This window comes from Molothrus aeneus, chromosome 1, assembly GCF_037042795.1.
Source record: "Molothrus aeneus isolate 106 chromosome 1, BPBGC_Maene_1.0, whole genome shotgun sequence".
Classification (NCBI taxonomy): Eukaryota; Metazoa; Chordata; class Aves; order Passeriformes; family Icteridae; genus Molothrus; species Molothrus aeneus.
The window spans coordinates 107307987-107452165 of NC_089646.1; the positions used below are offsets into that span (position 1 = coordinate 107307987).

The 144179-nt window shown below is 42.6% G+C and overlaps 1 protein-coding gene across 6 annotated transcripts; it reads right to left on the reverse strand.

The window, feature by feature from the left end:
• Nucleotides 1-11664: 11664 nt before the first annotated feature.
• Nucleotides 11665-113535, reverse strand: KCTD1 (potassium channel tetramerization domain containing 1). Of its 6 annotated transcripts, XM_066562614.1 has the most exons (6): nt 53174-53769; nt 52216-52377; nt 46527-46705; nt 19942-20086; nt 16765-17070; nt 11665-13835 (listed from the first exon to the last, which is right to left on the reverse strand). In XM_066562614.1, the coding sequence occupies exons 2-6, from the start codon at nt 52219-52221 to the stop codon at nt 13677-13679; spliced, it is 795 nt and encodes a 264-aa protein (XP_066418711.1). In that variant the 5' UTR covers nt 52222-52377; nt 53174-53769; the 3' UTR covers nt 11665-13676. The 6 variants fall into 6 exon arrangements, with proteins under 6 accessions (XP_066418711.1, XP_066418721.1, XP_066418702.1 ...); XM_066562624.1 differs by lacking the exons at nt 52216-52377; nt 53174-53769 and adding an exon at nt 113409-113535; XM_066562605.1 differs by lacking the exons at nt 52216-52377; nt 53174-53769 and adding an exon at nt 113270-113343.
• Between the last annotated feature and the right edge of the window lie 30644 nt (nt 113536-144179).

The window sequence follows — 144179 nt, forward strand, 5'->3', positions numbered from 1 at the left end:
TCAAGTGAAGTGGAGTCAGCCCAAGTGACCAGAGGGGTGGCTGTCTTGTGCCTCCAGTGCTTGGCAGCCAGGCAGCTGCATGGCTTGGGAATGCATCTCCTCTCCAGCAGCTCGTGAAGAGGTGACTTATTGAGCTTCACTGCATGTGGGTGTAGCACTGTGCTTGGCAAATGAAATGATGGGGCCGAGTAATTGATGCATTCTCAAGGATCTCAGGTTTCATCACACCCCCCCCTTAGTATCAATGGCAGCTATTGATGGAGTCTTTGGAGAATCAAAGGGTGTAAAGGTTTGCTCTGGTCTGTTCCAATCACTGCCACCTCTGGGCACAGTCAGGGTTCAGCTGAACATCTGACTCAGGCGAGTCATCTTGGGGGAGTTTTGCCTGTACACGGAAGCAGGATGAAGCTAGTGGAGAGCAGCCACTTACACACATGTCTAATGCGGACGTACCTGAATGAGCTAAGCTATACTTTCATCTAGTGTAGTTAGGAATGTTTAATTTTAATCCTATGTCAATGGGGAAAAAAATTGTATGAAGTCCTAATAAATAAGTTATGCTGCCAAGTGCTCAGATCAGCACATCCTAGCTAGAAGCAGTACAGAAAAAGCCGCCTTCCAGCACTGCAGACTGCTTTAAAACATCCCTTCAAATAGATGTTGTTGCAAGCCAGTGATACCACTGCTGTTGTGTTGGCTTCAGATCATGAAGCATTTGCCATTCTGAGGGTGTGCAACTCTGAGGAAGAAAAAAAATGAGAAATATTTAGTAGTATTTGATGATCAACTTGAGAACTGTTGAAGAACCCTGATTTTTCAAAATCATTGTGCATTTGCTCTCAGACAGCCTGGCTGCTTTCAGGCGTATCACGCTGGGCACATGCCAAGGCAACCACTGAAATTGCAAGTCTGCTCTGAAAATCTAGATGGGAGATTGTGATGGAGGAAACTGTCTGTGCTGCTATTGCTGAAGTTACTGATTTTTACCTCCTCTGTTTTTAAATTACTTTGCGGCATTATTTGCTCTCAAAGAGACAGCTAGGAATGCAAGGAGAAACTGGAGACTGGAAGCATGTTTTATATTGCTACGGGCAAAAGACTTGATTTTCCTGGGATTTCTTGGATGCTCAGACCCTAGTTAAGTTCCAGGGACAACAACTAGCACAGGGAACTGTTGTGTGTAGGTCAGATACCACCAGTTTCACCAAAGGTGTAGGTCTGTGCTGCAGCAGAATATTTGCAATTGTATTAGGACAGAAGCTGTTTACCATCCACTGATGAACTTTTATGTGTAAAACGTCTCTTTCAATTTGGGCTGAAGCAGACACTTGCTTTGATAGTTATATGAAAAAACCCTTAACTTTGCTTTTGGATATTTATAACCAAAACACGCAGAATTATTGCAGCAGAAAATCTGCTTCACTGGGTCTTGGTGATACAGAAAAGGCAAAAAAAAAAAAAAAGGAAGCAAAAGAAGAGTAATATAATAAAGAAAAAAAAGACAGATGAGTACACAGAACACACTTCAGATCTACAGCACTATATTGTCCCAGCAATGCCACCAATTCAATTTAAATCCTAAGGAAAAAGCTAATGCTATTGAAGCACTGCAAATTAACAACAGCCCTGGCCTTGTACATCACCCCTTCACAACAACCAGCCCATCAAACACCTTTGTGGCTCCACACGAAGACAGAGTGGAGGAAAAGTGAAATGGTTTCTCATCCTCTGCCCTGCCAGAGGCAAGTGCCAGCTCTCACTGTTGTAAACTGTAAGGCAAGGCAATCTGCAGTGCTATGGAAAGAAAACAAATACCACAGTAGCAGGCAGGCAGGCAGGCAGGCAGAATGAGACAGAGATATTTTTAATTGATGCTGGAGGAACATAAATAGATGAAGCTGGCATTAAGCAGCACAGCCCTTTTTCTCTCTCTGCCAGGTACCCATTTACCCGGGCTCATAACCAAAGGCCAACATGACATCAGAAGCCCTGTGGTGTTTTGCCTTTGGGCAACAGCCGGTAAAACTGGTTTCATCTGGCAGATGAGCATGTGAGCTGAGGTAATTGATGTGTTCTTTTCTGCCTCAGATTCCTTATCTCATCCTGAATATTCCCATAACCTCCCTTTTTCCAGCCCCTTTTGTTTCTCAACAAAAAAAATATTTACATTGAAATAAACAGTGGGAGCCTCTAGATCACATCCGAGACATGGGTGCTGGTAACTTCACAAACAAAGAGCAGTGCAGTGACAGCTGCAGAAAGGATAAGCTGGAAAGGGGGGCTTTTTCTACTGGGGCTGTTCCTGAACAGAAGGGGTTGGAACTGATGCCATTTGATAAAGGAGCCTCACTCAAAACCAGCTGCCCTTCCATTTTTCTTTCATTCCTGAGGTCAGTTTGGATTCTTTTTCTGAGGTGTTTTGCAGCTACAGAATAAAACCCACCTGAATGTGATCAGAGCACAATGTGGGAATCTTTCTACACACCAAGGCAGAAAACAACCAGGGCTGCCCATTCCTAGGGCTGTATGAGCAGTGCTTTGGCAGCACAGCCATCCCAGGCTATGCAGAAGTTGGGCAGGCTTCCTGTGAGCATCCCTCATATCTCTGACTGCTTTGCTCACTTGAAGAGAGCAGGGTCATGGAATAAATCCTGACAGCAAAACTGTATTTTCTAGCCTATCACTGAATGTACATTACTGGTGGTTTTGTTGGATTATCTATGTGGATGAGTGACTTCACCCAAGCAGTTGTCATTTAGGGATGGCCACAGCATGTCTGCAGGATACATGTGCTCAGAACACAAGTGTGGGGCAGCACCACAGCCAGGTAATGTGTGACTGGGTAATCTGGGGGATTGGACAGAGATTTCTGGCTTGTTTGGAACATGTGAACCTCTACAAGCTTCTCCTGGAAAGAAGTTGGAAGGCAAAAAAAGGTTTTCTCCTTCCTTCCCTTTAAATATACTACTGATACGTATAAATGTGACTGAGGGACTGGGCACCATGCCTAGCAGGGACATGCTGGGGATAAGGTTCCAGGTAGGATGCTGCCTCCATCACTGTAACTTAAGGAAATGTGGCCTGCTTTTCAGAAACGTTGTTCTTTCTACTTATAGATCCCTTTGGAGCTAGGAGATGATGGAAGCATGGAGAAGCTTGGGAAATCTAGCAATAGACAAACCCAGACACTTGGGCTTAGCCTCTCACATTTTGAATGTTCTCCCTCTTCTCCTATGGAAATCACTGGTGAAACTTCCCACTGAAGTGAAGCTGGATCCCAGTCTGTTAATGCTGACATATTAAGAGGGAGAAAAAAATGCAGAATATAAGATAGAAAAAAGAGCCTCCAACCTGCTAAACAAGGCTAAAACACAAATCCGGTGGTTATGTTAAATAGTCCAAATGAAAATTATCCAAATGTACAGGATTATAGAAGAAAGAAAACAGACAACTGGAAGGAGATGATGGAAAATGGGCTAAGGGAGGAGGAAGATGTAAAAGGTGGGAAATTAATTGGAAAATCCACTTGGGGATAAGAGAGAGGCTGAAGAAGATATAGAAGGAGGACACAAGTGTAGGAAGGTTAGTGTGAAATACAGCTAGTTCTGGGTACAGGCACTGATAAGGGGGCTTTGACATCTGGCTCTGAGTCTCACAGGTGACAGGAAGAAACACCTGGAGGAGTGTGGACACCTCCAGAGAAGCTGGAAAATGTCTGAGCTCTTTGTGGTCTCTATGGAAAAAGACATAGGGGAAAATAGAGCAGGGAAGGAATGGAGGGGGGTCCCTTGTCAGACATGCCCCAGAGATCAAGCCTGGACAGGTGCTGCAGGAGTTCCTGCTTTTTCCTGAGGGGCTTCAGGGTTTCTGGCAGGACTGAGAAGCCCAGGTCAGGGATGTGGTTCAAGCAGTGAGCAGGGCAAACTCAGGTGGCTCCTCCAGAACATCCCCCTGCCCAGACACACACCTCCCCCACATCCCTCTTTGCACCACCCTGCTGCTCTCAGCCCATGATCCAGCACTGCAGGGCTACCCAAGACCTGAGCAGGAAGCCAAAAGGCTGCAGCCTGTGCTGCTCTGCACCCCTACATGGCACACAGATATTTGGGAGCCAGAGGACTGAGGAGACTTCTGAGCTTGTCCAGAAGATCAGAAGGGTGGCTGTTCCCTCAGATCCAGCCCCACAGTGACAGCACGTGATGCTCCCTGTCTACCAGGTTTTAAACCAGATCCACACAGACAAAACTGGGAGCACTGTTTTGACCTCTCCTCCTATCCCTGTCCTCTCTCCTGCACTGAGAATATTTTGGCCAGGGTCTTAGCAGCAGAAGGACATGTCCCCCACTGCTTCTCCCTTTGCTGAAATACTAACCAGCACACCACTTCGGCAAGGAGACAAATGCCTCAGGTTCAGAAAACACATTTTGGACTTTTAAGAAGAGTGAAATGAGGCAGCTGCCCATTGTGGGCAATTTAGCTTAATGTGATATTGAATTCAGCTGTTTAATACACCCAGATGCTCCAGCAGTGAGTGTATAAACAACCCTCAACTTCAATAAGTAATGAAGATATGAAGAATTTTTTTTCTGTTTGTTTCCTTTTTTAATGAAAATGGCAAACTATTTGCTACTGTATATCTGCATCAGTTATTTAACATGACATCTTGCTGTAGTAATAATCCATCAACATCCAGTATTACATATGGATTCATAAAAGGGTTTATGCTTGTGTTGGTGCTTTTGCTGTCTGCCAAACTAATTATATACATTTTACAATAAATTATACATATTGAGCTGAGAACCTGCTGTGCTAATTGCTCACATTTTTGTAGGGGAAAAATGTGGTCATGGAGTGCTTTTTTCATTTTAAGCATATTGAGAACATGGCAGAAGAAGATGCTATGTCTTCAGTTTTTCAGAGCTGAAAAATCAATATTTAGCCCTACAATAAGTAAAACAAACAAAAAAAACAGGAAGAGAGAACTTGGGGGAAGCTTTCTCTGGTGTGTTCTTGCCCCTCTGTGTCTTCATTTGGTGAGGTATGGAAATACAAACACAATTTCACTACTGTGGGTGTTCCATGAAATGAAGACCAAACTTCTACTGTACCAAAAGCTAAGGGCGCCTGAAATTCCTCCCCAAATCAGGACCCCACAAAGAAGATGTGAAGGAGCTCTGCATCTGCCTTTCTTGAAGTTCTTTGTTTGCTCTTCAGCAACAGTGATGTGTAGTTATGAAAAACAGCTTCACTGTTCACAGAATTTCTGTGAGTAATACTTTAAATATTATTTTACAGTTTATTACATTAAGTCCAGCACTTGCACCAATGGCTTTCAAGTCCTCTTAGGACAGAATCCGCATTCTGCTCCCTACTGAAAAAAATGTAAAAGATCTCTCTTGATTGAAAAGAAAGAGAGGACAGAATTAAAACTCCAGAAAATCTGAACAATGGCACCAAGTAAAGAGGTAGAGCCACATTTCACACTCCCTGAGGAACTTTTCACATCTCAGTCAGTCCAGTCTTCTTGGAAATGACAGAAAACATAGAATGGTTGAGGTTGGAAGTGTTCTCTAGAGATCATCTTGTTCACCTGGCACAAGCAGGGCCACCTTGAGCCCATTGCTCAGGACTGTGTCCAGATGTCTTTTGGTCTCCAGGGGACCCAGAGGATTTGCCTGATGGTGGAACAGGGAGCTGGGCACCCAGAACCCCTCGCTGGCAGCAGCACCTCTCCCAGCCCCAGCAGTGAGTACAGGTGCTGCCCTGGGCTGCCCCCGCTCTGGCTGCTGCACAGTTACAGCTGTAACACTTTTTGCGTGGTTTCCCATCAGTGGTGCTGCTCCTGCAGCTCTCACTCATGCAGCAGGGCCCTGTGAGATGGGCAGAACACCATCACAAAGGCTCTGTGGTCACTGGTGCCAAGCAGTCACCACACCTGGTGTGTGGAGCACCAGCTGAGGCTGGACCAGAGCAGGCTGCTGAGACAAAAATAAAGCCAAACACTGAGGACAAGTAAAGGCCCTAATTTTTAAGACATGCATTGAAAGGGGTGGTTCATCTTGTATTGCAGCTGTTACCAGGCCAATAAGAAAAGCGAGGAATAAAAGCAAAAACCAAAGACATGGCTACATCTCTCAAGTTAAAAAAAAAAAAAGAGTACTTTTTAAATGAAGGCATATCAGCTAAAAGAATCCCCAAAGATTAAGAGTAACATTTCCTACAAATGTGGAGAATATCCTGGTCCTCAAAACACTATGAGCCCATATCATGTCTTTGATGGAAGAGATTAGAAAAAGACCCATAGCATATACAACAGGGAACAGGAAAGAAGCATTTCCTAAACACTTTAAAAATGTGCACTTTTTTACCCTAGAAAAACAAACTATATGCTGTTCTGATTGATTTATTATCTCAGCATTGCCCTTCAGGCTCAGTGGATATATTAACATTAAGCAGGTAAAGACTTAGGAATAATTTAAAATAGAGTTTACAGCAGCTGCAGATCTGACTGAATTCTGCTGTGAGATGGTGAAAAAGACAGAAATGCTCTGTTAAATTTAGAGGAAAAGACAGTTGTGTTTAAGTGTGTTAGTGAGAAGAGGCTGAGGCTCACTGTGGCTGTGAATTCTCTGCCAAGCTGGCACATGAACATCATGGTACATTCGGTTTGGTCTCACAGAGAAGGTCCTTCCTCAGAGCCTGACATTCCTTCCCTCTCCAAAGAGCAATGGAGGATTTTTCCCTTTCACCTTCCCTTTCACCAAGGAGCAGATCAATCAGGAATGGACTTAAATGCATGACATATGTTAAACCCACCAAGTTACATGCGCTGTATTTGGTTTTCCTTAAACATTGTTTCTCTGTACTTCCTTGCTAGCCTTCAAAGTATGCCAAGTACTCTGCTCATGCAATATCTGGTTTCAGGCAAAGCAGCATGGCAGTTTGCCTGAGCTGAGAAAATATGCTTGAAGTCGGCATTCACAGGCGGCTTCAACATCCTAAGGAAAATGTTTTGTTTTTGTAGCCTGAAAGTATGTCACAAACATGAATAGAATTATACACTCGCTCTCCCTCACCCTCAATCCTCTTTACCTGAGGAAAAAATTATACACTTCCAATTACAGGGCCAGTTAAAATCAATACAAAGGTGGGAGAAAACAGATCATTTTTCTTATGGAAGTAACTGTTTTCATTAATTTTTCATTAGTCCTGCTTTTGTGGTGCTATCCATCACTGAAGAAGCTGGTATGCAGTAGATTACATTTAGGTTATCTTACATGCTTCCAGGATTTAGTAGATATTGCCCGATAAAGCTGTGAGCTTTATGGCTTTAACTTACATCTATCAATAATGCATCAGAAGAGAATTTTTCTGCAGAACAGCCGTCCCTGATCCAAGCAGCTTTCTCTGGAATAGCTGCACTGGTTACAGCAGAGATGATAGCACAGCTTTTACTCATCTAAAGGCTTCAACTGTGAGAAAGATGAGTGGATGCTTAAGGAGGAAGATAATCCATGAGGGTTTGAGCCCTAGTTTCCCACTGTTGTAATTTTTATTGTGGAGCATTTGAAGCTGGGAGCCAGCTGTGCCTTGCCCCATCTCAACAACCACACCTGAAAAACATTCCTGCCATCCTGGCATGCAGCAGGATTTTGTTGTGACCACTGTATGAATAAACAAGGCTCTTTCACAAGCTGCACTGGCTCCTTCTCCCATTTTAATGCCTGAGTTCTGTATTAAGGAATATAAACATAAACAGAAAATGATAGTCCCTGTTGAAGAGCTGAGGCAGAGAAAGGAAATTAAATATGCCATCAGTTGACTTCACTTAAAACATGTAAAGGAAAGGAAATTTTATTTCATTTTATTTATTTTTCTCTCACTTTGGAAAGAATTAGAAAAAGAAATCAGAAGGTGTGTCAAGCCTAAACTGGTTGTAATGCTAACATTTTAAGCTCATTCAAACATCCCAGCAATGCCTTCTATGTGCTTGTATAGCTTCAAACTCTCAGCTTAAAAAAATAAATGTGTCACAGTTCCTCCTTGATTTCCAACTCTTTCTGTACTGCAAGAGGGCTTGTGGAAAAGAGGGATTCCAGATGTGCAGTTTGGGACCCAAGTGAGTGGCAGTCAAGCTTCTTCAGCCTCCCCAGCTGCAAGGTGAGTTTATTGCTGCCTTCTTCCCTTAGAAGTAGAGAGATGCTTAATTGAAGCTCTGTACAATGCTTTGAAGAGACCAAGAGCTGCATTAGGGCCAAAGTTATTACACTTGAGCTGCCCAGGCACAGCCCCCAGCAGAAGAAAAACAAGCCTCCTGAGCTGCAGAAAGTGAGGGAAAGAAATGCACAGCTGCTTTTGGTTTTAATGTAAGCCACCCAGAACTGAAGTATTTATTCAGAAGCAGCAGGGATTAGTGAAATTATGGCTCCAGATCTTCAGAACAAGCATCCGTGCTCTGCTTGTTTTGCCTTTTGTTTTTGCAATTTCTTGGCAGTTAATCAAATGAAGTATCAAACATCCACTGCTGAGCCTCACTGAGCCCTCTGGTTTGACCTGCAGTCAGAAAGAATGCAGTACATTAATTTAGGGGACTTCACCATATGCAGTTTTTGCTTTAAGTCAATGTCACCCTGTCTTTTAGACTGCATCCTAATAGTAAGGAGGCAAGGCCAGCCATCCCATGCTTCACATTTTCCTCAGGAAAATTAATAACAACACTGACAAGCTACATAACAGAAGCCACAAGACCATTTAGGGTTGTAGATGAGATCATTTATCAGTCCAAACTCCAGAGCACAGAGACAAATGTCCCTCTCTCCATCTCTCCTCAGACCAGCAAGCCAGAGCTGTGCTCTGAGGACCACAGGACAGGGATCAATGGGCTGGGCCGTGGCACCAGCATTCCATGCTCCCCAAGAAGCACAAATCCAGCCTGCTCATTCTAGCAACAGCCTCTCCAGAGAGAACTCATGTATATGGGGCTTTAATGAGGCTGAGAGAGAAGAGTCTCATCAACCCATACTTCCTCTGACCTGCAGAGGAAAATACTGTATTTTTAGAAGCAAGAGAGATGACACACTACTGCTGTGGATGCAATGGCACTGACAGCCCATGGCCACACTGCACCCCTTGAGCTTCTGACCGGGGTGTGAGGCAAGTTCACCATGAGTATGGAGGGTAGAAGATGAGATCTGGCCCATAATCTCCAGCATCACCTGAAAAATATTACACCCTATTATTTTAGGGACACAGGACTCCTATTGGATCCCTAGTCAAAAAAAGTGAAACAAACAAACAAACAAAAACTAAAGCAGAGAAACACTCCTCCCAAAAACACAACAACAAAAAACCAAACCAAACCAAAACAAAACCCCAAAACAGATTCAAGGAGAAGTGGGCTTTTCTCCGTTTGTCAGATGACATTTCCATTTCTGGAGCCCTTACTTGTGCAAACAGAAGATGCTTCAGCAGGCTAGCACTAGGGTTTCCCCACTGCATCAGTGTTAACATCCTGGTTACCAGATAGCTGAGCTAGCTCAGCTTACAGGAGGATGAACTTGTGTACTATGTGCCTGCATTTTTTCTTTTTAAGAGGAGTTAGGGCTATGATTTTAGCAGTTTCAGCCTCAAATAGAGGACCCCTTTGCTAAGTCAGTTTTGGGGTCTTCAAAAAAACGGATCAATGGGGCAGCAGCCAAAGCCAACACTGGGACCTGGTGCAACATATTGATTTTTGGTGGTGGCGATCCCTCCAGACCCTCAAGAAATAATAAACCATTCAAACCAAAATCTGAGAAAAAGCAACTGGTCTACAGACCCTAAGGATATCTTGGTTTCACTTCCACTGTAAATAAACCTCAGGCAGCTTGAATGCCGACGTACAAATACCAGTTGTCCATAGAAATAATTCATTATATAGAATTCTGCAGTGAAGTAATGACAGATGGAAATAAATGTTTTTATTTCTCTGAAAAACTGACCACTGGTAAATAAAAATGCTTTTCTCACCCCCTAAAATCCAACCCTTCTCCCCCCCAACTCATGCAATGGAAACATTAAAGAAAAATTCATTTGACAAGTCATTTGGATGTCAGTAAAAACCCTGTAATTAGTATAGAAATCAATTTTTAAAGCTTGCTGCAAAAAATTATGCTTATGAACAAAATGTTTGACTTCAAATTGAATTCAGTGCCTGTTCAGCATAAAGGAAAATAATTGAATGGGTGGCTCAACTTTCATGTTTTTGGAGTTTACTAAGTTCCCCCCATTGGTTTTCGTTATGCATTTTAGTGGGCATCATAAAACAATGTGTCAACTTGACTTGCTGTGCCAGTCAATCACTGAGATGATCAGCTTCCTTCTGTAGACGTATGGCAACAGAGAGGAGAATCCTTCATTGGGTCAGACTGCTTGGCTAGTACCTACCTGAAGACAGAATAAATTAGCAGCACCTATTTATCTGTACTGCTTCTGGAAAGAGAGATTAACCCAGTGACAAAGCAGGACTTCACTTTCTCCAGCACAGAGTAAATTGGCTCAGTCTCCAATGGGACACTCAGTTTTAAGGTTCACCCAAGCATGCCAGGATCCATACTTACATTATGCAGCTGTTTGGTACATTCAGGGGAGAACTAAACCCTGGATCAATGGCTGTTGCAGAAATCCAACATTCTCATTACCCAAAGAAAATGTGAGGACTAAATTCCTCTGCCTGTGTCTCACTGTGGGAAGGGGAGTTGGTGCCATCTGCAATCTCTGCACGTCTGCAGGAGTTCTCCTGGCAGCTGCTTAACCAACTTGCTGAAGTACCACGTTGGCAGCTACCACTCACTGCAGTTCTGCCTCTTGTTATTAAATACACCAATGGCATAAAATGGACTCAACACTTTCTAATAAAAAATTAGATCAATTTAGATGTCAAAATTACTAACCTCCAGAGACAAGCTGACAGTAATCTGGTCCTTCTTGGTTCCCCCCCACTCCCCCCACATTCCTGGAGAAATTGCTCATTTGTTTGTTGATCAGTTTTTCTAAAAAACATTTTAAAAACACATGATTATAAACCTCATTTGCAAACAGGACTAATCTCATTGGCTCTCTAAAAATCTACAGCCAGTTTATTCCTGCATACATTTTTCATCAGCCATTACTTTGAATAATCATGACCTCTTACTCCATGACCACATTGTAACTGCAGAGACATTTACATTCAGGGTCTCAGAGTGATTTTTGACTCCATCAACAACAAAAGCAGGCTTGGTGAAAGGATACCCAGCCAGCTGAGGATTTGGAAGGAGCACAGTGGTATCTTTAAGGTCATTGACTTGGACAGGTACACGCTGAGCGAGCAAAACCACCAGCAGAGCACAACTTGTTGGCGCTGGGAACCACATGTTGGAGAGCATCAGAGGCAAAGCTCCTGTGCAGAGGCTGCAGGCAGTGTGGGCCCTGCCAGCACTGTGGGGACACCTTTGGGGCTGCTGATGCAGCAGGCTTGCAGTGCCTGCTTGCCAAGGAGCAGGAAAAGGAGCTGCACTCCCCCCAGCTCCAGCCTGCACAGCAATCTCTGAAGAATCACATCACCTTGCACTGGGACCCGTGGACTCTCAAACCCATGGGGACCAGCATCTTTTTGGACATCACAAATTTCATCACTTCCAACGGTTTGAAGATCTGTTAAAAATATTTATTTCCCTGGGTTTTAGCTTTCCAACTTCTATGCAGACTAACAACCAAATTGTGGGCAGTAAGAGCAAGCATTTGTTTATTTTGTAAGAGGACTTCTTGCTGCTAATTGAAAACAAGCATTTTCAATGAGGCAGCTGTTTCAGTACTGTGAATAGACAGATCAGCATCACATTGAAGATCTAATAACCCACTAATGAACCTTAATTTTTCGAGGCCCCTCCCTCACCCATTTTCACACTTCAGTAATTCCAAACCATTGATATGTGCTGCCAGTTATTTAAAGATGTCCTCAGACAGATTTTAATAAAACCCAGAAAAAAATGTAACTTTTTTTTTTTTTAGTTAGACTATATTGAAAACCTTGTTACATGTATCTAACAGTTTCTCCTTTTCTTAAATAAATAGCAAAGTGTCACCAAAATGAATGGAATGCCAGCACCATAGTGTTGATAGAAATTTCCACACTAGGATGAACACAGAGTCATATTCTGTAACAGTGCATAAAAAGAGACTTTGGAGGAAAGGCGGGGGTTGCTGGTGCATCAACCCATGAGCAGTCTGTGCAGTGGCATCGGGATGTGGTGCCTCTGCAAAACCTCACAGGCCTGGAGCCTGTGCCTGCAGAGGTGGCCCCAGTGAGACTCTGCAAGAGAGCAGCTGGCAGGGCTTCCAATGCAGAACGTGGAACTACTGCCTGCTACCAAGGGACACAGCTGATGGTAACACAAGGGGCTGGCCATGTCACTCTCTAACAGAACAACAGCTTGAAAAGAAGGAAATGAGCAACGTGAAAACCCAACAGGCTGACTAACACTCAGCAAGGCAAAGGCTTGGAGAGTCAAAGCTGCCAACTCCTTAATCAAGAGGGAATGATGCAAGGATTCACTGTTACACTGAAGGTTACAGAACCAGGTGTCATTTTTTCATGGGTTTCCCTGGGCTGAGCTGGTGTTATTTTCACGTCTGACCAACAGTTTCTCTTCCAGCTGGGACAGTGCTGAAGGAACAGCAGCTATGTGCAGCACACCAGAAGATCCCTCAACAGCCTCTGCTGCCTTAAACTCACTCCACCCTGCGCAGGCAGCTCTGCCTGCCCACTGCCTTGCCCCTCTACACGCTGGAGTGCAGTGTAATCCCACCTCTCTGCTTCTGTTGGCTTAAACCAGACCCTTGTTATTTTAAACAGGAGTTTATTGTATTTAATACATTATAAAATTTGAAAAAATTGTAGGAAAGCAGCAGATTCAAACCAGAGCATCTCTACCAAATATTAATTATTCTGGCCCCCTTTGAAAAACACAAAACAAAACAACAAAAAAACTCATTCAAAAGAAAAGTTAACCTTTCACATCTGTGAGGGCTGACAAAAAGTGTGCGACTTCTGTACAAACAACATTTAAAATTTCAGCTTTCCAATGCAATGGATGGTCGTCTCCTGAACACCTGCCCATCCACCTCTAAAAAAGACAGACATAAACCTCCATATGCAAATAAAGTTGACTCAAGGTGTGTACACATTAAAAAGTGGATGGCTGTTTGGCAATGAAAATGGGTGAAGAACAGTCCATGAATCCCCCCCTGGCAATGGCTTGTACACCATTAAGTGGGCCCGGGAAGGGCCTGGGACACTTAATGGCCATCACAGCACCAACCTCATCTACCACATTCTGTCATTGCATTTCCTACCCTTTGACATATACATACATATATATATGTACAGACATACATATACATACATATTTTTTTATGTGTGTGTGTGTGTGTGTTTTCTTTTATACTTTGAGGTTATTATTATTATCACTACTATTCCAAGTGTTCCCATATGAATTCAGGTGTGGTCTCTATATTTGATATAAATGTGTCTTTTATTCAATTTTAGTTCCAGGACTTGTTTGGAGTCCAAACTGCACATGAAATGTCCCCCTTTTTGTTTTTCCTCTTTGTTTTTCTTTTTTTTTTTTTTTTTTGCATAAAGAAACATGTCCATTTTAGTCCAGAGGCTCTTGCTTTATTCGAATGACAGAGGGTGCACGAGATGTCCTTCTGAGTTCTCGTCTCAGTACGTATTCACTGAATTGGGAAGAGTCCACCCCACCTCCACATGAGCCAACAATCTCAAACCCTCTTTGCTGTAACCTCTCAAGTACCTGCAAAAAAGAGGAAACAAACACCAATGTGTAAGTAAATTAACAGACTATTTGCTGTCTGATGATAATAACTGCTGTTTTCAAATGGATTCAACTAGGGGGAAAAAAAGTGCTTACATAGCTTAACTGTACTGGATTGATTTCTGCTGACTATGGCCACTGAGCAGTGAAAAAGAAAAATGAAGAAAAATTTATTTTATTTTTTTAGTACTGTCAACAAATCCAATCTTCTGGCCACAGAAACAGGACTAGAAAAACATTCTCTGCTTTACAGAATTTACAACACAAAAGGGCAAACACATGATTGCACAGCAGATGCTGAGCAAATACCACAATGAAATGGTGACAGTGTAGATAACAACGGTCATAATTTCAGAAAACCTACCATGATATTTACTAGAGACTTAAAAACCAACTCTTAGTTACTTCTATCATCATCTTCACCTGTTCTGGGCATCCTTTGCCTCACCTGAGAAGGTAACTTCCTGGGGTTTACCAGGGTCAGCATGACAGCTGCCAAACCCAAGGAAGGGGCTGATGCTCCTGGACCTCAGAGGATGTGGGACCCTCTACTCAGCATGACCAGACCTCACAAGGGCTGTGCTGGAATCAGGTGCCTACCATGGCTTCCCCAGCTGTTTCACCAGTTGTCAAATTGGCTTGCATGCATGCTGGGACAACACTGGCAAGTAGGATGGCAGAAGACTGCAAAGGACTAGGGCAGGGGAAGAAGTAAGCTGAGGTTTAAAAATGCTTCAAAGAAGACATGCCATGTCCTTCCATTAAATGCTTCAGGTTGGCAAATGTCTTTCCAAAGTACTTGAACATGGCTAATTGCACAGCAGTCATAAAAAAAGGAAGGGATAGGAAAAGAGACCTGGAAACAGTGATCAAAACACAAGTGATCTTTAGCTTTTAACAATATATGCCAAAATCCCCTGCCCAAATGTGTCAGTGCAAGCCACTGGAAAAAAGAACATGAGAACTTGGGTCCTGAGAAAAACTGTGGTGGAAACAACTCTGGAAACTAGCTCAGCCCTGGACAATCCATTGGTCTGTACCTCACCCTTCAGGTCTATTGGCAGTCTCTCATTTTTATTAGTACTGGGAGATACTTATTCCTTCCATTATCAATGTGGGATCATTACACAAGCTTGTACATATTTTGCCACTATGACTGTACATATTTTGAAGCCTGTATATATTTTGCCACTCCGACTCAGGTTTTTCACATTAGTAAATATGCTTTGTAATTCTTATTTGTGCAACAAAAATGTAAGCATCAGAATAAGTGACAAAGTGTTGAAGGATACAACTGCCTTGATAACTATCCTATGATATAGGATATGATATCCTATGATATGTATCCTATGATATAGCTAAGCAGCCATCCTTGAAACTTCTTTTCAGCTGTAATCTGACATCTAAGGCTGTTCTAAATTTGCATTAATCACTATGACAAACAATTTTGATGTTTCAGCATGGCAGTCAAGGCCAGTAAGAGACAACTGTCCAAGCATAACATGGGTTAGATAGGTCTAGATAGGTCTATCTGGACCCTTGTGTTAAGTGCTAGCACAAGCACAGTGCTTGGCCAGCCTTCAGTGTGCCTCAGTGCTTCATCTGGAGAAAAAGAGGCTAGAAGGTCAGGGGTGACCTTCTAAAACTACCTGAAAGGAGGCTGTAGCAAGGTGGTGTCAGGCTCTTCTACCAGGAAACCAGCAACAGGTCAAGAGGAAATGGCCTCAAGATGCACCAGGGGGCATTCAGGTTGGGTTGGACATCAGAAATAATTTCTTCACTATGAGGGTGGTTCAGCATTGGAATGGACTACCCAGGGCAGTGGTGGAGTCACCATCCCTGGAAATATTCAAGAAATTACTGGATATGGCACTTAATGCTGTGGTTTAGTTGACGTGGTGGTGTTTGATCAAAGGCTGAACTTGATCTTGGAGATCTTTTCCAGTCTTAATGACTCTGTGATTCTCTATCTGGACATTGGGACCTGGCAGATGAAAGGATGCCAAGCTCAGCTTGCAAGCCTGTTCTGTAAAATAATTCACACATGAGCCTGCAGCATTTAGGAGGTGTGTTTAAACCAAACAGCATCGATTGTGCCATTGATGATTTCACATGGGAAGTGCTGGCTAGGGGCAGGCAGGTGTCTGAGGTTGGTTGCTTTTAACCAACAAAGGATAAAAACATAACACTAACACTCAAGTTGATTATAATTATTCCAGGAATTACCTGCATTTGTCTCCCAGATTTTTTCTTATCCATTTCATAACATCTACTGATTTTAGACATTACTACATTGCATCATAGAATACTTTGGGTTGAAAGGAGCCTTTAAAGATCATCAAGTTTAACCCCTCTGCAGTGAGCAGGGACATCTTTAACTAAATCAGGCTGCTCAGAGCCCTGTCCAGCCTGACCCTTGAATATTCCCATGGATGGGACATCCACCACCTCTCTGGGCAACCTGTTCCAGTGTTTCACCACCCTCACAGAAAAAATTTCCTCCTTTTATCTAGTAAAAATCGACCTTTTTTTAGTTTAAATCATTATCCCTTGTCCTGTCAATTGCAACAGGACTCTACTATGCTATGAAAAAATCAGGAAAAAACACTGGAATTGAAAGTGAAGGGTTTTCCCTATGATCAGAGAAAATTCTAACACTACTGTAGTCTGTTTGCAAAGAGATTTGAATTGATACATGAATTAAATGGAGATACATGAATTAAATTGATTAAATGGTGATACATTAATTAAATGGAGAAAGACAACTCGACACACAGAAGTTAAGTAACTTGCTTAAAGCCTCCAGCTGATTCTGCTCACCAAAACACTCCAGTGACATGGAACAGGGTCAGCCCATTGGCACCTGGCCAGCATCTCCCTTTCAAAAACTGCAGGTGTGATGTCCTACCTGAACTGAGTTGAGGTGACAGTATCCGTTCAGCGGGAAGCGGATGACGTGTGTGGAGTCGTGGTTCCAGCCAGCGTTGACAGAATTACACATCACATCCCCGATCTCTGGGAACACCTCCTCTATCAATGACTTATCTCCACTCAGTGTAATCCTCTCGCCGAGATCTGGGGCCACTCGCACCACCAGGCACTCGCAGGACTTTGAGAAGCGGCCGCTCTCCCGGTCCTGTTTCCACCGTTCCATCTCTCCTAGCATGGGCTGAAGCTGGAAATACTTTGCTTCTTCATATAGCAAGCTGTAGTCCTGAAAGACACACACATTAAGAGAGGCATTGCTAATGTGGTGCTTAAAGTAGATGGATATTCAGGCTGACACTGCTTTAGGAACCCCACTGGACAGAGCTCCTCAAGACTTTGTAGGAAGGTGCAATAAAGTAACACTGCAAGCAGAAAATAACCATTAGCTCTCGGGGGCCTCTGTGGTCACAATGACCCTGAGATGTGTTAGAGAGTCTCTTTTCCCAGCCTGGCAGTTGAAGAAGGAGTCAGGATTCTTCTGTTCTCGTTCTCAAGGTTGTTTATTATTTCTTATCTATAACGTTCTTTCTCCGACCCACTGAGGTCTGTCTGGCAGGTCGGGCTGAGGCACACTGACCGCCTTCAGAGGCGATGCTATCTTTTATACTAAAAACTACATGTCTGTTATTTACAATAATTTCCCAATACCGATCACCTATGTTAGACAGTGTGTTTCTACTCTAAACCAATCTAAAAGTGCAACATCACCCAGAAGATGGAAGCTAAGAAGAAGAAGGAAGAAGGACAAGGCACGCCCAAATCCCTCCATCTTGGATTCTGAACCCACATTCTAAAAACTCAAAATTCTACATTTTCACCCTGTGATAAATTCACTAACATTCTATTCAAACTCTTGTGGCTTGTACATCTTCATACAAAGTTGGTAATTGTTTTTTCCAAGGGCTAAAATCGAAGGCACAGGTGTTTTTGACTCCGTGCCAAGGTCTCCGAGACCCCTGTTAGGGTCTCAAGTCCTCCAGGGCAGCCAGAGAAATTTCCCAGGTTCCAACAATCAGCTACTTGGAACACAATGAGTACAGCAGCACTTGCAAAAGTAAGGCTATGCTTGCTTAACTCCCTTCTGCAAAAAAAAAAAAACAACCAAAATCCCACTTTTCCCTATATTTCATCCCCACAGTGATGTCATATAATAATGATCTCATTGAACAGATGGAACAGAATTCAATCAGGATTCAGAAAATTCATCATTAGGATCCATTGTGTCTTAGAGCAATACTAGCAGGCATTATAACAGGTATAAGAATGTAAATGAGGAAGCCTGCAATGTTTGTTAGTGTAAAATGATTCAGATATTTGCATAATGTTTGCACATATTAGTGCATTTTAAAAATTAAGTATTTTTTAATACTTCTCTGTTTTGCCACTAGTATTGTTTACTACATCATCTCAAATGCCAGAGCAGAGGGAATGCATTTCTAGGCATAGCCACTGCAGAAGTAATTTAGAACTGATGATGTGGAATCTGCCTACTGCCATTTTTTAAATCTAAAAAACATTTTTAAAAAAATCTTGTTTTTCTAGGTGTTAGAGCATAAAACCATTTGGAAAATATTTATACAGAGAAAAGAGATACATGAGAATTAGGGATGAGAGAGAAACAGAATGACAAGAGAAGCCTGCTAACAGTCAATATGGTCCTGAATTTGAACTAGAAACCAAATACTTGATGAGGACACCTAAATCATGGTAAAAATACTGCTTACATTTATTGTGTAACAAAAAAGTAATGTAACCCATATATTTCTAAGAAGCAAGAAACACTGTTCATTTTAATCACTGGTTTTTTTGTACACCTTAAAGCATAACTGGGGAGGACACCCCTTTGAATATCACAGTTGGGTGAACTTGCCAGGAATTACATTTTTAATTTCAACACAGCTACAGTATATTTATGTGTTTAAAAAGCTCTACATATGTAATTTCTTAATATTGCATGAAAGGTGGCTTTTCCTTTTTCTGTATTTCTGATTACCTGCAGGAGAAGTGCCGAGAGCAGCACAAAGCCAGACCAAGGCTTCAAAAGAAGGAAATGATGCTTATCTGTTTGCTCCAAACTCCCACATTATTCAGGGAGATCTGCCCTTGTCACTATGGGAGCAGCAAGGATGTGTCTACAGCAGATGATTCCAAGCTTGCTGAAATACAGCTCTTGAACTCAGCCTCACACTTGTTATGCCCAAATGCCTGAAAAACTGTCTCAGCTACGAGGGGAAAAGGAGTGAATACCAGCGTGAAAAGGACTGAATACCTGCTCCATCCCTGCCTCATCACCCATCACCTCTCCTGTTCAATCCCAACTGCTGCATTTCCTGCAGTGAACCAGGTGCACTGATGTGTGGTCATTAAGTGAAGGTAAGGATCTGTTCTGATTGAAGACACCCCATATACACCCTCATACCTACTAGCAGCTAAACATCACATGGATTCTGAAGCTCTGCCTCTGTAGGCTTTGTCTGACATTGAACCTACCACTAATTCAATTTGTTACTAAAAACTAAAAAATAAAAAAAAGCAGGCTCTTTATTAAAGTTTAAATAATAAACATAGAACGATTCATTCCTGACTTCTCTAAAACTCCAAAATTAAACTTGCAGTATGCATTCAAGAGTCTGAGGGAGAAAACAGTCTATGACTTAATGCCCAGATATTACCATGTGTGCAGTTTATTTTGTCAATATTGTGATTCACACACCATTTTCTGAATTTCAGTGTGGGAGTGAAAACTGGAACTGCTGCGATCACTGGGGAAGCATAAAAATGGATGAGAGGACAAATAATTAGTAAAGCTCATGAGCAGTCAGTTGCAGATTGTCGCTTCTGTTTCCATGAGTATGGTACAACATTTAATTTCCCTGGGTCAAATCTGGCAAGTTGCTTTATTACCACTATAGCCAGGAGGGGAAAGTTTAATATTGATGTCACTCTAGTAGAGGAAGACACCACTTTAGCAACCCCATTCTTACTTGAAGAGTAAGCCCTGCAAGTCAACCTTCCCTATCCAGGGCTCTGTTTTGACTACACACCAGATAGCTTTACCAAGGTACTTGCAAAACACCCAAGTCCCTTGAAATCTCACCTTGAAATCATCAGGAATGAGGAGTTTTGATGTCCTTAAGAAATTCAAGATATATCTGAACATCTGCCCATCTCTGTCGATGAAATAATGCTGCTTGAGACTGTCGAGGACAATGGGCTCCGTGCCATCGAAAAGCCGGCCAATTCTGGAGAGGAAACAAGAGACAAGGAGCACAGTCAGACCAAGCTCAGCTCAAGAGCTGCTCAAATAGCTCAGCACTACAAAACCCTCCCATGCAAACTTCACTGAAGCAGCTCTGTGGCTTTGTTTCATTAGAAAAAGGCTGATTTCAAACCACTGTGTAAGCCACATATTTTCCAGCATAGCCTCATTAAGTTCCAAGCAGCACAGCTGAGGAGGTGGAAGGGAAGAAGCCAGGCCAGCAGCCTCTCCCACCCACCTCAATGCCCCAGTCTGTATCTCATAAAATGACAATCCCTCAATTATTTTGGACACCTCTTTTGATAGTCCCCTTCAGCACAGCCTATTCCCTCTAGATGCTCCAACGCCCTGGACTGACTCATTCTGCTTTATAGAGCACTGCATAGGGAACTTGATTTACTTTGGATTTAGTTTGGAAACTGTACCTGGGGAATAGTTTGGTTTGGTTCTTTGCTTGGTTTTCACTTGTTTTTAAACTCAGGTCACTTTTTGGATACCATCTACAGCAACCAACATTAGGGCAGGCACAGCTAAGGTGAGGGGCAGCACATTGTGGTAACATAAAGATGAGGGTACAAAGTTGATAACATTTCAATGTGAGGTAATGCTTGAATGTAAAAGTTAAGTGCTTGTGGCAGGTATCAAGCAGAACACTCAAATAATACAGAAAAATGTCTTAGCTTTTAGACACCACCCACTGACCACCAGAACCACGCAGCCACCTAGAGAGCCTCTGCTTGGCAACAGGTCTTGCAACATCAACCACTGAGTACACATACATTTCTGGATGTGGGCCTCCCAAACCAGCTTTAGTTAGAGCAATAGGAAGGGCTGAAAAAGCCAAACAAAACCCTCAAAGTGACACCAAATAAATGTTTTGTTACTGCACTGGGGCATTTGCAAAACACTCCTGAGTCACTGGTGGTTTCCCAATGAAATGAGCAGGAGTGACTGGCAGGTCTGATTTTGTGTGCCTGTTTATATGTCTGTATGTGCAATGTGGAAATGCTTTTTGACAACAAACAGTCATGGCACACTGTTTTTGTTATGTTTTAAAAGCAGTGCATAAACAACGAACCCCCACTACCAGCAATAAAAAAAAAAAAGCCACCAAATACTCAGAGGTGATCAGCCCTCCTGGCTGCACAAAGCACCCCAGGCTGAGAGATGCCCCATCCAGTGGCCACCAGAAGGGGATGTCCAGAAGCGATTCAAGAGGCAAAAGACAGAAGTGGGCTCCCAAAGAGGGGGAGGCAGCAGGGCTTGCAGCAGGGTCTCAGGGAACTGCAGAGGGGCAGGGCTCCAGGCAACCATACACTGTGTTGCATCAACAGCCAAATATCCTCCCTTTGAAAATGGCACAGGCAACCCAAATTGAGTTTGGAACAATGTCTGTGCCTGGAGCAGGTATATATATAAGTTGTGAACCGAATACAAATCTCATCTATAGCTTCTCACCAGCTGGGAGGAGATCAGAAAACAAATAAAACTCCATTAACCCCAGCTGGCCATTTACAATTCTGTAATAAATGCATGAATCAATTCAAGTTGCATGAAATCTGTAACATATAATGAATGAAATATATTTTGCATCATGAGCAGGTACAGAACACTTTTTTTTCAAAGCCATCCCTTGAACTATTTGAGCTTTCTTCCTCAAAGACTTGTTACTGCCTGCCCTGCTGCTCAAAAGCTGTGACAGCCCATATAACACAGGCTCCTGTTCATGTGGTGTATGAGACACATTTTATGTCTAATATGGAAGTACTCAGCATTTAGAATTAATTTTCCCTTATACTCAAGCATGTCATCTTCAAATTTATCACGGAATTCACACACAAAACATGTATTTGGCCAAGTCAGTCATTACTGAAATGTATAATTGTAATTGGTTTCTGCAGCATTTTCCTAGTTCTAAATTACTTATATAATTACATATTTTAAACCTCTAGGCTTTTTGTCTCCATTTTATTAATTGTTTAGAGAAGAGCAAGATAGTATCAGAGGATGGAGCCTTCAGACAAAACCATAATGCTGAGGAGAGTGCTCAGCCACTGGGAGTGCTACCTGGGACCTGAATGGCTTTGGGAATGGACTGGAAGTGTTAACAGAAAGTGCTGCCTCAATGTTCTGCTGCTCTGCAGCAGCAACAGCAGCAGCAGCAGCAAAATCCCAGAAACTGCAAAGTCCCAATTCCCTCCTGACTCCCCTCCCAGGATCAATCTGCAATATACTTTCACATATTAAAACAGCTTTGGAAGGGTAGACCCCCAGCAGAGAGACTTCTGTAAAGAAAATTAATTTTTTTTTCCTTTTCAGATGGAAAAATGTAGATTCCATCACCCTTCATGTGGCCTTCAGGGAAAAACCTGAGGTACTACTATGGGATCCAAATCTGGTGACATGGTCCTGCTCCTAATCTGCATTTGCTACACCCAGTCAGGAGAGGAGAGTGAGCTATGCCAGGATCTGGGGAACAACCAGCATCCTCACTTTCCAGCATCCTCACCAGGAACTCTTGTGTTCCCAGGGGCACAGTGGGAAGCACTCTCTCATGCCTCACTTTGTCATCTCCTCTGTACAAAACAATTTGATCACCATCCTCCCTGCCACCCAAAGCTTTACTGGGTCTCACACTGGGATTATACATGCTTAAGAGACACCACCTTGCTAGCACAAGAAGGGACTGGTAAGTCATTATAATTTCACTTCCCAAGAAAATCTGAAAGATGTTTTTCCCCATCTCCTTCTTGACAATGTTGGTTGATGACTGGCAAGGACACCTTTCTGTTTTAAATGACAAATATGTAACAGCTGAATGGAGTTTCGAGACAGGAGAGCACTTTGAAGGAGGCTTGCAAAATAAGATGATAATTATATGCAGAATTAGCCAAATATCAAGGGTAAAGGATAAGAAACTGTAGTCCATTTACAAGAAAATGTGCTTCTGAAATATTTAATTAAAACTAACAGGCTGGAATTTTCCATATATCAGGAAAATTAACGTCCCATGGGTTGAAAGTGTGACCTCCAATGGGTAATAATTAATGTCTGTGGCTTTAAGTATCATATTCCACTGTCAGAAATCGAATGCTTCAAGGGTTGAAAATATAACCAGTGGAAAACCCTGCTTCCATGTGAGAATTTGGTTTTACTTAAAGGACACAAACTAGGTATAGCTACAAGCCCTTGTTTACTGGAGAAAAAACAACAGGGAATGGAAAATATCATTGTTTTAATTCCATAAAATATTACAGGGATGGATCTTTCTTCCCACAAATCAGCACTCCTGTAACAGCATTTCTATACCAAAAAGCTAGCATTGGAAGATTGCTTGCAGGATTTCTCAAATTCTTCAGAAAAAAGTCCTATTTGTCAAGTATAAAAAATATACTGTCTGCAGCAGAACTGTATACATAGTGTGTTTATAGCCTTGATCTCTCATTGTATAAATATTTAAATATATTATTATTATACACATAAAGAGAAAAGACTTCACTTCAGTATATTCTGCCTCAGCTGGATATGTGGGAAAGCAGCAATAATTAGGAACAAGATGGCCAGTAGTAATTAAACAAGTCAGTTATTGCAAAACTCTCTTAATGCCAAAAAAAAATGACAGAGTTCTACAGAGTGTTTTAATGGCTTCACTGGACAGAGCTAAAATTCTTCATTTCTGTAATCAAAAGGATCCAAGGAACATGGAAAACCTGCAAGCCTTGATGTTTACAAACATGCAGAATATTACATTACTTTCAAACTAAGGTAGAAATAAACATTTCTTCTCTGAGAAAATACAGGTTTCTTATAATTGAATATATTCAGTATATAATTTCTTATATTAACATCTTTATCAGAAGACACTACAAACTAACTGAAAATATTTTGCAATACACTACTTTCAACAGTTCTGAGCTGCCAGAGTCCCATGCTCCCCACATCTTTCACAGAACAAGAAAAAGGGAGGAAAAGTGCTGAGAAGTCCTTTTTTTAACCCATCAGAGGGGGCTGTGCAGCAGGAGGAGCAGCAGTGATGCCCTGGAACCTGCAATCCCACACTAATGGCAAGGCAAGTAACTGCCTGGATTTCACTGAGGGAGGATATTCAGCAGCTAGCAAAGAGCAAAATACTCATGAAAACACATCTCTTTCCCTCCAATAATGAATCACATGACGAAGTAAATGTATTTTATTTGAAATCTTACTCATCTGGTTGGAGACACTGCAGCAGAGTGATTAGGAGTTTGGTCCTTAAAAGTTAAGTGCATGTTTTATTATAACATCATTATGTTTATGTGGCTAATGGGAATGCTTATTTAACACTCTGGAGTGTGTGGAGAGTGAGCTGTAACAAGCTTCTACTTTTCTTTTCCCCTGCAACTTTTTAGTTTGAGCCATCCTTATTAATTTATTTTCATTTTCTTTTACTGAGTGCTCAAAGGCAATTTGCATAAGAGTCCATTATAAATGAGATCTGTTTAATGGTATGCTCATCTCATGGCCATTTAATTTTACTTCCTCGTATGTCTAAATTATATAATTTTGCACTGTCCCCTAGCAGCTAGTACAGTTGAAGTGGTGTCCATGCCAGTGAGAAATGTTATCCTACCCAAGTGGAGAATTATGAGGTTTCTATTCTTTTTTTTCAGAGAACCACTTTGACAGTATCAACCTCCTTTTCTTTTTTGAATAACTCACATAATTTGTATCCACAGAAACTGAATACATAGCAACCTTTATAATTCTGCATAACAAAAGTTGGCTCATAAACATAACAGAATACATTTGCAATTTTCAGAAACATATATTACAAAAACCACACTTTAACCAAATACCCTGTTGTAATCTCTTGCTCTCAGTGCTATTATAATTTGTTCTTATCTTTTTCTTCTTACATTTAATTTAAGGTTTCATGTCCATGAGTCTCAGGAATTTCTTGGCACATACAGTTCCTACATTATGAGAAGATGGATTAATACAAATAATTATAAAGCAAAGGTAACGGGAAAAATGCATTAAAACCTAAAAGCTCATTAAACCTTCTATAGAAAAAGTATTTATATAGGAGCCAAAATTACAGAGAAGAAGAATGTACGGGAAGAGGTATTTAAACACCAGTTCTTACAAGATTTAAAAAAAAAAGTTACAAAGTTACATGGCATTTTAAACAACAGATAAATGCCAAATACTGAGTAAAAGGATGTCAGACCTTTGTAGAAATATTTGCTAAAGATTAAGGAACTGAATCATTTACATGAAGAAGATTTCAAACATCTTAAGATTATTACTTCAGCATGACAGTAAAAGAAAAGGTAGGGCCAAACTCAGAGGGCTCATAAGGCATTTAGAAGGAAGTGAGATAGATAAAAAGTGGTGAATAATCTTAAAGGCAGAGCAAAGCATGCGAGGAGCAGATGGGAAGGATCTGAAATGATGAGTGACATGGTATCATCAGGGAACACACTAGAGACAAAAAAACCCCAAACAACTAAGAAAAAAGACAGAAACATGGGATTTGCTACAACCTGCCTGATCAGAGGGAGCATCAGGAGCAAAGATGAAAACCAATCAGACATATTACAAAATGAACTAATAGCTGCTGGATCTAATCCAGATGGACAAACTGACACATTAACTGGAAAAGTATGAATTGCACAACATGGTGTAGTCATGTTACAGGAATGCTACTGACACGAGAGCAAACTATGTCCTTCTACACCACAGATGAGCATGGAGGATGAGAGACAGGTATTGAAACGACAGCAGAACAAACGTGAACACATGGGTCACTGCAAACACAGGGGTGCATTAAAAAATGGATGGCCAAGGCTCCACAAGTCAGTAGAAGCACCTTAACCTCTGTTTGCCTGAAAAGGAAATTTTTCCAAAATAAACTAAAAGCTGTATTTTCCCTGCTAAAGAGGTGACCTAGCCACCTAGGAGTTTCACACCAGAACTAATGATTACATCATGAAATAGAGCTAATACAGCAACTCCCCTGGTGTACAGAACATACTGATTGACAGTCAGTCACCTTGGTGGGTGTAGGGTGCCTGAATGTTCCACAGAAGCCAGTCCAAAAATGTAGTCTCTGTCACTGGCTTCCCTTGGGATGTTCAAACCCTCATTCCCAAACCATGGAATCAGGACCATCATCTGCCCAGACACAAATGGCGCTGGTAGAAATGCTGACATTTTAGAACAAAAAGGAGTAAATAGTTGGGATGAGATGTTGAGAGCTGTTGACTCATGACCAGAGAACAGTATTTGCAGGCAGATGGAAACCATCTCCCACATTGCAAGATGGGAACAAGGGTGAGGCCAGGAAAGCACTACTATCCCAGACCACGGATGGGCCAGGGAGTTTCTGTTTACCATATTCCTTCTCTCTCTGCTCTGGTGTACCAGGGAGATGCAGAACTGATAAGAGGAACAGGCTGAAACCCTAATCTGCATTTTTTCACACAAGGCTGGGCAGGTAAGTGTTTTAAAAGCAATTTCAATACTGAGTCATCCAAACCTCCTGGATCTTTAGATTGCCTTACAGGCTTCAGATGTGGCTGAGAGGGGTCTATCCACTGCTCACCAGTTGTTCTCCCACCCCAAACCAGGATCTTTACCCCACAAACCCCATCACTTTTAAGAAAGTGAGGTTCCTCCATCTGACAGACACTGAAGTCGCTGACACTTCTCAAGACATGTATGGACCATTCACTTAAGAGCTGGACTCAATGATCCTTGTGGATCCATTCCAATTCAGAATATCCTCTGACTGAACACATCCTTAATCCTCACAGTTTTGCTTGTCTTCAGATACCAAACACACCTTCAAGTCCTTTTGCTACCATACAGATATGTCTCCAGAAATCTTAAGCCTTGCAATCCCCAAACTGGGGGATTGCTTGGCTGTTTCTTCAGTCAAGCCACAGAATGGTGCCACAGCCCTTCTCTTCCTCTAGGACTTTGAGACACTTCTGGGACCAGCCAGCACCCTGAGTGACACACCTGCCAAATCTTGGACACTCAGAGCAGGGCAGGAGGCTGCAGATATCTGCCATCATCCCTCTCATCACAGGGGGCAATTTGCTCGAGGTATTTGTGAGGACATCAGGCAATAAGGAGCTACACACATGGGCTTCCCTGCACACCCAGAGACCATAGCCACAGCACCAGGATTTTAGCCTTTTAAAATGCCATCTCTACTATTCTTTCTTTTCAGGCTTGTGCATGCACTGGATATACTGAAGAACAGTCTACAAGCCTTTAAGCCCCACATCTCCTACAGTGTTTGGTATCTTGCAAATAAGTCCTTAAAAACTTTCTAGTTTTCCAGAGCATATCAAAACCACTTTTCCTAAAATCACTTAAACCAATGAAATGTTAAATCAATTATTCATGCAAATACTTTTGCCATCTCTGTTTTTTGTAACCAAGTTTTCTTGGCAATGATAACATTTCACAGAAAAATTAACAAACACTCTCTTTGCTTGCCAAGATGATTTTACTAAGCTTGAATCCGATTTCATTGAGGTATGTTATTTGTTTTATCTTGAGGGAAGCTGCCTATTAAGTTAGTAGCAACCGTGTCCTTTTGCTTATGATATGGTTATTACTGAGCGATCAGGAGTACCTTTAAGTTATTAGGGTGCAATGGCAAATTAAGTACTTTGCGTCATAATTAGCTAATAACTTTTGAATTATATTTTAATCATGTTTAAGATGGTCAGGTTGGCTGTGGGTGCAGATAATGGAGGATAGGAGCAGAACAGGAGTGTTTATCATTCAATACCAAAAGCCAGAAAGTAGGTAAACTGGTGGATGCACAACATCCCAAAGGCCATGATAATCTATATATTCAGAACACTGAGCTCCTTCACAGGCAGCAATATAAAAAAGCAGAACTTGTGTCTTAGGATCACATTTAAGTAAAAAGCAAAAAATATATCAGTTTCAACTCAGCCTCCAACTGAGGCTGTCAAGTTGGTTTTTTTGTTGTTTTTTTTTAATAAAATGATGGTTAACAATACCCATCCTCAAATCCCTGTTGATAAACCTGTTCATGCAGACTCCACAAAGAGAGGACACCATTAAAGCAGCTTGGAAAAAACTACCAGAGCCATTTCCCTTTCAAAACTCATGATAAAGAAAAACCAAACAACCAACAAAAAACCTTCTCAGAATAGGGGAAATCCTTTGATGTATTCCTTTGTACATCAAGTTTGCCCCTCAGCTTTCATGAATTTCATTCAAACCACTACTTGTTCTCAGTATTTCCTCTGTATCCTTGAGAAGACTCAGCATCAAAATTCCACATACGAATCAGTGGAAATCAGGAAACACTCCAAGTTTCTCCATGAAATTCCTTAGAAAAATAATGGCAAAAGAAGTTCTGGATCCAAACCCAATAGAGATCCCACTACAGCATGTATATGCTTTGTAGAATCAGTAAGGTGTTGCTAATTCTGCCCCTTTCCAGGATGTTACTTTGAGAACCTGGCATCACTCTCACATGCCTGGAACCTCTTTCTGTATAAATTACAAACATGGCAATGAAACCATAATGAATTAAGCTTTCCAAGATCTTCACAACTTTGACTACTTAGCCAGAAATCACATCTATGTTGTTTTGTTAACTGCTGCCTTCTCTAAGAGAAAGGACAGCGCGTTTCCATAGACAAGACAAGAACACACTTGCCTTTCCCTTTGCAAGAGTTGCACAAGCTCCTTCTTCATTGCAGCCCATAAAAGCAGAAGACTGCACAATTAACCTCTGTGTGCTCTGTGGGGGATTCTACAGGAATTGCTTCCTGAGAGAAAGAGGCCACTACTGCATTAAAGCCTAAGTAAAAGCTTCCCATTAATGAATAAAATTCAGAGAGACAAAGCACTTCTAAAACTTTTAGATGTCTGTGTCTTAACTATGTTTGTGCCTGTGTCCCCAGAAAACACCACCCTCCAGAACCCAGAATGAAGGAATGAAGTATTCCCAAACATCCTCACTCTTCTGCTTTCAATAAATACCCATGAAAGTCACACACAAACTTTGCAACATCCTTCAGAAGCATGGTTCACACAGAGGACAACAATTTGCTGCTGTTAGCTTGTGCAGCAGAAACCTGTAAAACACATTACCAGGTCCCAACCCTGCTGCTGAGCTAGGGCTTGGACTATCAGGTGACAAATTTGCCAGGGAAGGTAGAAAAGATGTTCAGTCTGCTTTTTAAAATCCCTACACAAATAGACAAAGGAAAAAAAAAAAAGCATGTGAAAAGAACACTGTTAAGGTAGTCAAAACAAGCTTCACAAGTTAAGGTATGTCAGATATTAGAGATGCTCCTGCAAGTCACATTTGCAAACCTCCCTTTGTGTGAAGGATTTTAGACTTTAGATTTTAATGATCCACTCTTTCTCACAGCACCCTGAACTTGGCACCCAAGCCAGGTAGAAGCCAGGGTTCTACAGCCTAGCAGTCTGCTGCCCATGGGACCCCTGCTTCATCTGCTGGAGCTCTAATGGATGAGGAAGGGACTGCAGGAAGGGAAAATGGGTAAAGTAGATGGGGGCTCACCTAGAAAAATGGACTCTGTCCAAGCATGTGCCAGATTTCCTCTGTGATGCTACCAGTAGGCACACCTGCCTTAATTTTTAAGCTCCTTTGAGTGAAGCAAGAAGGGAGCAGACTAAGGAACATTGTGAAGAAAGCACACAAGAATGACTCTTCAGAACAGGACTCAAGTAATAGGTAGAAAATACAGCCCAAGGGACACATGCTGAACAGAGGAGGAACAGGAGATGCTGATGACATGTTTAGTAAATAAGCAACACATCTCTCTGCACAGAGGCAGGCAAATGTATTGCAGATATAATATACTGCAGATATAATATACACATATACTATGAAAACTGCAAAGGTTACCCTGGCTGTCCAAATAAGGCTCTTTTCCTATAAAGCTTACTTTAATTGCAATGAGAGAAGCTGCAAGGCCATCTACCCAATAGCACATTTATTATACTTCAAATACTAGTGTTTTCCCTTACTTAGCCCACCTGCTCAGAGATTCCTCTCCCTAGACAGAAAGCATTACTTTTAGACTAACATCCTAGATTACAAATTCTTCTAGAAGGGCAATCCATATAGCATAAAAGCATACACAACAGAGGCAAGGAAGAAGGGGGTGTTATTAGCACAGAATTAAATATGGGAAACACAGGACCATACACTGCTCTTTTCTTGATTAACTTACATCCAGTACAATTACATTGCTGTGATTCCTCATGTGGACACATACAAGTGTCTACATAGAGAAACGTGTTTATACCCGTATAACTCATTCCCATACATTTCCATGTTTAATCGCTTCCATGCTAGAGGTTGCAGTGATTTATGCACTTCAGTAACTAGAAAAATCACACCATTAGCCAAATCAGTTCATACAGAACCTGTGTGCTAGTCAGTTAAGAGGACAGGAAAGTCCACCTAAAACATCTTAGACAGTGGCTCTGAGCAATAAATAATGCTTATTGCACAGGTTAGAAATGCCAAAGCCACACCTGAACATTTTGCTGGTGGTGGGGTGATAAAAAAACACACAGATAACATTATTTCCATTGACAAACTTTACATATACAAAACAGTGGCTTTATTGTTTATTAAATTAGAGGCTGCCATGGTGTAATCATCCCTGCAGCCATACCAAACCCAACAGTAGGTCAGATGCAATCCTGTGGAGGAGGCAGAAAGAGGAGAAAGGAAGAGAAGTGAGACACAGCACAGAAGCAATACAGCCCCATAAACTAGAGGTGCAAGGAATAATTAATCCATGGATGTGAAAACAGATGCCGTAACTGTAGAAAGCAAAATCTGCAAAAATACCACATGACAAAATAAAGGTTACAACACGGTTCCTTTAATAAACAACATCCAGGATGTGATTCAGCTGCCTTTTGCCACTTGAGATACTCTAGGGCATCCCAAAGTGCTGGGTGATGGCACAGGGACACTACTGCAGGCTTGTGCCCTGCTGGAGCAGCCACAGAGTCCAAGCAGAAACTGCACAGGCATTAGCTTCCCATGTCAAAGTGAGTGTATCCCACTCACAAAAATGACCAGAAACTAACTGTACCAAATTAAACAAAATCTAACATTCTTCCTAGACACTCATTTCAATTCTTAAAAAGTCGGGCTCTATTAAATAAAAAATTAAAAATTTATATGATATTAAATTCAGAGCAAAAGTCTGTAGTGCTCCTAAATTGTACAGGAATTTGCAACATTTTTAATTTAAGAGTTCTTTTACCCAGCAGGTCAGGTTACTCTCACACAGAGGAGCTGACTGGTCCTAGCTTCCTCCTGAGCTACAGGAATACAGCTTCACTACAGGAATACAGAGGAGTGACATCCAAAGTCAAATTTAGGAGCCCTGCTTCCTAAATGCAGGCAGTCAGCCTCAAGTGTTTCAGCAGGGTGTTGAGGTGAGCTGACTGTAGAATCAAGCTACAGCCCAAGGACGGACAGACAGACACTGCCGTGGAGGGCAGCCCACCCACACAGGGCTGGCTCTCATCCACGCACACCTTGTGCACCACCGCAGCAGTGATCACGCACCCCAAAGATTGCAACAGCTCTGTCATGTAGCAACTAACAAATGCTGAATGCAGGTGGGAAATGGCCAGTGGAGAAACACTCAAACAAGCTTAACTCCAGCAGTCTGGAGGATTTACAGCAGTGAGGATGTATGTCCTATATCCGTTGTGATCTTCCTGGTGGAAACCAGCACAACCCAACAGTGAAAATCTTCCTGGCGTGGTTCCAGGCTGCTAATAAACAAGAAGATGCCTATTAAGCTGAGCACTGCTTTTGAACTAATAGAAATATGCTGCTGATGAAGCAGACTACTGCTTGAGTTTGTAGGTTTTCATTATTTCATTCACTTAACTGTGAGGCTTTTCTCTAAAAAGAGGAAAATATAACTACACTTGGAACAATGGAAGCAAAAAAAGCACCATTTCCTAAGGGTCTCTCCATACTGCATCTGCCCTTTTCCCCAGATGCTAGTAACACCACACAACCCTCTTATCAATAAATTAAGTTGCAGCTTGCACTAATACTGAAAAAAAAACCTGATCAAGAATGAACAGGGGTGCGTATACCAAAAGACAAGGATTTCCTTAACAACAAGAAGAAAAACATCTAAGAATTTACTGAGAAAAATACTGAATTTCAAACCTACAGTTTTTTAGAACAATGCAAGTTCTAATACAGACATTTTTGGGAACAGAAAACTGTTCCAGAAAGTTCTCCTCCCCTCTGTTGACAATCAAACACCTTACAACCACCTTGTATTATTCCCTCCACATGTGTACTTAGTTAATACCAATGCTTTTTGCTCTGTATGTGAATGTAATAAAATTTTAATTTTGCAGAAATCCAGGTGTCTTGGTAGATTTCTGATTTTTTTTCTCTCTCCTCTCCCCAAGGCATAGATATAAATTGTTTTCTGCTATCTTTACAGGAGATCTACGGAACCACGTTATCGAAAGTTGCAGAAGACTGAAAATAGTTTAGGGTAATCAAGAGCTGCACTGTTTCATCAAAACCCCATCTCTCCAAAAGCCACTGGTGTTGCAATAAACAGTTTGGGGCTATAGTTTGATTTTGATTATTTTCCATTACCTTCCTAAAAACCTCCTCTTTTCATGGCAGGGAGAAGCCAATTAGCACCATGAAAGGAAGAAGTCTGGAGAAAGATAATGTGTTAAAACAACCAACTTTGACTAGGAAGTCAGACCATCAAATTAAATATCGCTAACCACTCTATGCACAAGAGTCTGTATTTATTTGTTTTAACCTCACAGTCAGTGATGGAAGTTGTTAGTGCAGTTCTTGACCCCTCACTTTTGCACAGCTTTTCTTCCCTCAGTGTATACCACAAGATGACTACCCACAAGTAATGACAGGAGGCAAAATGGACCTGGGCTGCCCAGTTGTCCAGCAGAAGGCAGAACCTGCTGCTGAGCACCATGATGGGTTTTAACAGGAGGGAGAAGGCACCTGAGGTCAGACTGGGCTCTTGTATCACCACTGATACTGCAGCAGCACATTCAACAAGAGCAGCAAGACCACAGGGCTCATTTGCTTGCAGCTGCCCCTCGAATCAGATGCTTTCCCCAAGCCCTACTGCTCGGCAGCTCTGCCCACTCTATCCCTGAATCCTGCAGCCCACCCAGAGCTCCAGCCACAGTGGGTGCAGGCACATAATCCATCTTTGCTGCCTCTAATTGCCACCAAGCACCATCCGTGTGCTTTGATGTCAGAAGACCTCTGGCAGAGATCTGCCCCAGGGATTTATGCTGCAGTGAAGAACAAGTCTGACACACTCACAGGGGTAACACAAAGGCAGCAACAGCTTTGCAGGGATCCCTGAGAAGTGTTTACAAAGAACTGAGCCTCACAACAGATGACAAAAGGAAGGGGTATTTCTCCACTCTGCTTCAAGAGTTGGTTGATCTTCAAGGAAAATCCTCTTCTAAACAAATACTGAGGGGCACAGAAACAGCCAGCATGTGACTGTGGATAGCAGCTCAGGCTACTTTGCAGGATTGAAGTCAGACACAGCACGTTTGTGCCTCATGGTCTGTGAACACAGGCAAAATTAAATTCCACGTCTAATTTTGGGAGCACATCACTGGCTTATTATTTGTTAGAAATAGAAATTCAGACATGACAAAGAAGGAGCTTCACCTCAACTCTGAAGCAGGGAGAGCTGACAGCAGCACATTTTTGCTGGCTAAAGCATGTGGAGTCAATTCAGAGCAGGGGCATCAACTCCCTCCACACTACCTGCCCTACCACTGCCAATATTTTGTTACTACGGCAGAATAATATTAGGACATCAGTGAGGAAAATAAACTCTGTTATGATGGATGTGCATTTAGTCAGCAACATGCTACAACAAACTTGACCTTTATCAGGACTAGATTTCACTGACTGCTTTTTTGGGACCTCACTCCATTTATTTTGTTCTGTCTACAACCTCTGCAATTTCCAACTGATAAAACTTTCATCACCTTCCCCAGTGGAAGCACACTGCAAAGAAAAATATTCTGGCAGGCAAGGTCAAGGGACAGAACCCTTTCTGTGGTCCTTCATAGCAACAGAAAGGATTATTTGAAGAAATACTCCCAGAAGAGCTGCAGATGAGCTGTCCCAATGTGAAACAGCCTAGCACAGCCCAGCAGAGTTTCTGCAGGCTCAGGTTCAGGTTTGCAGAACAACATGACTCATTTTTCCTGTCTGAATAGGAACTGCACTGCCAGCTTTACGTTTTTACACGGTACCAAACTGTTATAAGTTCTTCATCACTTCCAGGGCCATTCATGTTTATCATGGTTCCACAATTTCATTAATAAACAAAAGGAAGAAGGGCTTATGCCTCTGATTGAACTACTTTGCATTTTAATAGGAAATAATAAACTGACCCACATGGAAACTAAACACAATTGAAAGTTGCACCCATACCAGTTGTTTCTATTTTCAAACCAGTGCTTTATGCCTTGTAATGATAGCAGAGAGCAGCAACTTCCAATAGCATCTTTTTCATCCTTCATTTTGTTGAGCCTACCCAAGAGAGAAGCATGAAACATACCTGATTAGGGCTTTTATTTCTATTTCCCAAGAGGGGAATTAAACGCTCACCTAGAATCAGACCACTGTGGTCTGGAGAGCAGCATCCATTCAGCTACACCATTAATCCAAAGTGGAAGTGGGAAAGTGCAATTGTAGCTCTGTTGATGAGTTTATCGAGGTTAGCTACTAAGCAAGGGAAGGCCAGTATGAGAGGCATGGCCCAAGGCCCAGCTTTATGAGACTGCAATATTAGAACTGGGAAAATGAGAATGTCTGATGAAAAGTGGAGCCTCCAAATATGCTTTAGCTACAGAAAAGCAGCAGTTTTTCTCCTTTCCCATAAGCTCTTCCAAAGGGGAAATAAGCAGGCAGGTATCCTTCCTGCCACTGTTTTGACAGCTTGTATCTGCCTAGAATAACATTTGTCACCACTTCCCTACACGTGCATCTCCTTTGCATCTCCAACGATGGACACTGGGCTTTTCTCTGTGGCAGCACGATGGAGCCAGAGTGGCTCCCTATGGCATTACTGCAGCAGGGCTGGAAGCTGCCATGAGCAGAGCACCACCCTCATCAGGTTTTGAAAGGCCAGAGGGAAGATTATCACTCAGGGGAGCTCATACACAGGAGAAGCCAGTAAAGCAAAATTAAGCCTTAATATTCTGCAAAGGATAAGGACATTGTTTTTGAAAATGTTAGCAAGGCACGGGAAAAACGTGTTTAAAAGTCAGCCACTGGCTCATCAGGAATCAATTGTGCTGGGCAGCAAAATATTCAGAAAAAATATAAGATGAATATAAATATAGCTTACATGTTTGAAAGTAAACATTTTTTTAACTGCTTTTCACATGCTTTATGGCAACTTCAATCCTGTGCAGCTGTAGCCACAGCACTTGGAGAAAAAGCAAAAAAACATCTCATTGTTTCAAACAAACATGAGCAGTTTCATGTGACAAGCTCCAAGTATAAAATGAAAAAAAATGTTTCTAAAACTCCCACATTATACCACTAGTAAACTAGAATTTCATAGCAAAAGTGAATAAACAATAGCTTTTGAGGCTGGAGAAATTACCATCCTGGTGATATCTAATCTCTCCCCAGAAGTCAAGAATTAAGACTAAACCCTTCCAACATAGATATAGCCTGAAATTCTATGTCAGAAGTATGTCCAATTGCATTTGGCAATCCTTAGCCAAGAGAGAGGCTGAGTATAATTGGATGAATATTTGAAGTGCTTCATTATTCATGTAGGAAGGCTAGGTAAAAAGTGTTTTGTAGTCCCAAGACACTGGAGGGTGTGTGTTATTGGGTAATAACCAATTAGGAATGTTGACAGCGCTCTGCCTTTGGGATCACCCTGGCCAACAAAGCACCTGGGTGTATGTTGTTGTGCAAAGGCACACACCCACTGCCTACTGCTCAGTTTATTTAAGCTAGGCTTTCACCAAAGGAAATGGAGGACACCCCAAAGGATGTGTGTTTGACAGCTCAGTTACATTCAGAAATAGTGCTTCTTTGTTGTTCTGTCTTCCAAAAAACACCTTTTTTCAATAGTATTTCTGAATTACTGATGCTACTGGTTATTGAAAACAAATTCCAGTTCTTCTGTTTTACTGCTTATAATCCAGCAAAAGAGCAATATTCTTACTATTTCCAGTAAGCAAACACTGATGGCAAAAGATTGGCTCCTACCCCTGTAATCTGGTAAAAAACTCCACTGTGCTGCTATAAATAGTTCAAACTCGGAGCAACAGAAATCAATGATTTTCTTTTCATGCTAGTCTAAGAAAAACATATGAATCATTAGTACAGACATGCAAAGATTTTTAAAACATCAGCATTTAAAAACTAACAGTCCTGACACTTGCTCACAAGAACCAGAAATCCAACACCAATTGAGGTAATGATAGAGCAGTTCAACCCTATCACTACTTCCCACCACAAGGCTAGAAGGTAGTCATGGTACAAATACTGGTTTTTATTTAGTCCTTTATTTTCTTTATCATTGTAATGAAAAGAAAAAAAAAAACCCTGCAAATTTATGTTCTCATTGAAAGCAAAGACATTACCATACAAGCCGCCTAAAAGGACTTTCTTACCACAAAAGAAACACTCAAAACTTTTCCTGAAAGATTTGCTTTTCAAATATGCAAAATTCAGTACGTTATAAGGAGGAACACATCAGTTTTTCTGCAGCTCTCATTTTCTGGCTTGTATCACATTTAGCCTGTCCTGTGGCACTGAGAGTACCTGCAGCATTTTCTCTGAAATCCCCCGAATGCCCCCTCACCCTCTCCCCCATGTATCACCAAGACGATGTTTTGATGAAGCATCAAGCACGGGCCCTCGAGATAATGGATTCAGTGGGATACACTTAAAAGATCATTTTTCTCTTTTGTATTGACTGCTTGCACTGCTCTAAGACAGGAAGGGCTTTCATTTTTTATGTAAGCTGCAAGACCCCGAGGGTCCTCTAAACTGTTTAAGAGGGATCAATTTTCAGATGGGTAGAAGGGGCCCAGCAGACCATCACGGTTTGGAGCACCTTCTTCCCCTCCTATCACTGACAAGTTTGGGCAAACCTAAAACCAGCTCCCAGCTGAGCCACTCTGGCATGGCAGAGCTTCTCACTGTTTGGGATTTGTGGTTAGCACTCGAACAGAACTATAATTTATAGTGTGCATGGAACAAAATAGGAAAAAAATTTTCACAGAAGCAAAATAATCACAGGGGCTGACACAGAAAAACAGCAATAGAGCTGCTAAGCAAAGCAGTGCTTGGCACTGGCGTAGGGGCAGGAAACCATTGCCCCATGACACGGGTTTAATGCAGTGACATTGCTGCAATTACACCCAGGCAACCTAACAAAACAAATTTATTGTACGGCACAAAATATTTCCAATTCAACATTGCAACATTTATTTTTTAATTGCAGAACAAAGAACAACTTTTGGGGTGTGGAAGGACATAATCCATCATTTGCTCTGAAGTGACACACTTATGGCAAATGCTGCATATTATAACTTTCTATGCCACAATAAGCAACTACAAGCAATTTCTTAGGCAAGGAATGCAAAGGGTTTGGGTGTGGTTCTGTGAGATACTGCTTATCCCTCCATCTCCCTCTGTGTCAGCAGGGAGCCAAAGGCAAGCCACATGTTGCTGCACTGGGACTTCAATCACTCCTGTTTTGCATGTGTCACACAGCTTGTGACAGCCTTTCACCTGCAACACGCCTCATGTGGAAAGAGTTTTTACCGTTCAAATATGGCCTGAACGAGAACTTAAATACAATTTTTTAATTAAAAGGAATGGGATGTTAATAGGTCACTTAAAGAACAATTATGTCTACCATTTGATTGACAGGCTTCTCACATTTTATCAAGAAAACCCCATTGTGGTCTAGGAGGTAGAATTTATCTTTCTAAATTGCTAAACTGCAAAAGCATATCCCATTGCATTTAACACTGCTTTGTGCAACTAAACACACCCTTTCATCTTTCTGTCACTCTCCCCCTTTACCTCTTTTAATCCTTTGCAAACAGAAAGTTTTTGATTCACAGAAACTGAATTGCCAGTGTTGCTCTCCATCACCAAATGCCTGTTCTGCAAAATGCAGCAGTGTGAAGAAATTGCAAAGATAGGTCTTCAGTAATTAGCTTGGGTACCAGACGTGGCACAGCTGAGTTTGCTGGAAGCAGGAAAAACGAGTCCAGGTGGAGCGTCGCGCTATATTGCTTTGAGCACCTGAGCTACCCAAGTGTCTGCACACACGGCGCTGCACGGAGGAAGGACTGGATAGCAAAGTGACTGTGAGCCCACTGCTCTCCTAAAGGCATGTCCCTACAAAGCAGTCCAGAAGTAGCAGCTACAAGGTCAGCTTACAATGCTTTCAAACGGTTACAGAAGCCCATTGGTTCTCAGCAGGCAGAAGGTGCCTTGAAAATGCCTAGAAAAGTGCCCACATTTTCTGCAGAGAGCTGCAGCTGTGCTGGAAGAGTCCTACAGACCCAAGGTAATGCACACATCTGGGCTAGAAACAATTTATTTGATTACTGATTTAAAGACTCAGTGAAAGGAATCAATGTGAATGAGTCTCAGAGACACCCCTGAACTGATGTCACTAAGAGCAAAAGCAGTATCTGAGATATCCTTAAAACATGCTGGCTGCTTACCTACTCTAAGACAGCTCACTATTAACAAGAGCCAGAAAACCATACATGTGTGGGGGGAAAAGGACAAGTAAGCCAGCAATGTGCTTTGATCTGGTCAGGTAAAGATCACTTGGGACCTCTGTGAGCTCTGACTCCTTCCAACAGAGATAGAAAGTGTGTACAAAAAAGAAATGAAGACAAAGCAATGAGGGACTTTAGTTGACAGAAGCAGGGCCAATGCTCAGAGCAGAAGTAGGGCCAATGCTCAGGGACAGAAAAAAAGATACTGAAAGGCAAGAGTCAGACTTCAACATCTTGCATGGTGTAGACAAAGGCAAAAAAAAAAGGTTGAGAACAAAAGACAAAAGGAGAATAAAGCTTGCCAGATGACACTTGTCTGGTTATGATATTTGAATAAATTGCAGACTGGTTGAGTTAGAGGAAAAGTTCACATAACAGGAACTGGTGACATTCCCTTGGCCAACACAGCATTTGTGCCTTATTTGCATTTAAATGACTGCAGATAACCATTCAGTCCTGAGCAGTTTTCACCATTTCCTATGCAACCTCTGCAAATACATCCCCAAATGGCAAGCATACTTGTATACATGAAACCCAGCCAGAAGGCTGATCATCACCAGAAAGAAGTAAGCCAGAAGTTGGAATCTATATCCTAAAGCTTCAAACACACCCAAGAGGTGGCCGGGTGTTGACGGCAAAACTGGAAGCCAAATGTATTTGCTTCTGCAATTATGTATGTACTAGATGCCAATTTGCTTAGCAACTACATTGCAATTTATGAAAGACCAATGAAGTACAAACAGTTTATGTGGGAGCAGAATGAAAACCTTGTGCTAACATACTCCTTGCCATCAGGAACCTGTACCTGCTGTAAGTACAGCAAAAGGCAAAACAAACCACTAAACCTCATGATCATGGTTCAAACCTGGGCCCTATGAGAAGTGACCAATAAGCAGAATACTTCAGTGCCACCTCCGTTTCTAATGGGATTTTTTCTTATTAGGTCTGCGAGACCCAGAGACTCAGAAAATTGTTTTATCTTCCCAGGTATTGGGCAGAGTGAGAAATACTGCTTGGGTGCCTTCAGTCTAGCTTGTGAAACCATGCTATTGGGCAGAAAAATACAAAAGTTGTAAAATTCCCATCCACAAATTTTCATCCACCAAGGATTCCAAGCAGCCTTTGCAATCAAATGATTTCTCAAAGCACAGGCCCTTAAACTAGTTATTGACAACCTCCCCTCTGCTGGACTTACAGGCTGATCCAATCCCTACAAACCCACACAAGCCAACTGGCAAAAGAATGCCTACACTGATTATATGGCTATGGATTTTCTTCTTTCCCCTCAAGAAAAAATGATTGTTACTTCTGAGGATTACTAGCCTCAGAAATAAGGAGCTGAAGTTTTTAGCTTTCTAACACTCCTGAATGTAGACACTTATTCCTCTGAACATATTTCCTTATTCACTGTCATAGCCAGGCAGCCAGAACAAGCATGTAATGAACCCCTGTAGCATCAAGTCTGCACATCTACTTTCCCTGGCTCTGCATATATGCAAAGAGCTCTCCAACAATCCACTATCTTGATTTTACTGTCATTTTACAGATTTAAGTGCAAAAGCATTGAACAAGTACAGGACACTGCTTTTTACCCTACAAGTAAATACACATAAGCTCACTTTTACTGATTTAGAACAGGAAGACAGACACCAATTTGTGGCCCCTTTCAGTGATGGCTCACCAGCAGTTACTGACCACATGATGTGAGAACCTGCTAATCTGATGGTGCCATTTCTTTCACCAGTCACCAGCCACAAGCAACAGCAGCAATTTGCTGACCTTGCAAATTAAACATTTTACAGGACTACAATTTGAAAAATATTTACTTCTACTGAGGCAACAGTGATGACTGACCTGTGGTGATCATTAATTGAGGCAAAATGAGGTCAATATATACCCTAAATTCAATATACATACCTAGAGCTACAATTAATCTTGGTTCAGCCAGGACCAGAAAATACCCCTCCAAGCTCTTTATTGACAGATGTGTGTTGCAAGAGAGCTCTCTTTAAAATATCAGTTGTGCAAATTCTCTGAATTTCTTTAAATAGGCATGAACCACAGTATCATTCACAATTCTGTTTCCATTTTCTTTCCAAGTCTGTGTATGTGGTTACACCAACCAACACAACTGTACTGCCTGACTGTGTTCAGTCTGGTCCTCATGAATCAACAGTTAATTTTTTATTAATACACGTTACTGATGATACCAACATCATCAACCTCTATCTCAGTTACTGGATCTATAAATATTTATTCTTAGAGATAGTAATCTTTTACACTTTCAATCATCATCCCAAAGCACTCTACAAATTGCTTTTTTGTTAACCTTGGTAGGAAGTAAGTGAAGCTCAAAGTTAAATCAGTTATCTTGGGTCACAGAACAGGTCAGTGAGAGTCAATGTATTTCCCTATCCCAAGCCCTCACTCTTCCTTGCCACAAGACCATGCAGCAATCAAATGATGAAATATAAAAGGTGAATAACGAGATGAGTAAGACAGGATAGATAACAAAGACTGAACTGACCCTCTGCCAACTTCTTCTGCCTCTTTCCCTCCTGCCAGGAATGTTACAAAACATTAAAAAGCTGTGACCTGGACCATTCATGCTAATGCAGCAGACAAAGCTGGTTACAGCAATACTGAAAACTTTCACAGAAGCTTGCTCTTTCACAGAAGCTTGCCCTTGATGTTGCTATTCTAGAAAGCTACAGATAGAGATGTACCTCTCAGGAAGATAAATCCAAATAAGGAAGGTGAAAATAAAGATGCAGTAACACCCACTCTCTCAATTTTCCTTTAAAAACCCAAATCACCAAATGCTCATTAGTTAGAAAATTTTGTATTTCTTCAAATTTAGCACAACTTAGAGCAGTTTGAGAAGTACTTTCCAAGGTCAGCACGAAAGTTGTGACAGGGCTGCTTTCATGGATGTGCTACAGAGGGAGGCCTATGCAAAATGCAGAGCACCCTCACCTCAGCAGGTCTCCTACAGCATCGTGCTTCAGTTTGCAGGAGTTTGAGCTAAGGGCCATGTCAGTTTGCTTTGGACCTGGGGACTGATAGCAGAAACTGCCAGAGCTCTGATACAGGCAAGCAGTGCTGCCTGATTCACAGCACGGCCTTGGAACTCTACCTACACACCTTGTGAAGGATAAGTCTTTCTTGCAAACTGTCAAAAAAGGCCAAGGACAGTCTGGGCATTCTCCTAAGTAATTCTGTGCTCTTGATGCAAAAGAAACCCTTACCAATAAAAAAAAAAATGCCAGTGTCCTAACTGGATCCAAGTGTGTGAAATTTAATTTCCCTGAGGGCTGAGAGTGAAGATTGGGTAAGAAAACTGGGACACGAATGGATTGGTTCATATGAAAACCTGAAATTGCCCTGGGCAGAAATATGGAAGGATTGTGAAATACTGTATAAGAAGAATCCATCTTCATATGCAGGGAGCAACTCAAGATGGGAGATGTAGCAACACAAACAGATACTCCAAAAGGTTCTACAGAGTTATATACAAGGTTTTAAGTGATTTTTTTCCCATTCTGTGGTAGGAATATGTGATGTGGCAATCCAATGCCATGGTGTTATGCAAATATTTGTACCAGATGACTTGGACAGACCTAATTAAAAGTTCAGATGCTTTGAACATACAAGATATACAATACTGCTGATATTGCTGATATCAGAGATATCAGACAGCTGATGCATGTATGATCAAAGTTCAACATCTTCCCATTCAGCTCAGATATTCAGTTGAGGTTGTCTCAGCCTGGTACACAATAACTTCTGGTAGATGCCATGCAGACAGCATTTAGGCTGAGAGATGTAGGAATGCTGACTCCAAGCAAAGGGCTCGATCCTGCTGCAAGATGATCATGCACTGGAAGGAGAGTAGGCTGCTTGGGTTAAAGTATCAGAGCTAACCAGCCAGTGCTTCCTCTCCTATAATCATAAATCCTAACACCTCAACCTGTTCTCCTCAAGCTTTTTGGTGACCACAGGGAACAATGGCACTGCATGCATGTGCCTGAGCTCTTGGGGGAGAAAAGCTCCTTTAGCAGACCCTCGTCTTGGATCCTTCTTTCCTGGAATAATTTTTTTCCCTGGGCTGTGGAAAAAAAACCCTTCCTTTTCAAAAACCAAACAATTTTTAAAAAAATTTGTACACCCAAATCTTTAGCAGATAGCTGACTGTTGCCAGATACCAACCTGAAGATCTGGTAACTTCAAGTAAACCAAAGGTTGTACAATCTGTGCAGGGCTGAATGCACCAAGGTCTACGGTCTCAGTGGAGAGAGCTACATAGATGGCTGCATACCTGCTCCCTCCTCACACTTTAAAAAAAAATTGCAATTTATTTCAGCAGAGAGACCTCACATTAGGTCTTCTTGGTAGACAGGCTGATTCAAACTTAGGCTTCTTCCCAAAGCCTAAGTCTGGAAAATTGTATTATTGAGCTTCATGAGACCATGTTTGGAACATTTGAGTTTTCCTTGTGAAAACAATAGGTTCTCCCTAGTCTAGATTATAACTGGGCTCTTTGAAATTATATGCTACTAGATTTTAAAATTAATTTTGGGAGCTTTTTAAGCATTATTTTAGCTTCAGAATTTATAATTCTAGGATTACTCAATTCAAACCATCCATTAGATAAGCTGCTTGTCTGTCAGATTGCTTCACTAAATCAGCTTTTGCCCAAAACATAGATTGGTTCTGATTCTCTGGCTTCTTCAAGCACAAGAGCATTTGAGAGAAACCCACAATTGTCTTTCCAAAGCAAAGAGCAGGGATCCAGCAACAGTAGCAAGACACTTTTACAGTCACACCAAGGTTTCTTTGGAGGGATGAACAGGCATCTGTCAGTAGGCATTTTACATGTCAAGGCACAAACCAGGTTGGGGAACCTAACAGAAGAATTATGGAAAATGATCCCTTCAAGCTACAAGTCTTTACCTGATATCATTTAAGAAACTCTTTTTCTCTTTTTTAAAGTACTCTTTCCAATTCGTACTCTACTGTCCAAGAAGAAGAAAACAGCGAGGTACAAGATGAGGGCTATTGACTCCAAAAGGAGAAGGAAGAGTGCACTTGCTCCAAAGCAGAGACTGCTCCATCAGAATAGGTCTCCCTCACACCAGCAAGTCAGAGTGACTCCAGAGCTGCTGGTTTGAATATCACCCTTTCAATCTCACAAAGAAAGATGACTCTGGTACCTGGCCCACAGATGAAAGGTTCATTTTAGGCTTCTGGCCCTTAGACTACATGTAATACGAGTCAGAAACCTAATGACTTTCATGTCTCAACCTGTTACATGCTGGAGCCTGTAACTGATGCCTTGACTCATCCCTGGAGCAGTGCTCTTTCAGGCAAGATAATCAAGACCTTATTTTTCATAGACAATACTTCATATAACAGTAAGTCTCAGGAGGTTTCAACTGGCCCAAAAATATCTATGAGACCTTCCTTACTTTTGATATCATTCACACATGTGATATTGGCAGAAAAAGAAACATACAAGCAATGTTGACAAAAACCTTGTGAGTAATGAAGTTAGAGTCTTGCTAGATATGAAACGGACCAGGTCAGGCTTCAAGAAACAATTTGTATTAATGTCTAAATATTACTGGGTAATTTTTACCTAGCACTCACTCTATATAAGTATGTACAGATATATATACACACGTATATACATCCCAGCCCTCCACTGGAAAAAAACCTCCTGGCAAAATCTCAGACAAAACCCAAACAACTATATCATGATTACGGGCATATTGCTTCATGTCATTGTCTTGACATTCAAACGAGTATAGTAATTGCTCTTTTGAAGCTGCTAATGTTAAAAAAAATCTCTCAAGTTCTGGAAGTGGCTGGGAATTCCAGGTTCTAACAGCTACACTGGAAATATTCACTCATCAAGAGGTTCAAAAGACACTGTCAGAACTGAAACACAAACACATGTCAGAATGACTTGAAGCAGAATGACTATAACTCAGAGTTTGGGTTTTCTTTAAATTATGTTTGAAGAGCTTTTAAAATGTTTAATTTATTAAACTGGCTTTGATACTACAGGCATAGCTTTCACTTTCAAGTGCTACAATGGCTCAATTGAGCACAGAATACATTAAGCTTAAATTCCACTGCCACCAGACACATTTTTGAATGACATTTTAGTGTTTCTTCACTTGAAGTAATATACTCTCTCTGTGAATTTGACATGAAAACAGAAGCAGCAGCCTCTCATTCTGCGCACACAACAGTGTCAGACACCATCACTGCTCCAACAACCAAAAAACCCACGAAGTCATCACAACTACTAGGAGCTGAACACAAGAAACTTCTAAAAAAAAAACCCCAAAAGAACAGATTTGGTTTTCTAAGAACAGTTCAAGTTTTCCCAGACATTGCTTCAATCTCTCCTGGCAGACCCAGGCTCTGGCATGGCTTCTTTTGCTCCTCTCTGTCGGGTTTCCCTGAGGAGACTATCTCAAGAAAGGCCATGTGCCTCGCTGTGTGTAGGGCTCTCTTCCTCCAGCCCTGTCAGGAGCACTGCTTCAGCCCACCTAACACTGTGAGCTGGCAATGCAGAGGCAGCAGCATCAAGTGAAACCCAGGCTTTGAACCAAGTCACATCCCATGAAGTGGGCTTTGTGCCCTTTGAAAAGGTGGGTCAGAGCTGTGGGATCAAGAAACTGAAAATCTCCCCCCTCAGACTGGAGAGAACACAATGGGAGCACTGCCTGCCCTCTGGAGCAGGACTGGACAGCAAAGGGCAAGGTATAGATTCATACTGTGGACACAATGACTTCTTGCTGTCTCATGACCAACCCTTAGAGTTACAGTACCACTGCACTGCTTGTCTGCCAGCACCACCAGGCAATGCCCACACACACTGCTAAATGCACTCTAGATTTCTCAGAGATGCACTCTTGTTTTAGCTACTCTACAGGCATCCTTTGCTCACATATGCAGCAGTTCTCTGACTGCTTAATACCAGTGAGCTACCAGAGTCACAAATACTTCATTCAAAAGGTATATGAGAGTTAAGAGCCCAATTATTTGAAAAGTCCTAAAAGTATTCAGTTAATACTGTCCTGGAGTTTATTTCATTCAACCTTGCCTTTGCCTCAAGTGACACATCTGAGATGGCGTGTTGACAGCACAGGAGAGCGGTTACTGTTCCAAAAGAAACAAAACAAATACTCCAACACCCCCACCATTGGGATTAAATGCAGTATCACTACAGTTTTTGAATGTAACAAACCACAGCATGGGTGCCCTGGCACAAACCCAGAATCCTAGGTAGTAGAAAGTAAGTGCTCTTTTCTCCTAGCTTTGTTTTAGTACACACACATCAGGATTTGCAGAAGTGCCATTTGTCAGGAACACAGTGGAGCAGGGAAACAAAAGTCAGTCTCTAACTGCCTACTAACAAAGAAAGCTAATTTAATTTTGAAACAAAAGCAGCTAAATTCATCATTCTGAGACAGCCCCAGGACGTCCAAGCATGAAAAGAAAGAAAAGGAGTTTGCCAAAGACATGCAGAAGAAGCTTTTTAAAGTTACCTGGAATCGGGATATTTTGTAAGCGTGGCCAAGCTGCTGGTATACATGTGCCCACCCACATCAATGTGAACTGGTGCGTTGGATTTTGTGAGCTGTGCTGGAGTGGGGATGCCTTGATTGTTCAATGGAGATGCAGGGGATCTAGTAATCAGAGGTCTTGACATATTGGGCCGACTGTCCTGTGAAAAGATAGACCTGGGTTAATGATCTCCTTAAAAACCTTACAGAAACCCCCAGTCTTGAATCAATAGGACTGTCTCATAGCCTCAGATTATGACTTTTATCTTAGTAAAGCACAGACAAATATTCGGCAGTTTTTAAAATGAATCCAGCTCCGAGAGTTTGAAATGGCTACATTTTAAATGAGTGGGGCAAAACGCACTGATAGAACCCACAAAGAAGAAATCACATTCAAAACCAAGCTTTTCCTGAACGCTATTCGCGACACTCAATCCATACCAACAAAAAGGGTCATTCTTATTTTTTTAAGAGCTGATGAAAGCACTGACAGAAAGAGGTACAGACAAAAAGACTGAGAACAATATTTTTCTCAACTGAGACAACCCCAGGTAGACTTTCTGTTCCTTCCCAAGCCTTCCGTCACTGCCATACCACCAGAACAGGAATACAAACCCTCAACTCCTCCATCCTGCACACTCTTCTCTTGAATTCCCAATTCACATAGCACAGGAACAGAAGCAGAAACACCTGGACTAGTCAACTGCTCATGGACTGCAGACCACTGGACATCGACAGCCTTTGAGAAAGACATTTTCCATTTAAAAGTTATACGTATGGCGACAGCTGCCCCGGCGTGCCGCGCATAGGCTGCAGGTCTGAGCGGCTCCCCGGGCTGAGCGCGGAGCGGGAGCCGATGCTCCGCTGATGAACCAACTTTGGGAGCGCTGCAGCAGCGCGGAGCGGAGCCGATGCTCCGCTGATGAACCAACTTTGGGAGCGCTGCAGCAGCGGCGCGGAGCGAGCGGCGGCCGCCTGCGCGCTGCGGGCGGGGCAGGGAAGGGCAGGGCAGGGCAGGGCGGTGAGCTGGAGCCAGGAAGGCAGGCGGCAGGCAAAGTTGGGATTAAAATAGAAATGCGTTCTCGAGAGCGGTTTTGAGACAACGCCGCTTTCGACTGAAGGACAGATCCACGCGGGGTGGAATCTTATAGGGATGCCCTGAGAACTAAAAGCCCTTGCAAATGACCGAGTTTTACATTTAAAAGGTAAGCAAAGCAGCGAAAAGTCAGATACACTTCATCACAAAACTCCCTTTGTTCTTTCAACACCGTCTTTCAGCTGCACAGAGTAATGTATTCCTTGTAAACATCTCCTCGGAGCCAGGCAGCAAACCTCAGCAAAGCGGAGCGCGGCCATCAGAGACAGTCACGGGGCGCTCGGACCAGCCCAGTCCGCCGTCCCCAAAAACCAGCGTTTCTCCATTTTTCATGGCTGCTCAAGGGCTCAAATCACAAAGGCAACGTGAGCCAGGTAATCGTCTGGCTGAAATGATTTACAGGCCAGCGTTGCACGATAAATCCGAATAGTGTGTAACAAAAGGCATCCATAAACCACAAGGTACTTAACTAATTTTCTTTCATACACAAAAGCAAGCTTCAGTCTAATACTGATAAAAACTAAGGGAATGAAGAAAAACATCTAGTTTAGATGTTGGGGGGGAGGGAAGGGTTGGGTTTCTTCTCTTTCTTTATAAGCAGAAGTTAATATAAATCTGCAGAAATACCAGGCTTAATCACTAAAATTGCTGGAGGAGGTGCCTGCAGCGCAAAGAAGACAAGTCCAGACAAAATAAGGTACACACGCTATGCAAAACTAATGTCTGCTATAAATGCTATGTGGTACAACCACCACCCAAGATGCTACTGATCTGCAGAGCGGTATTTAGTAAAATAATGAAGAAAAAATTAAAAACAACAACTACAAAGGTGAAAGTAAGAAGTCAAGGACTGATACAAACTAGGGGAGGGGGGAGCATGCGTTGGACGATTAGCAGGAGGAAAGCAGCAGGTCTGAGGAACACATTTCAGTGCTTAAAAGCAGACAGTTTGGCAAAAATAAAGATAACATTATCAATGAAAGTTGAGACTAAAACAAAAACCAAATTCTGTAACTTGTACGAGATGGACACCAGCATGTCCCTTCACAGGATCCTCTCTGGCAGAAAAAACATAGCTCTCTTGCAATTTAGCACAGTGCAGCACCACCGAGTCTGTCACAGTTTTTCAATTGGACACATTCTCCTGTATACCCTGCCTGGGGCTGCTGGAGAGAAAATGAACAGATTTGCAGGGTTAATATTGTAGTTAGGCTGGAACCTCATTCAGTGTAGCTGTGATAGCACTGGCTGCACAAAACAGTAGAAGAATGTGTAGTATAAACATCACTGCCAGGATGGGAGATAGGTTGGAGGACCGTGGGCATTTTAAAAGGCAAAAGAACCCACAAAGCATAAGAAAAGGGAACCAGTTTCCAAACCCAGGTCATAACCAAGCTGACATTTACACAGTTTACCTACTAAAACTCCCAAGAAATAAAAATGCTTTATAGTAAAACCTTTTGCTCTTTTATTTCATCCTCCTCCTTTTCAACATTTCCCCTTCAAGTTACCTGTGTTTATTGTGTCTCATGAAACAAAGTCCTTCTTCTCAGTGGCTGATATTAAGCACAATAATGCTAACCTTGCTCCAGTCTCAGCCCACAAAGCACATTTCCCTGCATAAAAACAGTTCAGTATAATTTTGGAGATACTTTGAAATTAAACAATTGTATTTTTACTGCAGTTGCCCCAGAGAAACTACAGCAAAAATGGGATTCAGAGAAGCAAGTCCATGAAAAATTCCCATTTTTTCAATGTGGCACAACTTAATAGCACTGTCAGAGCACAGAAGAACACCATCCAATGGGTACAGCATTTAACAGATCAGAGTTATATAACTGCATTAGTTAAATCACTGTATTGTTCAGCTATGGAAAGGATAACACAGGGGCAAACAGTCTCTGAAGAAATACATGGCTTGGGTTGGATTACTGCAAACGTGGAAATGAACAAGCTTTGGTTAAATGTAATTAAAACAAAGCACTGCTGGTAAGCTAAGTTTCCACCACCTAATGTGATTACAAATACAATTCCTTAGCAAGAATTACAGGTGGAGAGAAAGGAGTCAGAGAAATTAAAACTCAATGGGCTCCAGCAAGCTATCTGGAACAGCTGACAATGAAAAGAATCAAAAAGTCCTTCAGAAGCCTTTCCTGGTGTCAGGCAGGTGAGACGTGAACCCAGGAACGGGTTCAGAGCTCAGCCACAGCTGTTCCCACACAGGAGATCACAGAGGTTGTTGTCTGCCTTGGGAACTGCATCAGCTTTGTTCATGAGTGGGGCACGAACCATGGCCACCACCTGCACTGCCTGGGTGGGCAGTGACCCTCCTGACCTGTCAACAGGCTGACCCCTCATAGCTTTCCTTCTCAAACATTTTATTATTTATCCTAAAAAAAAAAAAAAAAAAAAAAAAAAAAAAAAAAAAGTAAAACAGAAAATACAGCTTTATAGGAGTTCCATGGACCAAAATACTTCAAATACCCTATAAAGCATTTATCATTATTAATATCCAGATAATTTCCCCCTCCCCTCCAACTTTTCATAAAAATTAGTTCCCACTTTCACTCAGAATGAGTGAAACTATGTAATCAAAAATGCCGAAATCTGTGTGCTAGGCAGGCTAAGGGCCATTAGGTTGTCTAAAACTTTTCAGTTTTGGTTTAGCACACAAAAGCACTGCTCTTAGGACAGTTTGGGGCTCCTCTACTTCCTTGTTGATACTTGAAGGAGTCTTTCCATAACAAGCAGCTCACAGGCACAGGTCTTTAGAGTACATCTGAATCTGCTTCACATTTTCTGCTCTAGGCAAGCCCTCCTGTAGGCTCAACAAAAGCAAAAGCAGCCGTACTTTAGCTGCTCCTCCTGGGATTTACAAAAATCTGTATAATTTAGAAGCCTTCCTACCGAAGGGGGCCAAGGATCATGGAGGAGAGCTTACAAACCCCTTCTCCTCTGCCTGCCTTTTCTTCTATACCATCTTCTCCCCAGCTCCTCTCAAAAACATTGTTAAAGAGTAAGCCTTTACACCTGGGTTGAAACAAACCATAGTAGCTGCAGGGCTGAGATGTGCACTCGTGCAACTGGTCTTCCAAATGACAATAACACAGGTGTCAATGTTCTGGCAGCAAGTGGAAAGAATAGGAGATATCTGAAGAACATGAGTCACTACAATGTGCTAAGTGTACAAAAATCAAAGAGATGGGAGGCTTACTCCTCCCCTCAAAATATTAGCATTGGTGTCCTAAGTGTTATTTACACTCTGTGGTCTCGAGTAAAGTCATCCTGGTTCCCTTCTTAAGACAGAAACCTTGACAAAAACCATGCCACCACAAGACAAGCCAAGCTCAGGCACAGAAGGACCGACATTCAAGTACAAACTGTCTGCTTGACTCACCAGACTGTGAGGATCATTTTATTTTGCAGGTCAAGACACTGCTGGCTGGAATTATTTTAGCCAATGTCTTCCCTGTAAGCCAGCCCAGCTCAACCAGAAGTGTATATGCTACTCAGTAGCAAATATATTCCCTGTCAAAGCCCCAGCAGTTATTACTGCTGAAAGAAAAGAAATCAAAACTCAAATTTACACATTTCTAACTCCCTTGGACTTTTTGAGGGAGGTGAGGGCAAGCTTATCTCTTCTAGACATTAGAGCGAAAAATCATGCAGTAGTTTATCCTAAACTATCAAGTCAGTCTGTGTTCATTATCCTTTTTACACCACAGAGAGACATGAGACAGATGCTTCTCCTCACAAAAGCTTGGTGCCCAGGAACAACTGCAAACAGCAGTTAACACATCCACATCAGCCACCTCCAGCAGAAGAGTCTGCACACATATATCCCACTGTATGGGGAATGAATCCAAAAGCAAACAAACTTCAGAAGCTGGTGTCAAATCCCTTCTCCTCCAGTACAGAGCAGAAATCACTCAAGTGTCAGGGACATCTGTGTGCCTGCACTCTGAAATAAACAGCAGGCTGATGCTCTGGGGTGCCTGTGGGATGGGGGAAAGTGCAGCTTGAGAACTTCATCCAAACCAGGAACATTAGGACCACTCTTGGATTTGGCTCCTGCACAAGTGTCCCCGTTTTGAAGATGCACTTTTTCAAAACAAACATTTCATTAAAGATTAAAAAAATAATCATCATCAGGTCTCACCACAATGCTTGGACAAGTACCCCCCCCCCACCTTTTTTTGAATTCAGCAAAAAGAGTTGCCACAACAAAGAGGCTGGAGAAAGCATTTATTCAACATAAACAATATCAGTATAGTACAAACAGCACTTCTGGAAGGTATAGCAAGCAGGCAGAGATACAAAGCTACATGTCCAAGAAACCCAGGTTTCTGGAAGGGGAAAATCCCATCCTGGGTACCTCTACAGGCTGGTGATGTCCTCACACCAAATTCTCTAGCTGTGGCTCTGGTACTCAGCATCTACAGATGACACCAACTGTGCTGACCCCTCAGACAGAGCCCTGCAAGGTGGTCAGAGATGACCAAGTGCCCCACACAGAGCATGCAAACTGCATTTTGATCTCAAGGTGCGCATGCCATCATGGCGCTTTCTCTTCACCTTCATTCTGAAGAGCCCAGTGGCACAAAGAAATTGCTCAGATCTTTGTCAAAAAGTCTTTACATGTAAGCACATCCATCCTTTGCTTCTGCTTCTTCACCCTGACACCAATGGTTGGTAGCTCCCTGAGGACATGGTTGGGCTTTACTGCTGCCACTGGGTCTGCAAAACAAAGAAACAGCCCATTGTTTTCCCCAGCAAAAATATGCCGATTGCACTGTCATGTTTTGCCTTTCATCAATATAATACAACTGCCCTTTCTCTCACAGCTGCAAGGTTTAGGATTGCTGACTCTGAACATTAGGAATTATAAGACAAAGCTCCAGAACAATTGTGTTTGAGCGTCACACGAGAAACAGGCCCAAAACACAATCAGCTGCAATTCAATGCCACAGTAAGCTAAGACACCAGGTCCACTGAGACTCAATAGTAGTGCTAGATTTATTATTCTAAATCTCTAAAGCTTCATTTTAAACCCTGAATGTCTGTCAATATACAACAGAAGGTCAAATTATCCTATGCAAGACTATCAAATACAATGGAGAGCTTGAAAAGCAGGAAGGTTTTCTGGATATGCTGAGCCACAGAATTGCAGAAGATCTACTATGCCAAGCAGCTGCTCACTCCTCACACCACAAGTGACATGCTTGGGGCACTCAGTATTATTTGCAGAAATACATGCAGCAATGCACTTTAGAAAGGTGGGTGTCACAAGGCCACTTGAGAGAGGGGACAGAGATACCCAGAAGGGTCAGTCCCTCATAGCCAGAGTGTGGGGTATAGCTCATTGTGAAACAAAAACCTTGGCTGAAACTCTTTCCTGAAGGTGTCAGGAACAGTATTGGGCTGTCCTCTCTGTATCCTGAAATAGTCCAAATGCAGATCAAGCCTACAAAGGTGATGAACACACCTCTGGTCACACCAGAGTGGCCACAGCAGTGGAGACTGGAGCACTTACCTGATGGGACAATTTTAACTGGTACATTCTCCTTGTCCCAGAGTCACTGTCCCTGGAGTGAAGCACTGATCTGGCCCCTCAAGATGGGGGTCCCTTGCAGCACATCCCAAATTCTGGCTGCTTTCAGCCTTCTCCTCCTGGAGATGCTGGCACTGCAGAGCACATACACACACTAAGTGCTGCAAGCGCTGGAGAGATGTGGTGGCATTTCCTTGGGAAAATGAGCCTTGCTGGGATTTCAGAGCTGACCAGGACCTAGAATAAATGACACAGGTGCAGAGAACCAAATGCAAGGCAAAGGGCTGAAGGAAGTGAGGTATTTGTTTGTGCTTGGTGGAGAAAGCTGCCTACCTGGAGATGCAGGACAGTTAAAAACCACCCTTGGACAAGAGCTTGGAGGCACCTTGATAATTCCAGAGCTCAGGAGCCAAGTCTATAGCACACAACTAGCTTGAGCAGAACAGCTCTAACCACACTTTCATCAGAAAACTTGTCATTGAGCCCTTAAGAAAAATCTTTAAGTGGAGAAAAAGAATTCATGGATAATGGCAGAAGTCAAATGAGGGCCTTTGCCTACACCAGTACAACAGTAATGGCAAGTTCAAAAACCTGGCAAGGTTTACAGAGACAGGATATATCTTCTCAAGTGCTTAAGAAGTTCTCAGAAAACCTCCCTAAGCCTCGAAATTGCAGACAAAAGTTTAATACCTCCCTCAAAATATAAGTTTGCACTCTTTATGGAAGATTAACTCAGCCCCTTGCTTGTTTGGGTGAGTAGTGCTGAGGTCAGCCCAAATGTTGTCATTTATTACATCTCTGTTCTTCTGCACTGCCTACCCATTTCTTCCTTGGGTCAAGCACAGCCCTTCTGTAGGAGGTGGCTGATGTGCACACTTGCTGTGCTTGGGTCAAGCAAGTGGCAAACATGGCCAGCACAGAATCTGACTGAAGCCGCTAATAGAAGCAGGATCTTTGGAATATATCCAACCCAGAGTATTATTAAAAAAACAAATGAAACTTGGGGGTCTAGCCCAGATTCACTACCTCCAAACACAAACACCTTGGCTTTCACCACGGAAGGAGAGCTTCTACAGCCTTTAGAGGTGCCGATTCAATTCTCACTCAGCAAAAGCGCCCATTTAATTTACAAGTAAAACCGGATTTGAAAGCTGCTCCCAGTAAATGCACAGCACACCACTGCCCACCTGACACTCTAATCACAGGGTGTTCACCCCAGGATGCAGCAGGCAAAAACATCCCCTAACCATGCTGGAGGACACAGTGTTTAGATGCAGGAGGACATGGGACCAAAGGTAACAGACTTGCCATGATGTTGCTAAGGGTGTCCTATGATACAGACAGACTGGACAGCTGACATTTCAGGCCACTTGCTCCACCAAGGGCTTGTCTGTTCTGCACCAGCATCTACTCAAATTAGCAATGAAACCAAGTTAGGAGTGACCAAACGAAAGTGTAACTCCTGTGCTGGACATGACCAGTTCAAAATATTTCACGAGGTACACAATGCAGTGTAGTGTACACAATGCAGTGCTTCAGTCACCTTCAAACCCAAACTTCTTTATTCTCACTTGCAAGAGGGGACAAGTATCCCATCAGATACTGCAGAAACAAGCCAGTAAGCACGAAGCGCTCCCTTGTCTGAGCACGGAATGATTGCAGTCATTGTGGACACTTAAAAAAAAAAAAAAAAAGAAGGAAACACTATTAAAAGATGAGCAGTTCCTGGGAAAGGCTTCCAGGTCTGAAGAGCCTTCAGCAGCCTGGCAGCCCTGCCCACAACACTACAGCTAGATACTAAAGTCTTTGCTTCTGCTGCCCTGAGGACAGTTTCATTTACTCTCCTTTAAACCTGGAAAATAGGTCACTTTTCTTCTTGTACCTCCATCAAACCTCAGGTAGCAGAGAAAACGTGAATTTATTTGTACTTCATAGGAAAGCAAGCACACACAAAGGGAGCACCACCTTTTACAAAGGGCAGAGATGACAGACTACTTCCCCACCACACAAGGCTTCACTCATTCCAGTGAGAAGCATAGATCCAAATATCTTGGACCACTTCATCCCTGCTGCAAGAGGTTTGCCATGCCAGCTACTTTGCAGGCAGCATACATAAATGCTCTGGGGCTCCATTCAGAGTCTACAGCTCCTCCCTGCAAGAGACAGCCACTCAGTCAGCTCTCCCCAGTCCCAGGGAATAGCCCAGCACAGAGCACTGAACACCTCCCAGTGCTTCTGTGAGGGATGCAGCATCTGCCAGCTCATCTCCTGCACCACTGAAGGCAGGAATGTGACAGCCACTTTCACCACACTTACATGGGGTTTGGGCCAGGAACAGCTATGGGAACGAACAGGGGAACTCTGAACACTGGAATCCATCTTTCAACTGTTCCCAAGTAGACTACTTGCAGCTTGAGATTTATTAATAATGTAATTTTTAGTCAGACTTTTCACTCAAGCACTGTTGCCTTTTATCCACTTCTAGCAGGCACTCTACACATATTTTGCAAGAGTCTTCACATCAGGAAAAGGGAGAAACAACAACAAACACTCCCTCCTGGGTTTAGAAGGAAAGGACTTCTCTTTGCCAGAACCATGCTGGTGTATTTGAATGCAAAGTCAAACAAATCCTCACAAAGGGTGTCAAGATTTGAGTGGGAAAGAAACCAAGTGGTTACGTCTTCTTGGACCAAATTTGCTATCTGTCCAATAATCTTCTGGTGAGAAGTAACACTAAAAAACAAGCATTGTTAAAATCTGTTTTGTTTGCAAGGTAAGATCCTATCAGCAGTACATGAATAAATCTTTGTATCTGAAGATTTCAAAGACCCATAAAAATGTAGACTTCAGTGGGATAACTGGAAGATTGTCATGAATTGTCAGAATTTGAGAAATGGGTTTTTCTTCTTTAGATTTGACTCACAAACTGAACAAAAAGAAGCCTGTACTGCCTTATTTGAAGTCAGTTTGCACTCCAGTTTGAATAGCACCTGCCCTTGGGTATGTTCCAGAAGAACATCTACCTTTCCACAAAGGGAGGCTAACACCCATTGTAAAACTTCCAGAGGCACATTAGATGTCTGTTCTCCCCCCAGCGATTTCACCCTTAGAAGTAGAAGGAACGCTGCCAGTTACAGCCTGTGCTGAGGAAACATGAGTTATAATTTTACCCTGGGAAAATTGCTGAACTGGGAGCTTCTGGTGTGGCATAGGTCTTGCCTTCGCAATCCAATGGTTCTTTTGATTCAGAGAGGCTTTGAAAGGGTGGTGATGAAAAACATAGCCTCTCCCTTTGAATCAGCCAGCCGCCTGCTTTCCTTTGCACTTTTAAATTTGGTTTATTAATTTGCCTAGAAGCAGAAAGAAATAGCACTGACCCATCTAGAGAAGATATCTACTTCAGACTGAACATGAAAACAAAAAAACACCCCCACCTGTGTACTATCTGAAGAATTTTGTATCTAGAATTACCTTTACCACGCTTAAGAAAAATACAAGAAAGTCTTTATTAGGTCTCCTGGCCATATCAGGAGGAAAAGGTAAGGGACAAAATAGAAGGATCTGATAAAACCACATCTTTGAAATGTTGTAAGACACAAAAGCTTTAAGCACTCTCCAGATGTTTCTTGAAGCAACTAGTAATAAAATATTCTCAGCTGGAATTGCAATTTTGAAGACATTGAGTCCATTTGGTAATTATGGCAGTAGCCAGTAAAACAGATAGCTTCATCTATAACCTGACTACAGGAAAAAGGCATGAAAGTGCTTTGAAGCCACACATTTGTAATTATCTAATTCATGATAAAGATGTAAACAGAACCACAATTTTGAAAATCACAGCTCAGTCTCATAGAGCATTAGAAATAAGGTGTGAAATTGTAATATTAAATTATACATTCCTCATTCTGGGATCAATGAAACACCATGAGCAAAAAACCTTGACCTTCAGGACCCCTGTGTCACTCAGTTTTCTTTCTTGCTTTTTCATCTACTCCCTTTCCTACAAGTCTCTGAAGCTGAACTTAGCAAAGCAACGCCCCAGTCTCACTAAAATGTTAATTTATCAAAACCCCACTAGAGGGACAGGGACTGCCAAGAGGGAGAACAGTGCAAGGAAAGGGTGAGAGTTGAACTGACTGAGATGACAGGCTTTTTGGAAGTTCTTGTCAGGATGGACTGCAATAGGGAGCATTTACCCTCCTCTCCCATGCTTTTCCAGGGCTTGCTGGGAATTTTTCCTCTCCTCTTGTAACTCCCATTAAAATTATCAGCCTACAGATTTCATAACAAGCAGGAGAATGAAAAACCCCAAACATTATCGTGAGAGAAATCATATTATGATTAACTATTTCAAAATGCCTGTGGGTTACTTAATACCTTGGGACAGGCAGCATAACACCAGAAGGGTGTCACTGTATGGGGGCAGGAAACAGCCCCCTGCTAAAAATATGCAAGAGGCAGCACACAGCAATGGGGGCTTCTCCCCAGAGCTCTGGGAATGGGCTATGCACGTGGCACATGAAACCTGCACTCAAACCCATTGGTGACCCAGACACTTCTCTATCCCCGCCCTACTCCAAAATCTGTCCACCTTTGGATTTTAAATCCCTTACAGAAGCAGGTATGTTTCTGGATGGCTGGTAGGAAGATGCTGAAGTCCCAAACTAAGCTAAATACAGCTGTGAGTAAATTCAAAAGGCTCCTTCAATGCAGTATCACATGAAGGTTTTTTATTTCACTTTGCCTCTTTTCTGGTGTTTGGAGTTTTCTTAAATGCTGAAAATGTATTCAGGGAGGAACTGAGAAAGTCATATGCCCACCATTCCCTATGAGGGTCAAGCAGCAATTCTGTTTTTTCAGCGTGAAGGGCAGGATTCAAGGAAAGGAGAACACAGGAGTCTGCTCTGGCAGGCAAAAAGAGTGCTTGGCAACACAACAACCATATGGCACATGAACAAAGCATATTTTAGATCTGGTTCATTTGATTCCATTATATGTAAAAGATACTCTAAGATCCATGGCTAAGAAATACAATTTTGGTTATTGTTTTCAGACCCGTAGGGATTTCCTCAAGTAGTCCTTGTAGCTTATATGATAAAAACATCCATTTGGCAGCTAATTTTAGCATTTTTTACCCACAGGGGTGATTAACCCCAAATCTATATAACCCTGTGCTATAGGCTAACAGCAGCCATCATTGCCTCTGCCAACTTCATGAAGCAGCAATCCACTATTTGGTTGTGGACAAACAGTCTCTGCTAAATAGCTCGGCAAACTCTTAATTTTATATTAAAAGGCTTTTACTTGATCCAACACCAAATCAGACCATGCATACAACCTCAGAAGAGTGGATGAAATCTATGTTATATACAATATGCACTCCTTTGGATGGCATAGCCTGCTTCTAAATCTGTGGTAATACCTCTCTGGTCATTACTAAAACACAAAATGTCAGTGGCTGGGCAGCAAAAGGACCCAAAAATGTTTAAAGAAGCAGCAAAACCCATGCTGATCAATCAAAGATAAATGCCTGTCTCATTTTCTCTAGCTACTAGCTTTTATTGCCTCTAATGTACAAGACATGTCAATAAAACTGAAAATAAAAACACATTGGCATACACCAATAGTCCCCCTATCTATGTCATTGCACAGAGAAGAATCACATCCTTTGATGATTCCAAGGGACATCTCAAACTTAAACCAGCAAACAGCAGCTTCATCAAGAAAACAAAAGATAAACATAATAAAGATACATTATTTTCAAAACACACAGAAGTTGAGTGAGACAACCCTGGACATAGGCTGTCACTTGCCACAGCTGGACCAGCCACCAAGGGGCAACAGGCATTTGTCTATGAAATAAATGTCTCTTCTGTCAGGCTGCCCCGTTACGGGGCTCTCAGAGAAGCTGGCAGTGGCCAAAAGGCTCAGCTCAGCTCACTTAAACTGCTGTTGAGGCAGTAAGCTTTAGATTAACTTACCCTCACTCAGAATAATAGTTAAGAAATCTTTTGTTGTGTTTGTAGGGAAGCAGGGGAAGACTTCATTTAACCAAAGCTAGAGGAAAGAAACTCACTGAATATTTTGAGTGGTAATAACCAGTAAGACCATGCTGATCAGGGGCCTCTCTAGGACAAAACAGAGTTTTGAACCTATCTTCTGCAATACAGAAAAAACAACTTTAAAGAAGGATAAAGACTAAAATATTGGGGACAAAAAAGATTAAAAAAATAATTAAAAGAACAGTTTTGAGTATCAAAAGTATGAAAGGGGTCAGGTGCAGAAAACCATCAACTATGATGAAATAATTTTTTAAAACCATTTGCAAGAAACCGACCACATTCCAATAGGGACCTGAAAAGTGGAAGAAACATTCACAAGAGGAAAAGTTGACAGATAAAGGGACAACTGTACATGGCAACACATCCAGAGTCTTTAAAAAACCAATCTCAGATAAAGTAGGGGAGATAACTGCAAAGGATTTTGTCTGGAACCAGGTAGATTTGAGAGAAACATCAGGAAGGTCTTACAGCTTGGGTCTCACTTCATGCTAGCCTCCCACTCAGGAGCAGTGGAGGAAACCATCAGCTCTCTCCCTGGTGTGGAAAAGAAGGAAAGCAGAGGCTGAAGCACTAGCTTTCCTGAAAAGGGTAAGGACAGAGTGCAACAGAGACAGGAGCACATGTTGGGAGTGGGAAACCAAAGAATCCCCTTTTGAAACAACAGAGCCCTTCAAGAAAAAGGAAAGAGCAGACAGAAGAAGGAGAAGGTGTTAAATTGCCAAGAGTGGGGGAAAAAAACAAAACCAAAAGCAAACTCCTCCCAAATGCCAAACATTTCAGTTCATAGGTCTCTCCTCCAGAAAAAATATTTGAGAAGCCTGGCTTCAAGAACAGAAGATTTGTAATGTCAGAAATAAAGGAGCATTTGAAACAAACAGGAAGGGTTTCAGGAGTCTTGTGGTGATCACCCAGTAGAGCATAAGAGAACTTAACTTCAGTAACAATCCCAAAGTTGTAGATTGTCTCAGCTATCTTCCATCCCATTACAAATACAGCAAACTAGACACTTGATTTCTGATGAACACCATCTTAGAGTTGAAGAAGCAAAAGGGAATAGGGTTAGGTTTATCCATGGGGAAAGGAGCTAGAGTGGAAGGATGAATGGCTAGATTTTGTTTTTCAGCATTAAAAACAGACCTCATGATTTCCACCCACACTGCCTTGCACAACGAACAGAACTTCAATCCAGAAATCAACAACGGGTGAGGGTATGTGTGTGCCTTATTCCACATATTTGAAAAGCAGCATGGAATGAGGTGTGGCAAGTGGAATTCCTAACTCCAGCCCTGGCCAGGAAAGATGGCTGGATGCCAACCATGCCATGAAGATCTTGTCATCTAAAATTCAAGTAAGTCCTGAGGTGCCCAACACTTTCTCACACTGAGGTGTGCCACAGACACAGAAAAAAATTATATCAGACTCACAGGGTTTGATAGCCACAGGAGTCAAGCCACATGCTTGCTTCAACAAAACCTCTTAACCCATCTCACAGTGATGAGCCTTACAAAGTGCTCAGCATCAAGTGGCTTCACCGAGAATAACACAGTCCTGCCAACAGCAGCCTCACTCGACCAGAAGCAAGTCTGGAAGTTTCTATGATGCTGACACTGTGGAATCCAGGAATAAGGATGGAGCTTCACCTCGTGAGGGCACAGTGAAGCAAGCCAGGAGGTTCATCTAGGACTGAGAAACCCAGGAGAAATGTGAATGCGTGGCTGAGCTTAAGCAGTAACAGTTATATTATAAATGGTTTTAAACACAACAAAGGAATGGAAGATAAGCAGACAAACTCTAATACTCATATGCAAATTAGAATCAATGATGATGATTGATTTTTAGAAAGGTTCTAATGATACAATGCCAAATAATTCTTCCCACTTTCAGCCTGACACCATTTAGTATGTATTTAATTCAAAAAAACCCTGAGTATGGTTTTTTCTTCTCCCCCATTTTCCATGCTGACGCTTGTTTGCATTACATCTATTTTGAGCTAAATTAAATAGGAGAAGCAGAGTTTTGATTCAGTAGTAGTAATAAATGGGGTTAGCCTGGCATTGATCTGTGTAAAGGGGCCAAAGCTAGGACTGCCAGAAGCAAAACATGGTCAGTGAACTCTACAGCACAAAGAGTGACCCTGAAGCTGAATTCCTAGTCCTGATTACAACAGAAAGAGACTTGCTTTCCTGAACAAAGAGTATTTCAGGCAGCAGATTAGCAACAGAAAGTCTACTTGCAATGGCAGTCAGAGGAAACTGACCAAAATTAAGAACCACAGCAGACTGGAGGATTTTTAAAAGCCTCTGAACAGTCCAAAAAAAATGCCTGCCTTACTCTGCATTTCTTGTATACCATCATCAAGTCCAAATGCTGAAGAAACAATATTTTTCTTTTGCATCTCAGTTAAATAGCTTTAAGTTAGTAAAGTGTGCAGCAGGAAGATGAGCCAAAATCTTGTTAAGGATAGCATGCCAAAAAAGTTCCCTTGAAGACTAAGAACATTTATCTTTCAGCCCTACAGAAAGGGCAATCACATTTACTCTAAGAGGAAAGGCCCTTTTTATAAATCACGCTTTAAATTCAGCCAGCAAATTTGTACAGAAAGAGAATTTCACAATCCTTAGGAAACACGGATCAAATTTGCTCGCTCTCTGGGCGTTTGTGCTGTTGTGCAATGCAGAACAGGGAGAGCACAGCAGTAAATCTGGCCTCATGACTACCAAGTTTAATCACAGTGTATCTATGATGGAGAACAAAGTGCCTCTTATTCCCACTGCACTGCGATCCCACCAGACCTCAAGCCAGGCAGGGTCGGTTCAGGCCAGCTTTTGGCCAGAGGCTGGCAGAGCACTGGAATCAGCCATTCCGAGGTTGAAGCAAGCTCACGTCTCACTTCCAGGGAGGCCAATGCACACAGGAGAAGCACACAAGGTGTTGGGTACACAGTCATCCCTAGCAGCACCTTCAGCCACTGCTCCCAATGCTTCGGCAGGTCTGCTGGCTATTCACAGGTCCTGCATGCAGTGAGAAGCTGGCAAGAAGCACAGCCCTGCCAAGTGATCCAAGGCTGCTGAGCAGTAAGGCTTCTTTTATCCTCATTTTTTAACCCAGGACATCTGGGTGGCATGGTGCAGCATGGCCAGAGCTCACCCGTGCTGGAAATCCTGAGGCAGGGCTAATGCCCAGCAGTGCAGCCCAACTCCTCATGCTGGCTTCACCAGGAGCAGTGGGGATCTCAGCCCCCAGGGCAGTGAGAGAAACAGAGGAGCATTCATTATCACTGCCTTGTCTTTCAACCTATTTCTTTTCCAAATTTTACATGAGCATTTCCTTAAAGGCAAAGATCACAAAACATTGAGCCATGTCAAATCCTTATGTATAAGCTATTAAAGGTCTTCAGCCCATTTTCCCTGCATCAAGTCCCATTATGCGATTTTTGCTTGTTTCTTTACCAAGAAGAAAGAGGCAAGGTGGAGACCCACAGAGGAAAGGGGGGAGGGTTTAAAGAGTCTGTTGGCATGCTGACAGCCTGCAAAAAAATAAGTCAGAAATCTGCAAGACAGCACCTTGGTTTTTTTAATGCTGCTTGTTTGGTTCGCCACTTTTATTAGGGGTTGATTACATCTCTCTCTTGAGTTTTGTGGTGGCTGCAGTGTCAGAGTGTGGGACGTGGTTGTCATGACTGGGAACTTGCTGACTGATTTACAAGAACATACAAACCCACATAACCAGAAGATTTTTATTATTCACTCATGTTCTGAGTGTTCCTTTCACCTTTCATTGAATAAATCTTGAGAAAGTGAAGATTTATTTCTAGTTTTAAGTTCAGCTTCCCTTTTGGAGAAGGGTGCCTAAGCATAATATACCTTTGCTATGGAAAAATCACCCCACAATATTCCTCTGAACAGCTCGAGGTCAACATACCCACATGGTAACAGCATCTTAAAATTAGGTTGTCATTTTAACTGTTTAGTGGGCATTGAGCCATCTCAAATAGTTCAGTTCATTATTAAAAGTGGCAAATATTGTAAATTATACTCTTCTAAGAGCAGCTATCTAAGCTTTAAATATGTTATGATACCTCCCTGACCATTGCCTTTAAATGAGGATAGCTGAGGGCTCAGACATCATCATGCAGCAAATAGCTGTGCAATTTCGGACAACTCTTTTTTAACCACTCCTCTCCCCAGGGCTACCACCCCCATAGCACAGCTGGCAAAACAGACTACATGACCCTGCCTCCTCTGCTCCAGTTCACAGAATAAACGTGGCAACTCAAGTTACCAGCGACAGTGACAGCACCCAAAAAACCTGAATCCCTCAACTGAGGTTTGTTGTAGCTGCTGAAGTGCAGGCACACAGTTCCTTTTGCTGACTCCACAAAGGAGCAAAAGCCTTCCACAAAGGAGGAGGGCAGCCAAGGGCAGCAATATCAAGCTAAGATTTGCCAGGGCTTGTCTGTCAGAGGACAAAGTTTTGCATTTTAACCACTTTTGGCACATTCCACATTCGGTATTTTCAGGAGCTTTCTAGGATGTTTATGAAACAACTGCAGGATAGGCAAGTAAATTGATGGCAGCACAAAGAATGCCTTCCCACATTCTTCTCCCATGCTCTTACCATTGAAGTAAATGAAGATGTAGTTTATGTTTCTGTAATTACAGTTTGTTAAAAGGAGAACAGGTAAGGAGCCCATGAGCCTGGCCTCTGCTTTGAATACCACAGCAATGTAGATTTTACTGAATAAAAAGACCAGTCAAAACATTACTCAGAGAAGATCTATACTCTGATGCCATCCAGCATAATCTGCAATAGTCACATTAATAAAACCAATCAATTGGAAATTATTCTTATGAGAGCTATTTTAACATAAGTCAACATATGTTCTTATGAGAGCTATTTTAACATATGTCAAGTTTCAGTCATCTCATATTTACTGAAAGGATACTACTATACATTTGCTCCATGACATTTCTGTAGCATACATCATCAGCTGTTTGCTTTTAATCCTGCATTTCCCCCATTAAATACTTACAGCATTTATACAGCCTCGTAAAACTCCAGTACAAAAGAATAAGCCACCAGAACTTCTCCCCATACATTACTTACCAACTTAACTATGTAACACAATGTGAAAGGTTTATGCACACCAGCTGGATCTCATTACAGCTAAGTTTCTGTCTTTTTAAAGTGTACTTTATCTGGAATGCTGAAGTCCCTTAGAATTTCACTTAAAAATACTGAGCTGGCCTACACACTCTACTGCAGGATGCTAACTCAGTAAATAGGTTCACAAATCAAACCTGTTGACACTTATTTCTGGAGTTTAAAATGCATCAGGTTTAATTCAAGTATCTGAAGCCAAATGAACACCCCAGCTTAATTCAGCCTTCCCCTCCTAAGCATCACTACCACTAGAGATGCTACTCTTTGTACAATAAGAAAACCAGCAAGAAAAGTAAGAAAGGAAGAGTTTCAAGATAGCATTGGTATCACCTCCCTACTGATTGGTACTGAGGCTCAGAGGTACACCAGCTTTATATAGCAAGATACATCTAAAAAGCAGGAATCTGAGCTGTGATGAATTCAGTAGGAAGACGATCAAAGAGTTTGCTAAATACGCAGATGAACCAAAGAAAGCTTGTCAAACACTTTGGTATTACCAGTTGAGAGATTCCTGTTCAATCGTGAGGCAAGAATTGCGGTTTAATAAAAGCATAGAACAAAACCAAGCATAAAAAAAATCATGTGCAGTGATTTTATTTTTGTTGTATATTTGACTGTAATTACTGTCTTAAGTACTTTAATTGCCTGGCATCTCCTCAAGTACCTTGCCTGTGGGGAGGGGAGGCAGGGCAGTTTACAGTTTGTTATTAATAAATGAAGTACAAACAAGTTTACCTTGTCTGTAATCAACATTCCCATCAAAACAGTTTGAGAGGAAAAGGTAAAGGAGTCCATACATCCCACAGGTCCAATGTGACTCTGTTAATATCTGCTTCTTAATGGTTAATGTGCTTCTGACATGTCACACCTCAGAGGGAGAAGTGGCAAACATCTTTATAACACCCACATGAAAAGCATCACCTATCTGTTCCATTTCTGTTCTCCTCTACAGACATCTGCTCTTGGTCACTGATGTGGGGATGGGGAATGGGGACAGGCCCCATATGACCTTCCTTGCATGCATTCAAGGTGAGAAAATAGGGTATGCAAGCAAATCTGTAGGGCCATTTGCAATAGTGCTGGAATGTCACACATCCAGCCCTTCTTCACTGGAAATAATTTTTTCCTGGAGTGGAAATGGAGTGGAGGGAAACAAGAATAAATGATGAGAAGCAGCTCACACAAGATAAAATAAAATATAATTGTCTGCTTCATTAAAAAATTATTAGAGACAAGATGCCATAAGTAAAAGTCAGTGAGTTATATGAAAAAGATGGTGAAGCCAGGAGGATGGAGAAGCAAACTATTTGTCACAATTAGTGAAAGACAGAGTGTAGAAATTTGGCCATTAGTCTTGTTTTTCCACTGAAATTGGTACAGGAGTCTGCTGCTTTGAGGTAACATCACATCAACAGCCTAGCAGACCACCCAGGCAAAAAGTGCACCACTGGCAGAGCAAGTTTTCTCTCGTGGCTGTCACCCTGTCCTGCCAGTCAGGAGCTCACCTCTGGGGCAAGAGCAACTCTTCACCACCCAGGCTGCCAACAGCAGGCACAACCAGCATGAGCTCGTGACAACCAACATGCAAGGATACTTGCCTACTAAGACCCAGGCTGAGACTGCTACTTTTCTCACAAGTCACCAAAAAATGTGCTTTAGGAACAGCTAACATACTTTCAATTTTTACAGATGGGGACCTTTTCCCCCACGCCCCCTTTTTCTGACTCTTTCACTAGTGCAGCCAGAATAACATCTCTGCCATCTATCCTGTATCCTGCTTACAGCCTTCCATTTGCTGGTAGAGCATCTCCAACATTGTCATTTCCTGTGTCTTGAAACACGACTTACTTTGGTGGCACTGTCCCGCTGGCATGCAGGCAGCACACTTGCTGCTCCAGGGAGCCTTGATGTTGTGGTGGCCACTTTTCTCCACAGTTAAACACAATTTTCAAGTCACAAAATGGCCAGCATATTTGACAGTTTCTCCAAAGGACATTCCTTATACAACTATGCTCAAAGCATCCTCCTATCATTGTTAAAAAAGCAGATATTGCTGATCAGATGAACACTTCCCCTTGAATAAGTTTCTTATAAAATGCACAATCATGTATCTTGATATAGCTGCATATATAAAGCATGAAAGCAGACCCTGTAAATATTGATTTGAGCCTCCTACTCATGCAGATGCATAGGCAGAAACTTGATAGAAGAGATCATAAAAGTTTAAAATATATTTATGAAAGAAGTGGAGTACAGTATGATAGCAGCTTAACTTCTTCTCAAGAATGTGATGCTGAAAGCTAGCACCCAGCCATCTACCTACCAACAAGAAATTCCTGACTTCTCAGAGCTGTGACACCATGTGTTTCCTTAGGGGGGAAAAAAAAAAGTGTTTTGATCAAGCACACCACCGAGGCATTAAAGGTTGTCATGTAACATGAACTGACTGCACAAGAGAAATTCAGGCATTAACATACAGAGAATAGACTAGCATGCACAAGTCACTTTGGATGCAGACAGCTATTCATGCAAATAATTCAACAATCCTAGTATTCCACTAGGAAACTGAGAGTCAGATAAACATGGGAAAAACAAGACACTCCAATTGTCTCCCCTGGACCCCATCCACTTCCCGAGTGCCCTCCCACCAGAGAGTGGAGCTGCTCTCCCTGCTTGGCTTCATCCAGGTGGGATGAAGCTGTCTTTGAAAGCAGGAACCCACCAGGGTTCTTCTCAGGAATTTTATGAAGTAGCTTAAGGATTAAGAGAGTTTATGACTAGCTTCAACAGTGCTCTGATCAAAACCATGCTTTCCCAACTTCCTCAGTGAGCTTTAATAAGATGTGAATGAGAAATTGATCCGGACACTTTAGTTTACAAGGAGTATTTCAAGTAGCTTCAGGAAACTACTTTATTGTCCATTAGGCATAAAACCAAACACAATGCTTACAGGCCATTTTACCACCATGCTGACAGCAGATTTCTTTCAGAATACATACCCAAGAACTAAGGCTTACTCCAGTACAAAACTCTACAGGAAATCAAGGTTTAAATTTCACATTTCTGAAGGTTAAGGAAAAAAAAACCCTTTAGATTTTAGTTCCCCTAAGAGGTAATAATACAACACACTTCATTTAAGTCCCACTCACTTTTTTTTAACTCACTCTAAAGTTGAAGAAAACTCAGATTTCCCTCTCTGCCCCTTAATTGTTCTTTTATATTTTCCTCTAGCTTTTCTACTTTAAAGAAAAATATGCATAGTTCTTCTTTGCCATCCCTCTGGGTCCACCTTTTCTTTGATCAGATTTTGTTTCAGTGCACCTACTAAATTTGTTATTTAGCGTTAGGAAAGAAGGATGTTTTCCCCCCTAATTTCTTCCTCAATTTTACCCCTCTCCAAACAGAGACATTATTTTTTGATCCTTGAATCCATTAACTAATCCAGCAGAAGCACACTGGCATACAGAAGTTAATCTAGTTCCCCAAATGATATGCTGCAGCAAGATAGTTGGTAAGGTATTCTCACCCTACTTTTCCTCTCCTTATTTTCCATTTCAACCTATTACTTCCCTATCTTTCTTCTCACAAAGTAATCATGCTCTGCCTTCAAAATCCTGCTACTCAGTTATTTAACCTTTCTGGCCTCCTGATAGGTTGGAAGGCTCCTTTCCCTTCTAAAATCTAATCCCTTCAGATAAAATAAATAACAGCTCTTTCAGACCACTATCATTAACAACTAAAGACAATTAAAGCTTTTCAGGGTGGGGCTTTTTTGGAACTTTTTGATTTTATAAAGATTGGGGTGAAGGGGAAGATATTTAATTTTTCCTTCTAGCATTAGTTCCCTTTTTGGGAGGAGAGCCTGAGAAGACCTACAGAACCCTGAGCCACTGCTCCTGTGGCTGGAGCCTGAACCAGCTCCCAGCAGGAGGGACAGGCCATGGAGGGCACTGCCAGCCCCTGTGCCAGGCCAGGGGCAGCTGCTGACAGGGTTAGGGGAGCTGGGTAGCTCTGGCAGCTCTGCTGCTGGTAATCTACACAGAACAATGCCACAACACCAGAGCATTTCACAGCAACTAGGTTGGTAAGATCACAACCCCCTAGCAAAAGAAGTGTCCAGTCAAATCAGTCCAGCACTTTACAGAAATAAAAATGCCTTAATAAGTTAAAATAGTCAGCTGAGTTACCAAGCAGGAGGAGGAGGAGTGTGTTTTGCTGTTTTAGCAAAAATTTGGACATGGGCCTTCTATATTAAAAAAAAAAAAAAATCTCATCTATTATATTTTTTTTCCTGGAAAGATACAGATTTGACCTGATGCCTTTGTATCTCTCAACAATTAAAACAACATACACAAGCTTCTGAATATTTACATGGCAATCACAGTTACTACCATATCATTATCCTGTACTGCAAATCTAGCGTACTATTACATTCATGGTCCTGATTATATCCACTGGCAGTCTGGAAGTGAATATACTGAGACTGAGAAAAACGGAGTGGTTAAAATTCTACTTTAGCACAAGAAGGAGAGATCTTTTCTTAATGAATTACCACAATAAACTCTGAAGTCTTGAATTATCCTCCTCTGTACCATGGGGATAATTTTGCCAGTTACACAGTAGTGTAGTGCTACTTCCATACATCAATACAATGCATTAGCAACTCAACTAATACTATATTTAGTATTGAGTCACTGTACATTCTACATGCTGTGCCCATTTTGACACATTTGTACTTTCTAGTTTGAATAAACATCATTTTCCTTAGCTTTTTTAAAATTCCTCACTTTTGATACTTTCCAATGCCTAAACCTGAACAGAACAGCTTGTATCTTAGAGTACTTTCAGTGGAAACAACAAAAAAAATTTTGTATTCGAGTGCATTTCAAAAGTAACACACGAAAAGTCTCACGGAAAAGGTAACTTACAAAGACTTCTAAGAGATAAAACCAGTAATAAGGTTACTTTGAAAGTGTGTCAAATACCCCAAAAGGAAGGCAAAGCTACAAAGTTCTGAAAGGACATAAAAGTTATTTTTGCTTTTCAAAAATCAAACTGTAACTGTGTTACACATACTGCTCTGGATTGGTAGCAGCTTCAGAAAGCCGATTTTGCAGCAATTTGAGGCTGACACCGAAACCACGTTAGTCCCATTCTGACTATTTTATTTTCAAACAGCACTTGAGGAGGAAAAAAAGCAGATTCAAAGACTGAGGAATTTTGCATTGCCATCCCTGCTAAGGAATATGACTTTTTCAAGTGTTTGTGCTGGGGAAAAAAAAATCATAATCATATTCTTACCAGATCCAGTCAGTTCTAGAGAACTTAAGTTTTCCTCACATGGTTTCATGGACCACAGATAGCTTTGCCTTATCTGTTCTTCCTCAAAGAACAATTACTTTTCCCCTCCTAAGTCAGTCAGTCACTGATCAGTGTGTGTTTTCAGAGAAAGTGTTTTGGTTTTTTTCCCCAAGAAACTGTATTTTCAAAGAGATAATCAGCAAGATACATACTTCAGCATTACTAAATTAAGAGACAAGAGAAAATAAACCGAAAAGCTCAACAGGTCATTCTGAACTGCTGATTAGTCAAACTGCACAAGCTTAGAGCATCTTATTATTTCCCCCATCCCTTAAAAAGCATTTTAAGAACTTGAGCAAAATATGAACCCGGTATTGCAACAATCTAGGAGAGCTTGCAGAAACTAGTGTATCATGGCAAGAAAGACATTTTCTAAACTCAAGATGGAAACTAGTACTGATCAACTTGATAAAAACCTACAAAAAGCATCACCACAAACAGCCAGTATCACTGTCATATCTGAGATAAGGAGGAATAGCATGCAAACTTTTTTTGTGACTAGCCAGTGCTGCTAGTTACAAAATCATTAGAAACACAAGGAAACCCTCAAAAAGGCAATCAGTTGAAGCAGGCTCCCTCTTTATCTGAATTTCAAACAGTTTGTACTACAGCCATAGGATTCTGTTAGGACATCTGTGCTCCCATTTACACTTTCCAACTTGTCAACCCAACTCTCAGCTAGGTCCTCCCAATTTGGCATCAAAACTAGATGGGTTAATTACAGCACTTCAGAAGACTCACATTCTTCTGAATGGGGTGATTTCAATACAAGGGAAAGAATTTATCAGGCGTGTCACAGGTGAAACAGCTAGCCCTTGTTAAGAAGGAAGGAAGGAAGCTATTTAAGTCAACTTCATCTCCCTTGCTTTCTCCTCTTCCCCACATTTCAGACAAAAGATCAAGAAGAGTCTCAAGCCATCCCAAACAGAAATGAAGTGAGGATGGCAACACGAGCGGATTTCCCCTTCTCTTTCACGCTAAACCCGCACACCCATGCTCCCACCCCCGCACTGGCCACACACACCACACGCTTCTGCTGCTATTTCTCCAGGGCAGCTTCCAACCAGAGGATGCTCAATAATTAACCACTGGTGCTACTGAGCCCAAGAGTTTCAATGCTGTCCCTTGGTGTGCACTGCAGACACATCAGCACCCATGAAACAAGAGGTCTCACCAGCAAGGTGAGGACAAGCTCCCCATCCTTGCCACCCTGCATCACAGTAAGGGCTCAGTATGACCAAACTGGACTTGAATGACTCAAAGCCAAGGCATCAGACACTGGATACTGCCCTTACTGCAGACCGACCTCCCTCTGCCACTTTTGAAGCCTTCTAGAACCTACAGAGAAAAATCAACAGCAGCAGAAGAAGCAGCTAAAAATATCACTGTGGTGAGTAAAAGCTCAGGATTCAGCTGAAGGGTGTTGAGAAATCACTCTTGAAATTTTTCCAGCAATCTCTAATTTTGAATAAACATAAGCAGACACACGCACACACGAAAGGCTTAAAAGAAGGTGTTTTAGGAATTTATGCATTACATTTCTGACAGGCTGACACAGAAGTACTAACAGAGTACACACAGGTGCCAATTTGCAGGGGAGCCTGAGAGCTGTGGCTCCTTCATTAGTGCTACCAAGCAGAAGAGTCTCAACTACACAGGCTCCTCTTCCTCTCACTCCTGATATCAAAAGCCAAACTAAAATGAACAACAGCATCGTCAAACCTGGTCCTGGTCCCTAGACACTTTGAGGAGGAGAGTGAGAAGTGAAGCACTGTGGTAGAGTTAAGCTCAGCTCAGAAATCACCCCAGCACCTCCACAAGACTTTTTGGATAAGGAAGCAGAAAAAGGAAAGCCAAAATTCAGCTTCACACCTTGCCTCCTGTAAAGAGTTTTCTGCTCTCTTCCCTTTACACAGACAAATGGTCCAGCCTGTGTTACTTGAACAGCACCTACCAAACAACCTCCCTTCCACCAAGAGCTATCCCCACTACCAAAAAAGCTCCACTCAGTCCTCATGTCCTGTGTCCACCTTGGGGAAGGACTTGTTTCCTACAGCTGGTGACACTGTTTGAAGAGAAGTGATTACCTCTCTCCAGAAGTCACACACTAATGCATTATATCCAGACTACATGACCTATTTTAAGTACCAAGAACACTGCAAACCACATCAGAACACTCAGGCTAGGATTTGAAGCAAGTCAGAAGTCTCAAGGAGGTGCTAGCTCAGAACTGTGCTATATGGAGCAGATGTGTCCTAAACATACAGTGAAAAAAAAAAAAAAAAAATCCATACATTGGTAAAGTGAATGGGGCTTTAAAATGTCATTCAATTTCCATTTCATTAAACTGATCTGTCCTAGCTACAGAAGTGTACCGGTGCACACAATAGGTGAGCTTATCAATTAACTAAGAATTTATTGGAAATGTTTATAATACATTTGTGCACTACAATTTTGATTATTTTTGAAACTAGAAGTTGCATTAAGAACACATCAAAGATAGTTGTTCTCATTGGGGATTAAGTCCTTAGCAAGTTTGAAGGTTTTCAGATCAACTAAAATTGGCTGAATGCAAAGCATGTAAAATTTCTAAAAGCCCAGAAAAGCCATTTTTCCTGGTTGATAATCCCCAAAAAACAACCAGAACAGAATTCAATTGTACATGTTCCAATGTTACTTTCAGATCAAGGTATTATGAGAAGTTCCAATCCCTTCCTTATTCCCCATTCTAATGCCTAGAAGAATCTGAAAGCATTCCCTGGAAACATGATTATATATTTTTACTGTCTCAACACTAATAAATCTCTTCCATATCAGATAAAATGCAGTAACCAACACTTGTCCCTGGAATCCAAAATATGATAAAAAAATTATCTTGCACATACATATTTGGCTACATGCCTTTAACAATTTCCTTCTGAAAAGAAGGGTGCATTTGTTGCTTCAGAAATAGAAAAGCAAAATAATAAGAAAGGACATGGGGAAAAAGATGAACAGAAGGGTTTCGAAAGTGACTGAAAATCTACAACATCTCTAATTAGGTTCCAGCTTCCAACACAATAGTGGGGGTACCATGGCCTGTTATCAAGTTTATAGCCAAGGGCACAAGACAATACAACCCCACATTCAATTTAATTACAGCCTATGGCTTTTGCAGTAGTGGTATGTTTCAAAGGGTTTAAGCACTCATTTATTTCTACACCATACATGAAATAAGGCAGCTCCCTGTCACACAGACTCACCAATTAGACTGAGCAGTTTCTGATCTCTTGCTCTCTAGAAACAGAGCAGTGGGCAATGGGAAATCTTTTACAGGATAATCACAGAATACTTTTTATGTAAAAAAAAAAAAAAAATCAGCTCTCTGCTGCCTTTAAGCTTGTGCGTTTTATCTTTGATGTGCACAGAGTACCAACATAGTCATTTCAGATTCTACAGGATGTAAAAGAGTGTCAAAATACAGCAGCACCTTCAGTGATGTTGTTTTCTTTTCTCCTGATTGTATCACAAAAGTCATATTCATTTGAGCTACAAGGGACCGGTCACCTCTTGCTTTCCTGCCATCGCTGAAGGTTGGACAAAGCAAGTTCTCCGACCAGCTCATGTGATGCAACTAAATAAAATTAGTGTAACTTCTAAAAAGGAAAAATATTTTGAAAAATTAAGTGATAGTAAAAATCACCAGCTGAAATAGTTGCACAATTTAATACCTCCAACATATCATATGCCAATGCAACCAAGAGGACCTACAAAGAGAGTATTGGACCTCTAGCTCCACAGCCACCATTCTGAATGTGTGTATCAAAACACCATTCTTGGATCTACTCTGAAATACTCTCCCAAGTCACCTACAATCAACTCCCTAACAGCTCATTCAACATGGACCAATCTCAGCCAAGGAAAGAAAAACCAGTTCCCTTCATTCCTTTCAGTGCATGTACTGCCCCCAAAGCTGTATATAAGACTACTACGCCTAATATCTATTCTGCTTGTCTTGTACTCATCTTGGGAAACACTCACATGCCTAACAAGCTTCATCTTCATTATAAGGAATGTAGCCTGGGATATCCTACTTCCTTAAAAAGAAAAACCCTATCTCTCTTCAACAATCTTTAGAAGCACTCAGTTACAAACAACACTGACTTCCACCCGAAAGAGCCATAGCCAGGATTCCTGCATTTCACTAAGGAGATTGATAAGAAAGCTTTGGGGACCAAACTTGATACCACACTACCTTATCCCCTTGCCCTCCAAGGATTTCATAGCAATTTTGATGAGTATTAGGTATAGTAGTCCCTTCCACAGATCTACTTTCCAGATCTGTAACTCAGCAGAAGAGCAAAAACCTTCCTCATTAAAAAATCTGTAAGTAACAAAGTAACAACAAACAGCAGCCTCAAGTTAGATACAATTTCTTAAACCATAGATTAAACTTTCTTTAACCCATACCTTCTACGACTTTAACCTCAATGCTTCTTTTAAAAAAGAAAATGAGAAAATTGTGGATTTTCTTGCAACCTGGGATAATCCAGTAATCAAAGAGAAGAGCACTAACTCTGCAGTAGGGCAGCGATCACAGCACTAACCTCTGAAACCTGATCAATAGCAGTACTGTCACAAGAACTAACAAGGTCTTTAGCAGCCATCAGTCTTAATAGCCACTGTACTTCAAGCCCTTAAGATAGGGATATTGCTGCATCTATTACCCTGCTAGAAATAAAGCCTAGCATCCTTACACCACTATCCTAAGCGTCCTTCCCTGAAGCTACCTGATGAGTTCTTCTGCCCTGCACACTGGGGAAGCACTACCAACGATTCTGGTCAGAGCTCTAGAGATACTTGCACAAAACACAAGTCAATTTTGTGGCCATTTAAGGAATGTGCAGGACGTTCCCAGATCAGATTCTTATCTGCCTCCTCCAAAATCCAAGACTAAAAGGGGTTAGACTTGTTAGCTACTTTTGATTTGCTCCCGGTTGTGCCTACTGTCTACTCATATTCCTCATGTGCTATTGTTCTGCCTTCTTTTGCAAAACCTGCAGCCAGAAGTAGATTTCTGGTTCAGGTCAAAGTAAGCCCTTCAAAGAGAATGTAAGGCAATGAAAAGGCATGTGTCAGATCAAAAGACAGCAAAAAGGGCAACTCTGAATTTAAAGCAGAAGGAAAAAAAAAAAAAAGAAAGGCATTTCAGGATTCCCCAAAACAGCTATGACAAATGCACATGGCTCAGGTTTTAATGACCAAGCTTTTGATAGATATCTTAATAGCTAATAAATTCTTCATAAACAGGCCAGAGAAACACAACCAAGTCACAGAACAAATGTAACCAAAGCATTTGCAAGTGACAGGCAACTCTCCTCCCCCCTGGCAGAGGCCAAACTATTTTCCTACACCTATTTTTGGGTATTACTACTGTAGTAAGTTCAGCATGTACCACATCTATAAAACCCAAAAGCTACCACCACATTGTAGCATCAAAAGTTCAAGCTTTAGCTATTGTTCATCTTTCAGCAACATGGGAGATGAACAACAGCCAAATTACATCTCTCTGTCATCAACTTGAACTGAAGTACTGCTGTCAGTGGCAGGAAAATTGCTACACTTCAGAGCAAATAAGAGCTGAAAAGAAAGTTGTGCCATGATGGCAGTGCTGTATGCTTAAAATACACTATAAATGCTGCTCTTAAGGTTAAAACCTAAAGCAATAGTTGGATCAAGATGAACATTTAATGTACCTTTCCTGAGCTCTGGAGGAGGCTCCTACCAACTCAGTGTTGAAAAGAAAATTTGGGGCTAAACAAAAAATGGGAGCTACAACACAAAAGCCTAAAATCAACATTCTTGCTCAAACAGTCAATGCAAATTGAAGACATCCCATTTAGTACTATCATATTCCACACTCTGCTAAATGCTATTAAAAAAAAATTCAAAACTCACAGTATAAGGAATATATGCTAAGATACCCACACATTATGCCACCACTTTTCACCAGAGTATTGCACAAATCCATGAGTTCCACAATCTGTCCCCTAGAAGACTAATTACAAAGACAACCAATAAACCACAAACTTATGACCTTCATGTTTTCAAGGAATCAGTAATATTTGTCAACAGTGGAATTTAGTGTCATGGTACTTGATGAGATATATTCAGTAAAAAGGCCTAGAAACTCTTTGTTTATAATTAAGCAATAACGATTGAGGGCCAGGGCATTTCCTGGGGATTAATGACCGGGCTGGGAGAGCCAATGGCTTGAGGCAATGCCTTGGGCCATTAACCTCAGCCAGTCATTAATTTCCCCAGGAAATGCCCTGGACCTCGATTAGTGTAAGTATCATAAAAGGTAGCTAGAGAGAAAAAGTTTAGCATTAACAGTCTCCCAAGGAAATCCATTCCCCAACCAGTATTTTTTCATTTTGTCACATCCCAGAAGTGCATAAGTTAAAACTGACACAAGAAAAATTGGTGATGAAAATGAGGAAAAAAAAAAAAAGAAAAGAGAGAGACTTTTTTTTTCTATTATAGGTTTACATTAATGAGGTTTGTAGCAACGGCAAGATTCAGCTACAAAAGTGAGTGGGCACCTTGTTTAACTCATGAAATTATGAATGGAGGTGAACATTTCCATATAATTACTGATAAAACTCACATTGTCTAGTTCTATTACCCTTGCTGATTGCTCATTTTCTTTCTTGATACACTTAGGAAGACAGCAGATGCCTGTGTACTCTATTTCAGCTATTTCTCCCTTTCTCCCCACAGCCCACTGCTAATGAGAATTACAGCTCCGAACGCTTCCCGCAGGAAGCTCAGCTTTGCACCAAACACTACAGCAGCTGGATTTCTCCTCGCCTAAGCTTTCTGCAAGTGTGAAGGGATTTGTGGGCCAGGGTAGAGATAGAGTTCTCTAGTCTGACACCTGAAAGTATCAAGACACCTCATTTAACAGGTTAAAGACGCACACACTCCATGACCACTGACTGCTCTGCTCAGTTCCCTCTTCCCTTTCCCAGACGCACGTGCAGTGCTCCTCCTCAAAAGCTGAACTGTGCCTGAAGTTTCGAAATTGCTTTCAAGATCGTTAAAAGCAAGGGGAAGAGGAATCCAGGGTTAAATACAGCGAGGAGCATTAGCTTTTACCTGAAATAATGAGCTAGAACAAAAACATTATCTGCACATAATCAAGCCTCTAAGCCATTCAGAAACACCAGATACACACAGCAGGGGATCAAGCTACAGTACTCCACTGAAGTGGTCCAAAAAAAGCCTCCCTGAAAGAAAGGAGAGGTCACAGGTATCTTAAAGAACATAGATGCTTATGCAGGCATTCGCTGGGAGCCCTGCCCTCCCCCTCCCCACCCCAATTAGCCTTCAGGCTGGTTGATTAGTTGGCAAACTCTTTGAAAGGGTCAGTCTGTCCAGAACTGGTATTTCCACTCGGGAAACAGCTCAGGCATGTCATATACCTGTGCCTGCCCAGCGCCGCGCTCCCTGGCTGACGGCTGCGATCCCTGTTATTACTTGACACAAGAATGTCAGAGGGGTTTTGTAATCATGTAGGGCAGCCAGCAGTAAAGTTCTTGCCCAAAACGCGGTATTTTATGGGGCACAACGTAACTGTGTACGCTTTACAGATTTACTTAGAATGGCTTCCAAACTTCAAGCCAATTGCAGAGGTGCAGCGAGGCTTTAATTGAAGTAATTTAGCGCCGGTGCTCAAACACCCGAGAGGAAAGTACTTTTGGAGGGGATTGGGGGCAGGCACCAGCACGTGCTGGCACACGGCACAGGGGGCTCTGCAAGGCACACATCAAGGCACAGCTCAACAGCGTTTTCGACAACACCGTTTTACCTTAACCAAACACATCTAATGAATTTGGGCTCATTCCACGGCTAAGCTGCGCCTAAACCCGTTTAATTGTGCTCTTACTGTATATTTCACCACTATGGTAACTAAGGCAAGTAAAGCCAATTTGCCTTAAAAAAAAAAAAAAAAAGGATCACTGCCAGGAAACAGAGCTATTTTAAATAAACAAATACAAGATGAATGCAATTGCCATATTAACCCTCTTGTTAACTTCTGAAGTTTAAAATTACACCCTCATTACTAGTGTGTAATTGAGTATTCTCCCGGCTGTTTCTTGCATTTGAGGTTATTCAAATAGTTCATTAGCACATCAAGAACACCACACACACTAATGATACCTGATGCCCCTATCTACTATTCTGGCCCGACTGACTTTCGACTTTCCTAAGTCACATCTCCCGCAAAAAGAGAAATAAAAGAGGGGGGAAATAATTAAAAAGGAGGAAAGGGGAAGCCCATAGGGCTGAGTGGTCGGTGCTGCCACTGAGGGGGAGCACGGCAGCACCCAGGCACCAGTCAAGTCAACACCCAGGCACAGTGAATGGCCACTGGACCAGTGGCAGGGCATGAAGAGACTGAGGGGGGGCAAGTAAGTTGGATAACTCGCGTCCGGGCTCTTGGGGTGCCTGAAGAGTGAGCGTGACCCAAGAGCCACCCCAAAGCTGGCAGTGTGCCTGAGTGCCCAGCCTTGGCACAAGAAAGGAGGGGGGCAGTGCAGACTATGTGGGGCAGGGTGAGGGGCTGCCATTTTTTGGTTTTTTTTCCTTTTTCTTTTTCCGGTTACCTGTGTGGGGGTAACAATAGCAGGTGAAACTACTGTGGGTGAGGTGGTGCTTCTGTGCCCATTTGCTTCGGGGAGGAGGTGAGGCAAGGGGTCATGTTTCACTGAGACCACCACCACGGCGGGCGCAGCGGCATCCAGGGGCTCGGCGGGGCGGCGGCAGAGTCTTTTTGGGGAGGCAGAGGGCCCACAGGCATCGCCGCCGGCCGCAGCCCCTGCCGGGAACACGGCCTCGTAGAGCGCCCGCTTGGCCGGGGCCACTGCGGCCGCTTCTGCTTTCACCGGCGCAGCGTCACCGTCTTTGGGCAGCACATAGGGGTTGGCAGCGGGCGGCCGCGGCCGAGGCCCACCATTGAGGGCGGCAGGGGTGTAGCAGCCCCCGCCAGCGGGGTGGTGGAGGAGGTGGTGGTGGTGGGGAGGGGGGTGGTGGTGCTGGGGTGGCTGCAGTCCTCCCAGCTTGGTGCCAATGCCAGCGATACTGTTGAGGGTGGCAATGGAGACGGCACCAATGCAGTGGTTGGTGTAGGTCTTGGAGAGCTTGGCCGCCTTGGAGAGCATCTGCATGCGGGTACCCAGGAGGTTCTTCCCGATGGCCTTGTTCTCGTACCAGGTGATGTCGCCCTCGCTGCAGTGGTCCCGCGGGCGCTGGAAGAAGGCCTTGCAGAGGGGGTTGCGCTTGGAGAGGTACTTGACAAAGCTGGCATAGGGGCAGAACTCTGTGCCAGTCTCATACATGCGAGGCAGGTTCTCCTCGTCGCTGCTCTCCGCCCGCTTCTTGCTCCAGGAGGACGAGCGCGACTTGTGGTAGGGCCCCAGTGCCTTGAAGTAGACGAACTTGCGTCCGTCCTCATCCACGGCCAGCCCAAACGAGTCCTCCTCCAGCTCCCGCTGGTTCTCCCGGCCGCGGGTGCAGAAGTACATGCAGGTCTCAAACCAGACCTTGTTGAGGAGCCCGAAGGGGCTCTGGGTGCTGAAGACGCTGCACGTGTAGAGCTTGCGGAGGTCGGCGCGGGTAATGGCCTGCTTCTGCACCACCGGCCCGGCGCCCTGCTCCTCCAGCTTGCGGATGACAGCGGCCAGGGTGAGGTTGGCGGCGCGCAGCTCGGGGTCCTTGGTGAGGTCGAGGGTGCGGCAGTAGGGCGGCTCGTTGAGGTAGCGGTTGAGGGAGCTGCGGATGCTGATGAGGGAGGACTTGGAGTAGAGCTGCCCGCTCTTGGAGCGCGCCTCGGCGTAGAAGGAGCGCAGGACCCGGCAGAGCGCCCCCTTGTCCATGGTCTCGAAGTCGGGGCTCTGCGCCTTCTCGCTCAGGTACTCGCGAAAGATGCGCACGGCGTAGCGGGTGGCCAGCCGCGTGTTCTCGCTCAGCCGCGCCCGCTCCGGCCGCTGCAGCAGCAGGGCCGCCTCCAGCTCCGCGTCCTCCGCCGCCCCCCCGGGGCCGCCGCCGCCGCCGACCCCCGGGGCAGCCGCCGCGGCGCCCCCCGGGGCAGCCCCGACGCCGCTGCTGCCGCCGCCCGGCGTACGGCCCGGGGCGGGCGGCAGCGGCTCCGTCTCCTCCTCGCCGTCCCACTCCAGACCCATCTCCTCTTCCTCCTCCTCCTCGTCCAGCAGCAGCCCCCCATCGGCTCCGTCCTCCTCCTCCTCGTCCCCCGTTATCTGCACCTCCTGGATCTCATCCTCCTCCTCGCCCTCCTCCTCCTCGCCGGCGCTGCAGTAGCGGTGCGGGCGGGGGGCGACGCCGCGGCCGGACGGCCGGTCCCCCGCATTGTTCCCGCCGCCTCCGCCGCGTCCGCCGCCCCCTCCGCCGCCGCCGCTCCACTCTCCGCCGCCGCCGCCGCTGCCAGGCATTCTCGCCATATTGCCGTCTCCCTGCCAGTCCTCGGGCAGGGCGCATGCGCTATATTGGACCGCAGCGCTGGAGCGCTTTTGTGTTTTAATGACCTTCAGCTACCGGGAGGCAAAGCCGGGCTCTTAAAGGGGCCGCGCTCCCACTGGCGGCGGCGGGGAAGGGGCGGGAGAGGCTGGCATGGATGGGGAGGAGGCTGAGTCGCGCTGAGGGGGTACCGCGGGGAAGGGAGTGCTACTTACTGCGCCCGCCGCTCACCTCGGGTCCGTCCCGTCGAGCAACGCTGACGGGCGCCGGGAGCGGGGGGGGACCCGCCGGGCAGGTGCGCCCCGGCCCGGAGGCTCCCCCGCCACCCGTCCCACCTCCCCATCCCCGAAAAAGAAAGCACTCCGCGTGTGGAGCGGCTCTTTCGGTAGGGACGGACCGCCACCGAGCTGCTACGACGCCTCGCACCTCCTCATTCCACAGTAACTTAAACACAGACCAAAAAGAAAAAAAAAAAAAAAAAAAAAAAAAAAAAAAAGAAACCCTGCAAAGCGAAGAAAAGAAAAACCAAACAAAAACCCAAACGAAACCCAAACCCCCCCACACAAAAGGCTCGGGCTGTGCCTGTCCGCAGCACGGCTCAGACCTCGATAGGATGCTGCCGGGGAGCGGGCGGAGGACCCGGCCCCGTTCCCCGCCTGCCGTGCTGCCGCGACATCGCCTGCCGCCGACCTCGCACCTTTAATCGGGCGCCCGGATTTCGGTCGAGGGGCTCGGGAGGAGACGGACGCTCGGGGCATTGCATCCGTGCGGCTTGCAGTCCGCCCAGGAACAGCCAGTCGGTCGCCGCGGCGCTCGCTTGGCTGGCGGGAGCCCCGGCGAGGTTGGCTGCGGAGAGGGAGCAATAAGGGTTCGGGGGCTGACGGGCGCTCCGGGCCGCCCTCCTGCTCCTGCGGGGGCTGCAGACCTTAGGGCAGCCGGAGGGGCCTCGGCCCCCCCGTGCCGCCGCTGCCTCCCAGCGCGCCCGCCGCGCTCTTCCTCCGCTACCCTCTTCCGCGACGGACCAAAACCCGAGGGGGCTCCCGCCACCGCGCCGGGGTGCGGAGCCGCCGGACCCAAAATCACCCGACACTTTGCGGGTGTTTTCGCAGAGGGGAGCCCCGGAGCGGCGCAGCGCGGGCGGGGGGCGCGGAGCCCGGCTCAGCCCTGCCCCCGCCGCCCGCGCCCCCCGCCCGGCTCTGCCCCGGGAAGGCGGCTGGCTGCACGCTGCCTTCCTTACCCTTCCTGCCCGGGAAGGGTCCTGGGCCGGGCTGGGCGCGGGCAGGAACGAGGACATGAGCCTGCCGCGGGGAGAGGGAGCCTGTCCTACTCGGGACGGGAGGGGACGAGGGGGGTCCCCGCTGGTAGCACCCCAACTTTCCAAACCAAAGTACCCCACGCAACTCCCTGTGCTATTTAGCCGGGCCATTTATTTTATTCGGTACGATGAAATAAATATTCATTGCGACTGCTGGCTACACCTGAAATTATAGCCCTAATTGCAGAGCTGTTGGCCTGAGTTACCACATTTGCTGCTTACTCATCCGTAAGAATTGCTCAGCGCCGGGCCCCAGCCGTGGTGGTTCCCTCTGGGGGGGCTCGGTGCCCGCCGGTGCTGGGCGGTGCCGAGCTCCGCGGCCGCTCCCCCGGGGCAGGGACCGACGGCCACGGACGGGGCGGCCCGGACAGCCCCAGCCCCCGCCGTCCCGGGAAACGTGGGATGCCAAAGAAGGGATGTGCAAATTGTTGAGCAAATTAGGCCAATTCGAAATAAATAAGCGCTGCGGGAAGAGAGCCTGCCACTCCCGGGAAATAATTGAAGAGAAACCCGGCACTGTTATATTGATGTAAGCCTGGAGTAATTACACGGAGGTCAAAGTTGTTGCACGCACTACAGAAGTTGTGCTCACTCTGTAGTTTGAGAGCGGATTATGTTCCCTCTCAGGTCGATGGCACATATATAAAATTCTGCATTTTTTTCCCTATGCACGTTAGAGGATATAAATAAGGATTTTTTTTCCTTTCCTTGTCATGCTCTATCTGTAACCTAATCCTGAAACAAAGTCTCAAAGACCGTCCCATGAGATGGACCAAATGCTGAAACAGATAGCTAAAACAAACAGTACCTTGTTGTGGTTAAAAGCTAAATTCCCCAGACAAGCTCCTTTTAGGAGCTATTACAACCCACCCTAGAAGACAGAGAACTGCAGGGCTTGCAGCATAAACCTTTTTTACAGACATTATTTTTCTTTATTCTTCCTGTAAATGCTAAAAACTACGTGATCGGCATTGACCTTTGATTCTGTTTTACTATCGTGGAAGACACTTTTTTTTTTAAAGACCTTTTCAGAGCCATATGAGTGCAAAAGGTAATTGAATATTTTTTTAACTTTAAAAAAGATGAACATGAGGTTGACAGCTTCTGTACTTGGATGTTCATTTAATCACCATTTTCTGATTACGGGAGGTGAACTATGTTGACAGACTTGCAGATGAATATGCAGCCCAGTATACGAAGAGTAAGTTTAAAGGACATAAAGAACTTGCAGTGAGGTTGGAGGGGAAAAATGTATACGGAGCATCCGTATTACACACATCAACTGGAAGCACCTCAGCAGCCAGGGGGAATTTAGAGAGTAGCAAGTGAGGTGTTCAGAGTGCTGCAGGTGCCCATAACTGGGAAGACACATGCATAAGTTATATACCTATATATATAGGTATAACCTATATGCAAATAGGTAAGTTAATCATATACATATATGTTAACTTACCTATCTATGTTCCTAAAAATAGCATTTAGCCTAGTCAGTTGTATTCCAGAAGTTTAAATCCTATTGTTCAAGCTCTCCAGTTAGATAAGGTAATCGAACTGCATTCCAAAACTGACAGAGTTGCACAAGGTTGTCTAATGTGAGCTGGCATATAACATTAAACTTACATCCACTCCACCCTCCACGTCACTAATCAGAGGTTTATCCTGCTGAGAGCTCCGTGCAGGCAGAGACAGCATTCTACATTCTCCCCTAGGACTAAAGGTTTGAGGCTGATTATCAAATAGGTCCTGTCCGCACTTGGAGAATACATTTTATTACTGCTGTCAGTAAAGATGTGATACCCACAGAACACTAATCATGGACTGGCCTCACTAAGGATTATCCTTACGAGTACTTGGAGATCAGTTCATATACCACGGAATGAGCATGCCAGTTTAAAAACCAAAACAACCTCCTCCATGAGTCAGTTGGTTCATAATAAAGGTAGTGCTTGTTACCACATTAGCAAATAGTTTCAGGTCTTTCTTCACTTCTTTTTTAAGCTGCTCTTGCCCCTGGCCTCGCCCCTGGCAAGCAGAGAGCTTGCTAGAGCAGTGTTCTTTGACAATCGGCTATTGTGCTAAAGCTTTCCACAGCCCAATTCTCCTTCAGACTAACAAAGTCTACTTCTCCCGTAGCCTCTGTAAGTGGTTATTTCATTACAGCCACCTAAACCTTCATGCTTTGGTGAGTCTTGGTAGGTGTTTCATCATGAGGCTTCACGAGGAACTAAACTGGAATACCCCAAAACCCAACAAGCAAAGAAAAACCATCGGGTCCGTTTGCTTCTTAGGATCCTGTCTAGGCATCTAGAAAAGTTTATTTTAAAAACACTGCTTAAAACAAGCTTGTGGGTTAACCCTAATGCTGGCCACCAGGCATTTTTTAAAGAAAATAACTTTTTGTCCACATACACTTTTACTGTTAAATACAATAAACATTTTTAAATGTCGTAATACGTTTTCTAAACACAAGATGTTTTCACCGTAGGGGCAGGCTATGTGGAAATTGGTATGAGAAATCCATATTGACACTACAGAACTAGAAGGCAAATAACACTTGGGACTCTTGGAAAATTCACTTAGGGAAAAAGCATGTCCTAGAAATCCTTCTCCCACCCAGAAACATGCAGTTTTGAGATAAGCTTTTTTAGCATTTCAGAACTGTCACTTCAAATGCTAATTCCGTTTTTATTTTACTCTTTTATTTTTGTATATGATATTTCTAGTTGTTTCATTACTTCTTCATACTAGGGACAGCTAATGCTAACATGTAGTGTGATATAACAGATTTTAAATCTCCTTTATTTAAATTCTTTTTCTTTATTTTTTTTTAGCATCTCCCATCTGCGTGGCAATGAAACAGCTTCATATAACTCAACAAAGGAGACATTGATTTAGTAAAGTGAGGATGTATCCATCAGCACTAAGTTGCAGCTGTTCTTAATGGATTTTAAAATACAAAAGCTATTTCACCTCTTGGATTGTCATATTATGAAATGTTAGTAGTAGTTGCACATATCAAAGCATCAGCTACCAGCCAAACCTTGTGAAAGGTGAAGGCAGCATCAAGCCAGCCCCCTTGTGAAGCTCCTCAATGCCAATTGAAAGCCTATTTCCCCAGTACGCTCCTATTTTATTTTTTCCCCCCTGCAGGTATTTGCTGTTACTCACTCACGGCTTTTTTTGTTTGTTTGTTTGTTTTTATCCTTTTACAAAAGCAATATTTCTGCTACTGAGACCCCGATTTGTTTCCCAATTGCTTTGTTTTCAAAATAAACCAGAGAAAACTCAAGCCATCATCTTTGTAAAAGCATACATTCAGTGCTTGGCAAACTAAAAGGCAAGACTTTGCAAATCACCTTTATTTTCAGTGTCAAGCAGCTGGAGCACTTTTGCTTCCAAAAATATGGAAGAGCTATGTTGTCAGACAGCTTGGAGAGAGGCAGGTAATAAATTGCATTGTGCTGCATAAAGGTTTTAAGGGTCTTTTAAAATGTGCTGGAGGTAAGTTGTCAGGAGATATATTAATGCTTTTATTTAGCTGTATTTCAGTTTGTGTTTGTCTTTGCTTCTCTGGTGTTGAGGCACTTGAAACAAATTGGCTGGTCTGTGTGGCACAGTGGTAGCTGGTTAAAGTTGCTGTAGTGGTTGTCTGACCATTTCTATGAACTACTGACACCAAGCAACCTGGTGTGTTAGTGGCACAAAGTTTGCTCTCCATGGAGGCAGAAAGAGCTCTTTCTATCCAGGCTGATAACTGGTTAGTTTTTATTCCTTCTCAACTGAGTTCATACATTTTACATGAAGGTGAGGGAAATTTAGAAGGACATAGCCAGTAACTCAAGAAAGGAAGCTCCAAAGAGAGGGATCCCTGTGAAACCACAAAGTTTACAGGTGTTGTAGGTCTAAGTACAAGTTTTTACTTCATACAGTGTTTTAAGTACTATGTAATAGAGCATAACTTTATGCTGTATTGGATATGGAGTTCTTGAAATCCTATTTTCTGATCATAATCTTCCAGTAAAAGTTTATTTTGAACTATGAGTTCTGTCTGGAAGTCACACTGGGCTGGATGAGGTCTACAAATGCAGGGAGGGACAACTGATTATATGATAACAAGAACTGGCTAAGAAAATTCCTTAAACATTCCTTTGGGAAAAAAGGGAAAGAACCCCAAAACCTTGAATCCAAACAAGAATGTAATAACATGAGACTCTGAAGAAGTGCACTTTCCCACTTGTTTCTGTACCATATGGATTTTATCTTGGTTCCTTTCACCATCCCCATTGCATGACCCAAAGCTTCTGTGTTGCCATGAGGTGTGCTGAGCACTGATTCCTGCACAGGACCAGAGGTAGAGCTTTATACCCCGTGGAACTTATTCATACCAGGCTTTTCTCAGAGCATGGGGTCCCCAAGGGAGAGGACAACAGCTGGCCTACAGCCCAGCATGGAAAAGGGAATCTTCTTTTGACTGTCGACTAGTGGCTTTAAAGCCTCTTTATAGAATGAATTCACTGTCAATATACTTTTGTTTTGATTTAGTGACTGAAATAAACTGATTATTCCCCTTTTCCACCAGTATTATGTCTGTGTCATCATGAATTTGGAAATTCCCTTTCAGGTATTTATGTAGCAAAAACCCCAGTACCAATGGTCTGTCTTCTTGGATTTTCTCTTCTCAATTGAGTTATCTCAGCTGGGTTGACACAAACCCAATTTAAGCAACTTTAGAATTGTGTGAGTTCAAAGGAAGCCCACAGAGGGTGTATACACACTGTTAAACAGTGTCAGAGCCCTGCTCAGGCTGTCACCCAGACCCACCTTTCCACTGCTGTTGAATTTTAAGTTACACTAACTTGTAAAGCAGCATTCAAGTAGAAGGGAATAAATTCATAGGTCATATGAAAGAAGAGTGCTGGGATAAAAAAAGTGTTGCAGTGTTTACTGCCAGACCCTATCACCTCCTTTATCAGCATGGTTTAATTCATACCAAGAAAAAAATGGTAGAAAATGTGGCAGAATATTTAAAAATAAGGGGAGTCCTTTATGCAAAACCACTTGCATTAATTAAATGTTCCCACTGTATCGGTCTTCAAATGAAACCGGGGGTAAAGCCTCAGGATACTGTCAGGACTTTCATTTGAGGTTTAAAGCCAGAGGCCATAAAGGACCTTATAGGTCCTTTTGCGGTTTGCACCTGCATTTTGCTGCATTTTAAGTTATAGAAAGTAAAGCCTGGAAAAGTAGAAAACCTGAAATGATTCAGAGAAAGCAAAAAGAAAATTGATAAAAGTTTAATGAAAAAAGACTGGATGTATTGGATATACCTCTCCCTTTTCCAGCATCAGGTAATAAAACAGATTAAAAATACCGTCTAGCATCTGGTAAGCATCAGTATTTTGTAAGAGTTTGGCATTAAAAACACCCCAACAAACCACTTCTGCAACTGTTGAGAATGCTTAACTGCAAAGCTTTTTTGTCCAGCCCTGAATTGTACTGTGCTTTGAATAGCCTTGCTTTTTCTGTTTATGAAAGGTTAAGCTGGGTGTGAATCAAAGTTTTCTTATTTGAAGATCAAGGCAAAAACTCAATTTCTTTTTACAGAACAAAAGGTATCATCAAATAAAATAGTCTAAAAAATCCTAGAGCCAAGACTTTGCATATTCATCAATTATGCAACTACAAGCAGGTAGTTATTTGCTAGTAAAGACTCTGCTTTTAGTAGAAATGAGCATTGTTAAAATAAGCAAGAGAAAAATTACAAACTCTTCCTTTGCCTTGGACAAAACAAGGTCACATTTGCAATTTGCAGTGCTTGATCTCTCCCTTAGCAATCTTGGCAAAGGTTTATCGAGTTATTCTGAGTAATTTCCTTCAAGTTATGAGTGTGTCACTTGGTCTGTTACGGACCTGTTCCTTCAGTTTACTCTGCTGTTTACCTGTGAATTGTCACACTTGTTCTTGCAGATCAGTGTTAAAAGGAAAAAAAAAAATAAAGCAGTGTTTAAAATCAAAGCTTCAGTGTGGAAGGATATAAAGTGTGAAATCCAGACCCTTTGCTTTCATTCTGGCTTTAGTGATCATAGAAACCTGCTGTAGGGCAGGACTAATCTGCCAGAAAATTATTATTGAGCCCTGGTAACTCAGATATATGTGCAGACTTGAAAACGTTGTTCTTTGTGCCAACTCCAGGTCCTTCAAGAACCTCATACGGTATCCTACACCTGGCTCAGAAATACGCCGTAAAGAGGAGGAGGTTTGTTAATTCCCAAGCAGCTGTGAACAATTTAATCTCTTTGCAAACAGCCCATCATCCTATTCCAATTGTGAGTTTCTTGGGGGATGGAGAGTTTGAAGAGCTGGTGAGAGATAATAGGGTCTTTCTTTCAAGGCCATTCCTATGGATTTGGCCTCAACAGTAGCATCTTGATGGCAGGGTTGCCAAATCTCAGAGCCTCTTGATACTTGGTTGGAATTTCCTCCTCCATATGCTGGAATCGAGAGAGGTTTAAAATTAGTCTTTGGCAGACAACTTTGAAAGCTTGAATTATGTAAATACTTGGAAATACTTGGAAATCAGGAGGCAAGCCACAGTTTTGCAATTTTAGGAAGAAGAAATCCCTGTGATTTTAAGATATGATTAAGATTTTATTCTGAACGCTGGTGGTTGGAACTCCTGGGATTTCCCAGATAAAATTGCCTCTGAGAACTGAGCTGATAACTTGAATTGGTTTTCTGGACAAGTCTCTAAATTACTAACTTCTTTGCCTCACAGAATTTCTTAATCAAAAAATCACCATCCAAATCCTACACACAAGCCATTTTTGCTACCTCTTTGGCAATATGCGTAGAAGAGTCAGAGAATCACAAAGAACTACTTCAAGAAGCTCATAACCAGATTTCTTTGAGTTCTCAGAACCGTGAACTTTTTTTGTTCTGATTATCAGAAGGTCTCTGCACTCAAAAATGGTTGTAGAGGTATTTAAGCCAGCTGTACTTTTAAACAGGCTTGCACCTGATACGGTTTCCATGGGAGCCGCTTGGTCCTTAGCCATTTGCAAACATGGCTGCTTATGTAGATAATTAAATTAGAGTTAGTGAACACAGTGTTCTTCTGAACAGCTGACCTTTGCTCTTTCTGGCACACCATAGTAGAGAGAAGGGAAATACAGTCTTTCTATGGTTTACATTTTCTGTACAACATTTTTCTTTTCCTTAAGACTAGCTAGATGTGACTTTCTGGATACTTTAGCAAAATCTCCTACTATTTCAGCAATTACCCTTGGATCATTCTGCACAACTCCAGACAGAGCATTTAATCAATTTAGTTCCTCTGTTTTCACTGGAGTTCCCAAATTTTCAACATTTTCCTTTGTCCAGCAAGATATATTGGGGTTGGCTTACACTAAAATGTTTCATAATATTCTCTAAGAACTAGTTTTATTCAATCAGAAAGTATTGGAGTTTAAGTACTTAGGAATGTCAGTCATATCTAAAGGGTAGAGGCAGAATTCTAGGAGCTTTGTTTGTAAAGCTAAATAGATCAAAGTATCTGGAACAATTTTTAACATTTTTTGGGCAGGCACTGTATTTCAAAGGAAGTTGTAGAAGAATTTTGTTAACCCATTGGTTCAAATGAGTTTGTCAGATCCCATATCGAGAGGGACAGGATTTTGGCTACTGAATTCCAGTTTGCCACTGGTGCCTGGGCTAATTAGGGATGGGTAGAGAGAACCCCACATGCAGCTGAATAAACTAGAAAAATCCTGATGTCCTACTGAGGTCAGCAGCACTAATTAGCATCCACACACAGGAAATCTGTTTGAACCTGCCTGCTTTGCTTCCTGGCTTTGATCACATCCATACTCATACAGGAAAACGATTCTGAAGCTATATCATGCCAGAAGCACATGGTGGGATGCTCATGGGCCAGCCTGTCCACCCAGGACTTGTACAATCATTCTCACTTACTGGGGTTGCTGAAATTCTGTTGTATGGAGGACACAAACCCAGAGGCCTTTTGGCTGCTCAGCAGAACGAGTCCAACCCTTGCAGGGGTCCCTGTCTGCCTGGCTCTTGAGCTCTATGAAGTCCAAGAAGCCTGGTACTATTCTAGGAAGTCATGTTGAGAATTCCAGCTCCCTGCAGTAGTACCAGACACACACAGAAGCTACAAACTGCCTCTACGTTGGGGAATTTTGCCAGATCTCCATTTCTTTATACTTTCTGTCCATGAACTCTGAGGTTTCATGAAGCTTCTCCCTAGTACCATGGACAAATGCCATTACCTCCCTTCTCTGTGCTGCTCAAAAGCCCACCTGAGGTGTAGGCTGCTGAATTCTGGTTTTGTTCATGCTCTCTCAAGGACTGCTCCATCTCTTAAGCTTTCTCTAGAGCTGGGTGACAGTTGATAAAACAACAAATATACCTAAATCCAATACTTTCTCAGTATTTTTGGTTAAATTAGTGGAGTAATATCTGAAAGCTTATAGTGTGTTATCTGCTGGTCAACAGAACAATTTTGATATTAAGAAATAAGAAAAGTTTTCACCATTTAAAAAGTTAAGAAATGTAAAGCAACATTTTCCAGCATAATTTGAATGTAAGCACTGTGGTATTTGTATTAGGCAAGACTCCTCCACACAATACATCAGTAATAATACATTTTTAATGAAAAGTGGCAAATATTGGCCCTACAATAGTAGTTTCTCAAAGTCCTATGCATAAATGATTATTTTAATAGGCAGTAGGCAAGCTATCACTTGCCCGTATGAAAATGTATCCTTCATTTTAACCTCAGAGAGAGAATCATTCCTCTCAATTTCTTCTGCTTTGCAGAAAGGACATGAAACAAACAGGAAATGTTGCGAATGTTCTACAACTTCAGCTGGAATAAAAAAAAATAAACCAAAGGAACAAACCACTTCAGCTGAAAACCGACTAATACAAATAAGGAAACAATCAAAACCAGTTAATAAAACTTCTGGTTTGGATGACATAATTGTTTTACACAGTGCTAAAAGAGTGTATCTCTCAAGTGTGTGTAACATGTTGCCAAACCACAGAATAGTATGCAGAAATGAGCAGGGATTTTCTATTGGCATAACCAGTTTGAAGACACTTGGCTGGATAATGAAGATCAAACTTCTATCATGTGGAAATTACCTATTGCTTATAAAGCACATATTACCTAATCCTGCGAAGTACTTCAAGAAACACTCCAAAAGCAAGAAAAGATAATCTAAGACCACTGGTTGCACCTGTCTCTTTGCATCTAGCCACGAAGAACATCCTTCTGTTCTGGGCTGACACTGCCTGGGTTGACTCTGTTGAATCTGCCAACAGAATAAGGCTTAGCAAATAGACTGGGGAAAGGAGAATTCTGTCTCAGCTGTTTGCAGTCATCTGAGAGCTTCTGGTGATCCATGCCACTCTGTGCTCACTGCAAAATGCATACACCTTGGGGGAAAATATTAGTAATCTGGGCACAAGAGCTAAAAACTTTCCGGTAGAATAATCTGAATCACAGATTTGGCTTGGTTTCCTCATGGAAGAAATAGAAAGTCCCCTTGCTCTGTGAAATCAACCATCATTCAACTAACTATTATATTTTTAAAGGACATTCTCAGTAAACTGCAAAGATGCCAAGACTGCTGCTGTGCCCTAATGATATATGTGAGACCTTAATGTTGATACAGAGCTCAGGGTCATGAAGATTTTCTAGGAGAGAGCAAGAACTCTAGAAAATCTACCATCACATTAGTAAAATTAACAATGTTGAGGGGAACTCTTCTTGGACTCATGACAACCAGTCTGACCCATTATAACTTAAAAGTCTTAACAGAGAGAAGTAAAATTTCACCATGGACATTCCTCTCGAGTAAAGACCTCCCCCTGCCAAAAAAACCACCCCAAACAAACCCCACAGAAATCCAGACCAAACAGATGGCTCTTTCCTCCATTAGCATCCTGTCTTGCTTCTTTTGAACCACTGCTACCGCTGTATCAGGGAGCATTTGATGCAGGGATATCAGGGTTGGGCTGGGTTAACCAAGATGGAACAACAATGAACTACAGGAAAAGGTGGAGGGCTGGAGCTGTAACACAAAAGGACATTAAATAGTTCTGAAGTTACTCCCACTCAGGTTGTGCTTTCCTCTAACAATCCCTGTGTGCCCTCTAAATTTGTTGGCAGCTAGCCAAACCTTTAGAGCTCTAACACCATCCTATTGTCAAACTGTCTACAATTCTCCAAAATTTTGCTGAGAGGAGCATTTAACAGAGAAAGATATGGTCTGGTTGCCTGCAGTTCTTCCCATCAGCAGACACAGTGGATAGAAAGAGTCACTGTAGGAGCATTCCTGTAGCCCTGATCCATTGATGTTCCTTTGGCACATGCAGGCATATTCATGAGCTCTATATCCAAAACAGGTGAATTATTCTCAGCAGCAAAACTAAATTTGAACTCTTGTCCTAGTAAAGGGCAGGAGTGGACAAGGTTCCGGGCAAGAGCATATTTGACACAGAAAAGGGAGAGGACAGATGTAACAGAGGCATAAAAGGATGCTGCAGAACCAGATTTCCTTCATCCCTTCATCCCACAGCTGACAAGAGGTGGGATTTGCCTCTTTTTCCTCCCAGCAGTGACTCTCCCTTGGTGAAGGTAGCAGCAGGACCAAGTCTCATCTTCTAGGGCTCTGGCACAGATGACATAGACTTGGGACCAGTGCTGATTTGTTCCTCAAGGCAATCTGCTGCCCTCAGCAGCTTCTGTGTTGCTAGAGCCTCAGGTCAGCTCTGTTCAAAACCTCCAGCAACCTCCTCTCAAGACAAGCTCCTGCAATCACAGGTGAAGCCTAAGTAAATTCGCTGTATCTGCAGAGGCAAGTGAGGATTTCTCCTGGGACACCTGGTAAGGACTCCTGGTATGGACTGCAAGATATGTGCCAAGCAGCACATATCTTGCAAGTACCTTCATTAGACAGAACCACTTGGCCACAAAGGTGGCTGAAAGTGAACAAAAATTCTGTTTTAAGGCACACCAAGGGTTCTCTCATTTGCCATTTTCACAACTCTCAAAGGGGTACAAAATGTAATAGTTTCTCTTTGCTCACTCCAGTTGAAAGAAACTAGAAATTTAATTTTGATGCCACTGTCAACAGTCCAGTCTTGAGCTGGTAAATCTGGCTGATAATTATTCTTGACCTGGGACTCTTCTTTCTTATTCTTCTAAGATTAAGTCCTCAGTTTTTCCCCTTTTCCTTGTGCATCATAGCCAGGTAACTGAAATGCTACACATCAGTCCCAGCTTGGACAATGCTTCCCTCCTCATTCATCCTCCACTCTCTCCAAATTATGTCATGCTTTCTCCCATGCCCTTTCCCTCACCACCTGTTCTTCCTTTGGGAATTAACAGAATCACATACCCATCTGCCTTAACTGTTTCCTACATTTCTGCTAGGAGAGATTGGAAAGATGAAAGACAGGGAAAACTGGTACAGAAAATACACTGAACTGATATGTGAAGCTACACTGAATATGCCTTCTACAATCTCCTCCTTCTGCTTTATCTCTTCTCCTTTGCAATCCTGTGGAAAACAGGAGGAAATAAAACACTGCATGGCTGTCACCTTCAAAGCAGGAGAAAAGAAAAACCCCTTCCTCTCTGAGCTGTGATTACATCTCATGATAGATGACTTCCCACACTTGTCTGGGAGAATCCCTGGCTGCTCTCTTGTTCCTATGGGCCCACACAAACAGCTGAACAAACAGCAGTAATATCTGTGGGAAAGACAGGATGATTCTACTCCTCTTTCTCTAAATTTCTTCATTTTTCTATAACCCTGCCTGCCTCCTCAGGAGGTTCCAGCCCCTCACTTTGGCACATGGTGCCCAACGATTGTAATGCTCTACTCGAGGTGGCACCAAGCACTGCAGTCCTGCCAGGACTGTTGTCCCTAGCCATGTGTGGGGGAATCCATCTGCTTTCAGCCAGCCACGTGTCCTTGCTGGTGTTTGGGTAAAACAGTGCCCAGATCTTGCTAATCTCTGGGATTCATGACGACATGATGTTCCAAAACAAAGCATGAAGAAAGAGATGAAACCTGGGTTATTTCTTAAACAGTGTGTTTGGGCGTAGTCACTTAACTTCTGGGTTTGAGTTTTCAGGCTGCAATAATTTTCAAGTCCTGTTCTACCTTTCCCTTCTCTTACTGCCTTATCCATTTATCCTCCACTTCAAACATAAAGGCTAAGTATTCTTCATCCCAAACATAAAGGATGATTGTTCTTCCCCTTTTAAATCCAGGAATCTCTTTAATCCTAGATGTGAGACAATGGGAAACATACTAGGAGGTGAGAGGAGAGGCTTGGCAACACAAGAGAGAATGCACTAAACCAGTTATTTATTTTCCAATCATTAAACTCCACACCCCAGAGTTACTGGTCTTTATGGCAGCCTGGTCAAATAGAAAAAGACACAGAAGGGCAGAGGAGAAAGGTCCTATGTTTCCAAACTGATGCATGGACAAGGTGCCAAATGATTGCATTTCATTCATTTGCCACAAACTGGGTTAGCTTTGAGCTTGAAGGAGAGAGAATTGCAGGTTTTTAAGTACTGCTTCTGGGTCTGGCATCAACATTTCTGTTGCCATAATGAGTCAGACATCAGAGGCAATACACATGAAAAGATGCAGGCCAATGCCTAGGCAAACAGAAGTGGGAAAGTAGAACTGAAAAATAAGTGCACACGTCAGGGAAGAAGGACTCCATCCTCACAAAACTTCTGAAATTATATTCTCAATTTCCTTTATTTCATCAAATAAATTCACTTCAAAATAAACCCACTACCAGCACCACCACCAATACAAAACCCCCTTTAGAATTCTGGGCAAAGTTAATTTGCCAGAGGCAGAGTTTGTTCTGTTAATGGCCATTTGCCATGTACCAATGCCACAGTCCCCAAATGCTCTTGCACATTTCCCATCAGGCAAGCACACACACGATTAAGAACATTTGAGCAGTCATCCTTAGAACTGTGAAAAACATTAATCCTTAAATGAAGGGAAATCAGTCTTCTGAGCCACAGAAACCATGGCCTCAGATGCTCCTTCCCTTTGCCTTTAGCGAGGGCTCCTGAAGGGCTGCTGGATGATAAGGGGTAGATAAGTGGCTCTGGCAACAGACTATGGGTGGGAAGGGCATTGATAGAAAACATTTCAAGCTCTGATTTGCACCCTTACTTGGGGGCTTCAGTGGGAACTCAGGACAGTCCAAAGACACATATTTGGCACTTTTCAGCTGTCAAGTAATTCTTCCTCAATTGCTCTCTTATGCCTCACATTTCCATTGTCTTTTCTTCCTCCTTTCTTTTTCAGACCATCCCTTCTTCTCTGACTCCTAGGTATCATCATTACCTAGAAAGTCAATATGCGTTGCTTGGTGCTCTTCTTTACTATTCTTTGTTCTCTCCAACACTTTATCAAACATAAATGTCACAAAGAAAATATTTATTCCAAGAAGTTCTAGTGATCTGCTAATCAACTAGTACAAAATATCAACTACAGAACTCTAGAAGATCTCCCATGTCACTTCCTGTCCTCTGTTACTAGGCTTCCTTTACTATATCAGGACTTGTCTGTTGACAGTTTTAATAATGTGACCAATTAATGGGGAAGTTTTCATTTTATTTTGACCAACAATTGTACTGATAGAGACTCATCACTGTTAGCACAGTTGCACTGATGTGAAGATACAAGTGGGCATCACCTCCTTGATCTTGGTTAGATGACAGAAACCGATTTCCATCTTGGGAATCAGAGCTGCAAAATTTTGTCTTGCAAAATTATGCAACATATAAAACCTCCACTAAAGCACACAGAATTCAATAACCATGTATATAACCCCCTGGTACCTCGATTGCTACAGTGTTAGATGGTGTTGATGCAACACAAGCCAAAATGGTGAGGTCACTGGTCCAATAGGAACACAGTAATGAGGTCCAATATCCACAAAGAACTTGCACTCACATGTCATTGTTCTGGAGTCAGTTAATGAATAACATGGATTAGCTCCTTGCGCCTTATGGACATAATATCAAAAATGTAGAATGCACAGAGACACTGTAGGGATTTTGGAATAGATTCTATTCTTTAGAGTTGGAAAACAAAGGTCTTACAGAATATTAAAAATGTGTTGATTTTCTGACTCTGCTGCCAAGAATCAGCCACCATTTTACATGTAGTGCCTTGGTATTTCAGGCCATGCCTGCCTTGTGTGATCCCACGCGTGTACTGAAAATAAAGAGAATGTGATAAGGCAGCAGAAACATGATTGAGCTTTGATCTGAAAAGGGATCCTGACTCTCTTATGCTGCTGAGAGTTTGTGGGGACCAAAGAGAATATGGTAAGTCTGCTCAGCAAACTAGAGGTGTGACATTAATACAAGTTACCCAACACTAGAGCCTTCCATGCAGCCACAGCTAAAATAAATGTTTCCCCACTAATTAGCTTAAAGCCAGCATAGCTATGTTGCTTCTCCTACTGCCACATTTTCTTTTGCACTTAATGATCTAATCACATCCTCCTTTTTCTACAGGGCCTTTGCCTCATTCAGTGCCCAGGATGGATGCGACTCATTGAATAGGCATCTGTAGTCCGACAGTTTGTCTCAGATTTGCCTGGAGCTGAAGATACATCCTTTGATTATATCCCTGGCTCTGCTGCAAAGTTTCTGTGTTAGGGTACTGGTCTAGCAACTTAAACCAAATAAAGTGGGCACAAAAACCCTCTACTTTTTTTGCTGTGGGTGTCTGACTGTAATGACTTGAGACCTCATTTGTGAAAGAGCTAAGTGCTCATTACATGCAACTGGGGCAGAATGCTGCAAAATGCTAAATACTCTGAAAAATAGAGACACTCAGAGGTTCAAAATTAAAATTAGTAATAGTGTTATCCATGATCTCCCTGGATTCCCTTTCCTGTATCCAAAATACTTCTTCCAGCATAGGGGCAGTGTGACAGAAACAAGTACATATCTGGGAAATTATAGTTTTGAGGTTTCAAATCCCCATTAGGACAAAAGGAAAACCATTCTCCAGTCTGAAGGGTGGACCTCTGTCTCATACAGGTTCCAGGTGTTTAGGGTCTCCTATGGAGTTGTTCAAATCAGCAGACTTTTGGTACTTCTAGATCATTTGTCCACTCAGTTTACCCAAGGCTTTGCCCTTCATGATTTAATCAAAACTGAAAAATTCCTGCAAAAAACTTCAGTTTTGACAGACCTTTTCTTGTCAGATGACTGTTTTGTACATATTTCTTGTCTGAACTGCTGAGAGGATGGCAGGTCTCTGGGATGAGTGTGCCAGTCCCACTGAACAAGTTTTTGTTTGCAAGAGTTGTTGCTCTGGGAGAATTCAAACTAGGCTTGCAAAGGCACGTCCGGAGCTCATCTGAACTCTTCTGTATCAACTACAGATGCTCCACAGTTCCAGGGGAGCTCTCCTGGCTCAGGACATCATGCCAAGCTACAGACACAGAGGGTGACCAATTTCCTTGGTAAGCCCAGTAACTCTGGGCCGTCCATCCAACCTCAAGGCCCTCAGGTTTGCCCAGGAGGTGACACCGCTTCAGGCTTAAAGTGGTCAATGGATACAACATTACATAAACCATTTGAATGAAGCTGGCACCTATGTAAATGTCAAAGCTTCATACCTTCTTCACATACATACATCCCTGTCCACACCACATGTGAATCTCTTCATCTCTAAGGAGAAGACTTTATGTGTCTCGGAAGGGAGATCACCTGTCCTTCAAGGCTGATGTCCAAGGGCAGCCAGGAGCCTCCTAAGCAGCCCTATTTACTACAAAGCAGGTGTATTCAAAGCTGTTCCAAGGAGAGGAGACACTCATCTCATCCCTCTTGGACTCCAGCCAGGTATTTCTACCTCCTTTCCCAGCAAACTTTCCCACTTTCAGAAGACAACAAAATTTAGGCAAGACATCTAAAAGAGATGGAAAGATTTCACGAGGCTGTGGCAGCAGCTACAGCCTTTGCTGTCTGGGTTCTGTGCACACCACCTCTAAAAGGGATCAGTGCAACCTGGCATTTCAATGATATTACTGGGGGAGCAGTTCTTTTCTGTAGCATGCTACAGCTTCTTGTGCAGCCTCAAATTTGGGATCATTTTGACATCTGGTCTGTGGCACTCATCCATCTGTTGTAACTCAGTAGGTGTTGGGTGGGGTTGACAGGAGAGACTTGTTTAAGTGCTTGTTTTCATTCTGTAGAGGAATGGCAGAGCCAGCTCAGTAATTAATTAAGTGCTCATCTTAAAAAAAAAAAAAAAAAGAAAAAGCGTGTGCTAATATTTTAAAGAAATGGTGAATAAGGCAGCTGGCACTTCTCACTGCTGAAATGTGGGGACATTGTTCCCAATTCTGCTTGTTCAATTTGTTTTAGGATGCCTTCCTCATTGGGCTGGCACTCTGGTTTCTATTCCTGACTCAGCCAATTGCCTCCTGGCTGAATTTGGATAGGTCACTCCATCTTTTGTGCAGCAGTTACCCTCTCTGGAAAATGCATTCAAAAGTAAAACACCTATTTTTTATAAACTTTGAAATCTGCTGTTAAAAAATGCAACAGGATAGGTGGCCAATATCATTACTAACATTATATTAATTTGGAGTTTTTCTATTCAAATAATTATAATTTTTACGATGACTTTGCTGTCATCTGCTCATAGCAAAAGAAAGTTCTGAGCACAGTGAAAACAAACCCACAACTTCTATGGCTGACTCTCTGTGTCTTTTGGGAACTTGTTTCTCTCATTTCACTCAGAACAGAACACAAAAATACATCTCCTTGTTTAACTGTCTGCTCATAATCTTCCCACCATTCACAAATGCATGGTGCACTGAGCAGCCACGTCCTTCCCTGTGAGTGGCTAGGGAAGGTTCCACCTGGTCTGTTTTAACCTCTGGACAGACCTTGGTGTTCATTTCTTTGCCTTAGGACAGTGACTCCTGCTGTTCTGCTGTAGCTGTGCTTTCTATTTAGCAACCAGTTTTACCCTACTCTGTGATCAGTTTATGGATTGAAGAAGTTATTGATAACACTTGAAAATATTCAGTGTTACATCTAGTCGCAAATGTACTAGATAACCAAGGGAATAGGGGAACTCCCTATGCATAGCTAAATATAGCAATTTTTGTCCAACATGTCTAATCCTGTGAGGTTCTGACCACCTCCACAAAACCCTGGCACAGGCAGGGATGCTTGGAGCAGCTTGCTAATTGCTATTTTGTGACTGGCAGATATGAATGCCACATTCAGTAATCCCAGAATACACAAAGATGTGCACCAAGCTGTGGAGATTACACAGTCTGTGCTTGTGAACAGAAAACTGTGCAATGTGACTTTTCACTTTCCTCCTTGCCCTTCTCCTGTACACACAGCAAGAGGTGTTAGCCCAGGAGTGTCTGTAGGAGAGCTTGTGGGAAGGCATTGGATATTGAATGCTTTGTGTTTTCTGGTGGCCTCCAAAGCCAGGAATCTCAGTGCTCTCAGAATTTAGCAACTTTGCACCTAAAATTATCAGTCCTGTTATAAAAAACAAAAGTCAAATCCTGGGCTTTCAAATGTAGCTTCTTCTAAAATACTCTGTTAGAGAAGATCAGAAGCATCCACTGGGGACACTGATTAGGAAGAACAAAATGCAATCTCTTTTTTTCTTTTTTGTTTTGTTTTCTTTTGTTTTAGATAATAAAAAAAATTCAGTGTTGGTAATATCATCCTGAAGGTATCTACCATTTTACCTGTAATGTTACTCTTTGCCAGGGAAAGGTGGAGGAATTAAATGGATTTTATTTGTAGATCAGGTTAGGCAGAGAGGTTTCATATGGTTATTTCTTAGCTTGCAGACTAAAGCATGTACTGTATGTTGGAACTAAATTCCGTTTCTCTGCTGTGATTTGTGTCATATGTTTCCTCTCTAAATTATTTCCCTCTCTGTAATTTCCACTGGTGACTCCTGGACCCTGAAGTGCCACTAGCTGCAAAATTACAGATAGGAGTATTTTGAACTTCAGTGATTCACAAGAAATTCATAATCCTAACATCCCACAAATACTGTATTTGGTGTGAGATGAAAGGAACTTATTCACTGCTTTAATCATGTCCTATTCATTTCTATAAATGAGGATTTCTCTTTATTCAAGCATCTCTCCATTTCTTTCTTGCCCACTCCAGGACTGACAAAATGTCAAATAACTCATAACATACTGAACACTTTTTGCAGCAGAACATGATCACTGCAGGAGTAAGGGAAGGAAAATGCACAAGAGCAGTGAAAGGAACCTTTGGATTACAAAATTTAGTAATTTTTATGGGAAAACAATGTGATGGCTACAGTACAATTCTCTTTAAAACTGGATCACGTCTTTGTTGTAAGGCACTAAGTCCCATTTTTGCAGAGCCTTCTCTCCTGTCTCTCTCCTGAGGACCAACCCCAGGTGAACCTCACTGTGCCAGTCCATGCTGAGCTCAATGATATTTGCTGTCAGTTATAGAATCTTCAAATCGTAGAATAGTTCGGGTTGGAAGGGACCATTAAAGGTCATCTACTCCATCCTGCACCATGGAGTTTCCATTTAGCATCAAAATATGATTCCTCTTATCAGCTCTAGACTTTCTGGCTTTATGTTTCCTTTTGCATTTCTGATATTTGTGAGATCATTGCCCTAGCTGGTTCAGTATGCAAAGGCAGGGAAGTAAACATGGAAATAAACATGGAAATAGGCAGGAGTGATGCTGCAGCCAGTTCTAGCCAAGAATTAAAAAAAACTGAGTCTTCAAGGAATAACACTGGGTTTTTTTTTACAAACTAACACTGCTACACAAAAAAATTCCTAATATTGTGGTGGAGCAAAATGAAAGACTGAATTTATTTTCCCAACTGTATTGATTATATAATTTACTTTCATATATTTTACTTTATATGTTCCATCTCCTCTCCTAACAAAGAAGCTCTTTTGGTGCATTTTGGGTCCATTCTGTGTTTAACTCCTGCTCAGCAGGGTGACCAGACCAGTTCACTTGGGTGAGGAGCCTGCCTGAGTTAAGGGAATCCCTCTTGCTGCCCTCCAGGTTCTGGTGCTGCCTGGAGCCTCTCCAGCTTTGCCTTCAGGGGACTGAGCACCAGTCTTCCACTGCTGCTCTGCTCTTACATGACAAAGAAAGAGGTTTAAGAGCTTTTTCATAACCTGAGAGTGCTTTCAGAGAACACAAAATATTTCCTCTCGTATTTGGTACTTACAGTGTTGGCAAAGCAATAAAATTAATGTCACTTTTCTCTTCATCTCAGTTTATTTGGGTCCCCAAGTTTTTCAGAGTCATCTCTCCCTGGATGACCAAGGGGCCAGATAATTTTCCCAATGTTATTATGTTTATATGTCCCACCTTATTGTTCTAGTATTTCATCAAAGTATTCTACTGGCTTCCTTGCCAAGACTTCATTTTTCATTCCTGCAACAGTTCCTTTGTTTTGTAAAACCGATCTAGGGCAGAATTTCACATCTCACTTCATGATTTAGATTTTCTTAACAACATCTTCTGAGATAAATTATCAAAGACTTTCTGAAATTTCCTAAAACTTTATATTAAATGGTTCTGCATAATCACTGAGAACGTCAAGATTTTTTTAGGAAATTATAAAAGGCATGTTTCACTGTTACTGGATTAGCCATGCTTAGCATTAAGCAGATTTTTTAGTTTGCTAACATATACTTCAACATTTCTTTCTTTTTCATTTGGTTGAGATGATCTTGATCTTAAAGTAAAATACATGCAATGTTCTATTGCTTTGGTATAGCAGAATAGCCTATTTGTAAGGGGAACTTGCATGATTTTGTGAACAGCTATCAGTCTTGATTGATGCCATCTGCTCTGGGAGGTTTGTTACTTTAGCATGTCAATCCTGCAGTTTCTCTTCTGATACCTCAGTGTTTGACAGGCACCCATCTACAGTAATTAAATAGAATATCTAGAGACTGACTGCATTTTCAATTGGTAAAGACTGATGGGAGGATATAATGTAGTCTCTGCAATTGTATCTTGTAATTTTTAACTGCCCCTTTGATCCAGCAAATTCACTAATTCTGTTTTAGATATTTTAATTTCTCATTTGTTTGTAGAAATGTGTCTCTTTGCATTTGAAATATCCTCTCAGTTCTCCTTCATTTTCCCTTGCCAGTTTACGTTCCTGTCTTTTGGGTTAGCCAGGGCTAGATTTCCTTTTCCTGAAGGTTACCTGTTTGGTTCATCATGCTGTGTTTGTTTTTTCTAGCCTTCCTGCTTCCTTTTTGGTTTCAGGGTATGCATACCTTCTGTGATGCAATTATGGTAAGCTTAAGTAGTTCCATGTTGAGGGTAAATATTGTAATGCCTCCACTTCTGACTCCTCTGCACTTCTGTCCAACTCTCTCCTCCCTCCAAATGCAAAAAATTTAAAGGATTATATTTTAATATCAGTGCAGTTTAAGTGTTATATTGTTATTAGGCTTCTATCTGCACCCGAGGAGGCTTTATACAATGTTCTGTATTTCCTGTCTTTCACCAGGCTGGGGGGGGTAATTGTGTAGTAGCTTCTTTATTTAGGACTGGCCCAGACCCAAGTCTCTACACTTCTAGAAATTGCATGAAGTGCAGTTGTGACACAAACAAGCAACAAATACGATTTCAAATAAAGGTCCTGCCAAGGCGCTTTGAAGGGAAATGATGAATTCAGATTGGTCAGACCATTTGATGCTGGAGCAGTGAGTTCAAGGGCACTAGGAGGGTTTTGGAAAAAAGCTGAGTGTGTTATCAGGCTGGTGGTCTCTAGAAAGGTAAGAGCTGCTTTGTTTTTTTTACACAATGATCCTGTTTAACCATGTTTGCTAAACAAGTAGCTGGGAAAAAAGAATAAGAAAAATCCTGGTTTAAGACCAAGAGACACACATGCTTTGTTTTAGCATCTCTCTGCCATGGTAGGACAAACTGCTTTAATCAGTTTCAAAAACCATGCACAGCTCTGGAACCCAGAGGAAAAATAGAGGCATTTAAAGGAAAATGCCCGGAGCACTGAGAAGGGGAGGAAAGGGAGGAAAGAAGTGACATCTTGCCTTCTGCTCACTCATTGACTGGAGGAATATGATCTGTACAGGGAGGAAAAATTAGGGAAGGATCAGGCAAAGCTCTGACTATGAACAAATGGTTTGCATGTAGAGCCTGGCTATGAGTGACACCAGATAACTGGACTGCAAAGATGCAACCAAATCCACACAGGACCAGCTTAGACTGAGGAACCTGGGAGTGCTCCAAGTCTGGATGAGTTGGATCCAGTTCCATTCCAGTTCCCTTCCCTGCGGGTGAGCATGGAAGCCAGGGGGGAGCTGTGCACCCTTCAAGCCACATCATTGCCAGTTTGGGCATCTCAGGAGCACAGCAGGGCATAAATGTCACTGCACATGGTGGAGGCCACTTCAGAGAGAGTGTCACCAACTTCAGAGAGAGTGTCATCAATTTCAGAGAGAGTGTCATGGACTTCAGAGAGAGTGTCATTGACTTCAGCATGGTGGAGTGGGCCCTATTTGGCTGTGGCTGATTGAAATGAATAGGAAAACTCTCCTTCCTGATGTAAGTGCAGGACTGACACCTTTACAGAGAATAAACAGCAATCTCCAGCTTTATATTAAGTCCTCTGTGGCCATGGCAGTAAGACAACATTACATTCACTGGAATTCAGCTTTGAAAGGAGTTGCATAAAAGAAAACAACAGCACCACCATACTTTTTAGGAGAAAACTAAAGAAGAATTTTTTTTTTTGAAACTGACCCTTGGCAGCCTGTTTAAAAGAGCTTGAAACTATCTGAACTACACAAGAAGGAAAAAAAAAAAAAAAGAAGAAAGAAAAACATGCCCACAAGGGCTGAAAAATCACTTCAGTAATAGATGGCTTTTAACTTTACATCAGAAAATGTTTGGCAGGCATAATTTTAAAGTGTTAGGAAAATGTGTGTGATGACTGTTTGGGTGAAAGAGCAAATGTAGTCCACAGTGAGATTTATCAAATGTTCACATAAGCAATCAGAATCTGGCAGGGCCAGCCGCCCGTGGAGAGGGGCAAAGAGGATCACAGCTCTAAACTTTGAAAATTTAATGAAGCCCACTGACTTCTCACAGGAAGTTTTTTTGAGCATGTTCATGTGTCATGGGAATGCTAGTGAGCAGAAGGCTATGACAAAATGCCAGCTATAAGGCATAAGGGAAACAAAGCACTCCAAACCCCACCAAAATCCAAACCAACCTTTTTCTTTTTTTAAAGCTGCAAATATTCTTGATGTCTCAAACCCTTGAGCATCCTTATGTGTTATCCTTAATCACACAAACAAGCCTATCGACCTGAATGGGGTTATCAGGAGTCTTCCAGGATTGGTCTCTTTTCACAGAGACCACAAGAGCACCAAATTTCCTGGGGCTTCCATAGGAACATGTACAGAGGCTTGAGCTCCAGTGGAAGGAGCAGACAGTGCTGTCTGGGGGATTCATGAAAGCAGGAGCTGACTATATGTTTACAAAGGGAAAGAGGGACATCAAGGCAAAAAAAAAAAAAGGAGCTATGGGGCTAGGGGGGAAACAAGCAGACAAAAAAATGCAGTATAAAGAACAATGTAGTTTTCCTTAGTTTTATGCTACAAATGTCAAAGCAGCTTGCCTTTGTCATTTTGCTGGAATAGCATCCTATCAAAGTGTATTTTTCCAGCATCTTTTGTAGCACAAGAAGATTTTAAAAGAAAGGTTTTATAGTTCAGACACCTCATAGATCTCTCCTCCCATTGCTTGACACATGACCTTTTTGCAGTGAGCGATGACACTTGGGAAGGTGTGTGCTGGGGAGATTCCTTGGAGTGTGGGGCTGTGACAGCCCCATGTACACCCATCCAGAGTGCTCCTGGCTCCTGTGTGCCAGAAATGAGGCACCAAATGACACACCCAGGCAGTAAGGTGTCCAGACCTGATGTGGGCTTTTGGAGAGTGACAGAGGTGCTAAAAATATGCAACAGCCAGGCTCTGCTGTAAACGTCAGAGGAGGGAACCAGATGGGTGAGTCTTATGCTCCTTGTAAGAGCCTTGACAGGTTGTGGATAATTAGTTTGTGTAGACTGGAGGCAAGCCAGCAATACCTTGGTCTAGATCCCACACGTGGGAAGTATGAGTGGGAGTTGGGTGTACCTTGTGTCTCCCAGGAACAGGCTGTGTCCTACATGTAAAAAGTCAGAATTTCATCCTGTTTTTCACTTTCGTCAGAACTGTACTGACTTTCCAAATCCCCAAGGATACATGAAAGTCATATGTCTGTTTGGCCCAAATTGCTAGCAACTCATACTTTCCATATGAAGCTCACCATAAAATAACAAAAAAGAAATTACTTAATTGAATATGTTTGGAACCTAATATCAGAGGAGTGTAACAAATAGGAAACAGTCAAGCACCATACAATCAAAGAGTTAGGGAGAAGTTACAAATTTCAACACACATGCAGCTGCCTTGCGGAAAAACAACCAAAACCATTACATTTAACATGGCTATGTGTCTAGAATAATTTCCATCTAGACATGGAGAAACACTTAACATATTTTGCTTGAGATTTCCCTGTTGTATTTTCTGGAACTAAAAGGGAAACTGTGAAACTCTGCAGCCAAGTGATTAGTCTAAGGTCATAGGGCAGGAGATCTGGAAGAAGAAATTTGGAGTCTCGGTAATGTACTTTAACCACAATACCATTCTTCAGTCTCTTTCACACTGATGACTTTGGAACTAGCTTTAAAAGATCCAGTGAGAAGCAAGATGGGAGTGATAGATAGCTACACTAGATAGCCAAAGGCAACAAAAAAGATTAGAGACATGTGGGGGTATTTCTAAACAAAAAGATTAAAACCAGAACTATTTCATTTAGAAAGGAAAACAGTAAAAGATGATGGAATTGAGGTATATAAAATAATGAATGGTGTGAAGGAGAAATCAGATGCCCTTCATAAAACAAGAGGGCACCTAATGGAATTAAAAAAGGCATTAGCTTATAAATGAATAAGGATATCACTCCACAGCTTATCTCTCAGCAACCTGTGGAACTCTCAGTTGCAGGACATTGATGCAAGTACTTGAAGAAGACTAAGGAAAAAAGGAAAGACTGTATGCAGCCAGTAATAAACACAGATTTTTGAGTTAAAGAAAATGCCTCTTCAAAGCCACAGTTTTCCCTGAAAGAACCACCTCTCTCCCTGAGAAAGAGCTAACAGTTTTATTCCTGACCAGAGTTCTTCCCAAAGAGGAATGCTCCTGCCTACTGGTTTCTCAGGACATCTCTTCCTTGAAAAAGCATTACCAAGCCTCAGAAATAAAGTTTTCTGCTAATAGCAAAAACCACGTCCTCATTTTGCCTCCAGGAATCCCAAGCTATTTTTGTACCACAGAGGCCACTGTAAGGAAAAGCTGGAGGATATGGAAGCTTGCACTTTCTCATTTTGTCTCTCAGCTCACATCTGCAGCCATCTTGAACTCCACTGCTTCTTTCCCCCTTCTCCAGAGCCAAGCTGCAGATCCATGCAAGATTTCACCTGGACCTCATCTCTTGAATGCCTAGAATAAACACATTGGCCTTTTGTTTGTCCACACAGGCTGGAGTCCTACCTGCTCTCCCTTTTGACTATGTTTGAATTCCTCCCTTGGACTTGCACCAGTCTTCAAGGCTCTCCCTAACTTCCTTGCATCTGTGAGCCCCCTTTGATAACCAGGGTGTAAATTGTCCTCTGCCCATTTAGTCAGCTCTTTTCTCATTTTCTCCTGTAAGGGTCTCCATGCCTTCACCTGCAGCCTCCGGCTGGGACAGCTGCCCTGCTGTCCATCACTCTGGGCCCTCTCCCATACAGATGTTAAGCCTGTCAACCTCCTTTCCTTCCGTCCCACTTAGAGCAGAACAGGCTGCTGTAGATAAATGGTGTCACACCTGCCTGTTAGTGGCAAGCCAGGAGTGTGTGTTTACCTTGTGTGAGTGGTCCTTAGCGCATAGATTATCTCTCTTTAGTGTTTAGAAAGGATTGGGTGTGATGGGTACATAATGGGCTGCAGAAATGATAACGATCTGTGAATTATTCAGCACCGGTCCCCTGTGCTGAACGGCCCATCAGCCTCTGTTAGGACAACTTAATTAAAACTCTTGGTGAGTCTTGCCTTGTTTAGAAAGCATCCTGGGGAGACCCGCATCAGTATTTTAGCTAGAGACCCACATTCCATTCCATTCCATTCCATTCCATTCCATTCCATTCCCTAGGTCCTGGCGAACCTGGCGCTCCTCCCTCCTTCCCTTGACATCTCTGTGATCATGCTGATGGACCTGTATTCACCTCGTAAGCATCTCTTCCACCTAATGCCAGCGCCAAGTACAGTTCACGGAGGGAAACAAAGCTGTTTTAAGGCAAAGCGCTCTTAGGAAGCAAACTTTCAGCTGCTCCGGATTGGCTTCCACCAGTAATTCGGAGTTATATTCAACACCCGCCCTCTCCTCTCCCTGCTCTCCTGGCAACACTGATGGCAGCAGATATTATTAATTGTGGAATACCTGCAGTGCTCTGCTGCAGGAGGGGAGATGGTCCTGCCATCTGGAGATGGCATGAAAGCAAACTAGCGCGCTGAAAGTTGACTGGGTGACTGGATGATGGAGAGGATGTTTTGAAGTAAAGTTTATAAGAAAGTGAGAAAAAGAAAAATGGGCTTTTTGCTCATGTTTCTTTGCTGAATCTCCTCTCTTCTTCTTATAGAATGTGCTAAAAATAAAGTGAGTGCCACTAAAGAAATCATAGGAAAACTGTAAGCATTAAAGGTCTAATTAGGAAAAATTGAAGAACTATAGAAAAAGAAATAGTTTTGCAGCTGGAATGAAAATAAACTAAGGATCCTATGTGAAGAGCAAATCAGAAATTCCTCCCATTGACAAAACTTATATAAAAATTTCACTGATTATAAAAATAGATATTGATTTTTTTTTCTGTGAAAAATTCTGTGTTTTAAATATGTTTCTGTCACTTGGTGTTTTTCAATTTTCTACCTAAGGAACATTCAAAATAAATAGTGGTTTTCAGGTATGGAAATTGATTGTTGACACATATATCTATATATATACACACACATATATATAAATGTGTATATTCTTTAAAAAAGCTAACTATTTGGCCCATTGACAGAAATGTTGATGAAAAAACTTAGTCAATCATAGCCTATTGGTCACAACTAAGGTCACTGAGGTACCTTTTCGGAAATATTCTCCAAGTAGCCCAGGTTTTAAAGCCATGCACAAAACAGAGTGTTACCAAATTTAAGGTCTCACTTTAAATGCTACATCTTCTAGATAATGCATCCCAAAGTGTTCTGGGAAACTATTGCCTAAACAATTGCCCAGTTTATATGCACATTTATTGTTATTAGCTTGAACAGCTACTTCTCTCCTCTCTGGGATTCACCACCTGTGTCACTTGACAGGGAATTTTCATATCACTTTGCAGACTACACATTCCTAAAAGGACATTCAAGCCTCTTCTAATCTCCTTTCAAAAGACAGACTGTCCATTCCCCAGTCAGCCTTCTAGCTGTGGTTCCAGCTCAAGCTCACTCTTCTCAAAGATGAATGCTTGGAGATTCACATTGTGCTATAGATTAGGTTTCACCCATGATTTATGCAGAAATACTAACATTTCCTCATGTCTGCTGGAGATATTTTGCCTGAGCCAACCTCCCATCATTTCTACCCAATCCAATCATGATGTGGCTTCAGAGATCACCTGTGACAACTAAAAGCTGACAGGTGAGGTCTGACAAAGCCCAGTACAGCAGTTCTGTTCCCACAGCAGCAGCCTGTTAGACAGAGGCAACCACAATCACAGAGTCAGAAGTGGGATGCACATGCCTGTGGCTCTGTCCTGCAAATCACCCTGAACTATGCCAGGGAAAATAAGGGAAAACCCATAGATGCCTATCCTGAACCTGAGGTTTGAGGCAGAACTGAGTCATAAACGCTGGCTGAGGGGGAACAACCACAGATGTAAAGGTCTTGTCTGAGAATGAGAAGCAGAAAGAGCCATTAACCTGTGTGAGACAGAACTCCTTTTCCTACCATCTTCGAGCAACCCTGCTGTTGAGAGGTGTTTTTTTCAGTTTTGGGTTTTTCTAAAGGATTTTCCCTGTCCATAAGTGCACTGGGCAAGGAAGACTAGTTGAGTAAAAGCTACTAAATAACTTGTCAGGGTGAGTTGCCCTTTGCCCCAGCAAGCACTCCTAAACTTTGCATCCCTCACCCGCAGACTTCGGCTCCCTACAAACCACCTGCAAAGTCTGCACAAACCTGCCAACCACATCAAACCCTGACTTCCACTGCCAGTGGGGGAAGGCAGCCAGATGAGGAGCTGTCAGGAAGAGGTTATCAGGTGAGCCATTCACTTCATAAACACGGGATTACAACTGAACTTTCTTACAGCATCAGCTTTGGCTCATTTGGATATGGGATGTTGTTCATTTGATTACTGGATTAAGAACATGATTAAAATGCACATTAGAGAACCCAAGATTATTAAAGCTACAGCATACATCACCAATATGGAATGTGCTAATGGCTTTCACTTCTACTTTTTTTTTTGAAGGTGTTATCAGCTAGGAAGATAGTAGCTACTCCCTTCTCCTGCCTAGACATTCTCTAAACATACATACTCAACCTAATTTACCAAAGAAGTAGAGAAAGAAGAGAAGAAATCTGCCTGCACAAGTAGTAAAGGTGGGCAAAATAAAAATGAAGATTTACATTTTATATTTGTCTCTTTCTAAAATCAAACTTCTTTCTTTAAAAAAAAAAGTATTTTATGGAAAGCGGGACAACAGAAATCTGTATTTTAACACAGAAAAACAAATTAATGCTTTGTGAAACAACACAGAAGTCAATGGCACTATATCAGAGATGAATTTTACCCAGGCTGTAAAAAGAAAACATAAATGCAACACAGACCAACAAAAAAGATTCCATTTAGAGTAAGAATTATGTTTCTGTCAGAAAAAAAACAACAACTAACTAAATTTATTTCCTGGAAGGAGATCCAACTTGGCTCCACTGCAACAGCGTAAAAGGATCCAAAATAAGTAACAGCAGGCATCTCTGCTAAAATTTGCTTCTGATCAACATTATTTTTCCTCTGGTACAAGAGAAGAGTTGAACATGTTCTGCAAGTGAGGTACAGTAGTTTACTGCACAGAACATGAGAAAGGAGGCTAAAGCTCTGGCAGTTAAACCTCTGCTCAGCCACAGAGCCAGTACAAGGTCTTAAACAAACCATATGCACTCTGTGGAGCTAATTCCCAACTAAATGCTTTCTATTTCAGACATATAAGCTCAAATTGGAGCAGGGGGAGGGGGTGGAATACTCTTAATTACACCCAAATTCTATGCCTGCTTCCCCACACATGGCGGGGGGGATGTCAGGTCAGACCCTCGCTGCAGCGATGTCAGCAACACTTGAGGGAATGTCAGCTCCCTGAAGTACCAGCATCCTCCTAAATTCATCTGATGACATGAAGGCAGGAACTTTGTATTGTGCTTCAGTGGAGACAGTTTGTATATACCAGCACACATTAATAAATGAAGAGTAAAGTACTACAACCACAATCTGTACATCTGTGTCTGCTTTATGGTATCCTGAAAATATTTCTAAAGTAGTTGGAATACAGAAAGCAGAAATTATCATTCCTTCCCAGCTAGGCTCATGTGAAATGCTTTCTGACTGTGACTGGCAGATTTGGTATTTCATTAATAGTGGGAGACCCCACTTTGAATAATGTACAAACATTTGTTATGATCAGTGAATATTTCCCTTCACATCGCGTTTTCTCCATACATAAACTTACCATAATCCAATAAAGAGCCTATGTGAGCAAGTCTTCTACATGCAGCCTTCCACTCTGCAGGGGAAAGCCTGGCTGTTTTTTGCAAACAACGTTCATGCAATTTTTCATTTCTGCCTGAGTGAGATCTGCAATGAATGGAAGTTTTCCTCGTGCAAAATCTTAGGGTGTTCTTAGGGTGTTCCAACATAAAACTGAAGGTTTCATTCGAGACATGTAGTAAGAAATGCTTTTCAGAATCCTGAGTAAAAAAACCTGCACTAGACATGAGGAAATCGTTCATTTAAAAAAACCCCACAATATCAAAACCCAACCAGGGAACTACACTGAGGTGACAAATGAAACTCTAGTGAGGAAAAAAAAAAAGAATAATAATCAAAAGCCATCTGAGTCCTAAAGTTTCACTGCAATTTGTCTTTCAAAAGTGGATGTACACCAAATACTCCCCCTAAAATCTTGCATCTAATTCACTCATGGTCAAAATGGAATTTACATTAAGTCAATGCTTCTAAGGGACAGAGGAACACGTAAGGTCCAGACTTGACTTAAATCCAGAAGAATTCCACTGAAATCAATGGTTACAGCAGTGCAAATCAGCAAGAGATCTAAATCTGTCCTAGCTGATTCCAGATCTATCTTTTATTTGCTATATGGCTTCAGGCAAGTCAGTGACCTTCTTTTTATTTCTCAGTTTCTCCATCCGTAAAATGGTGATAATATTGTTGTAATACATGGAGATTGGGGGGACTAATTAGTTCTCTAACATGGTCTGGATATGGAAATTTCTCGGGATCAATGATTTTTAGTCACCGCCATCATCTTTATTGACTCTTTATAATGCTAATAGTTGGCTTTTTGCTTGCTTGCATGTTTCTCTTTTAAAAACCACAAGCCATTGCCTGGCATCCTTATTCAAGTTTTACGCTGTTTACTTCCATGGCAGGATTCACATGAAAAAACCGAGTACAAAATTTGGAATTGGCCCCAACAACAAACAGTGAGGCTATTTCAAACAAAACTCATAAATCACGGCATGAAATTAATACCGTTTACGTTCGTTTTTTCAAGAGCGCAGTTTATTAACTGATGTCCAAACAACCTGGGCACAAACAAGAAAGTCGCAAATCTTTCTTCACCCTTATTTGAACAAAGCACGCTGCGCTGGCATTTGAAGGGACAGCCGGTTTTGTTCAAACAGTTAAAGCGGGGAAAAATAAATAATGAAGAACAACCCAACCTGAAAACACCCTCACGTCTGACAGCTCTGAGAGGGACCTCTAGCGTGTGCTAGAACATTTTGTGTTGTGCTTCGGGCGCAATTAATACACCAAAATCACCGCAGTCATTTTGAATAGGCAAAGGGAAGTTTCGCCAAGTGCCTCCGATCCGCGGGGCCTGCATCCTTCCGCGGGCCGAGCATCCTTCCGCGGGCGCTGACGAACCCCACCCGCAACTATTAAACTGACACTTTTTTTTCTTTCTTTCTTTCTTTCTTTTTGTTTTTTGTTTTTTTTTTTTTTTTTTTTTTTTTGCCCGCCGCACTCGGCGTACGCAAGGAGCCAACTTCCCCGGTCACACCGGAGTTTCCCCATCCCCACGCCCGCAGCGCCCAGCCCCCTTCCTTCCACGGCCCCCGGGAGCTCGGGGGCAGCTGAAGCTGGAAAGTTGCGTTCCAGGCCCAGCTTTTCCTCCGGGCTCGTGACCGGGAACAACAATTACGGGAGCCACCACCCGCACCGCGCCCCCCCCGCGCACCGGGCGCTGCCTGCGGGCACCGGGCGGTGCGGCGCGGCCCCTTCCCTTCCGTCCCCTTCCCTCCGCGGCCGGGGAGCAGCAGCCCTCCGCGGCAGCCCCCGCCGCCCAGAGAGGGAAGCGTTTCGCCCATCTTTAATTCCCCCGAACAGTCCGAGCACGCTCGGTGCCCGCGGGGCGCGCTCACATAAACTTGTACCGCGCTGATTGGAAACAGGCGGCGGGCGGCTTGCTTTCTTCTTCCTTTTTCTTTTTTTTTTTTTTAATTTTTTTTTTTTCTTTTTTAGCCGGCGGACCCGGCTCCCTCATCCGGGCCGGCGTCGCACACAGGGGACGGGGCAGCGCTGTCGGTCCCGGGGGACACCCGCGGTCCCGGCGCGGAGGGAGAACCGCGGGGCCGCCCTTCCCTCCGCCGCCCCGGCAACAAAGGGCGCCGCGGGGGGCTCCGGAGGGGGCGCGGGCACGGGGGAAGGTGCCTCCCGCTCCCGCACAGACACACACACACACACACACAATGGCGGCCCCCTCCTGCAGCCCGGCGAGAACAATGCCAGGCGCGCAGCCCCAGCGCGGAAACACTACTCACGTTTAAATTAAACACATGCCCCCACCCTCCCTCCCTCCCCCCGCCCCGCACACACCGCCGCCGCCGCCCGAGTCCCCCCATCGCAGCGGCGGGGAAAGGAGGCGCCCCCCGCGCGGCCCCCTCCCTCCTTCCGTCCTCCCCTCCTTCCCCGCTCCCGCCGCTCGCCGCCCGCCTCCCCGCGGCGCTGCGCGGGGGCGCGGGTTGCGCGGGGGAGCGCGGCGGGCGAGGCGGCCGCGCCGCGTCCCCGCGCGGGGTGCGAGCGCCCGGCACATGCGTGGAAGCGAGAGGCGCCCGAGTCCCTCCGCACCCTCCGCTGCAAACAACAACAATCCCGAGCAGCCCTTACCTGGAACATCGGAGCCGCCAAAGTGTCCCTTTTTTTTTTTTTTTTTTTTTTCCTCTTCCCCCTTCCTTTTTTTTTTTTTTTTTTTTTTTTTTTTTTTTCCTTTCCCCCCTTCTTTCTCCCCTTTCCCCCCACAACTCACACTTCCGATATTTCTCTCTCCCGGCAGCGGTCTGCTCTCCTCGCTACACCAGAGAGAAATGCAATAGCTTGGCTAAGGTAGACAGAGCAAAATACAGAGAATAGTTGCTCCAGGGCTTTGAAACCCCTCAAGGCAAGGATCAGGATACAATTAGCTCATGTCTCTACCTCCAGTCTGAATCAATCTCCGAAATAAAAGTTAAATTAAATTAACTGATCACACGGGCATAAAATTGATCTCCTTCGAAACGTGCATATAGAAAGATATATATATATATATCGCGTGTATATTTTTTCGGATTTTTTTGGTGGAAAAAACAGTCTCATTTCAGCCTACAACTTGCTTTTTACTCTCCTCTTGCACAGAAAAGCTGATTTTAATCGTTGTGATTAGTTTTGATGTAACGTTTCCGCGGGCGATTTCTGCAAATGGATGGAGTGTTTCTTTGCCAGAAGAGGGAAAAGCAGCAGATGATGATAATTATAAGGATTGTTGGTTGTTTCTTTCTTCCTTTCTGTCTCTCTCTTTCTTTTTATTTGTATTTAGCTCTGTCTCTTCACTTTCTCGAGTTGACCTGACATTGCCATTGCACTAAGGTCGCACAACTTGTTGATTAGGATCACCTCCCGTTTTGATCGAGGGATATGGGATAATTTGGCAGTGGAGCAACACATTTTCTGTTCCCTTGGCTATGTAACTTCCCAAATGACGTGTATAAAAATAAGCACATGGAGTCTGCTTTGCCCCAGTCGAGTCTGAATCAATGCCTGGGGGTGATACACAAACTCATTTCAAATGTTCAACCATGCAGAATTGCAAAAAGATTGAAGGAGTTGCACTGCATTTTTAAAATTTTTCTATATGTGTCTATCTATATTTATTTTTTTTAAGCAGCAAAATTAAAATAATACAAATCCGTGTAAGCAAATCCTGGAATTTACCACTTAGGTTCATGTGACATCTTTCCAAACGCTACTAACTTTCCTTCTCCAATTACCCAATTACAATGGAGCCTTGCCTTTTTAATTTTCTTTACCCTGCTGTTTGCCGCTGCCTTCTCCTGAAGATAACGAAACCGTAAATAGACGAATAATTTACAAATTCTTTTCTTGGTCACTTTTCCCTTATTCTACCTTTCTTCGCCTCCCACGCCACTGTGTATTGCTTTGTTCAAAGCCTCTGCGCAGAGAAGCTGTATTAATTTGTTGTTGTTCCTGTTAGAGTGGACTATTTTGTCATAAACCCACGGGTCACCTCCCATTAGTGTCACATCCTCGCTGTATACTTTTGTGAAACGGTATGTTTCTAAGCACTTCACAGTCCATTAATTCAGGGACTTTACTGACATTTCTTAGGAGAAAGACCAGGCTACGAGGCCAAAGCTGCCCAGTAAAGCCCCTGAATGGAACCAGACTTGTCCAGAGAATATCTGCAATTAGCTGTTTATGATAAGTTTTTAGTATTTTAGAGAAATATAACAATCGTCTTTTCTCCTACGGCAGCTGCTGCAGCCTAAGGAATGACTAATTCTCTTGCTTAAAAACGCATCCAACCCAATGCATTCTTTTTGGTTTTCCTCTTTTCTTTAAGTGATAAGCCTAATAACATGGTAGGACTTCCCATGTAGGAATCTCGCACCATTTGCGAATGCTTTGTCATTCTGTTGTAACGAGAACAAATAGGTTAATTAACCAGGAATGGCTGACAGAAATTAAAAGGAAAAGCTAGAGGAATCGCACGCTTACGTGCCCCAAGAAACGTGGCTTCATCTTCAAATCCTATTTTTAATATTCTTCCAAAAACTAGCAGCGCACGAGAGGGAAAACTCCCCTCAGCCATATGCCCCTTCCCCAGCTGGGTTTGTATGAAACAGGATCATTGCAACCCTTACCAATGTTATGCAGCTTGAGCGCAGTGATTTTAAAGTACTTAAAGCTGGTTCAACAATTTAAAGGTTCTCATGGTTTGTCAGTTCACAGTAAAGAAAAATTTCAGTTTTCCATCCAGATGAAATAAAACCTTACATAAAGTCCAGTACACCTGTGTCGTGACCCAACTTTATTTCTGTATTACAATGTGTCAACACACACACACACAAAAATTATGGCCTGTATATGTGACTTTTAAATGCTTCACTGCACTTCTCTTTCTAATAAATAAATAAAGCCATGCCAGCAGCCTGGCACTCATTAGCGACCTGCATAATACAGAGAAAAATAATCAGTAAAGGAACAAACTTTAATTTCAAACTAGCAAATGGCTATTATGGTGAAAGGGGAAGAAAAATAGCAATATAGCATCCTTTAAAAATATGAAAAATATCCTTGTATAGTTATTTTACCTGCAGCAAGGAGTTTATCAAATGATGTCAGCACTAGATAAGAAAAGGTATATTTTCTCATGAAGTAAAAAATCATATTATTTTTTACCTTAAGGAGGCTCATTTGGTAAAACTTTTGTCTCCAAGACAGAAAATCATGGGCTGAAGTGGGATAGGGTAAATGCCCACAGGGGCAGCTGCAAGCTATTGCTGCCTCAGTTTGTCCACTATCATATCAAGATGGGACTGCAGCATGGTTCTTCCCTCGACACAGGGATACAAAATATGAGCACATGAGTAAAATGGAGATTTACTCAAAGTCGATATTAACTGCTCCACTGAAGTACTATCTGCATCTCTTTTCACATGTAAATTAATCGTTTCCATAGTAAGTCCCCGGAAGAGGAGAGAGACCCTGGCTCTGGTTATTCTTCTCACAGTTTGCAGTATCCTCAGCCTTCACTGTCTAAACTCAGCCTGAGTTTACTACTGATGAGGCCAAACTCTGATCTAGGGATGTATTTTGACATTGGTAGTGTTCACAAGATATTAATATAACCCATACGGGCTGCCACATATATCTAAATAAGATAGCAGTGTTTACCTTTATTAACTCCTGGGAGGTAATTTGCATACAAAGGAGAACACATTAAACCAAATTCTGTTCCATTTTACTTGGAGTTATCTTTTTTTAAACAGGTTTATAAAAACTACAACATGTTTGTGCATTATGAATATTTTACTGATGCTGAATACCAACCTTAATGAGCTCAAACTGAGCTCAGTGTTTGACTTCTGAATTTTTCCTCAAATCATCACCTGTTCACAATTAGCCTCTGGAAAACTACAGTAGTTTTTCCATATCATTGTCAATGTTAACAGTTTGGAAAATTGCAGCTTTTGAACAGGCAGGTTTTCCAACGGCTGCAGATCATATGTGTCCACTTGCTAAAGGGCATTATTTCTGATTTAGCTATAATCCTGTCTGGAAACAAGTACTTTGGCTCTTCTCAGGAAGGCCCTCTTGTCAGCTTGACCTTCTCTTAAGAGTTCCATCCTGCAGTTCATGGACTTCATGTGTGCTGCAGTCTTGTTTCAAAAATACTGAGAAGAGCAACTTAGTGTGGAAATATAAAGCTAGCAACCGTTGCCTGCACTAGATATTTTGTCAGTGGGTCTTTTTTCCTTTGAGAAAAATAAAAAGGATTTTGCATTGCATTTGAATAGGGGAGATTTATAAACACACTTTTCCAGATTGGTTTTCTCCAAGGAATGCTAAAAATAATGTATCTTTTTCTTTATTACCAGCAATATTTTGATGCAGTATTTGAAGAAATAGATTTTGTTATTTAGCCGTGAAATGGATTGAACAGTGTGAACCCTACCAAACAATGAAGTAGCCTAAGCAACAACATCACTTCTGCATTTGTGAGAATTCCGGGGTGTTGGATCTTCTATAGGAAGAGAACTGAACTTGAGCAGCAGCAAGTGCTTCTGCCATATTTCTACAATAGTCCTTGTGTACTGCTTGCGCTAATGTCCTTTGGCTGCTGGTTAAACAAGACCAAGTTGAACAAAACTACTTCTACATCCCACTACACTTCCTGGTTATGTGGTTGTCCCTGTGTTATGCAATGCAAATCCATACAGAAACAGGAATGGTGGATTTCCTTGTGGATCCCTTAGCTCTGGCCTCATGTCATGACCAGATATAGCAGTTCTGCCTGCCAGTCACTCTAAGAGGGGGTGATGGCTCTCTCTGCATCCCAGCACCAAAATCTCTTGTACTGCAAGCTCCTTCAGTTGTCTGCAAGCTCCAGAGAGTAACATCAGACTTGTTGAGTCGCTGTTTTAAGGTGAAATAGTATCACTAGAATGGGACATGAGGCTAATTTTTTGTAATTTTATCGTTGGTTTTATCATTTTATCATGAAAACTCCCAAAGTGAACTCCCTTGTCCAGAAACATAAATTTTTACAGAAGGAGTGTACAAAACTCTTCTTGCTCCCTTGTGAAGCTATGGATAATCTTACAGTCTGGATGGTTAATCAAGGGATCACAGAGTAGTTTCACAGAAAGCATCTCTTCAGGTTTTGGGGGCTGTTTTGTGAGTGTCTTTTGGAAAACTTTAGTGCTTCTAAATCCCTCTGCCAGCAATGGAGGCTAGAGGTGCTAAAACCTCTAGCAAATCACGACACTTGTGGATAGGTTAAAAAGGTTAGAGTGTTGCCTTTGAGCACGTAGGTTTGAAAATGTGAACTCTACCCTGGTGTCATTGCCTCCCTTATGCATATGCATTTATAATTAACTTTGGGAAATTCTCTTCATTTCTCTCATGTTCTCTGTGTCTCTCTTCCCTCCCCAGTTATTCTTTTCCCTGAGAAGCAGCTCCTCTGCTTGCTTGGTGATTGCAGAGGCTTTCTGAGGGGCACAAGAGGATAGTACCACACTTTGTTTCCTACCGTCAGACATTTCTGTACAGAAAACCTGTCTCTGCTGCAAAATAGGTGAGAAAGGACCCATTCTAAACAACTTGTGAGGGCAGAGGCAAGTCAGAGTTCACCTCTGCTCCTGCTGTCTTTTACTCTGACTGGATTTCCCCAATGCACATTAGAAACCTCTACCCCTCACTGCAAGCCAGACAGTTTTTTTTTTCAGATTAGTCAATTTATCAATTAGTCTTTTGCAAAAGGATTAATGCACTCTTACAGTTATTGTAAGCTTTTCTGGGCTGGATCATGTGAAATACAGCAGGGTTGAATATGGAAGGAGCCTCAGATGGTCTCACTGTTCAGAGAGACTCTGCAGAATTCAGGGCATAACTGATAATGTATCTCATGAGATTGTACAAATTGCTCTAAGATCGTTCCAATTTAACTGCTCAACTCATTCTAATTAAAGACTACACTGAGGAAAAGTGGGTAAAATGTGCTTTTGTGGGTATGTGTGTGTAGGTTGGGGGAGAAGGGAAATCGTAAGGAGACAAATAAGCATTTGATTAACTTGTTTTGCTTTTTCATATTTCAATAGCCTATAACAGAAAACATGGTTTCTACAGGTAGTATAATCTGCCTCATTCTCAGTTCATCTAGTCCAGAAACACTCAGTTTTACTTCATGGTCCTATTGCCTGGGTCAGATCTGCTCATGAGAAGCCCTATAATACAATGGAAGTACCTTCAGGGCACCATAGAAATCTATGTTAGTGTATCTCTGTGCATCCTTTGGGTGTCAGAATCTCTCTGCATTCCTGCCTATAAAAATGATTCCCTGAGCACACCTATATACACAGACACAATGAGCAGAGGTCTTTGGTGTTGTTAAATAATAAAACACACCAACAACCTTCCCTCGTGGGTTTTTAGCATTAAAACTACCATTCTCAGAAGTGTTACTCAAGCGTACCTTGAAATTTCAGAAGGAAAATTGACATTGATGTTACAGCATTATCTTTCAACAGAGTGTTTCTAAACACTCTCCTCCAGAAAATGTGTGATTCAGCATAATATGGAAATACATGAAGATTATTATTTGAAGTATGAATTTCTACCCAAGATACCATCCTACTGAACTGAGGAAATATTTCAGAGTGATACACAATACAGCTGAAAGAGAAACTCAAGCTGTGAAATCTGGATTTGTGTCTATGTTTTGAATAGCCCAAAGTGGCTATTCAAAATCCGGGAGTGGGTATTATGATCCGGGATTTTCAAGGATCTGGATAAAGAAAAGGGCAGATCACAGAATGTGAACACGGCTGTTGCTTCATTCCATTCTCCAAAAACAGCGAATTCCAAGTCTTTAGACTTAGAAATACTGCTTGTAAGGAGTGACCTGCAGATTTTGTAACCAGATTAGTTTTCTAGAATCATTGTAGAGTAAGTGTATCTTAAAAGGATAAGGATATTTGAAGGAGATACTCACTACCCTTCTGCTAAAGAAGTAGCAAGTGTCTGAAACAATCCCTTTCCAAAGAAAAAAACTTGTTCTTATTCATCTTATATTTATGTGTGGCAGAAATTATGTTATGCCTTCAACATTATACATGAACTTTGAAAAACTGGTGCTGCTAGCATCTCCTTTCTTTGTAGAAACAGGAATCTGTAGAAAGCAGTGGAGCTTTTCTGTTTTGAATAATTTGGAGAAATCCACTTTTAAATCAATAATGCTTTTCTCCCAGCCACTTCCTGAAAAGCCACAGTTTTTCACATACTGATTTTATATCACTGTAATTTTCTGGGTTTGCAGAGAATTACAGGACCTGGGCTACTCTGGCCATATTTGATGGATGAATTTATGCAAAGAAGGGAAGTTGCTTAAATGTTAAGTACTGTGTGTCTCCTTCTTGGTTCCATATATCGTGTATATATCCCAGCTGCAGTTATAAAGGTAATTTTCATGTTTTATTAATGTCTCAGTAGCTATTTTTATATAAGAAAAATGTAAATGTATATAGTAGGCGGTGATAGACAACAGTATTTTTTGGGCAATGATAGCAGTCAGGGATATGAGCCTTGTGGCCTCATCACAATCCATATTTGTTAATTTCTTGGTCAAAACCAGTGGCTTTACCAGAAGCTCATCGATATTTTAATCCATGCCCTGCTGGTCCTATCACAGCTGCTAAAGGGGCATGAAGAGACCTACAAGTTAAAGAGGATTTTAGTTGACTGCCTGTGAAAATAAACACAGTCACATCTCCTAAGGCAGAGACTGAAAATGTCTGCCAGGGAAAAATGTCCATCTGGCAAAACTCTCCCTCTGATGCCACAGTCAATGAAAATTGCTGTGCTAGTTCATGCAAAGGCAATACTGCCATACATACCTCCAGGCAACCTTGCTCCATCTAGACCAGCAGAAGACAGATGTTGAGAGAAGTCCCTCCTGCTAGACTGATCTGGGTTTTTTGTGGTATTTCTTCTAGTCTTCAGCGTTCTGGTGAGCAACAGAACCATGGAGAGTACACAGGAAAGGGGAGCTCCTAGAAGAGAAAGGATATGATGATCACCAAATATAAATCCAGAGACAATTCAAGGAAGGTGGCACAAAAGAGGGATCTCAAAAGTAAGAGCACATTAGCAGGAAAGCATTGCTGCCAAGGTGACATCTCTGCTAGGAACACTCCCCTAACAGATATAAGCAAACAGTGCTGGCAAGGAGTCAGTGGCTTGATGTAGTTGGCATAGCTGCTGGTGCAAGGAAAGGAGAAGGGCTTGGCCAAGGCAGCTGATTGCCTTCTCCTCTCCCTGCAATTACACTACCTGTGTGCACTGAGAGCTGCTCCAAAGCGAAAAACAACTTACTGCAGATGCACCCACAGTGCCAAAAGTGGCTTATCCCTCTGTGTTCTGAACTTCTCTTTTGCAGGAGAAAATGCTGCTAATGCAGCAGCCACCTTCACTCTTATGACATCAGCCAACAGAGAAAAGTAGTTCCCAAAATTATCAGGAAGGATTACAAATGCTGAGAAAATATTCCTTTGGCTTTGCCTGGTGATTTGATGCCACTTATCAACGGCTTGGCTGTGGTATTGTCTCTTTTGATTTCTCTCTTAGCTTTTGCTTTCGATTTGCCTTTTAAACTCAGTGGTCAGCTAAATCCACACTAATGCCTAGGAGTGGTCCTCAGTTATTTCTCTTTCAGACATGAAAATGTACTGGTTGTGACTGTGCAGCATATTGAAGCCAAATTTAAATCAAAGTAAAAGCTATGAGGTCAAAGAGAAAACCCTGCCAACGTTTGTTCCCTTATAGTCATCCAAGATAAATTTAATTTGATCATCAGTCATCTCCAAATTCAGGATACACCAAAGCTTTTCAGTTCCTCTCAGGCTTCTCACAGTCCTCTTCAATGGCATGGGACAATGAGTATCAGCAAGTGTCACTCACCCACTGTTTATTTTCCTCTGCCAGCTCACTAGTGCAAACACTCCTTGAGGGAGGTTTTGGTGTCCCCTCTGGGAGCAATTCATTGTCCTTCTGTCTCAACATCAGCCACAGCCAAAAACTGAAGGACCTGGGCAGGTCCTGGGGTCCTTTAATAGCTGTGGAAAGAGAGTTTGTGTATGCAGACTTTCCAGGAACAAGTTGAACTAAACTAGGTGGAGTCTGTGGAGTCAAAACTGGGTTCATTTTTCTTCTGGTTTTCATTTTCTGTAGCATGCCTTAGAGTTTATTGATCATGACTTCCCAAGAAGCTAAGTGTCCCTGCTTCCCTGGGAGTATCCAGTGAATACTATTTCAGCTGCTTTGCAAACATTGACTAACTAATCCATGCAATACCCCTCGAGATAGGAAAACGAGGCAGAGAGATTATATGACTCGCCCAAAGCCACAGAAGGAATAAGTGTCAGGGGTATTATGAACAGGGCATATAGATCAAAGGAAATACAATGAACACTCAGGAGTTCCTGTCTCCCAGTTTGCTTTTTACAACAGAGAACAACACTACTTTTCTACTGTGCAGCTTTTACAGGATTTTTTTAGTAAAGGATCTTGTCAAAAGCTTGAAGGAAATCCAAATAAATCATCTTAACTATACTATATTGGTGTGGATGACATCTGTTTGTGAGAGGAATTTACGTGCTTGCTGGATTTCAGTGAGAAATGGTGTTGTAAGATCACAAAGGCACAATCTATTTCTCAAGTAAAGTTAATACAACTTTCCTCTATGGTCTAAGCTATACAGCTGCAGGATTTCTTTTTATGTATGTGTTTTCAGTCTTTTTAACTAACTTAGTAGCAAAACTTTACTAAGTGAAAGATTTAAGTTGCGAACTTTCTTGTAATGAATGCTTGGCTTTCAATCACAGCACTTCAGGGAATGAGGAACCTACAAATGGATGTGTACCACATACCACCCTTCTGGATTTTTTTGACAGTTACTTGATACTTCAGGGGCTTGTATTTCCCAAGAAAAAATAATTTTTGTGGCAACAGTACTCCTTGTCAAACTGAACTCAATAGCCAAGTTCCTATAGATTTAAATACCCCAGGTTTGTACTTCTTATTTCTATCTTGATCTCAAATTAATTTTACTGTGGGGATCATATCACAGATCCAAAGTGTAAGCTTGTGGAAACAAGCATACTGCAATTTCATATTACCTTTAGTACTGGCAACAAATATGTTGTGTTACTTTTTTTCAGGTTTTAAAAATTTCTTGGCTTATGAGAACTCCTTTAGAGGAATAGTAATACTGAATACTCTTCTGTGTATATCTGTATGTGTGTATAAACACATACATATCTACTTGTGAGCAGCAGAATCAAAGCTATGCACAAACCTCTCAATTTCCTAATTTTAAAATTATGAGCTATACAATCAATGCTTTATTCAGAATGGCTTTCTCCAACTGAGTTTCGAAAAATATTTTTAAAGAAAGATAGGACAATCAAAAAGACTGCTCAGCAGACTGTGGAGAGAATTGGAGGAAGATGTGTAAACACCATAGTCCTAAATGTCTGAGCTGGATCACAGACAGCCTGGAGGCTCTCTCGGGGTCCAGGTGCTCATCACCAGCTCAGCCTCTGGGTGCTCCTGGGTGACTGCAGATGGCAGCCACCCCTGTACGCAGTGGGATCACCAGTGATGGGAGGTGACAGGTTTCCTGATCACTATTTGGAGATTATCTCATCTTTTCAAAGGGTGTTTTCTAAATTTGACTTGCTGGATTCTGCAGAGTAGTGACAATTGATTGCTTTTTACTGATTCTTTTTAGCATGGAAATGCCAATAGGATCCTCCTTAGAGAGACTCCTCACAATACCTGAATGTTGTGCTCAGTGTTGGGCTCCTCACTACAAGACATTGAGCTGCTGGAGTGTGTCCAGAGAGGGGCAATAGAGCTGGTGGAGAGTTTAGAGCACCACTCTGGTGAAGAACAGCTGAGGGAAGTGGGGTGTCTGGAGAAAATGTGATTCAAAAAGGGAGACCTTATCTTAAGTTGCAGCAAGGGAGGATTAGATTGGATATTAGGAAAAATTTCTTCACCAAAAGGGTTGCCAAACACTGGAACAGGTTGTCCAGGGAAGCAGTTGAATCACCATCCCTGGAGGTATTTAAGACATGTGTAGATGTGGCACTTAGGGTTTAGTGGTGGACTTGCATAATTTGTTGGACTCAATGATCTTAAAGGTCTTTTCCAACCAAAATTATTCTATTCCATGATTCTGCAATAGCAGCAAGTTCATTCACTGGTTTTAAGACTTTTATTTTGCCCTTCAGCCCTGCTCATTCTTTTGCACTCTTTGCACAAGTGCAATGATACTTAGCACATGTTTAAATGCTATGATGAGCTGGGGCCTAAACCCTCCATACTGCACTGGTCATTACACTGATTAAGGTGGCAATTAAAATTTGCTGTTTGGAAAAAGGAGTTTTTTTGACATTATTGTTAGGATAGACATTAATTTGAGCATACTTGCTACTGTATGACTTGACAGAAATGCATGTTTTATTCCTCCAGCACAAAGTGAAAATAAACAGCAGCAAAAGGGAACCCCCTTGCTTGTGGGGATGCTGGTGCTTCCAGAATGTCTGGGTCATGGTATCTCAGAAAAATGCTACTTCCTAGCCAGTCATACAAAATAAGCTGTCAGTAGGTAAAATAGTTGCTGTCCTTGCCATGCTGAATTCTGCAGGTAATTCTGTACCAGTCTGCCTTTGCCTGCATGGAAAACATTCCTTCTAATGTCACTTGCTACATCATTTGAGCATAATGTTTGTAACACACCTGGATTCATACATCTCTTAGCTATGATGTTTAAATAAACACAGTCCCTACATGTTTGGGGTTTGTTTTTTCTTTATTTTGTTTGTTTGTTTTGTTTTGTTTTTGTTTGTTTGTTTGTTTTTGTTTGTTTTTTGGGAGTCTGTTTTAATTTTTTTTTTCTATTTCCTAGTGCTTGGTTATACCCTGTGCATTCACAGGGTAAACGCCTAAACCCCACAGTTGTATTTAGTTTTGGTTTGCTGAGCTTCATTTCAGATTTCAGAGGACTCTGAAAGGTAGGTGATGTTGTGCCACCCCAGGCACATTTTGGCAGGTGCTGGCACAATTTCCAGGACTCCTGGGGACTGCAGTTCCCCTGCAGGCATGGGCGGGCCTTTCCATTGTTTCTGCCTCACTGGGTTGAGAGCTTAGCAGGCTCACCTTCCTTCTTAATCATGCATTTCTTTGCTTTTCTGCTGTGCTTCCTAGCTGGAGAGTGCTGTTTTTCACTATTTAACTGCGTATCCTGAGTGGCAGTCATTTACTCCTTAGGTTTACCTTCTTAACTCCTGCTTAAAATTGACAGGAACTCAAAATATCTGAAAGGTGGACAAACAGATCTGAGCTGTGTGGATACAGAGTAAGACAGGTAGGTGAGAGAAGGAAAATTTTGCTCTTCTTGCATGAATTTGATCAATTTGCCGTTTGATTTGTTATTCTGACACCAAAGCCTTTAAGGGAGAAAAGAGGTCTCATCTGATTACACCCAGCTGACTCCAGCAGTGATTTGTTTACTGAGCTGAAATACCTTTAAATTTGGGTAACACCTCCCTTGTGAATGAGATTAATATGCCCAGTGTGAATGTGTAAGTGTTGCTTCATCCCTCGCTGTCACAACTGCATTGATGGCATCTTCCAGGAATCAACAAAATCATCTTAGACTTACCATGAAGATTCACATGGCAGGGAGCTAATGCAGGAAAGGGACAGCAGCCCTGGTTGAACTCCAGGCCAGTGTGTGTCCACAAACACTTTGCTTTCATGGAAATGTGTAAATAGTGGTTATATGGTTTTATATTTTAGGATGGAAAAAAATTAAAAAAAGTAAGATCCAGCTACCTAGTAAATACTTCAGGGTACTGGCAAATGCAGGATACAGCCCTGCAGGATGGAACAGCCTCATGCCTGGCTCGTGTCAATGACAGCACAAGGTTATCAGCACCATCAGCACTATCGCTAAGCACCATCAAACCAATAAAAGCAGGGATTCTTCTCCTGCTCTAAGAAAACAGCTCAGTGCATCTCTGCTGGATGCCTGACACTTTTGATTGCCTGTTTGTCCCATTGCTGCTGATATTGAGATACAAATATTAGTTCTTAATTGAGAGTGATTGTGTGAAAAGACAATGAGAAAATGACTGTCTCATAGTTGTCTCAATGACCACGGACTACAGCACCAGATATGCAGATTTGTGGCTTGCTTCAGAACAGAGCGGCAAGAAAACCAGATTGAAAGTAAAATCTTGTAAACACAATAAAAAATGCAGTTAATATAAGCACTGGTTTTAGTTGAGCTGAGATCTTTGTTCCAAAGTGAAATAGTTCACAAGAAATTCAATCAAAAAGGTTATGAAACGGCAGAGTTTCCTTATGCTGCTCCTGCTCTTCTGGGCCAAAACCTCAGAAGGCATCAGCACCCTCTGTAAATGAATCATTCATCATGGAGCCTGCTTTTGCTTTTGCTTTTACTTTTACTTTTGGCATCCCAATAAATAAAATCAATTTAACATTATTTACACAGACACACTGTAAATGAAATAGTCTGATTCATTTAATCTGAAGATCTGGACCATTATTATTTACGTTAAAAAACTCAGTGTAGAAAGAATCCTTACAATTCTTGTCATTTCCCCAAATGAACCTAAATAATGAAGTGCGTGTCGTGAAAAGAAGTACAGAAGAAGGGAAGAACAAGTATCTTGATAATTAGTCTTGTCCCCTTCTCTCCAGCCAGACTATCCTTAATATCCCTTTTTTAGAAGATGCAATATTAAAATCTTCCAAAGCAGCCTGCTCTAATTATCCAGTGGAATTTACTGTACAGAAACTGTGTAGTTTTATAGTGGAATCTACAGTGTGATCATAAACCAGCCTTGCCGTGTCCTAAATTTTATGACACAAAGATTGCTTGAAGGAATAACCCCTTTTGTTTGGCACATTGGAGCCCAGATTGCCATGACTATGGCTCATGTTTTGTTCATGTGTATACATATGTATATATTTTTACTTTCCGCTTCTTTTCATTTCTCTTGGAGCGCTGAGACTTGTGTATGCACTAGTTTAAAATTTCTGCAGTAGGGGAGCCAAGGAGTTTGCTTTTTATTTTTTTCCCCCCTGTTTGTTCCCTGAACTCTTCTTGCAGTTTAACAAGTCAAATACAAAACACAGGGGGAATAAACATCCACATGACAGTACCATGCGTGATATGGCATCATTGATTGGATATACTGCATTGGAACATCACACAAAAGAGCCTGTAACGAAAAAAATCAGTTGCCTGAAGCTTTGAGCTTTCAAATTAGGCTAAAGAGGTTCCCCTGATAACCAGCAGTGTTGAAGCTTTCAGTTATTATTTGGCTGCCCTGGTATCAGTAACAGTTTTCAGTTAGAAGAACCCGGAGACCTAATGCACTGGTAAGGTAACCCACCTGCCCTCTCAATACTTTGGGATCAAAAAGCCTATCTAAAAATCTCCAGTTTACCAAGCATGACTGGGAGCAAATGCAACTCTCCCTTCTTCAACACTATCTCTGTCTCTGCAGCCTATTTTGCATCAAAAGATCCATTTGAAAGTAGAGATCCCTTAGAGCTAAATATTCTAAACTGACAGAAGAATTTCTAGTGGCACACCAGCCTAGAGCCATATTTTTATGAGGACATCACTTTCTATTTCTAAGCTTCAGTATGCACTCATGCTTCCTCATTGCCAGGAGCCATGCCACATCAAGTTGCCTCCTCCCAGCTTTTATGGTTTTTTTTTCTTTTTTTTTTTAAATGGAGTCCGGTTTTCTGCTGAATTTATGGCTATCTCCTTGACAAATTGTCAGACACCTCTGTCACTGGGATGGAGGTGTCTTGGTGCAGCACAAGCTGGAAAGAACATCATAGGTGTCATTAAAAAATTTATATGGGACAACCATTTGTAAGTCTGATTAGTCTTGAAGGTTGGGAGAGATTTAAAAACACCCCCAAACCCAGACAGGGTATGCAGTATTCAGTCCTTAAGTATAAGCTAGGAACTCGCAACAGACAGGAGCTTTAAGTTTGTGGGGCTGACCCTGAATTGCTTTGCACCTCACAGTGTTGCAGAGGAGGAGGGAAGCTGTGCTGGACCCTTGGCACCAGCAATGCTTTGCAGAGATGCCCTTGGGTGACAGTCACCTTAGGGCAAGGCTCTGGACTCCTTGGATGTCTTATTCAGCCCTGAGCAGGCTGCTTGCACTTAAATAAACTGCCATGGCTTCAGTGTCTGGCTAGAGCCTGGCGTGTCACACTGCTGGGCTTTAAGAAACAATAATGGGCCTTCCTCAATTTCATGTCATGGGAAAACACTGCTTTTACAGTAATGAAGCTGATTTTTTTCCCCAATGAAAAGGCATCAGGGTTTAGCTGCTCCCATGCAGTGTCAGGGAGTTTAACATTCGCTAAAATATTCTCAAGGACTAGCACAGGATTTAAGTCTTAAAAATTCCACATCCATCAAAGAAGGTAGGAATTTTTATGTCAAAAGAAGAAAGATGTGCTGTTATAAGTCAGCAACTTAAAATGCCTTTATCTATACAGCCTGCAAGACATCTGCAGAACATTCAGCAATTAAATATGCCCCCAGCTGAACAATAATGTTGCTGCTTGGTCTGCATATAAATTAAGAATGAGTTAAGGGTGTGTGTTCAAGATGGGCTCTGTTGTTGTCAATATCCTCTGCCATAAGCTGCCCTTGAAATCACCCTGGAGTCTACTAAGGGCACTTGTAAAGGTCCCAGCCACACATCTCTTCCCCTCTCACCCCAGTAAAAGAGAGTGCAGATCCTTGAAAGAGGGATAAGTAGTAATCATTCATCATCTGAGATAGCTCAGATTTTCTCTCAGCCTCCCACAATATGCCTGTTTGGGAGGGACAGAGGAAGAAGAAAAAAAGGTGTAATTTATCCAGGAGTAAATTTATCCAGGTCCCTGATTCATGTGAGTACCAAGCAAGGCTGGGAGTGTCTGGTGAAGCTCCCCTCCCACAACAGTACCAGGGTGTTCCCAGGGTGTTCCCAGAGGTGCCACCATATCTGGAGGTTGGTTTTTAGGCTGCTGAACTCTCTGCAGCTTTCCTTGCTTGGCAGCTTTGACTGGAGGGCCAACAGTCTGTGTTTACTCCCTGTAGCAAATGTCCTGTCCAGCTGTGGTTTGGAGCTCCCAGGTGTGTGTATATCTGTGTGTGTGTGTGTGTGTGTGTGTGTGTGTGTGTGTGTGCTGGAGGGGCTGGAAAAAAAACAGCTGGAGAGGCCCTGCTTTTCTTCCAATGCATCATTTCTGAGGGTGACTAGAGGGTGTTGGCACACCTGTCTACCCATCAAGACTTTACAAATATATATTTTCTCTAGTGCCTTCTGTGTAAGGATCCCAAAGTATTTTCAAGATGTTAAGGTGCTTCTTGAAGCTGCTGTACTGTTGTAGTGAGGCAGACACCCTGGGAAGGAGCTATGGGTGCCCATAGCTCACATGTGGAGCAGCAAGAGCTGCAGTTGCTCAAGAGACAGCAGCTCTTGCTCAGGTCACTGGCCCATATCCTCTGCCAGAAGTCACCCCTTGCAGGAGCAGAGGGAGTGAGACAGACGCCTGTCCGTGTGTCTGTGGCTCCTGTGGGTGCTGGAGCAATGGTGCACATCCATCCTGGACCCCCAGGAAAGCACAGGGTGATGGATCAGGGAGGGCACTGGCACATGATGTGACCCTGTGACCCTGCTCAGAGGAGGGACAGGAACGTGCACATCTGCAGCAGCAGGGATGGGTTTGCCAGAGCTCATCGTTCAGGACCCCAAGGCATTATTTCTGCTATGACCTACACCATCCTTATGACTGTAGCACCTTTCTGTTTACATTGAATTGCCTTGAAATTACAACAAAAGATAAAATTTAAAAAAAAAAAGTCATTTAGCTTTTGCTCATTGGGCCTTATTGTCCTGCAGAGCAACAGAAGCCACATCTGTACCTGAGAAAGAGAAGCACTGTCTTGCTCATTGCTCCTGGTAGCAGCTTTGTGTAGGTACTCTGGAGAGCACAAGAAAACATACAGCTACATGGCACAGCACATGGGCCCAGGCACATGTGGGTTTACAGTAAAAAATCCAGTTGGAGGACTTTCTTCTGGGCAGAGCTTTCCATGTCACCTCCCAGCAGGAGAAAGCTGCTTATTCTGTACCTGGATTCTAATTTTAACAATACCTTTCCTTTCTATATAAGCACTACAGAATATCTGTTTTTTTTCCAGCAATCTTGTAAGAGCAAACAGGTTATACCTCTCTTTCCTTGACAGTTTTATTTTTCTTCTCCTTCTTTTTCATTCATTTTTTTGGGCTATTTGAAAAGAAACCCTGAATTTTGCCTGGTACAAATATCACTTGACTTGTTAGAGGTGATATAATGGGGTAAAGAGACTTAAAGTGTGCAGGGAAACCAGCATGTCTCGATAACAATATAATCCTCTGGGAGAAAGGCACAGAAATATCCAGAAGCAGTAAATATGGTAAGGTATGCATAGGGCAACTCCAGACCATTAGCTAGGGACCCATAATGGAACATTGCCATCTTTAAAGGCATTTTTGTTTCTACAATTTTTATGACAGTTTTATGGCAATTCTGTAACTACTGTACTTCACTGCTTCACAGTGATTCCTTTTTATCTCTTGAGATTTTTCTGAGATGTTAAGATGTAATATATGGAGAGAAGAGCAGTCGTTGCATAGCAAGCTACACATAAAAGAGTCATATAATCAATTGTTCTGATGTCATAAAAGTCACAGTCCACTGATCTGATGTCACTGTGATGGATTGGGAGTTTTAATGCTTCATTTATGGTGTTTAAAAGAAATGTGGGAAGGGGTGGTTATGTCAAAACACATGCCATTCTTAATGTGGCATTAACAGAGCTAAATGGGATGCAGTGATATTTATTTATTTGACCGCAGAAGTGTGAGCCAAGATCAGTGTTAACAGCATAAATGTGACTACTTCTGGGTGCTTTCAGAAACCAGTGGGCAAAAGCCAGGAGCAATGAATATTTACTCCAGCTGAGGATGTCCTCCAATGTTTTAATTAATAATAAGGGAAGTAGGGGCTCAAACTTGACTTTGCCCCAGGTCAGGGGCACATGGCTGTGGTATCTAAAGAGCAGCCTGGGAGGCTGTGGCCGGTGTTGTTGTGGTCTGCTGCTGCTTCCCACGTGCTTTGGCAAAGGAAATACCCCCAGCTTGCCCTTCCCTTGCTTACAGTAACCAGCGGGTGGGGAGAGGAAGAGGCCTGGGGGCTGGAACCAAGGTCTGTGAGTATTGCCATGGACAGAACTGAAGGGACACAGCAGTCACACAGAGGTGGCTCTGCTCCCTTCACTGCGGCCCAAAGCTGGGGATAATGGCTTGAAGGGGAATGTGGCATGCCCCTTACTTTTTAGGTGAGACAGTGCAAGATGGGTCACGTGGGGCCATAAGATCCAAGACATCCATAGGTGACACACTCCTAGGATTTAGGATTGGAAAACTGTCCTGGTTCAGTTTTCAGTGAGGCAATAGGTCACTCAGCAGGGCATGGACTGGTACCATTTTTGTGGTCACTGTGTGGTGAGGAGAGGGAGAATATTACTTTTACAGTGGAGGAGCTTGAGGCTGGCATTTCTCATCCTGGCAGTCAGCTACAGCCCTCTACTAAAACACATCAGGTGGCTGTTTCTGCTCAAACTTTTATTGGGCTGGTCTTGAAAGTGCCACTGACAGGTTTCGGGGTATGTGTGTGCTGGGGCATGGACAGGTCATGAGCCCCAGAAACTGCCCTGGACTCACAGGACTTGGTTTAATTTTGACTCCTGTTAAGAAGCTTTTATTTGCAACTGAGAGGACTGCAAAAATGAAAGTCACTCCTTATCAAAAACCACAGCTGTGAAATCACCATATACATGGGTGTTATGCATGAGAACACTACTACCTCGGTTTGTGATGGGCATGTGAGCTTTTACACCTGGCCAGGTGTATGTCTGGAAAAAAATAAGTCAATCCCGTGCAACATTCTTGCTCATCCTGGCTGCAGTTAAAAGATGATTTTGTGCCATTGCCAGACAGAGAAGTTATCACTCTTCTGCCAGTGCTGTTCTTAGCTCCTCTCTCCCTCCCCTCTCCCCTTTCTCCAGTCTCTCCTCTTTCACTCCTTTGCCCAAAAAGTCTTTTCAGCCTAGGAGTGTCCTTCCTGGCTCAGCACAGCTGGAAACAGTGACTTTAGAAGCATTTCAAGCAGGGTCTCCAGGGCATAGCAGCCCAGCACTGCAGAGGATTTATGGGTGTGCAGGCAGATAACACTGGGCTTCTCTCTGCAGTGGGACAGAGCCCACTTAGTGCCCAGTGATGGCCAGAAAGGGAACACAAGAGCTCACTTGCAGAGAGGGATCCTCTGACTTCACTTGGAAACCCATTGTGGGTGTTCTGGTCAAAAGCAAAACACTTTATCTTTGTGTTCTTGTGCTTCTGAGGCTTGGGAGCAGGACTTTCACTGCCACCAGGAACCCCTAACAGAACCACTGCCTTGTGCTGGTCTGCATCTTCCCTCTTATCCAGCTTATTTTCTCCTCCTCAAACACAAAGTTGGAAAAGAAGCCAAGGGATCCATTGCAGGGATCTGTACTAGTGTGTATTTTTTTCACCATCATTTTTGAAGTATCATACAGTCCCCTTCCTTCATGTTGAAAGCAGAGTAAGAGAACTCCAATTTCATGCCCTCAGGCCTGAATGAAAGAATAAAAACAACACAACATTTGCATCTGTTTAGCAAGCTCTGTTCTAGAAGTCTCCATGCAGGAAAAAAAATGGGGGGAAAAGCCCCATCATTTCAGGTGACGTGGAGCTGTAAGATAGTACTGGGGAAAGGAAAGGCACAGAAGAAAATGATTGTCATAAATGACCTAAGAATTCATGGCCTTATGATTGCAAACACAAAGTCTAAAAAGGTTACATTCTCTTGCTTCTCTGCCTACCCCCGATATCAATGAACATCAGCTAAAGGTGGCTGAAGAACCAATTTCATGCATCTACTGTAGAAGGAAATGAACTGAGCCAAGGGCAAAAATAAAATTATACAAATGTTATTATAGACTAGCCTGCTTCTGTCCTAGTTTAATTCAAATTTCAGTGCTGCAGGCTTTGCTGCTGGCAGTAGCCTTCCTGAATAAATCAACATTTGCTTACATCTAAATTATTAGAGAAACATGTGACTTTGTTTATTGTATAAATTATACGCAAGGTTAAAGCATTAACTGTTCAACGGGCTTTGTGCAGCCACACAATCACTCCCATCCCCCCCAAACCTTTCTCCCCCAACACTGTTTTGAGGACAAGGCATCCAGGCTGGGCTCGGTGGGGGCTGCCTGGCGGGGGTGCAGCTAAAGGCATCATTTTAGGGCCTTTCCTTTCATTGTGCTGCCCCGGGGGAAATCACTCACTGCCATGCAGAGCACGCAGAGGATGTAAAGCACCCTTGTGCTGACTGGGAAGCTCTTCAGACCTATTTTGCAACAGTGTTTGTGGGTGTAGGAGGCAATGGGGAGAGAGATGTTCAATACCTGGGTATCTCAGGGCCTCTTGCTGGTCAGAGTGACCCCAAGAAATGTTAGAGAGTCTCTTTTCCCAGCCCAGCACTTGAAGAAGGAGTCAGAGCTCTTCAGTTCTCAGTCTCAAGGTTGTTTATTGTTCCTTATCTATAAAATATTTTCTCCTGTCCAGCTGAGGTCCGTTCAGCAAGACAGTCCAGGCACTCTGCCTGCCCCCAGGGCGGTGTTATGTCTTTATACTAAAAATTACATATACAATGTTTACAATTACTTTCCAACACCTGTCACCTATGTTAGACAGTGAGCTTCTACTCTAAACCAATCTAACAGTGCCAACATCACAGCAGAAGATGGAGGCCAAGAAGAAGAAGAAGGAGAAAGGCTGGACATGCCCAGATCCCTCCATCTTGCCCCCTGAACTCCCATTCTAGAAACCCAAAAATCTACTTTTTCACCTCATAATAAATTCACCATTATTCTGCTTAACTGTCGTGGCCTGCAGAGCTTCATATAAGGTTGGTAACTTGCTCCATGGGTCATAGTCAAAACCACAGGCATTTTGGGCTCTGTGCCAGGGTGTCTGAGACCCCTGGCAGGGGTCTTGGCTGCTCAGGACAGCCAGAGGGATGTCCTGGGTTCCGACACCTAGGCACATGCACAGGCAGAAGGAAGGAGTCTGCTGCTGCCTTGGGATGGGTGGTGGGGTCCCATCTGCCCCAGCCTGGCTCCGCAGCAGGTTCCTGGCTGGAACCACAGCAAGTCAGGATCTGGGATCACAGGAGCTCTGGGGCTCCAGCAAGCTTGTGTGCCACAATCCCCAGACTCCCGTGGGTTTTCCAAGCTTCGTGGTGACAGCTGCTGAAGTTCATCTGGGAAGGTGCTCCTTAAGAAAACCAGGCAGCTCTGCTGCCTTCACCACACATGTCCAGCCCTGAAAGAGCCAGGGGCTGCTGGGGCAGCCAGAGCCCCATCCCCTGGCTGCCAGCTCTGAGTCTGTGTGGTGACAACTGGTGTGCTCCCTCCCAGCTGGACTCCCTTTCCATAGCTGCTCTCCTTACTGCTCTCCACATAATAGAAGCACTTTGCTTCCCTTGGGAAGAGTCCTGTTGCACAGGTAAGCTCTCTGCAGCAGTCCTAAGCACTGCAGCAGTGTAACTTCCAACTGCAGTACCTGGGATTATTGCTGCAAAGTATGGAAGGATCCTCTTTTGAAAACAAAGCAAGGAAAAAGCCCAAAGGAGCTCTTCTCCCCCAAGGCCAGTAATGTTTCACAGGCCAGTTGGTGTGGTGCTTTTTGTCACAAGCATGTCACCACACAGCAGCTGCGTAAATCTTTTCCACAAAGGTATCAGATGCCACTAGCTCTAGGATATGGAGTCTAGGATATGGAATCCAAACATATATCTCCTGGGTTCCTGCCCTGAAATACTATCAGGAGGTCTCTGTGGCCATACTGAACTGAATATTTTGTTTACATTTCATTTACACTTACAAATTAATATATACTTTCAATGCTGTTAAAGGGCCATTGAACAGAGCTGTAGTTTTATATTCAGCAACAGGATGTAATTTCCCTATCAATAAAATTGTTGTTTGTTTTTCTCTGCACTCGATTATTATGGAAATTTCACAGTTTCTCAGCTACAGTAGTGTCTAGTGAAATGAGCAGGCCATTTATGTAGAACTTTTTTCAAGTGTCCTTACTCTTTTCTATTTATGCTAATGTTATTTCATGCTAATAGCCGACTATATTTTGCTTTGATACTATTAAAACCTGGCTGGCTTGAGTAAAAGGAACATTTTTTATAGTGTTTTCTGGAAATGATCTAACACAGTAAAATCATCTCCATTACAAGTATGGTTTTAGAGGAGACTGTTTCCCTACCCTTCAATCCAAAAAGTGAAAAATCCTTTAGACATAAATTAATTTCACTGGCTCCTTTTCCTATTTTTGTTCTTTGTAAATGATAACTTACTGTGTAATTTAGCTATGCTGCAAGGAGTTCTTCTTCCAAGAGGGATTCGGGAAGCATATATTGTTTATCTCAGCTGTGAACATGAGGTTTACAAATCCCATTACCAAATAATGGGATTGGAATTCCTATTTCAATTTTTATGCATCTTGCAAAAATGTGACCTCCTTCTCCATCCTGAATAGCTGAGATCTTCCTTCTCCATTAGACAGGGCTCTGCACCTGGTTTCCTTCCTGGGTATTGCCACAAAAATAGGTGGGATCTTTAAACATGGGACATTCACTTTCAGCCTGGAATGGAAGCTAAAGAGAACTCCAGCTCCTGTGCCTGAAATTTATGTCAGACCTGTGAGAGGGGACTCACTGAATGAGAAGATTCAGGGCAGAAAATGTAATAAATATTTAGGCATTTCTAATGACAGAGTTACTCTGTCTTCTATAGTGGTTCTGTTTGCCCCTGCCTTCAGAGCCTCCTACCCCAGTGGCACTGAAAAAGTGCTGAGGAAAATGAGTTCAGGTTCCCCATACACGCTCCACCAGAAGAAGGTTCCCATGAATCCCATGGCAGTTTTGGGGGAGATGTCAAAATGCAAGCTAACTCTTCCTTGGACTTATGCTGCTGCCTCCGAGCTCAAGCTCTTATCCAGGGATAAAAATCTGGCGCAGCAACGTCTTCCCTCGGTTGGAAAATTTGCCTCATCTGACTGACAAGCCTGGGCACCGAGGTCAGCTGGGAGGCCTGGCTGAACAGAAGGCTGTAATGAAGACATTTTCTCTCTCCTGGCTGACCTCCTACAGCCGACAGATTTGAATAGCCTCTTCTCCAGCTGACAGAATGAAATGCAGGCTAGCAGAGATCAAAAGCACTTACCATTTATCTACCTAGTTATTCATGAGGTCCCCCATCACCATGGTATCTGAAAGCCTCCAGTGAACTGGGGAGAGTTCCCTGGGGCTAAGAGCCTCCAGTGCTTCCTCACAGCAATCAAAATTGCTTCCTGAGGGTTGGTTTGTTTTTTTCCCTTCTTTCTCCTGCTCATAATTTTTATCCATTACTGCAGATCATCATGGGGATTAAAAGGAAGATTGAATCAACTGGGCAAAGGCTTTGACTGAATTTGCATACACTCTTATCCAGCTCCAGTGCTCTAGCTTCTGATCAAAAGATTTATTGCAACAGTAAAAAAGTGGCTGAAGAGAGGAATTAAAAGTTCCCAGCCACAAAGTCCCATCTGAAAGGAAATTAACAGAGACAAGACTACCATTTTAAGATGAAGACTAAGTGTATTTTACACACTGAAAAGACAAATAAATGCATGGCTGAAATATTTTTACAAAAAGGTACACAATTTTCTGGTGGGAGTTTTCTCCTTGCAATTTGCACAGTGCTTTGACAGTTTATCATGCAAAGCAAATAGCTCAATGCTGTTAAAGAGAAAAAAAGGACAAATATGAAAACAAAAAAGAGCATTTATTCAAAAACATTTCTATAATTTTTGCACTAATCTCATAATTTCTCAAGATCTAATTCATGGTTATTGAAATTTATCTCTGACCATTGCTAAAATTCCGTGGCACAGATTTTTCCAAGCAAAACTCCAGCTTTATACAAAAGCAAATATATATTTGGCGTTTGATATCAAAAGCCAAACTACAAGAAGGTTTGGCTATTGACTTTCATCTGTAGCCTGTTTTTATTTCTATAGTCTTCCAATCTAAACTAAAGACTAACCCCAGGACTGCAAGATGGTTGTCAGATAGGACAAACTGATAAACTCTGCCTTGACATTGGTGTTACCCATTTCTTTTAGGACTGAAAGCAAGTTTTTTAATTGATCTTTGCCCTGCTTCCTACTTGCCAGCCTCTTTTTACATCACTCTTGCACTTTCCTCTTGCTGCTACGAGACCAAATCCTTCATTTCTTGAGAGGTGCTGGGATGCTTCAGTGACAAATATCCTGGAGTTTCTATTAACAAACGATGAAAAAATTTAGTCATGGGATGCTGATGTTTTCTTCTTCTGATTCGTATTAAACAATCAGTGATTTATTAAGAGCTTGTTAATTAGTAATGTGGCAAACTTGATGATTAAAAAGAAACCCAAAGCAACAGAGAGGAGAACCTCTACTGGATTATCTCATGAAAAATGAAATCAGACTGTAAAAGCAAGCTAAAAATAAAATTAATGCCTTCCTCATTGACCTCAGGCACTTGCAATTGGATAAAACACTCTTCAGTTTGTTCCCAGCAGTTTTGTGCAGTGTTGCTCTATGATAGGACTGGCAAGTGTATTCTGCTTGGAGGAAGATTCATCTTGGCTGAGTGTGTGGGAATTTTGAGTTCAAGTGAAGCCTTAGAAGAATCATATTTCAGGTGCCTACAAGTTTATAAACACAGGTTCACAGAGAAGTGGTTGCTGCCAGAGAAGTACCTACTTACCCCTTTATTTAAACATCTGAATGTCACGAGCTATGGTACAGGTCATTAATGTGACATGGCAAAAATACTGGTTTAAAATAAATCTGTCCTTTATTGCCCAGGTGACAGGCACCTCTTTATTTTGTAATTTGGCTCTGTTGGAAACTGCAGTAGCAGAGCTCCATTTTGCTGAACCAGTTTGGATTTTTTTTACAGGATTTGCTTTGTCATTATTAATATATTAAACTATTTAAAGTTTACACCAGACTTTAACAGAACTGCTGTAAATACATAGTAGTATAAAACTGTACTACAGTATATACTATGTTATAGTAATCTACCATATTACCACACTGTAGTACAAAATTATACATCTGTCAAGGAAATAAATCTAATGTCTGAGGAAATATCCTTTGCTGATTTATATGATTGTCTTTAGTCACACCGCTATTAGTTTAAAAAATTAAGTATTCCATAGTGGGTCTTCCACTAGCTATTGCTAATTAAACAAATTCAATGTGTAAAAGTTATTGGAATGTATTCTGATCAATAAGCTCTCCAGCCCACAAGGGATATATAAATTGGGCACGGGGCAGTGCAAAAGGTATTAAGCTCCAGTGTCCTGTGTGTATAAACAGTCTTGATTTTTTGGTTAGGAGCATATCAATGTTCTATCACATGAGAAACCTGGGCTGTGGTGTTAACCTCACCTAGCTGAGAGCTTAGGAGCATCGCAGAGGTGATACTTTCAGCCTTGGAGGGATAATGTATCATACTTGAGCACCTTGTTCACAGCAGTGCTGCAGTCCTGAAATAGGCTATCATCACTTCTCGGAGCTGATGGCTTTCTGCTGCAAGGTAGCAGTGTCACCTAATACTGTGATGTGAGGGGATGAGGGTGTGGAAGGACAGAATTTAATGAGGAACAATACTTTGCAGCAGTGCTTTAAACGCCTCAGGCTTGGTGTCCTAGCAAGCTCTGGATAAGTGAGAAAAGGCATAAATAGCTTGGACTTCCACATTTAAAAAAAAAAGTTTATTTAGCTTACAATTATGCAGGGATCATTCAGGGAGCTTTACTTTTTCAGGGAGTATCTGCAGTGGTGGTTTCAATGCTATGCAATTACAGCCAGACCTAAAGCAGGTTTTTGCTTCAGCTGGCACACAAACCTAAACCCTGCCCAGGACAGATGAAACCAAGTGACAGTGCCATGAGACATGTGCCATGAAGTTTCCAGTTCTCTGCTGCCCTCTGTCCAAGGGAATTCAACTTCCTCTCTCATTCCTGGCTGGAGGGAGCCCAAAGGATAAGGATTTTTGGATTGTTCCTCCCCACTTGCTGAGTCCTTCATACAAGGTCAGTTCCAGCTGTTGAAAGGATCAGCTCCTTTTCTGACAACTGCTAGAAAAGGAGTCCCATGACCCACTTGGAACAGGATTCTAGGCAGTGAACCATAAATATATGTTAATTGTGTCTTAGAAGAGATTAAATACCTCAGCACCTGAAACAGGCAAAACTGAAGATACACCCATTTTCCCACAGTTTCATGTCATATTGCATCTGTGTTTTGGCCTCTGTTGTGTGATGCTCTATCTTTTGTCAAGCACTCTGTAGTGTCTTTTGACAGAATCTTTTGTAGTGACTAGACACTCAAAACTTAGCCAATAGCAAATGGCATGACTCTGCCCAAAGAAATTCTAGGTAATTTTTGTGCCTTTAAGATGTGAACTTTGGAGCAGCCCACAAGTCCATGTTAAGAAATTGATTCAGCATTGACAGAGAAGTGTGGTACCTGATGTGCCAGTACTGCAAGCTCAGGCATGATGCTGCAGTAACACAAACGTGGCTGTCAGGCAAGTGACTTCCAGTAGAGAACCATGTCTGGCCCACTGATGTCTCTGTCATTTCAGTGGGAGATTCAGGTGATCAGTCTTAGCTGGCAAAAATGTCAAAATCTGAATCCTAAACATTATGAGAGCAAATGCCTGCATGGCTTTAAAGACTCTGAATTAAGGGCTTGGCATCCCTTTTCCAGAGGCATAAAACTAATACCAACAGAAGCCAAAAAACTAAAACCAACAGAATACCAAATCTAGACATCTCCATTCTTCTTGTGGCTATGGAGTTTCTGAGATGTCCACAGGAAGGACAGAATACATGTGCAAGAATAGTCTTGTACCTGCTGCTGGTGAGGCAGAGTGAATCTCTAGGGGTGTGTTCTTCATGTACTCAACAGCCTTAGATGAAGGTGTTCCTGTCCTAGTTGCTGGAAGCTATTACTCCTGCCAGAAGACATGATTCAGTGAGAGTTCCTGAGCAAGGCAGATGGGTGAGGTTTACATAGATGAGGAAGGCACTTTTTCTAACTGTCTGGCTTGAAGCAGATAAGGAAGGGCTTGTGTGCCCCTTTCTTAGCAGAGCTGAGGTGACAATGCTTTCTGGTAGTGGCATGGTAATCCCCAATTAGGAATGATAGTCTTTGACAGGCACAGCTGTTTGTAGAATCCATGACCTAGTATCAAGACTTCAAGTGTCACTTGAAAATTAGCTAGACAATGGCAAACAACATTTACAGATGGGGAAAATCTGGCACTAAAGGCATTAGAGGGCTTGGCACACAGTACTCTGGCAGCCACAGGGTTGCAGGACTCCTGGCTCACATCTTCCTCCTCCAGTCTCTCCCCACTTCTGCCTTCCAGCATGCCCCAGTGGCAGGGTCAGATGGAGGGGTGATCCAAGGGATGCCCTCCCTGTGATGTCATCCAGTTTGGTCTGTCCAGGAGCAGAGCTCCACACCTCTGATACCAAAGAAAGCACACACACACAGCCTGCAGTTCTGGCTGCCTGCAAAAGCAAGTGCTGGCCTTCAGCCCTGGCCGCTGGAATGCAGAAGTGCAAAGCGAAAGGAACAAAAGCACTGCTTCCTTTCTCTCCTCCTAATCTATACACTCAGTTAGTTAAGATGGCTCAGGATGCTGTCTTTTCTGTGGGTAGTCTGTCATCCTCAAGCTGCTGTAACCTTGATTAAATCCAAGTACTTTAATTAGAGGAGAGCTGTGTCTCTGCACGGTCGTCCCCCACTTTGCAAACAGCGGTAGGAAAGTACAATTACACATAGTGACAGATGGAGAGCACTAACGTAGGTGTTAAACCCGAGTGCAGCTCTCAGCCCAACAGGGCTGGCTCAGCCCCGTGGCTCTTCAGGGAGAATGAGCTGGGGACTTGGAAGCTGACAGAGTGCATGTGTCTTTCATAGTAGGACTTAAAAATTGAAGGCACAACACCTTTCATCTGCTAAGCTTTCCCTGTCTGCTTTTCCATTCCCTTCTGGCCATTCTTGCCAGAGGTGAGTCCTGGTTTTCTCATATTTTGGGAAATCAAGCAAAAGAGATTTTGGTAACAGCCTGCTTTGGGTAGTTAAACTAAACAAAATGGAAGATGGTTTTATAATCGAATTTTTCATCCAATTGAAGAGTTGATCTTCAGCTCTCCTCTTTTATAGTATCTTCATTCTGAGTGGGTCCTTCACCCTTAGCAAGTCTGAGATCCATGAACTTGAAAAGGACAGAAAGAGGATGGGAGAGAAAAAATAAGATCCGAGATATTTTTTTAAATCTCTTGATCAGCATCATTCGAAGAGAGGCATGTGCAGGAGTTTCCACTGCATTGGCTGCAGCTAATGAGGCTGCAAGGGACTTTTTCTCAGCAGGTGACAAGTCACTTTTGAGTGCTCAGAGTAACATCCCATAGTATTTCCAGACTTAGCTACCTCTTTTGGAAGCTGGACTTGGCAACACTTTAGGATGGCAGCTATGGCACATAGTCCAGTGACTTCCTTCTCATCGATTAAAGGGCTAATGTAGTAAATCTCCCCATAGCTAAACAAGCTGGGTTTTTCTCTAGGGTCTTTTGCATCCCCACAAGGAGGATGGGGAGAAGGGTGAGAGCTTTCAGCCTCTGAATGGTACAAAGAGTCTTGCTGGTATGAGTACAGCTGTGGAAAACAGAGGGTTTATTGTTTAGCATGCCCACATTTCATGCACAGCCAGGGAAATGCTGATGAAGCAGTCACACCTGGGGGAGAGGGAGGAAAGAGCATTGTTTATTCAGTAGGGATATTATAGAGACATGGACAAACATTGCTCCTGCTCCTCAAAAGTGCAGCACTGCTCAAAAGGCAACATCTGAGGTCAACTGTTAATAGGATTTATGCTACTGAGCAAACTGTCTAGAGAATACAATAGAAATTAGTTTCAGAGCACCTTTGCTTCCTGATACTTTTGCAATCCAAACAACAAAGTCAAGATTGCTATCTATATTTCTTTGAACACATAAACTTCCATCTCAAATTTGGCCAAGGGTAAGTAAATGCCATCCAACTTCACTTTTTTCTTTCAGTCTACTTAAAAATCAGCTCTAAGAATTCCTCTTTGACTTTAATAAGGGTAGAAGGGAAGAGGTAGAGGAAGAAGGAAGCAATTTTTTTGTTACTTCAGCCAAACAATTTGCTGCACAGGGCTGTGAGTTATAGGAGGTAGGAAAAGCTGTGGTGATACAGTTTCTGGGATGCAACTCTATCTCATCTCAGGAATTGCCTAAATTGGCTGGAATGCTGCAGCTCCCACATGGGAGCTGGAATCGGGACATTCCTCCTTGCTGCTCCTGCCCTTTTCACTCCCTACAGAAAAATGCTTCCATTGCTGCAGTGAAAGGTCTGCCAAGCACACCTCTGCTTCCTATCTTTTCCCCATTGGCTTAAGTGCATAAATTCTGGATTTCTCCTTGACTGTGCCGGTGTGTGCTGGAGGGGAGGGGGAGGCACAGAGCACAGAGCCAGCCCTGCTGACTGAGCCCTGGGAATATGGCTGCTCGGCCTCCAGCGGGCAGATACGGGCTTGCTTCCACCAAAAGCTGCACACAGGGGTTACCTTACTGTCTGTCTTGTCTGCCTCCAGCTATGTGGCTTCATCTGAAGAACATAAGGCTTGAACCCAAGCCTTGAACCCTTGATCAACCCAAGATTTGATACCTCCAGCAGGTAAATCTGCTCTTGGTGGTACAGCTGTGTAAGGAGACCTCCTCACTGACACTGTGTGATTGAGCAGAAATTCTGAGAGGGAATTTAGAGCTGATTTTTTCTACCTAGGTGAAAGGAATTGGCGTGTTAGCAGATGGAACAACTTCTGGTCCTGCTGTAGATGTGTTATTTTTGCTAAAGGACAGAAAAGGTTCCTGGACCACAGGCAGCCTGAAGGCTACGATCCATGAGAAGATGAAGGAGAAGTACAACTTGAAATAAAAATTGCTGGTCATGTCTCTCCAAAAAAAAACTTTACTACAGACAACACAAAAGAGGAGGCTACAAACACAGAAATTCAGTGAGTTTTGAACAATGGGGGAGAGAAAACTAGAGGACATTAAAGATGATATTCTTAAAAATTTTCTTCAGGGCTCTGGAATTGCAACATCACTGTTGGCAAAATTTGTAAGTGATAAACAAAAGTGGGGACAATTACATAGTGATTAAATACCTTGGAAGAATAGGACCATTTAAAAAAAAAATCCATGCTAAAAATACAAGTTGAAGGAGGTGGTCTGTGTGGTATGGCAGAGGAGGGAGAGTGCTCAGAAAAGGAGCTGAAAATTAAGATCCTGTGGTACTCAGGAGGTCTACAAAGAGAAGGAACAGTCTTTTGTGAAAGCCTTGTGAGGCCAATACTGGTGTGCTACCTGCAGACCTTGCAATCACCTGGTAAAGGGAAGGTGGGAAGAACAGAAAAGAGCAGTGAAGAGAGTCACAGTGATGGTTGTGCTGTGGTGTATGAGTGAGAGAGAGAAAAAAATTACTGGCTACTGAAGGGCTCTAAATTAGAGCTGATGGCTGGAAGTTGAAACCACAATAATTTACACAGGAAGTAAAGTGCAGTTCTCAATACAGAGGGTGAGTAAATGTGAAGTAAAGGGGCCGGGGAATTGATGGGGTTTTGTTTCTCAGTATCTTTAAATCAGCATAAATCAGGGAATAAATTTCTTGAACATATTTTTTTTTTTTCTTTAAGTTTGATGTATCTTTGATCCTAGATGAGCCATCACAGCTTGTGAGCATAAGGGAATGCGCTGGTTTGTGCTTACTTGGAAAGGCAGTATATCTAGGGTTCAGGGTCTGTTTTGCTTCTAGTAGATTCACACAGACATTTTGATTTGGCAATGGGAAAAAGGATATAGGATAGTTAAAGGACAGAGGATATAACATGATCAAAGCCCAAGTGTCACAAGAATAGCAGTAATTAAAATATCCTGATCTGAGTGTAAGGCAATGGCAGATTTTTCATTCCAAAGGTAATGCTGCTGAAACTTTTAATGCTTGCACATTTCTCCTCAGTTCTACTAAATGTGGGGTACTGAAATCTTTCTGTTTGAGGGAAGGATCACTTTCAATCGCAGGGAGATAATCTCTGCTTCATCAATTTCCTTATGCTCCTTTGAGATGGT

Coding starts and splice junctions, on each gene's coding strand:
- KCTD1 (XM_066562586.1), bottom strand. CDS start 80,279: ATGGCGAGAATGCCTGGCAGCGGCGGCGGCGGCGGAGAGTGGAGCGGC. Junction 46,706..78,428: donor CTATTGTTACCCCCACACAG/GTAACCGGAAAA, acceptor ATCTTTTCACAG/GACAGTCGGCCCAATATGTC. Junction 17,071..19,941: donor TCATTCCTGATGATTTCAAG/GTGAGATTTCAA, acceptor TGTGTCTTTCAG/GACTACAGCTTGCTATATGA.